Here is a 142,832-nt window from a genome sequence, read left to right as displayed (position 1 = left end):
GAAGGCAGCTGCGGTTCAGCTAGTCCACGAACTAGACTTCTATGGTGTGGCCGGACAGGGTCATCGTACGACAGGTAAGGCTACTCCTACAGCCTCTATAGCTGGTCGTGGTAAGATTGGTATGACTTTAAAGGTTTCTAACTTTGTTGGTTCTGATACATGGATTATTGATTATAGTGCCTCCGATCATATGACTTATGATAAATCATATTTTACTGAATTGTCTTCCTCACTAGTGTCCTATGTAACCAATGCTAATGGTGAGGCTTTACCTGTGTTTGGGTCAGGGTCAGTTCGTATCACTCCTACTTTAGAACTTCATAATGTGTTACATGTGCCTGACTTGTCTCATCATCTGATATCAGTTCCCCAGTTAAATACTGAGTCTAAATGCTCCGTAACCTTTTATCATATGTATGTGATTTTTCAGGATCTTCTCACCAGGGAGGTAATCGGTCAGGGGTATCTGAGGGGCAGGTTGTTCCATCTGGATCAGACATACGCAGGGGAGAAACCAGGAGCACAGTCCCGCGCCGCTCTGACATCGAGTTTTGATAAGTGAAATTTGGTTATGGCATCGCCGTTTAGGGCATCCCTCTTTTAGTCTCATAAGAAAAACCATGCCTACTTTATTTATTGGTGTGGATGAGTCTGTTTTACATTGTGAAACATGTGTTTTGGCCAAGAGTCATCGTGCTACTTATTCTCCTAGTATGTCTAATAAGAGTGTTATTCCTTTAGAGTTAATTCTTTCTGATGTTTGGGGACCTTCTAGAGAGCCTGTTGTATCGGGTATGAGATACTTTGTGTTGTTTATTGATGATTGTATGAGATTGTCATGGGTTGCTCTTCTTAAAACCAAAGATGAAGTATTTCCAGCTTTTCAAACCTTTCGCACTCTTGTTCAAACACAATACCGTAGCACCATTAAAGTTCTTCGTTCGGACAATGGGGGAGAATATGTTAATCATGTTTTCCAAGAGTTTTTTAAAACCCATGAGATTGTTCACCAAACTACATGTCCACAAACACCAGAACAAAATGGAGTGTCCAAAAGGAAAAACCGTCATTTACTTGATATGGCTCGTGCCCTTCTTTTGAGTGCTCATATGCCTCAGTATCTTTGGGGTGATGCTGTCTATGCTTCCTCCCATCTTATCAATCTTCTTCCATCTAGTGTCCTTCAGGGAAAAATTCCCTTTAAGGTTCTTGCATCTCATGTCTCCTTACCTTCATTTCATAATCTTCCAGCTCGTGTCTTTGGTTGTGTTGCTTTTGTCCATGTTCTTAAAAACCAGAGGTTTAAGTTGGATGCCCGGGCACTTAAGTGTGTGTTTGTTGGCTATGGTGGTTATCAGAAAGGGTACAAGTGCTATCATCCACCTACCAGAAAGTACTATGTCACTATGGATGTTACTTTCTTTGAAGACATGAGTTATTTTTCCTCTTCAGATACAGCTCTTCAGGGGGAGAATTCATTTTTTGAAGAGTTGTATCATGGAGAGGGGGAGGAATCAAAAGGAGGAGAAGAAGTCACACAGGCAGGAGGAGGTATTTTGATAGATCCAGTTGAGACCATTAGCTCGTCACCTCCAGAAGCAGAAGCGCTAGACATCCAGACACCAGTTTCAATCACTGAAACTACTGAAAATGAAGTTGAAGACGCAATTGCCCCTCCTGCCATCACTTTTACCCCTGACCCACAACTTCCTGATGCTGAAGATTATCCATTTGAGGTATGTCCACCCACTGGTACTAGCAATAGTGAGCTAATGTTGAGCAATATGTGTTACCAAATAGGACCACTCGAGGTCAATCATCTAAAAGATATGAACCTACTCTTACTGCCAAATCAAAATACCCAGTAGCTAATTATATGTCCACTAGGAGGTTGTCTAAGTCATATGAATCATTTGTGAATCAAATATCTGCTATATCAGTACCTAACAGAGTGCATGATGCATTGGGGGATCCAAAGTGGAGGAAGGCAATGGAGCAAGAGATGGAGGCATTGCAGAAGAACGATACTTGGCAACTTGTGCCTCCACTACAAGGCAAGAAGGATGTAGGTTGTTGTTGGGTGTTTATCGTGAAACATAATGCAGATGGATCAGTTAATCGGTACAAAGCACGCCTTGTAGCAAAGGGGTTTACTCAAACGTATGGTATAGACTACGATGAAACTTTTGCTCCTGTTGTCAAGATGAACACTATTCGGGTTCTGCTCTCGTTTGCTGCTAGTTTAAACTAGCCACTCCGGCAGTTTGATGTCAAGAATGTATTTCTTCATGGAGAGTTAGCCGAGGAAGTTTACATGAGCCTTCCATCTGGGTATGTAGTTGCTTCTCCTGGTGATTTTGTATGCAAATTGAGAAAGTCTCTGTATGGTCTCAAACAGTCGCCTCGTGCTTGGTTTGGGAGATTTTCACAGTTCATGTGGAAGGTTGGTTACAAATAGAACAACTCAGATCATACCTTGTTCCTCAAGCATCAACAAGGGAAGGTAACAGCTCTAATTATTTATGTGGATGATATGGTAATCACTGGCAATGATACTGTTGAGATGGATAAACTACAGAGACAGCTAGCTTCTAAATTTGAGATGAAGGACTTGGGTGACCTTAAGTACTTCTTAGGAATTGAGGTAGCCAGGGAGAGAGAAGGGATCTACTTGTGCCAGATGAAGTACGTTCTTGACTTGCTCACAGAGACAGGTTTGTTGGATTGCAGACCTATTGATACTCCTATTGAGCAGAATCATTGTTTAGCTGAGTATCCAGATCAGGTACCTACTGATCGAGCTCGCTATCAGAGGTTAGTTGGGCGCTTGATTTATTTGGCTCATACTAGACCAGATGTTGCATATGCAGTGAGTGTGGTGAGTCAGTTCATGCATAACCCGAGTGAGAGTCACATCGATGCTGTTATGAGAATTTTAAAGTATCTAAAGTCAGCTCCAAGAAGGGGAGTATTGCTTTCTAAACACAACAACGTCCTTGAGGTTTGTGGCTTTACAGATGCAGATTGGGCTGGAAATATTACAGACAGGAGGTCGACATCAGGTTACTTTACCTTTGTGGGAGGTAATTTAGTTACATGGAAGAGTAAGAAACAGAAAGTTGTGGCACGATCTAGTGCTGAGGCTGAGTATATAGGTATGGCTCACGGAGTGTGTGAATTGTTGTGGCTGAGGAATCTGTTACGTGATCTGAGTTTCAAACTAAAAAGTACTATGCAGTTGTATTGTGACAACAAGGCAGCCATTGACATATCACAGAATCCAGTACAACATGATCGTACTAAGCATGTGAAGGTTGATCGTCACTTTATAAAGGAGAAGCTAGATGCCAAAATTATTAGCTTTCCTTTTGTTCCAACTAAAGAGCAACTTGCAGATATACTTACCAAAGGAGTTTCCAGGAAAGTGTTTTTTGACTCACTAAGCAAGTTGGGCATGGTTGATGTATATGCGCCAACTTGAGGGGGAGTGTTAGCGTGAGTCATAGCTCAACATTAGGAATAGAATATATTATAATTATATCGTAGTTAGTACTTACCTTTTCTATGTATGGTAGATAATAGAAACGTAAGTCAATTGTATACCTGTAATCCTCTTTATATACCTCCACTATGAGACGAATCAAATATCAGAAAATTTATTCTCTCAATATTTCTCAAGTCCTTATTCAGTTTGACTTTTTTGTTTGTGACGGGCAAGTTTTTTTTTTTTTTGTCACCAGTATGAGGGTGATCTAAAAAAAAAATGGAGCTTCTATTCATACCTCCAAAATTGGTATTTGGAGCTCCCCACTTAATAGACCTCCAACTTATTTTTACAAAATACCAATATGCTATCTACACCTCCCTAATTTTCCCAAAATGCCCATCGTCCAATAAAATCAATAAAAACCCCCTTTTTTTTCTTCTAGATTCTATTCATACCTCCAAAATCGGTAATGGACCTCCTTCAAATTTTGAACAATTCACAATCCTATTTTACCTTTGAAAAAAAAAAAAAATCTCCAGGTGGTAGTCTCTTTCTTTCACATAATTTTGTCGCTTCTATTTTGTTTCTTTCATCCATACGTATTTTTTAGTCTTTCTTCCAAAATTCTAACTATCATAGTTTAACTTTTGTTTCAGTTTGGTTTATGTTACTGTTATGCTTTCTTACTTTATTTTTCTCTTTCTGACCTTCTGGCCTCTGTGCACTGCTATTGTATTACAAAAAATAAAAACAAAAAATGTCTACTATGCTATCAAGTCTATGAAACTATAGTATAAGAGAATTGAAGTGGAAACAAAGAAATCCAACAATCAGATAGTTAGATAGCATAATAGCACCAACCTTTTAGGTCATACCAAGTTAATCGAAAAGCCTACAATTATAGAAGAGTAATTAAATAAAAGGCCATTCAAAGTAAGATCAAACACAATTAGGTCCTGGACTCTCTAAGGACAAATACTAATCATTATATTCTTCCCAATGGCCTGCACAAAAAAACATGGTGCCAAATCGAACCATTTAATCAAACCAATAACCAAAATTCCAAGTTTATGAAGTGGATGCTTCTAGTTTTGAGTACAGTAGTACTAATCGAGAACATCATACCATGTAATCAAGATGCAGAACCAAAATTTCAATTTTCTCAAGTGGATACTTCTAGGTTTTGGTAGTACTAATCGAGAAACCAGAGTTAGACATTGGTGCGATACAATGGTCAGTGATTTTAGAGTTTATGTTGGAGGAGAAGGTTTTCTCCAAGTTGAAAACTCCTAGAGATAAGAAGAGGTCCAAATACTAACTATCAAGGTTTCCTTTTCTTCTTTTTTTCCCTCCCCTCTTTTATGTCCTTATTGGTAATTTGACATGAGTTGACAAAGTCAACTATTGCTTGGAAAAAGAGAGAGGTCCAAATACTAATTTTGGAGGTATGAATATAAGCTCCAAAAAAAAAATTTGTTAGGATGAGAAAAAGAACAAAACATACCTAATAAGTATTTTCGGTAAATCATGTCGAATAGATAGATAGAGTGAATCAATAATAATCAATTTCAAATCTACAAATCTACAATCATGTAAATCAAATTTTTATTTGATTGAAACTTGTAAGAGAATGAAGTGAGAATGTGATTGAAAGTTTGAAACTTGTAAGAGAAGGAAGTGAGAATGTCATGTTTTCTAATAAAAATGGAGATTTAGAAATAGAGTATTGGGACGAGAAGAAGAATAAATAGGGGAGATGATATTTATACTAAATTTTCCCCTCAAGTTACCACTCACTCTCCCTTTTGTGTTTTAATTTGAACAAAAAATAAATAAAAAATAAAAATGAACTAGTTAAAATAAGTCTAATGAGTAAATTGGCTGAGTAAATTGGCTAAATCGTAAGCGTTTTAGATAGATAAAAAGTCAGCTTAATAGAAATTAATGTCATGACTACAATGATAAGAAACTGAATGACATGTTTAAAGCAAAAGAAATCGGCCGATCTCAAAAATAATTTGGCGAGTCACTTTAATTAAAATAATGTGGTTTCCAAAAACTAGTGAATTAGGATTTGGTTTCATGCAAAATGAAAACAAAAATAAATAAATAAATCTCAAGTTGAGTAAGTGAGAATGTTGAGTTATCAAATAAGTTGATACAGAGATCTACAAAATGAAGATTTGGTTGACAAACAAAATGCAAGATGTCAACTAAAAAAGCTATTGTCAACTCTCGATTTAATACATAAAGTTGACAAGTTGCATAAATTAGATTAAACAGGTGAAACCTTTGAACAACAATTAATGTACGTATACTCAATGGTGTTCTTGTACGTATACTCAATTGGTGTTCTTGTACGTATACTCAATGCTCTGCCCTAGCAGTCGCTTGCTAGGCTTCCAATGGCGCTCCCTTGGCCAATTGTACATCTAAGCGACTCTGTCTTTTCGCCTAGAGAGGGGAAGAAGGTACGTTGCCCAAATGGCATCGAGAACTGGCCTATACAGGCAGAGCCTGTGTGCTGATCTCCAAAGAACGCAACTGCTTTGCGTCCGATAACAGGTATTGTGCACTACAAAGGGGGGACTGCAGATTTGTACTCTGACTTGGTGAAAGCTCGAGCGATTGCCTGCTGTGATGGGCTCTCCCGGTGTTGGGAGGGGTAGGTGGTGGGCTGCCATGCTTGTCCGGGTAGGGATCCGACCACGCAGAGGACGGTTGAAAGAGCCTAACAGCGGGCCTGCAGGGTTGAAGGAGATCGGCTTTTGTCGATTGGTGGATGAGACGAAGGATCGTTTCTGTTCTTGGAACAAGGTGGCGACGATCTGGCTTTCAAAGGCAATGGTGGGCCGGCTCCAACTTGCAAGAGCGATGCAGTTAGCGTTCCGTCAGGGGCGTCTCAAGGTGGACAAAAGACTTGCTGATTCTCGGTGTTGGATTAGAGTTTTGCTAGATCTGAATTCGGTCGTGGATCCGGGTCAGAGACTCGGTTGGGTGCCAAGATCAGTTTCGAGGCCCAACTTGATTAGGCGGCCCAAATCTGCTGTATGGCCCAGGTCAAGTTTGCGGCCCAATTCTGGGAAGATTTGGGTGCCTAGATCATTTTGGGTGCTCAAAACAGATTAGGTGTCACGATTGTGGATTGTGGCCCAAGTTTGGACCAAACAGGCGGGCACCGGCTTACTAGGGTTTCGGTTATGTGATCCTGGTGGAGGGTATGGGCTCATAAGGCTTTTCTTTAGCCTTCCTTTTAAGTTTTTTATGTACTATGCTTATTTACTATGCAATCGTTTCGATCATAGTAAGATAGGCCTGTTTAGAATAAGTGAGCATGGATGTTCGTTAATGAGTGGTACTAGATATATATACCACGTTTTCTTATTTGCCATCTGTTTTTCAAGGCAGTGGAACGGTATGTAATGTACTACTATAGCTTGAGACTATTATTGAGAAATGTTGAATTTCATTCAAAAAAAAAAAAAACAATTAATGTCACGATTTTTTTTTTTTTTTATCAGATAAACTGATAAACAACTCAAACACTACAACTAGTTTTTGGTGAGTTAAACTTACAACCTCCCACTTACGAAGGGAAGACTATGTCACGAACATACACGTGTAAATCGAATCTTGTTTTGAGGTAAAATTTAAAAAATAAAAAAATTGCGTGTATGGCATAAAAATGAATATTCGAACTAAAAAAGAATAAAATTTATTATAAATTTGTTGTGAACTTAGGTCTTAACAAAGCAACACAGCACACAAAATCTGAGAGAATGACTTATCATTGAAATCAATCAACTTTGGCTATTATATAGCCTTACAATTTCTAAACAAAAGCAGAAATACAGCCCACGTTTACTCTAACAGAAAAACGTGGTAAACAACAAGGAAAGAGTCAAAACTAACAACCTATTCCCTAGTCAATAAGGATTATTCAAAACTGAAGATAAATCCTAACAGAATCACTTACAAACCTGACATTCCCTCCCTTAAGCTAATTATCACTAATTAGTTTACCCCTGGCACCTGACAAACTCCTAGCAAACATCGACGCCTTTGAAATACATCTAGTTTTAAAGGCTTTGTCATTACATCAGCAACTTGCTCTTGACTTCCACAGTGAACTAATTCCACAGTTCCATCCTTTGCAAGATCTCGTAAGAAGTGGAAACGAACATCTATATGTTTGCAGCGACCATGTAGCATCGGATTCTTGGAGAGCTTGATCGTCGAACTGTTGTCACAAAACATGATAGTACTGCCACATTGTGGATGACCAAGTCTCTCTAAGATCCTTCTCATCCAAATGATTTGACAAGCATAATAGGCAGCTGATACAAACTCGGCTTCGATTGTTGAGAGAGTGACTATTGGCTGCTTCTTAGATGACCAAGCAACAGCTCCTGAGCTCATTAAGAAAACGTACTCTAAAGTACTCTTACTGTCTTCTAAATCACCTGCGTAATCACTATCAGCATAAGCCACCAAACTTTCATTCCCTCCCTTCTTGTAAAAGATCCCAAAATCAGTTGTTCCTCTTAAGTATCTCAACGCCCTCTTTGCTGCTTGTAAATGCAGCTCAGTTGGCTGCCCCATAAACCAACTAATGAGACTAACCACAAACATTAGATCAAGTCTAGTAGCTGTTAGGTACATTAAGCTACCTACCACTTGTCTGAAGAAGGTTGAGTCCACTTTAATTCCATCTGTATCACTGCTGATTTTGACTCCTGGAACAATTGGGTTTAGCACCGAGTTGCTTTTTTCCATACCAAATCTCCTTAACACCTCCATGGCATACTTCTTTTGACAAATAAAGATCTCATCTTCTCTTTGCAGTACCTCAATGCCAAGAAAGTATCTCATCCTTCCAAGATCGGACATGTCAAATTCATTCATCATCGAACACTTAAAGTCTTCAAACATAATCTCATCATCCCCAGTAAAAATTAGATCATTAACATAGACACTGACAATCAAAATTTTACCTTTCTGACTTACCTTGACAAACAAGGTGTGCTCGCTATGACATTTTTCAAATCCCTCTTTCACAAAGTAAGCCTCTAGCTAACTGAACCAGGCTCTTGGAGCTTGCTTTAATCCGTATAGGGCCTTTTTCAACTTATACACTTTGTTTGGACTGTCCTTCCTCTCATAACCCCTTGGTTGTTCCACAAACACGTCTTCATTCAGCTCACCGTGGAGAAATGCATACTTTACATCCAATTGGTATACTGTCCAGCCCCTTTGTGCAGTAAGAGCGATGATCATACGTACTGTATCTATCCTAGCAACAGGAGCATAGACTTCGGTGTAGTCGACTATGTATTGCTGTGCATAGCCTTTAGCTACAAGGCGTGCTTTGTGCTTGTCTAGTTCACCATTCTCGTTAAGTTTGGTCTTATAGACCCACTTAACTCCTATCTTCTTAGCACCAGTTGGCAATTCAGTCAACACCCAAGTTTCGTTTCTCTCAATGGCCTTCATCTCTAGGTCCATAGCTGATCTCCACTTCTCATGCTTCACTGGTTCTTCGAAATGCATAGGATCAGTCGATGCAAAGAATGCCAACTTAGTCACATCTTCCTCTTCAGGCAGACCTTCACCACTTTCATAGTCATTCATCCAAGCTGGTGTTCTTCTATTTCTTTTTTCACACACTTCTTCAATAGGACCAGAAGAGCTTTCTTCATTTAAATAATTTCCAAAATCAGTCCCCATTTCTTCAACATCACCTTCTTCTTCACTGTTTTCTTCGCTGCCACCATTTGAAACTCCATCTTCTTCATTTTCTCCCCACTCCAGATCAGCTGCAATTAACTCCTTAAAGCTCACGTCCCAATCCCAACTCTTATTCTCTTCAAATCTTACATCTCGGCTCACCACAATCTTCTTCGTCATTGGATTGTAAAGTCTGTAGGCCTTGGACTCCTCGCTGACCCCCAACAATACACAACAAAGGCTCTTGTCTTCTAGCTTGGTTCTTCTAGCATCTGGTATGTGCACGTGTGAGACACAACCGAACACTCGAAAGTGTTCAACTGAAGTCTTGATTCCACTCCAAGCCTCCTCTGGGGTCATATTCTTCACAATCAATGTAGGGCTTCGGTTTAGGACATACACTGCCCAGTATACAGCTTCTGGCCAGAAACTTTTGGGGATCCTTTTTTCTGATAACATACACCGAACCATGTTCATGATTGTTCGGTTCTTCTTTTCTGCCACCCCATTTTGCTGTGGGGTATATGCAGCTGTGAACTGCCTCTTAATGCCATTCTCCTTACAAAACTGGTTAAACTCTTGTGAAACAAATTCTCCACCCCAATCGGTCCGTAAACACTTAATGTAAGCCCCTACTTCCTTTTCAACAAGATTCTTAAAGTATTTGAACATACTAAAAGCTTCTGATTTCTCAACTAAATAATAGACCCATGTTTTTCAACTAAAATCGTTAATGAAACAAATTGTGTACCACTTGTTGCTATTCAAAGCTGGCGTGATTGGACCACATAAGTCTGCATGAACCAGTTGGAGTTTCTCTGTTGCTCTCTAGATGCTTTTCTTCTAGATAGGATCACGGTGTTGTTTTCCTATCATGTAGTCTCTACACATTACTGTGGATGCAGCAAACTGTGGCAGTCCATGTACCATCCTTTTGAATTGAAGTGTTCTCAAGCCCTTGTAACTCAGATGGCCATACCTACGATGCCATAACTGAGATTCATCTGCAGTAGTTGTATGAAAACAGGTTGTCTTGCTGCTATTGCTTTGTTGAGACACAGCCAATAGGAAGAACATACGATTAGCTGACATTTCAGTTTGAACAATCAGTCCCCTCTGTGGATGATAGATCCTACATTTTCCATGCTGAATGAGGATTGCCAATCCTCTCTCCTGCAATTGCCCAACACTAAGCAGGTTATTCCTCAATTTCGGCACATAGAACACCTCCGTAACCACATGCACAAAGCCATTCACTTGCATCCTCACACTTCCTTTCCCCATGACCGACATCCTTAAATTGTTTCCAAGCTTAACCTTCTGTCTGAAGCTTTCATCTAGATCAGTGAACCAAGCTCTATCTCCACTCATATGGTTGCTGCACCCCGAGTCTAAGAACCAAACTTCTTCTCTTTTGGCTCCAAGTCCCTCTACATACGCCATCAATAATATTTCTTCCTTCTCATCAAGCTCAAAAAAATTGGCTTCTTTGCCCCAGCTTGGACACTCATATGCAAAGTGTCTGAGCTTGTGACAGCTATAACACTCAACAAGAGATTTGTCGAATGCTTGACATCCTTTTCCCCTGCCTCTTCCTCTATATGATCCTCTGCCACGTCCTCTTCCTACTGGCTTGTCCTGATGAGTTATCTTGAAGGCCTGCTCTTCCCTGTCATTCTTGTGAATTTTCTGCTCGTGAACAATCAGAGAGCTTTGTAGTTCATCAATAGACAACTGATCAACATCTTTCGACTCCTCAATAGAACAAACAATATAATTAAATTTGTCTGTTAAGGAGCGTAGTATTTTTTCCATAATTGTGACGTCTGTCTTGCACTCACCATGCACCCTCATCTTATTTGCAATGGACATTACACGAGAAAAGTAATCACAGACTTTCTCACCAGATTTCATCTCTAGGATTTCAAACTCTTTACGAAGAGCTTGCAGGATCGACCTCTTCACCCTTGCATTCCCCTCATATTTCTTCTTCATCGAATCCCGTATTTGCTTTGAAGTATCTTTCTGCAGTATGGTCTCCAAGATGGTTCGGTCGATCGCCTGGAACAGGTAGCTCTTCACTTTTAAATCCTTCAACTTCAATTCGTCGAGCTTCTTTTGCTGTGCCTCTGTCATAGCCGCTCCAACCTCCGATTCTGTGTAGCCAACCTCCACTAGGTTCCAATATTCTTTGGACCTAAGGAAATTGTCCATCAAAGCAGGGAATTAATGGCTGCACGAAAGATCCTCCTTCACTCGACATGCTGCCCTTTCTCTCTCTCTCTCACTATTTGCAAGTCACTCAAAAGTCTGCAACTTTTTCTTAAGGCTCAGTGGGGGCTCTGATACCAGATTGTTGTGAAACTAGGTCTTAACAAAGCAACACAGCACACAAAATCTGAGAGAATGACTTATCATTGAAATCAATCAACTCTGGCTATTATATAGCCTTACAATTCCTAAACAAAAGTAGAAATACAGCCCACGTTTACTCTAACAAAAAAACGTGGTAAACAACAAGGAAAGAGTCAAAACTAACAACCTATTCCCTAGTCAACAAGGATTATTCAAAACAGAAGATAAATCCTAACATAATCACCTACAAACCTGACAAAATTCAGTATAATTATAGCAATTAAAATCCAAACCCTAAATCTGGTGAGCTGTGACTTGTTGGTAAATTATAATTCCAACATTGTAAAGGTCATGAATTTTATTCTCAATGACATATGTAAAGGTGGGGTGGGCTAATGATTTTGTTTGTTAAAAAAAAAACCCTGAATCTGGTTAGTCCCAACCTTAATCATTAAAATGTCATGCACTTACACGTGTAAATTGAATAACTTTTTCAAATAAAAATGAAGAATAAAATATCACGTGAATGTCATTCAATAAAAATTAGTATAAATTCGTTGAATGATAGCACCGGGAACTCTGAATTTGGTCAATGCCAGTATCCATCAATTTAACCTACCCCAACAACATTCATTGACGCGCCGAATCCCGCTTGCGTAACTATCAAGAAATCAGAAATCCAAACCGCAGGAACAAGAAGAATTATAGAAACTGGACTTTTATTATTTATCCAAAAAAAAAAAAAAAACAATTCCTTGCCTTTCTCTCTCTCTCTCGCGGGCCCCACTCTCTCAGTATAATCGAACTTTCTGGATTCCCACGCTAAACGACACGATTCCCCCACTTCGCGTACACGTCTCCTCCTCATGACGGTTTTCTCTTTGGCCCTACCGTCTCTCTCTCTCCCGTTGACTCCTTCGAGACCAAGACGTCAATCCCGAGGACTGGACCGTAATTTAACACCCGGCCCCTATAAATTACCCCGCACCCACCGCTTTCCCGATCCCTGGATTTTGGTTTTTTGAGAGCAGAGAGAGTGAGATCGGATTTGGATTTTCGGTGTGCGATTTGAGGGAGCAATGGAAAGAGGAAGAGGCGGCGGTTACGATGGCCGTAACGGCGGTTACGGTGGCAGAGGGAACAGCGGAGGAGAGAGAGGGAGAGGCAGTTATGGTAACAGAGGAGGGAGAGTTGGCGGTTATGCTGACGTGGTTTACGGCGGTCGAGGAGAGAGAGGAAGAGGCGGTTATGGCGGCGGCGGCGGCGGCGGTTACAACCGTCAACAACCGCCGCAGCAAGATCAGCAGTGGAATAATCAGAATCGCGGCCAGCCTGGGAGGTCTGATCAGCAAACTTGGAGGTCTTCTTCTTCTTCTCAGCCGCAAGATCAGCAGTCGGGGAGGTATTCGGCCTCTTCTCAACCACAGGATCAGCAGCCTTGGAGGTCTTCTGGTCAACCGCCACAGGAGCAGCAGTGGAGTCAGAATCGAGGCCAGCCTCGGAGGACTTCTCCGGCACCGGCACCGGCACCGTCTTCTTCTTCTTCTTCATCTCCTTCTCCAACCAAGAACAGTCTTGCTGGTATGGAGTGTTCAATTTCCCCCATTTGCATTCTTTTCATATGTGTCGCGATTAGGACTTGAGAGTTTCACCGTAAAGACTGAAGCATACTTAATTTTGAAAGTAAAGGTTGAGTCTTGGTGGTTATGTGAGATCTTGTTATGGAGTACTTTGCTTTTACCGTTTGATACAAAGTAGGGCAGTAGGCTATTGAATCTACTGTGAAATCAATGCCATGTTTTGTATGCTGAAAATGCTGTGCAAGGTGTCCTGATAATACCCAATACTTTGCTTTTACCATTTTGTTTTGTTTAAATTTATCGAGACATCGTGGTTGGGTTTTGTATGCACCTTTGGTTAACAATTGGACTTGGAATTATTTTTGTTTATGTTGAAAGTTCTGTGCATACATTCTGTTATTAGAAGATGTTACTGATCGTACATCCTGTTTTGTTCTATGTAGACGCCGTTAGTTTTGTTCTATGTAGACGCTGTTACTGATCGTACTTCCTGTTTTGTTCTATGTAGACGCTGTTGTTTCTGGAGTGCAATCACTGAAAATTTCAAAGCAGACATCTCCACCATCTCCGTTGAACAGTGCAGACAAACTTCTACCTGTGAGACGACCTGATCAGGGAGGCACAAAGGCTGTCCAAACTGTTAGGCTTCGTGCTAATCACTTCAATGTCTCCTACAATCCTCAGAGTACTATAATGCACTATGATGTTAATGTCAAACCAGTGAATGCTACAAGGAATGGCAGACCAGTTAGAATTATGAAGTCTGATCTTGCTGCAATCAGAAACAAGTTGTCCTCTGATAATCCTTCAAAATTTCCATTATTGATGACTGCATATGATGGTGAGAAGAATATCTTTAGTGCTGTGACATTACCCACTGGAGAGTTTAAGGTGGAGGTTCCTGAGGAAGAAGGCACACGCATAAGTTCGTATATAGTCACTATAAAACTTGTAAATGAGCTCAAGCTTTGCAAGTTGAAGGAGTACTTAAGTGGTCAGCTGTTGTCTATCCCTCGTGATATATTGCAGGGAATGGATTTAGTGATGAAGGAGAATCCGACTCGGCGGTTGATTCCTGTTGGCCGCAGCTTTTACCCTACCGAATTTAATCCAGACGATGACCTTGGACAGGGTACTGCTGCATTTAGAGGGTTTCAGCATAGTTTAAGGCTCACTTCCCAGGGTCCTGCTATGTGTCTGGACTACTCAGTCTTGGCATTTCATAAGCGCATGCCAGTTATAGATTTTCTCCATGAAAAGATAAGGAATTTTACTTTAAATAATTTCAGGAGGTTTAAGAGAGATGTTGAGAATGTTTTAAGGGGATTGAAAGTTACTGTGACTCATCGTCCAACCAAGCAGAAGTATGTTATCAAGGGGCTAACTGATAGGAATGCAGGGGACATTACATTTGAAGCTGTTGATGTTGATGGCCAGGTTCCACCTAGAAGGCTTAGACTTGTTGATTATTTCAGAGACAAATACAAGGATATCAAGTACAAAGACATTCCCTGCTTAGATTTGGGGAAAAATGGTAGGAGGAATGATACACCGTTGGAATTTTGTGTCTTAGTTGAAGGGCAAAGATACCCTAAGGAGCAGTTGGGCAGAGATGCAGCCATTATGTTGAAGAACTTATCATTGGTTGCACCAGGGGTTAGAGAGAACAACATACGCAACATGGTACGGTCGGGAGATGGACCTTGTGGGTAAGTAAATATTTAATTTATGTCCTTTCATTTGTTTCAGCGAGTTATATATATTTGTTTTCATTGAAATTCAACTGTTGTTTCTTGAACTCCTTGTTCTTGCTTCTGTTGTTATGTAGTTTGTGTATTGTTCTGCATTCTTATTGTTGGTCAGGGGTTGGTTTTTCTGAAAGCAGAGAGGCAGGATGCTGTTCTATTACTATTTATAAATATGCTACTGCTCGTGGATGAGCATAGTTGTTGAATTTAAGCATATTACATCATCAACATTTTTTAACAAAAATAAATAAATTTGTATATGTCATTACTCAGTACTATATTGTGCAACTTCCTTTTGCTACAAAAACTGTTGATTCATATTGATCTTGATTCTTTTGTGTTTCTGGCAGTGGCGGCATTATCCAGAACTTTGGAATTGAAGTCAACATGAATATGACACAAGTAACAGGGCGTGTCATTGGCCCACCTGAGTTGAAGCTGGGGGATTTTGGTGGCAAGGTGACTAAAGTAAAAGTTGACAATGAGAAATGTCACTGGAATCTAGTTGGCAGGTCATTAGTGGAAGGAAAATCAATAGCTCGCTGGGCTGTGCTTGACTTTAGCTGTTATGATCAAGACTGTTATGATCGGGACAAACTGGACCCTTATCAATTCATCCCAAAGCTCATCACTCGGTGCAACAAATTGGGAATGAGAATGGAAGAGCCTCGCTTGTATGAAACCTCTTCCATGAGACCATTTTCTAGCGTCAACTTGCTTCGGGAACTGCTTGAAACTGTTAATGGGAAGGTACTTCAAGAAGGCAAGGGCCACTTACAACTACTTGTTTGTGTAATGTCTAGAAAAGACCCTGGTTACAAGTATCTGAAGTGGATCTGTGAGACTCAAATTGGTATTGTGACGCAGTGCTGCCTGTCAAAGATGGCCACCAGGCCCAGTGACCAGTTTCTTGCAAATCTTGCACTGAAGATCAATGCGAAGCTTGGAGGCAGTAATGTAGAGCTGATTGACCGGCTCCCGCTCTTTGAGGGTGCTGGCCCTGTTATGTTTGTGGGGGCTGACGTTAATCATCCTGCGGCTCGGAACACAACAAGTCCATCAATAGCAGCTGTGGTTGCCACTATAAACTGGCCTGCTGTGAATCGTTATGCTGCACGAGTCCGACCCCAGTACCATCGTACTGAGAGCATATCGAATTTTGGAGACATGGTTTTGGAGCTTGTTGAATCGTATTTTAGAATAAATAAAGTGAAGCCGGAAAAAATTGTTGTTTTCCGAGATGGTGTAAGTGAGGGGCAATTTGATATGGTTCTCAATGAAGAGTTACTAGATCTGAAGAGGGCTTTGGGAACTATAAACTACTTTCCAACCATCACTCTGATTGTTGCTCAAAAGCGGCATCATACTCGGCTGTTTCAGGAGAATGGACGTTCCAATGTATCTCCAGGAACTGTTGTGGACACAAGGATTGTGCACCCATTTGAGTTTGACTTCTATCTCTGCAGTCACTATGGAAGCCTTGGGACAAGCAAGCCGACACACTACTATGTTCTTTGGGATGAGCACAGTTTTACTTCCGACCAGTTGCAGAAGCTCATATATGACTTGTGCTTTACCTTTGCAAGGTGCACGAAACCTGTCTCTTTGGTTCCGCCAGTGTACTATGCTGACCTTGTGGCCTACAGAGGGAGATTGTACCATGAGACTATGACCGCGGGACTGTCTCCAGGTTCCGTAACATCCTCCTCCTCCTCAGCATCATCATCATCGGCACCTTCAACACTGTCAGTGGGTTCTCTGGATGACAGGTTTTATAGATTGCATGTTGACCTGGAAAACATTATGTTTTTCATATAGAGTTCAACTCTCTCTGTTATGGGAAACCCGTACGCAATTCCAACCTCCTATGAAGGGGTTTGTGCGTGAATCTAATGGGTTCTTGTGTGTGTCAAAAGGTTATGTTGCCATGTGTTCTTACTGCTATTCACTTCAAGCTGTTTTCTGGGGTTGAAGATTGTGTTTTGACTTGATAAGGTTTGGTTTTAAGGGTCTAGCAAGTATTCTTTGCAAATGTTTTGTTTCTTTTGGTCAATGAATGACAATGTTGGTTGATGTGTTTTCAATTGGAATTTGAATGTCTCTGACATTACTTCAATTGGGTTTACACCAGTGTGGTGTACTTAATATCAGAGTCGCAACAAATCACTATAATGGTTTCTGGGATCAAGGGAAACGAATCTGTATAAAACATGTGTAGGAAAATGGGGCATAAATACTCGACTGTGCAAAAACTGACTATTAACTAGTTGATAATGCATCTGTATTATTAACTAGTTGCTGCATTTGAAATTTGTAATGATTTCTGGGATAAAAGGAAATTCCAGTATCTTGTAATGAACTAATGAAGAATACTCGACTGAGCAAAAACTGCATGTAGTTAATACTAGTTGCTACATTTGAAATTTGTAAAAGCAAAGAGTATTAATTTACTCGACTTATGCAAGTTTGGATCAAGATCGGATGCAACTATGAGATCATTGAATATGATAGGGTGGCAGGAGAACTATAAATTTTCAAAGAACAAACTATTTAGAATCGGATTCTGCAAATTCTATGTCTTCAAATTCTTTAATGTTCGTTGATATATATTTCCTCTTTCTAATTGATTACGTACGTAATGCCTTGTCAAGAATCTATTGATGTTCTTACTTCATTATGATTTGCTTTTGGGGTTTGAGCTTTATTCAAGAAGGAAATGACATTATATAACAAAAGAACAAGAAAAAAATCTGAGAAAATGCTAATGGAAAGCTTCAACTTCGTCTTTGAAGAATTGGAGAAGATCACCAATGCCCATTACTGTGACATCTTCATCTTCTGTATCTCTAGCCCGTAAGCTCACCTGAAACATTCATATAGATCAGAGATCTACTTATGACTGCATTAATACAGTTGTATTGTAAGCAACAAATTAAGATAAGAAAATAATAGATGTTGTAAATATTAATGTGGCTATTCATGTAATAGCAATTAGTGTTGCGTGATATACGCCAATTAAGATTGATTGGTGATTAACAGAATATAATTAGCAATGGATTGATTGTAATCAGACGAGTGATTGATGTAATCGTTAAATAGTTACCTTTTGTAAACCTGAAGTACTCCTATATAAACCTCATTGTGAGATGAATAGAATCACTCCATTTCTCTCTTCTCTCAAACTCTCGTACTTTTCATTTTACAACACGTTATCAGCACGATTAGCTCTAGGATTCAGATTGCGAGTTGTGGAGAAGAGGTGGTTCATCATTCAATCAAGAGAAGAGGCGAATAACTCCTAAATTATTGGATTGGCTGAGAAGACAACCTTCTCAGTTCTGCACATATAAACTGAAGATTCGTCTGTTCTTCATCAAGTATTTTTTTTCCAAAATCTAATTTCATATTCATGCTTATTGAGCCTAATGATTGAATATGAACAATCACCATGATGCATAAACCCCTAAATTTACTTTATTAATTTATTTGGTTGATACATATATATCTGTCGTATATATTTGTTCATGTTTTTGGATTTAATTGACATATATCATGACACATTGACATGTAGGATTCCTATTTAATATTACTATAATGCCATAAGCGTTTATTCAAATCATTGCCATAATAATGTGCATCATTTCCTGTTAATGCCGTATATTACGCTCATCACCATAATGATTTCATTATTGACTTTACGATATTTATTTACTTCATTACAATTTCTTAATGCTGTACATCAAGTTTATTGCCATAATGATTATGTAATATTTATGGGGTTAATGAAGTGTTAATGCCAGAAGGCAGAAGCATTTAAAGAAAAAAAAAAAAACAGGTTAATGGTGAATATTAAATGAGGCTGAGTCAGAAGCTCAAATCAAGCCCAAAGTCACAATAACAAATCCGAGCCAGAAGCTCAAGCCCAAGTTGCAAGACCAGAACAGAAGCTCACCACATGTTGTCATGACAAAAATTATGAATCTTCTCAAACTAGGATCATCCAGTTGGATGCGATGTCTAGGCAAGGTTCAGATGAGGCTCTGTACTTAAGTAAGCCTCGCTCCACCTAAACCTCATCCTTCCTTATCTGGTCATATTCAATTGGAGTTACCGAAAGGGTTGAGTAATAACTTTTCATTCCTTGGCAGACCAGTTTGAGCCCAGCAGGCCCACTCTCCCTCAGCAGGACCTAGCAGTCCAGTAGGTCTCACACACCATTTAACTTACGCATGAAAGCCCGGGTCACAAGCCCGCAGACTAAGCCCGATAGGCTTCACTATCAAGCCCACTCCTTCTTTGGTCCAGCAAAATCAAAAATAAAAGGAAAAATGATTTCATATTGTAAATAGATTCACCATATTTAATATGTGTAATTAATTGCCAGAAGCATTTATTCACATAATTGTGTGATAATTAATCTGTTATATTAGTAGCATGCAATTAATATCTCAATTGATTTGTGATTTTTATTTATCCAAATTTGTGAGATTATTTCATTTTGCTCAATTCAATATTATTGTGTTACTTGTCTAAATTTTCGCACTAGAATATATGTGTAGAAAATGCAGGTACCTAATGAACTAGAAGTTCTAAATGAACCAGTAGTTCATACATAAATCGAACTTGTAGTTTCGATAATGTCATTTAAGAAACTTGAAGTTTCCTTCATAAATTCACCACACATGATAAAACCAGTAGATTTTACATGTCTAATCCGATTTTTCATACCATGTTATAGAACCTGAAGTTCTCATTACTTGCTTATGGACGATATTACCCAAAGCACTAATATTATTTGTTTCTTTCCTATAAGAAATGTCAAATCTCAACATGTTTGACTTTGTTGCTTTGGAGGTTTCCGGCAGAAACTATCTAAAGTGGACTCAAGATGTGAAAATTCATCTGACTACAAAGAAAATAAGATCAACAATCGATACTCATGACAATGTCGTCATTGAGGCTTTTAAGGCGAGTGCCATAATGTTCATAAAGAAACATATGGAGAAAGTACTCCAAGTTCAGTATCCGATGAAGAGGATCCACAGACTCTTTGGGTCGCTCTGGAAGAGTACTTTAACCACCAAATGACCATTTTCTTGCCTGAAGCAAGACATGATTAGCAAGATATTGAACAAGCCCATTTGCCCAAAAGAATACAAGGAGAGGCACTTTACTAATTCTTAGAATTGATCACTATCTTGTTGCTCACTGAAATGAACAACAACCTCCTGTTGAAGAATGATCATGCCAAGCCCATCGGTACCTAAGCAACACTTTTGCTTGAAGCAAATGATGTTACTCATCGCAAACCTAATTGTGAAAGGAGAAATTGTGGCCGTGGAAGGAAAAAAAAAATCCTATCCTTCGAGACAAGGAAAGAGAGGTGGGCCCATAAATGGCCCATATAACCGCCTCAAAACATGGCCCATGTTATAGTGCCCCTGCCCAACAAGCCAAAGTGGAAAAGAACACTGGTTCGGCCCGCTGCCACCAAAATCAACGTGATCTTTGTTATCAATGTGAAGGCATTGACTGTTGGTCCCGCACCTGTTGTGCAATAGCCGAAGCAGTAAATGAGTATTACGCCAGTCGCGGAACTCGAAATACCAACTTTATTGAAGGGTCATTTTCTATCGATTCCACACTAGAGGGATTTTCAGCTAGTTACTGAACATACCGAGGATTAGAACTCGAACATATGGGTATAATTGGCCCCTTGTGCCATATCTATTTCATCTTAATGAATGAAACATCTTCGGATTTTGGTGATTTATGTTTTCAATTATTTTGGATTATAGAAATGTGGTTATGTTCGAATATATTTAATTCAATAAACTCATTTATACATGTGATCCATTGAATTAAATTTATGAATAGGCATGTCTTGTGGGGAAGTTTGTTGTCTGGTTAAAGTGCTATTACGCACACCATACTCCCAGATCAGAGATATTTTTCAAACTTATGTCTATTCATACCTCTGTGACAACCGTATCAGGCCAATCCAACCTGATAGAGGGTTATGGCAAAACCCACTGTATGTTGTCCAATGGTACTAAACCTACCATTAATGAGGTCTTATAATCTCCACGTTCCAGAAGAATGTTATTGAGTATTAAGGATATTCTAACCAACAGTTACCACGTTGAAACCACTGAGAAAAATGAGTGTAATATCTTTGCATAACCTCCAAGTGTGTGGCCAGAAGCGTACATTGGAGAAAATTGAAATATGTTAGCTAGAAGCTAACTAATTCAAGTAACTACTTGCTATGGCATGACCGTTTGGGACACCCAGGTCACAATATGATGCACCGTATCCTCAACTCATTGCAGGTGCATCCCCTTCTGAATAAATAAGGGTCTTGTATATAATGACACACTATGCCATACTCATTAAGAATATTTCATACTAGACCATCATATGCAAATACTAGTACATACACCACCATTTTTCTGCACAAAATGCAAGGGAAATTTGTGGACATATCCAACCACCATGTGGACCAGTTAAATATTAATGGTTTTGGTTGATGTATTGACAAAGTGATCACATGTTACACTATTGTCCACAAGAAAACGCTGTTTTTGCTAAACTCTCACCCAGATCATGAAATTAAGGGTTCACCACTCGGATTATCCCATAAAGTCTATAAGACTTGATAATACCGGAGAGTTTAAATCGAAGTCTTTTGATGATTATTGCATATCCTTTGGGGTTGATGCTGAACATATAGTTCCCTATGTTCACACCCAAGATGGTCTCGCAAATAGAATCTTGGTAATGCGCACCAAGCTTCTAATTTCTGCATGGGGCTATGCAATCTTGCATGCAACTATGTTGGTCCTGTTGAGGCCCACTGCTACCAACCTTACTCCGCGTTACAGCTGGTGACTGGGTACGAACCTGATGTTTCGCACTTACGCGCATTTGGGTATGCAGTCCTCGTGCCAATTGTGCCGTCACAATATACAAAATTGGGTTCTCAATAAAGGATGGGCATACATGTCGATTATGAGTCTCATCCATTATGTGCTCTTTAGAGCCCTTGACAGGCGATCTCTTTACTGCTAGATTTGCGGATTGTCACTTTGATGAGATAGTCTTCCCGTCGTTAGGGGGAGATAAGAACGTCACCGTTCCTGATGAACGGCGTGAACTAACATGAAATGTCCCCACTATGTTTCATCATGATCCCAGAACCGCACGAAAGTACTGAAGTGCAAACAATTCTAGATCTATAGAGTATAGAATACAATATGCCAGACAGTTTCTCTGATCTAGCTAAAGTGACGAGATCATATATACCTGATGCAAATGTGTCTGCAAGGATAGAAGTCCCTGTAGGATGTGTCGTCCCAGATGGATGAGGTACGACAATGGCGGCTAACCAGTCATATGTCCCTGCCCAGAAGCGAGGTAGACCATTAGGTTCGAAGGATTCTTATCCCCAGAAGAGGGTAAACTTGGCACAAACGAATCCTCTTGACATCGCTATCTCAAACCGATTCATCTCATGAGATAAATCCGGATTATGGGTACGTCCTAGAAGAGACCATGTTGGGGGACGCTCTAACATTTGAACCCATTCTCGAGAATAGAGAAATCTCAGTAAATTTAGTGAGATTTGGAATCGGATTGAGATTATCATCGATGATATATTAGTATTTGGGGTGGCCACCGAAATTATAATAAGCGATGACCTCGAACCTTGCTTTGTTGATCAATATCAACGAAGAGACGACTGGCCAAAAAGGAAATAAGAAATCCAGGTCAAATTAGATTCCTTGACAAAGAAAAAGGTGTTTTGGACCTGTTGTTCCTACACCTCCCCATGTTAAACCTGTAGGATTTAAATGGGTATTTGTAAGGAAGCGCGTAATGAGAAAAACGAGATTGTGATACACAAAGGCTCGTCTAGCGGCGCAAGAATTTTCTCAACGCCCTGTGATTGATTACGAAGAGGCTTATTTTCCCGTAATGGACGTCATAACGTTCCGCTATCTTATCAGTTTGGTAGTTTCTGAAAAACTGAATATGCAGCTTATGAATGTGGTCACAGCTTATCTCTATGGGGATCACGATACAGAGATATACATAAAAGTTCCTGAAGGACCTAATATACCTGATGCAAATAGTTCTAGACCACGGAACATGCTCTTCATTAGTTTTGAGGCCGGCGTTCACTTTATGGATTGAAACAATCCAGACAGAAGTGGTATAACCGTCTAAGTGAATATTTAATCGGGATGAGATATGTGAATAATAAAGTATGCCCATGCGTGTTTATTAAGGAAACAAGTTCCTAGTTTGGAATTGTGGCGGTCTATGTCAATGACATGAATTTGATTGATACTCCTGAAGAGATCAAGGAAACCGCAAAGCACCTGAAGTTGGAATTTGAGATGAAAGGCCTTGGGAGGACAAATTATTGTCTCGACCTGGAGCCCGAGCACAGTGCAGATGAAATTTTGGTCCATCAACCAAATTACATCCAGAAGATGTTAAGATGCTTTAATGAGGATAAAAGCAAGCACACCCTTGGTCGTCTGAAGTCTAAAGAGAACCGTATCGTCCTGCAGATGATAACGAAGAGATATTGGTGCCAGAAGTCCCATATCTAAGTGTAATAGGCGCATTATTGTACTTGGCTCAATGCCCTAGATAGGACATCTCATTCGATGTGAACTTGTTAGCTAGATATAGCTCTGCGCCAACACGCCGTCACTAGAATGGCATAAAAGATATTTTTCGCTACCTTAGAGGTACAACGGATATGGACTTATTCTATCCCTACGCATCAAGGAATGGATCAAACCCCCTTGATCCTCAGAATGATGCTCGCCTTGTTGGATATGCTGATATAGACTATCTATCAGACCCGCACAAGGCACGTTCCCAAACTGGTTATGTTTTTACCATTGGGAATACTGCAATTTCTTGGAGGTCTACCAAATAGACAATTGTTGCTACCTCTTCGAATCATGCTGAGATACTAGCTTTTCACGAAGTATTATGTGAATGTACATGGCTAAAAACCGTTACAAAGCACATGTGGACTGCATTCCACCACTGATGAACCAACCATTATCTATGAGGATAATGCTGCTTACATAGAGCAAATAAAGACGAGTTTCATCAAAGGAGACAACACCAAACATATTGTACTGAAGTTCTCCTTCAATTAGCAAAAATAGGAGCTTCAGAAGATTGAGGTTAAGCAGATTTGATTTGAAGACAATCGTGCAGACCTCTTCACCAAGTCACTACCAAAGTCTACATTCCAGAAGCATGTCCAAGGTATTGGTCTACGTAAACTATCTGAATTACCTAACATGTAATTTTCAGGGGGAGTATCCTGAAGCATACTCATTTGACCATCGTGTACTCTTTTTGTCCTTCGTTCAGGGTTATTTTGTCCCACTGGGTTTTGTTACCTGGCAAGGTTTTGACGAGGCACATCTTTAGCATGGTTAGCCCACTTACTGCATCCAGAAGATGCTTTGATTTGACATATATGCATTTGCTCATCTTTTCCTTTCGACCACAGGTTTCTCCCACTGGGTTTACCTGGCAAAGTTTTGGTGTAGCAACTCTAAAGCATCCCTCTCATAGACATACTACCTACTTATGGTGCTGATAAGAAGACTCCACCTATCTCTAAAGCTGTGATACTGCTAATCCACACTCAAGCGCGCTGTGCTCTTTTTCTCCTTCGACCAAGGTTGTTTTTTCCGACAGGTTTTTTTTTATTATTTGGCAAGGTTTTTGACGAGGCAACTTAGAAGCGCATAGCAGGGGCAACACTATTGACATGGAATATCCAAGGGGAAGTGTTGTAAATATTAATGTGGCTATTCATGTAATAGCAATTAGTGTTGCGTGATATACGCCAATTAAGATTGATTGGTGATTAATAGAATATAATTAGCAATTCATTGATTGTAATCAGACGAGTGATTGATGTAATCGTTGAATAATTACCTTTTGTAAACCTGAGGTACTCCTATATAAACCTCATTGTGAGATGAATAGAATCACTCCATTTCTCTCTTCTCTCAAACTCTCGTACTTTTCATTTTACAACAATAGAAAACCTGGTCAATTTTGGCTTCCTTCTCACCAACAACTAGAACGTAGTTGTATTGTGCCACCTGAGCTTCTCGCACCTGCAGGAACAAAAACAATCAGTGAACCCAAAACACAGCTAGGACTCATTACAGAATTGACACTGGTGAAGTTAGATTACATCTTAGTATCAGAATTTTCGATGTAAAAGTTTTGACGCAGAGAAAAAAACTATTGAAAGCATACCTTTTTACTCACGGATCTATCACTTGTGTCAACATCAACATGATAACCAGCGAGACGAATCCGTTCCTGAACCTACAAAAACACTACAGTTTATAATCTATGACTTCAGTAGTTAAAAATTGAGCAATATACTTCAATTTGGTGAGCTATCAAACAGAAAGTGCTTCTTAGACTACTCTTTGTGATATGTGAAGGCTTTTTATATTTGGCTTTATAATTTTACGATATCCAAAAACAGTGACAAAAGCTAAGGATGCTGCAAAAACATACCTGTAGAGCATAAGCCTCGGATTTCTCTGAGACGGGGCAAACAATTGCCTGACGTGGACTAAGCCAGAAGGGCCATTTTCCTTTGTAGTACTGCTCCAAAAGTATACCAAAGAAACGCTCAAAGGAGCCGAATACAGCTCTGTGTATCATAACAGGCCTCTCCCTTTGCCTTCTTTACCCTCTGAAGTGTAATGTAGGTCAAACTGCTCATAATCAGGGAGCTAAAAATCAAGCTGTATTGTAGCACACTGAAATTTTTTCTTCAAAGCATTACACACACCAAAATCTATCTTTGGTCCATAAAATGCCCCATCCCCTTCATTTATCTGCCAAGGCTTGCCAAACTCATTTAGTGCTTCTGTAAGAATTGCCTCGGCTTTATCCCATGTTGCTCGTTCTCCATGGTAACTTTCTGGCCTTGTTGATAGCTCCACATCAAAAGAGAGACCAAAAATGTCATAGGTATACTTGATGAAGTCGAGGACACCCTTGAGTTCATCTTTCAGTTGGGACTCCCTACAAAATATATGAGCATCATCCTGCACGAGTCAATCCATCTAGTGCACCACTGACCTCATTTCGATGCAGCACCCCAAATTCAGCCATCCGAAGAGGAAGTTCTCTATAAGAACGAGGCCTATGTCGAAACTCTTCACAGTGACCAGGACAGTTCATTGGCTTCAAACCATATTCTTCTTTCTCAATCTCTAAAAGAAACATATTCTGTTTGTAGTGTCCTGCATGCTTAGATTTTTCGAACAAATCCATTTTGAATATGTTTGGTGTTATAACCTCCTGATATCCTCTTTCCAAATATTCATTTTCCATGAACTGCATTAATTTCTTATAAATCCGAGCTCCGTTGGGGGTGAAGAACCAACTTCCCGGGCTATATGGGTGACAAAATATGAGCTCCTGTGATTTACCCAACAACCTATGGTCATATTTTTTTGCTTCTTCCTGCTGCTTGATATATGCCTACAAAAAAATGAAATGATCAAGATTAATTCCAGTTCAATGCTCAGCTATATGTAGGCATGTCGCAATGGCCTAGTTACTGTAGCTTTCTATAACAGTTCACATCCTGACCTCTACTAATATGAAAGATCAAAAACAGAATCTCACCTGCAAAAGTTTTTTATCCGGATATGATATTCCATAAACTCGCTGCAGACTTTCGCGATCTTTATTTCCCCTCCAGTAGGCTGAAGAAGCCTGGAATTGCAAATTCATCAGTTAAAAATATACACACAATGTATACAATCAATACAACCTAAAGCTTTAGCATACCTTCAAACATCTAAATGCTTTGACAAAGGATGTATTTGGTATATGAGGTCCACGGCACAAGTCCACCAAGTTGCCACATCTGTATACATAGCCTTATCTACAGGAAGCTCATTGATGATCTCAATCTGATTAGTAGTGCAAACCAAAAACATATTTGAATTTATTTGAAATGAGGATATAATATATATTAAAGTAGCCGAACATAAACTTTTGCCTTGGAGAAAACAACCATGTAGCTTCATTTACCTTGAATTTGTTATCAGAGAAAATCTCGAGGGCCTGTTCCATTGATACTTCAATGCGCTCAAAGCACTGTTTGGCCTGGATGAAAACATGCAATTACCTCTGATTTTCAACAAGAAATAGCAAAATGTGAAAACATCTAATCTGATTTACAATCAATCAGGAGCAACAATTCCTCCATACAACAAGTATACATTCACACTTAACATTCAACATTTGCTAAAGAGCATAAACAATACCTTAACAGCCTTCTCTGCCTCTGATTCAATTTTCTTTAAGTGCTCATCATTCAAGCCCAAACTGCCATAGTATGCATCATAGTAGAAACCCTGATATTGAATAATCATTAACGAATCAAATGAACGATCAGACCTTAATTTCCTTGGTATAGAGATAGTCTCAGCATTTAACTAATAAATTACACATTAGACATTAAACATATAACATATAAATCAAACCTCTTCTTTTGTTGTGCAGGGACCAATACAGAGCTTGCATCCATACTTGGCCTCAAGTGCCTGCAACCATATCAGACCATTGATAGATCTATAAACCAAAATTTTGATAACAATTTATCCCCAATTCCCAAAAGAAAAAATTTGACTTGTTACCTGTCCAAGAATATGAGCACTAGAGTACCAGAAGGTGTCACGGCCTTTGTTGTCTTCAAATGTAAATATCTTAAGCTCACAGTCACGCTCCAAAGGCCTTGCCATGTCCCATAGAGTCCCACTGACCTCAGCAATCAAAGCTTTCGAAGCCAAACTCTTCGAAATCTCCTCAGCAATTTCCAAAGGGGAAGTTATCCACTTCTTCCCCTCCATCACCTGCCCATCCCGCAATGAAATCCTTAAAAAAAAAAAAAAAAAACCCCAAGTGAGTGATTCAAAAAAAAAAAACAAATGCATACAAAAGAAAACCTCTACTATATTTCCGAGTATGAAATGGTATGAACTTTTCAACTTCACCTGATATTGTAAGTATATTGGGCTATTACCATTCAACACATGTTTTTCCCATGGTCACAAGGAGAACAGAAGGTGCAGTGGATTGGGAGAATAATTCTCCCGCCTTCCCGGTGGTTCAAGGAAATAAAAAGGAAGATTGCAGAACCGGATCATGGAGAGAAGATCAAGGAGAATCGCCTCACTGATCTTAAGTTAAAGATGGTATTCATTCCATATCATTTTGCATGATTCTAAATTGAGATGCATATCGGTTAGATTGATTTGATATTCTCATCTGCATTAAAAGGTTTTTCAACATGCATATCAATTTGAGATATTGACTGATTATGGTTAGAAAAGATTCGATTGCATATTCAAAACTGTTTTAAAACATTTCCATGTTTATCTTGTTTTGGTGACAAGAAGAGATTTGATTGAGGTGGAGTTTTGCTCCTCTATAAAAGGTCCCCTAAACTGCACTGTGTAGTCAGAGTTTTTGAGCGTTAAGCTTCTTTGATTGTTTCATGTGTTGCATAGTCTTCACAAACTGATTTCTGGAAAAACTCTCTTTCATATTTACTTTCCCTATTCACTGCATTCTTTCTCACATATCATACTTGAGATCAATGAGTCCTTGATACAAGGAGAAAGGGAAAGATTGATTTGTTGAAGCTTACCAAACATTGAGAGATTTGAGTTTGCAGTATAGGCTTTTCAAATTGTATACAAGTTAGCTGTGTTGCTAGTAACGTACTTGTGTTGAATACTACGACTTGTGATCTGTAACAATTTGATTTAATAGTGGATTTGTTCCTCGTGTTGGCTACGTTAAAAGCCACTCAGTGAAGTTTCCTCAGTGGTGAGGTTTACACTGCGTCAGCAATTGTTGTGGTCTTCTTAATTGTGTTGTTTAATTACAAAGCCTGGATTGTTATTCAAATACATAGAATTACTGTTCCATCAGGTGTTTTCAGATATACCAGTTAAAAATTCAAAATATAGAGTATCATATACTCTAAAACATACTAGAATTTACCCTTGATGGATTCCGGGGGAAGAGACTGAATGTGGGCCTTTTTTTGGGCCTGGATGGACTTGAAAAGTTTGATTCTTTTGGGGATAACGGACTCCATGGTGGCCTCATCTTTAGGTTGGGAAACCATGGCGGTGAGTGGTGGTGGTTGCACATCGTTTTTGGGCCGATCCACCACGGAAGTTACAGGTTGTGGCTGATCAGAGAGTACTGCGATTCGATCTTTTCAACCTCTGGCTCTTCCGAAGAAGTAGCCTCCTAAAGTACCAATTATGATGAAAAAAACTGATAAAGCTGGGATCAACACCTCCATATGCATAATCACTGGAGTTAATACTTGAGAGGAAGAAGAGACTTTTTTTCTCGGAGCGAGGAAACTCAAAACAGTTGAACCACCTGATTTCGTTGAGAGAAGCCTTTTATAATAGGCACTGCGATTCCTAACTAGGAGGGGAAATTACATGGGAGCCACCACATAAAAAATATATATATATATGCGCCAATTACTTGAGACCCAAGAAAACTTACTTGGAACCCAAGAAAACCAGATGAGGAAAGGTTTCTATAACCTTTTTTTATTATTTTTTATCAGTATTAACCAGGAAATCAATCTTGGAAGGTTAGGCCGGAGTTTAGTATTAGATATTATTAAATTTACTGAACGTAATTATGGATATATATATATATAGAATAAAATACCAAATGAATTATAACATGCTGGTTATTTGAATACCTTGATTCAAATGTGGGCTCCTGCCACTGTTATCATTGGTCTTCTTCAGGCTTTATATATGCAAAGTTTGGAAGGTAGATACAAACTAGCTGGAACCATCTAGTTACAAAAGATGACGATTTATATCATCAGAAAGGAATCATTAGGATCTTTTGGATTCGTACAATCATGGAGTGAGGTCCTTATACGTAGGCCAAATGTACTTGGTAGATCTAGTAGAATTCTATTTACCGGAGGTCCTTTCCGATCCTTAGATTGCAAGTTCAATTAATTGTGGGGCAAGTTAATAGTTCCTTTTTACTTGTTTCTTCGTACAATTGGCTTATCTGGGTGAGGCATGTGACCAGTTTGCCAAAAGGTAAGGGAAGTAGTCCAGTTTGCCAAAAGGTGAGGGAAGTAGTCCTGCAATGGTGGGGTGAAGGGGACCATGAAATTTTTGGTAGGTTCGATAATATATATAAGCTTGAATACAGTAGAGAAATTGTCGTGTGTTAGTTGGCATTTGCTGTTGGAAATAGAATAGACTGTTGTACATACACTTTTGCCGACCAACGTTTCGTTGGTACCGGTTAGTAGCTCAATTCCAACCCCTCTCTCGCTCGCCACTTAATCTAACCCTACGGCTAAATTATGTTGCACCAATACTATCCGGCACCTAGCCTATGGCCAGATTGAGAATGTCCATTAGATCAACAAACATATATAAGACCTGCTCAAGTAGTGCTGGAACCCCTTTGAGAGTGCTCGAATTATTTCGAGTAGTGGTCGAACCCCTTGAGTGGTAGAAATTTTATTTCTCTACAAAATGACAAAAGAAAATATAACTGATAAGTGAGTGACTCTTACCCGATTGTACCGAGGTCTTTTGTGTTAAAACTCAATACCTAATAGGTGGTTAAGTTGGGACAGTATCGGTACAATGGTGAGCCACGGGTCACGCTTGTCGCTGTTTAACACAACATGCCTAAGAGTGTGTTTGGATAAGGGAAAAAATGATGGAATTTAATTGAAAGTGAGGATTTCATAATTCCTAAAACCAATTCCCTCGTTTGGCATTATCACATTAGAAATTTTAAATTTCTCTGTGGAAAAAAACGAAGCAATTCGTTATTTAAATTCCTCACTTCAATTTCCACCAAAATAGGAGTCATTTACGAATTCTTTTGCAATATTCAATTTTTATTTCCAAAACAAAATTTTTTTCTATTTTATCTTTTTATTTGTTTTAAACTTTCTTAATTTATTACACATTTCAAATCCTAAATAGATGCAACCAAACAATAGAAATTGCAATTAATGGAATTTTAGATTGATAGAGTTAAAGATTCCATCATTTATAAATTCTTACAAATTTTATAATTTTCTCATCTAAACGCACCGTAAAAGTTTTTAGCAAATGATATGCTAGATTTTTGTTGTGTTAAAAAAAATGTATTCATAATTTCATATGATTACAGGCCAGGCCTTGATTCCGATGTGGACTCCTGCTACTACTGGCCTACTGCTGTCATTGGTGTTTTTCAGGCTTCGTTTATGCAAAGCTTAGAAGGTGGGGGTACAAATTACAATCATCTGTGTAAGTACAAAAGATGAAAAGATGACGATTATATATAATCAGAAAGGATGAATCATTAGGATATCTTTTGGATCGATCCTTTACAGTTATAGGGTTAGGTCCCTCACTGTACCTTGTAGATCTACTGGAATTGTATTTACTGGTGGTCCTCTCCTTAGATTCCTGTAAGTTGAATTAGTTGTGGTGCAAGTTTATAGTTTCTTCAACTTCTATCTTGCACTTGGCTTATCTGGGTGAGGCATGTGACCAGTTTGGCAAAAGTTGAAGGGAAGTAGTCCTGTAATGGTGGGGTGAAGGGGACCATGAAAATTGTTTGCAGGTTATCTTCAGAATTATATAAGCTTTGAATAGAGATTGCTGTTTCTGTTAGTTGTCATTTGCTGTTGGTTTCCAATTGGAGATGACCCCTTTTGTCATATATACAAGGCAAGTGACAGCAACATGTCAAGAACTCAATAAGCTAGATAGTTAGCTCTGCTGTTTGTTTGTAAATGGATTCAGAGTAAACTTACCAAGAAACTGCATTAGTCTGGAAGTACAGTGGCTGGTTGGATTTCAGATAAAAGTTTTTTTTTTTTTTGAGCTGAGGAATTGTATGGATGGGAATGACAGGTCACTGTAGCCAAGAAATCTACAATCATTGTAAGTTTTGACGAAGGTTGGATGTTGACCACTCTTAAGAGCAAGTTTACCCGTTGGGTCACTAGGTCACCCACTATTCACTACTTTTTAGTGTTAATTTCACCATCTGGGTCACGGGCACAGTGTATTTCGTGCCCTGCGTCACCCTGTACAGTGTTCTGGGTCACCATGGTGACCTACACAGTGTATTTCGTGCCCTGGGTCACGGGCACAGTGTATTTTGTGACCTAGAGAATGAAAATATACACTAAAAAGCAGTGAATAGTAAGTGATCTGGTGACCCAACGGGTGAACTTGCTCTAAAGGGGGAAGAGATGGGTAAATGGTTTGTGTGGGATTAACTCGCTATATTTGGAATTAATCCGAAAAATTGGAAAGGGTGGAGATATTCATACAGATTCTTGGTGAGGAATTCTACATTCACAGTAGTCCTCTCATGGGTTGTGAACTTGAACTAGACACCATTATTTGGGGGATATGGATCACATATGGACCAACATTGGACCTAAAATGTTAAACTTATCAACGCAAAGGCTTAAAATTCCCAATTTGAGATTATGTATCTCAAGAATGATTTAATGTGGATATCATAGATTAAGGTGGGTGTTTATTTTGGGATCTCCATCTGGTGATGGTTCAGATTAGATGAGTGAACTGAATGTCTTCTACTCTTCTCATGTAAGTACATCTGTAGTTTGTATCATAGATCAGGATCTACCCATCAAGAGACTAATCAGAAAACTATTGAACTTTATACACATCCTTCTTTGTTAGCATAATAGTCTTTTGTCCTCAAATATGCTGCTCTATACAAATCAGCTAACAAAGAAATTTGTGGAATACAAACACACTCCTCAAAAGGAATAAAGAAAATTTTCCAACACACTCTACGTACAATTCCAGTACTGCTAATTTAACTGCCTCTGGGGTATTTATTTGATGTGAATTCTAGTCTTCATAATTGCTTGTGATGATTGAAATAAGCTCATTAGCTGTCCATGTCACTAAGGAGAGGTTCTGGAGTTTGCTAAGAACCTCTTTGTCTACTGATGGGAGCATGGGGATGTATTCATCACCTGAAAATTTATCCGATAAGTAAATAAAAATCGATAAATGATTTTTGAAACTAATATATTAGCATTTACTCTTTTGTGGGAAAACATACCTGAACTTTTTACAAGATTCAGTAATGAGTAAGAAGCAAGTACTCTTTCCTCCACATCTTTGTGAAACTTCAGCGACTCGAGCAACTGAGGCACAAGAATTGAGCATGCCATGGACTTCAAATGTTCATCTCCAACTGTACTGAGAAAGCGACTCATCCAGGACAATGTCACAAGGCTCACTCGTGCTAAACTCGGAATGCCATTTGCTATGGAATCCAAAAGGGCCCCCAGTAATTTCTTACTACCGCTTCTAAACAATGCAGTGGCTGCTTTCCTCTGCCAATTTTTTGTTGCTTCTTCGTCTTCATTCTAGTTATTGACAAAATTACAAGAATCATCCTACTGTTAGAACCAAATTATTTTTCAGACCACAAAAAAGGTGTCATTATATGTCGGTTTAGAGTAACAGCAATCTTACTGAGTGTAAAAAACTTTCTTTGAAGTGAAATGAATCCCTTGACCAATAACTGAAACCTGCTTGTTGTAAAAGCCAATGTTCTGTCGATGCCTCTCCTGTGTATGAAAACCAGCCTCCCAACATCAAGAGAGATCTCGCTGATCGTTCTTGGACTTTTTCGTCACATGTTCGACAATCTAAAGCACCTATCATTGCTTCGATGGCTTCTTCTCTATATACACTGCATCTAAAAGGATCTCCCTGCAACAAAACTGCTTCTCCATAATGGAACTATCCAAGATATATGTTGAAGTCTAGAACAAATTTGGTTTCCTTATGTACAGTTTGCTAGCCTAAAATTTGACATAAATTTTGGACAGTTCCAAATTCTAAGTTGAAATAGTTTTTCTCCAGCAGTACTAAGAGCAAGGCATAAAGATTAACAATGGATTTACCATAAGATCAAGTTGTAGCAATATGGCTGCAACTAAGGGGCGCTCTTCTGGTGAAGCTCTCTGCAGATAGACCAATAAAATTTGCATTGTGTTCAAGCCACGGCATCCTTCTTTCAGTCCTTCTAGGATTTGAGTGATCTTCGTTCGTCTGAGAACAATCATTTAGATTATCAGAATATAACTATAACGTCTAAAGAAAACTAGAAGACTGAAAAAACATGCACAATAAATTCATACCTACTAAGGCAGAGTATTTCAATCAATAGAGCAAATGCAGAACAAGTTGAGTTGCTTCCATTTCCGAGTACAATGAGTTCGAGAAGAGAAGGCTTGTTCAGAAAATCAGCCAAGTAGTTTCGACAGCTTCCATCAGCTCGAACACAGCATGAAATGATGGAAGCAACATTATTCCTCTCATGAGTATCCCCTTTCTCAATTTGAGTCACCAGAAGGCTTAAGCCTCCTAGAGAAACCACCTGTCTAGCATTCTCCAAGTTCCGATCTTCATCAAAACCCGTAAGAAGCTGGTCCAAAAGGTACAACGCTGCTTCTTGAGGGCTGCATCGTACGGTGAATAGGGTCTGCAACTGGTCTCCAAACTCGAGTACTCGAAGGACTAGTGCCACCCATTCAAGTGATATCATCTGTTTTGCCTTTGGCATCAACAGGTAAAGCAAAACAGCTGCTTTCAAAAATAGACCACTACTTCTTAGAAGTCTCATGAAGATTTCAAGCTGTGGATCAAAATTCAGTATTATCTTTCTATTCTGCTCATTTCTTGCTACAAATTCAGCTAAAACCGATATTACTAGTTCCAAAATTTCATCATCAGTGGAAGCAAACAACACCTCCAGCATTCCCTGGATAAGAGGTGGCTCGGATAACATGGCTTCAATGACAGGATCACCATGTGAGTCCAACCAAGCTTTGGTAATTGCACGAACTGCAATTTCGCAATCACTTAGACTATCCGACGAGTAAAGAGTAGTGATTGCACTGCCTAAATTGCTTGAAGGAAGGTGGGAATTGTCTTCTTGTTGAACTGAATTACTCTTAAATATGAGATTCGTATTCAGTAGGCATTCAGCAGGTGCATTCTGGCAGCTAAAGAATCCAAAATAGTCTGATTTCTTTGTCTGATCAGACTCAGGCCATAACTCAGTTTTTGGATTTCTATGACTTCGGCTCGATGACTTTCGTCTATTACTGTCTTCCCTCTGCCAAAAACAGACAATGATAAGTTGATAACAATTTAATGTGAACCTCCACTTGCAGCATTCAACTATTCACTAAAAATAGGAATAGAAAAATAAAAAAATCAGAGTTACCCACATGAACAAAACTGAGACTGTTGTACTTGTCTGCATTAGCTTCATCTTCAAACAGCTTCTCCTCTTCATTTACATCCCAAGAAGCAATTGAAACTCCATTTCGATCATCAAGGTCCACTGACCGCCTTTCGAGTGTGGGGCCAAACACAGCCTGATATCTTTGGTGATTTAGGAAATGATCAATTACACAGTTAATTCACACACAAACTACTACTCACATGAAAAAAAAAAATGAATGTGTGAAATATGATTGAAATGAATCATTGTCATACTTACAAATTTTTGTTCAATGAGGAATGTGAAGCGAAAGAATCGGATGCTCTCCTTCGTCTTGATCTGCTACTTGGTACTGAAGGCAGAGGTATTTCAGGAGCAACAGGAGGAACCTCAGCCCCAAATTTAAGCCACTCTTTGTAGTATTGAGCAAACTTTGTAGTCCCCAAATCCATTTGGTCATTATAGAATTTGGTTAAGGATTTGATTCTCTTCTCCTTCTCAAATGAGTGTGAAACAACCTCAATCTCCTTGGTATACCATATCTTCAGATGAAGAAGATGTGGAAGTAAGAAATGTTCCCATAGATCAGGAAGCAAATGGGTTCTTGCTAAAAATGGTGAATCACAGAAAACTTGAAGCAAATGCTTAGCAGAAACCAAATCATTTCTCTCAAGCTTGTGAACAATTGCCAAGTAGAGCTGAGCACAAGCAGAGAGATTTGAATTGGGTATACCACAAGTCGAAGCATTCATCTTGGACTTATTGGCATCCAGAGAAGCAACAACACTGCTCAAATTCCCAATGCATTTTCTCATTGCTTTCGTCGAAAAAACTGGATTCTCCACCAACTTGTTAACATTTTCAACACCTGATTCCAAAGTCTCAAGTACTCCACTATCCGAATCTCTTTTCTTCCTCGCCAAACAAGCCCTACACTTCTCCTCAATCCCTTCTCTAAACTCCTCGTCCTTTATATAACGACCCGCATATCCGCTGAGAATAGAAACCACAGCTTTAGTGGCAACTTCATCAAGCGCCGCAGGCTCTGTTCTTCTCGAACTACTTTCCGAGACCACCGTCTTGGAATTCGACCTCTCTGAAGTAGAACTCACTCTTCTAGACGACCCTTTTCGCATAACAGAGTTTTGAGCCTTGTGCTTGGAGAAGTCGTAGCTTTTTCGATCGTGGCAGATGTGTATAGGCAACAAAGCCAGAGACTCATCTGGAGCAACTCTGTACTTCACTGGTTTTTTGGTTTTGGCGACGAACATGTTGTTGTTGTTGTTCCTGCGTTGATGTGCTTCTTCTGTAAGCAACTCTCGTAAGGAAGAAGCAGCCATGGCTTTTCTGGGTGGATATGAATGATAGGTTTGGGTTTGAAGCAGAGAATTGTTTGTGGAAAAGCTTCACTGACATTCTCTTCAAAACCCAAAAGCTACAAAAAAGACAGCTATTGACGATAGAGGAGGAACAAGAAGAAGACTCGAGAGTAGGACATGGAAATGAGGACAAGGAATTTGGGTTGGCTGATTCCTTTTAGCCTTTTGAGATTTTAACCACCTTGGTGGACGTTGAACCGGTGAGCCGGTTCGGTTGTGGACCGGGTTGTAGATGGTTTCCATGAGAGATGGGTTTGTTTGATTGAGGACCTTGTCCAGATGATTTACCACCAAAATATGAAACAAGAAGAGCAGCATATTTTGGAAGTTGGAACATGTGAAGGGTGCTTGTTTGAGTTGGGACACACAATTATTCACGTACTAATTCAAATCTTGAATAATCGCTTATAGGGAAAAAACAAAATCATGAAATTAATAGATGATTAGGGAATCATAATTGATCATTAAACAAATCAAGTGTTCATATGATATAGCTAATGGAAGATTCAAAAGTATATCATTTTTAGGGACGGGAAAAAGAATTTGTTGAAGATTGACAAACAACTTATTTTTTTAAAAAAAAAATTTGAAGAGAAATAAATCTTATTGTGTTTTTAGATATTTTATAATCAACTATATTACTCTAATATTCGAATGACGACACTCAATAGTTACTTCTCGATGTATATGACAATGAAATTAATCAAATTTGCTCAAAATGCCTATATGCATCTATTAAATTACTTAATTTTGTAAATGACACTTGATGCTACTTCTACAGTTCTACTACAATTAGCGGCTAATTAACACATTCATTTATGCATCCATTATATGAGCAAGTACGACCTAAAATTGTGGTATTCTAGCACTCTGGCTAGTAGATCTCTTCACAAAGAGAAAATTGTGTCTCTCGCTATCTAGTAGAAATCTGAGGATTTATGTTTGACCTTTGAACAACGATAAGATGATCTTGCACATTCATATATTCCACAGTACCTAGAGATAGAGCTCGTCAATGTCACATGCACAAGTCACGGAAGAAAGACTTAATTAATTATAAATTACCTTTCAGACCAAAAAAATATATTATAAATTACCTGGAATGAAAGAAACAAAATAAGAGCGACAAAGCTACATGAGAGAGAGGGAGAGAGAGAGAGAGAGCCCAAAGCTCACGACGGTTTTGCGGTTTTGTTTGTTGTCTCTGGTGTAGTCTTTTCTCTTCTCCTCCTCTCATTTCTCGATGTACTTCACCTCTATCTCAAGCTAGCTAGTTTCTCTCCATTCTGTCTTGTTCTTTGTTTAGGTTAACTCAATTACCCTGCTTTTTTGTTCTTATCTAATTGGCTACTGTAATCTTCCAAATTTTTACTTTGTCTGAGCCGGCTTGTCCCTGCGGTACTTTTCTGGGGTTCAGACTCGCCCATGCATAGAGCTCGCGGCCGGTTTAGGTCAATCATGCACAGCCGTTAGGAGGTATCCGGTTTTGTTAGGTTGTGAATGAAAGTTTCCGAGTAGGCCGGGGGAGACTATGGAGCTGTGTAAGCATAATTTGCCCAGAAGAAAATGTCAAACTGCATGTCCAAGCATAAAACCAACCCTTAATTGGCTAACTAGTTGTAGATTAAGAACTTTTTTGTAGGGAAAGATAAGCTCGATCACTCCTTTTATTTTGCGTAACTACTCTTGATTTAGCCTATTTGATTTAATTTGTCGAACACCTAAAAATATTTTTTTTGCAAGTTCATTACACCCTCAACGTTAATTTGTATATGCATAGCTTACAACTTCTACGGTTCATCAAGTCTTCACCTCAACCACCTTAATCCACCCTATTGTATATATGTGATGACATCAACCCCTATACAAGTACAACTGTTTAGATATGGAGTGTTATTTTAGAAAGTCTCAATGAATTTAGCAATGAATCACTTACTTATCTATATTTATTATTTATATTTTACACTGTGAGTGCGAGACAAATTTTTAATTTTAATATTCTCGGTTTGCATAGAATCACGTGCATTTGTTTGACTCATGTTATTATTTAAATGTATTCTTACAAATATTCTTTCCATATTTTAAAGAAAAATCGAAAAACGAATGAAACAATAGATGAATTTAAAACCGTATAAAAGAGGCGGCAAACGATTAACTTCATTAGAACCCTTAGTAACTAATCCCTAATCCTATACATATAAAGATGAACTGATGACAAAGATAAGATCTAATTAATGAGAAGAAGAACCATGTTATGGATACCTAATATGATGTTGATGACCCAAATCATGAGGTGTAAAATCACATGCAAACTTTCTTATAGTGAGCTACTCAATGTCCACAAAAAAGACATATTTTTTCATGTTGTGTTGGTCCATATGTGGTAGCTAAAACGTTACTATATAACTACTTTGTCCACATGTAGCATTTTCCCAGTCGTGCCATGTCGTCTCTTTCCGAGTCCCAATCAAACCCTAGAAAAATAGTGCTATTTTTGTAAGATTACTAGCTTGGACTCTACCCCTGCAACGCGTGAGCAGAATCCGAATCCGAATCCAAATTCAAAGTCAAATTGGGCCTACTGGTTCGACGTAAGCAATAGGGCCTTGAATCGACACGGGTTGCTTTATAGTCCATGAATTTTTTATCGGACAATAAAGTCAGGATTAAGATTTGCTTCATTTTCTTTATCAATTAGGTGCGTGTAATCTGAGAAATTCATTTATGTTTTGGTAAACAGTCACACATGAATGAGTTTTAAAGGATTAACTGGGGATGAGTTGATTTGAATTCTATATCTTTATATTGAATAACTGTTCTTAATTTTTACGTGTTCAATCTAATAATAGCGACATTGGTTGGTCCTAAGCACTCAGAGACCTAGTGCAAAAATTCAAGCGAAGTCTTATATTCATTGCATATTGACTTAAAAAAAAAAAAAAATCAGTATAATAAAGCAAATGTTATGACAAGCTCATTCAACAATATAAAAATGATCCTCAAACAACTAACTAAAAAAATTTCAAATGATGTTGAACATGAGACCATTACTAATCCTAATTATAGATTCATGTCGATAATGAACTTCACAACCTCTATTCAATAGAGAAATAATAATTTTTTAAGACGAAGAAAGGGCCTCTGAATAGGACCGAATAAGGCTCACAAGGGCCGAAAGGGCTTTACATTGTTCTACAAAATATATATATACACACATTATTTTTTTTGGCAAAATGTGGCTAAATGGTTTTATCGTTGGGTAATTTAAGACTTTATTTTTTATTTTTATGAGTAGTTTTATTGAGACCTCCAAATTTTCTCACTTAACCTCCTTGAAACCCACTTTTACCCTTCAACAAAGTGAAAAGGAAAAAAAAAATTAAAAAAATAGCTCACATGATCTCAACCAATTGATTCAATCTTCCCAGAGTTCTTGAGTGCAGCACCATGTCTTCTTCTTTTTTCATCTCCTCCATCTCAAACTTAAGAATGCATAATCCGATTGCAAACTTTGTTTTGTCATAAATTTGGGTAAACAATGATGATGAAAAGAAGATATATAACACTATATGTTTTCATTCCTACGAAGAACAGATGAATCTGGAGAAATTTTGTTTATCAAATCTGTCCCATAATTAAAAAGGACCAAGAATGATATGAGTAAATTTTTCTTTCACAAAAATGAAATCAATTAATTATCTTTTGATGATACATAGCAATTTTTTATAATCCAAGATGATAAATACCAATCTCTGAAGAACTTAACTATAGTCAATTCATTGATTAGCAACGTGTTGAGCAATAGGAAAAGTTTTTTAGCATACAATTGTATTGGAAAAGTTTTAAGTTGGATGCAACCGATGGTGGTAGGGTTAAGTTAACCTTTGTTCTTTTTTTAATTTATTATTCTTAAGAAAATAAAATTTGAAGGGTAATTTTGAGAGTTTGAGGAGAAAAAATTTGACCTCCCTTCAATGAGAAAACTTGGAAGTCCCAACAAAATTCTCTTTTTTATTGACCTTTTTTTTTTTTTTTTTTTTGATCAAAGAGAAATTTTATTAACTCCAAAGAATGCATCAATATGGGGACCTATTTAATGTATACATTTTTATGAAATTATCTTAATAACATTTATAAATATTAATTAGGGTAGTTATTTACAATTATATAGGGCTGGATTCGGTTGAATACCGAGCATGATTCTCAACAACCGGCTACCGACTGATCGAGGTCGGTTTCTCAAATTTGCAACCAAAACCGAACCTCCGGAAGTGGTTGGCGAAGAATCGGTATACCGGAATTTCGGTTGGAGATCGGTGTGCCGTAGGATAGTCGGATCTGGAATCGGAAGATGAAGACGCAAGCTTGATTGGTGTTCTATGGAAGAACAACTCAAGATTTTTTACTTCTTGGATTTTGAGAATTGGGGATTTTGGGGTTTTAAATCCAAAACAAGCAGTAGAAGTAGAGGAGAGGAGGAAGACGAAGAAAGAAATGAAGTCTACCAAGTCCCAGAAGAAAGAAGACGAAGAGAGAAGAGGAAGAAAGGGAAGAGAGAAGAAGAAGAAGAAGAAAGAGAAGGAGAAGAAAGAGAAGAAGAAGAAGAAAGAGAATTCGCAATCTGCATTTGATGAAAGATGATTTCCAGAGTTCCTGACTCGTTTTCCAGAGAGGGAGAAAGCGATGGTTTCTCAAAAGATAAGAAACAATGAATGGTTACGTTTTGTTTTAATTTGATAGTAGGAACTAAGAGCAATAAATAAAAAATTTGTGCTGATAATACTAAGATCAAGAGCTGCTCCAGTGGTTGGGATCAGAGGTTGTGTGTTAGAGGTTCAAGGTTCGAACCTTGCCTCTTACCGTTTTGTTTTAATTTGATAGTAGGAACTAAGAGACAATAAATATAAAATTTGTGCATATAATAGTAAGAGGATGAGCTGCTCCAGTGGTTGGGAGCAAACGTGGAGTGTTAGAGGTGCAAGGTTCGAGCCTTGCCTCTTACCGTAGTTTAACCATTTTGGTATATATATTCGATATGCATATGCATATACGATCGGTACGGTATACCGATGGTACACGTATATTCATACTGCAGCCGAGCCGAAGAGACAGCTTCGGTACAGCCTAGCCGAGCTGAATTTCGGTAGGCCGACATTTCGGCCCATAATGGTTCGGGCCGGTTCTATTGCTTCTGCCCAAATTGCCAGCCCTGCAATTATCTCTCTAAATCTCCCAAAATCAATTGTTGTTTAACAAATAAAATAAATATTAAAAAATAGGATTAATTTCAGTTTACCCCCTGAGTTTGGGGGTGTCATCATTTCACTTCCTCTACTTTCAATTTTGAATTTTTACCCCCTAAACTTTTCAATTTCAATCAGTCTTGTCCAATTTTTACTGTTCTGTCCAAATTGGACGTTAAGTTTGACTTTTGAGGGCTAAAATGGTCATTTCAACATAAAAAATTTAAAAAATTTATTTATTTATTTATTTATTTTTTTTGTCTTCAACCTATACACCACAAATTATAATAGGTTTATAAAAACAAAAAAATATTCTAGGTGGTTGAAAGCCGCTAACTGGTCTACGATATTTGTAATATATCTCCGATAAAGTGAAGAATTTTAGAATATATCCCCAATAAAGTGAAGAAATATCTGTAAAAAATAATTTTACACTTATCTGTAAATAAATATCTGTATATTCCCAATAAAGTGAAGAAATATCTGTGTAAAATCATTTTTGGTTTGCGATATTTGTAATATATATCCAATATTTATCTGTAAATAAATATCTGTAAAAAATGATTTTACACAGATATTTCTTCACTTTATTGGGGATATACAGATATTTACTGGATAAAGTGTAAAATCATTTTTTACAGATATTTCTTCACTTTATTGGGGATATATCCTAAAATTCTTCAATTTATTGGATATATATCACAAATATCGTAGACCAAAAATTATTTTACACAGATATTTCTTCACTTTATTAGGGATATACAGATATTTATTTACTATAAAGTGTAAAATTATTTTTTACAAATATTTCTTCACTTTATTTGGGATATATCCTAAATTCTTCACTTTATCGGAGATATGTCACAAATATCGTAGACCAGCGAGCGGCTTTCAACTACCTAGAGTATTTTTTTTGTTTTTATAAACCTATTATAACTTATGGTGTATAGGTGAAACAGAAAGAATGACCATTTTAGCCCTCAAAAGTCAAACTTAACGTCCAATTTGGACTGAACAGTAAAAATTGGACAAGACTGATTGAAATTGAAAAGTTTAGGGGGTAAAAATTTAAAATTGAAAGTAGAGGGGGTGAAATTTCACCCCCAAACCTCAAGGGGGTAAACTGAAATTAATCCTAAAAAATAAATAAAACTTCCTAAATCAATTACAAAATAATTAAGGGATGCTCAGAACATCTTCGCAGCGCTTGCATCTAACCAGGAGGATCTTAGTTCGGAGGGGGCTTTGGTAGATTGAAGCCAAGGTATTATTGAGTTTTTTTCAGTCTTGTAGTTGGGGTTATATCCCTAGGGAGTGTAATAAGGCTGCCCATTGCTCTTTTTTTACCATTTCCTACGTATTGGTGGAGGATGACGCCGGAGTGGCTGAATCCAATCCTAGCTGCTGAGTTAAGTCATTGAGTCTTTAAATGGAGTGCGGTACTCTTCCCTATGGTTGTTATAGGGTTTAATGAGGCCACTATATACTCCTTGATGTAGTCCTCTATTATTGATGAATGAATTCACTTTCAATCAAAAAAATAAAAATAATAATTAAGGGATAAGTTGTATGTGGATAAAAAAAGATGAACAAATTTAGAAAATAGTGCTTCTATTCATATCTCCATTATTTGTATTTGGACCTCCTACAATATTTTTACCACTACACTTCCAATTTTGCCCTTATTGGTTTCTCTCTACGCCTCCCTTCCTACCTCTACTACAAGCTGCTCCATCAACATCTCCATCTGAAGAGATTTTTCAAATGGATAGAGATCATTATCCATGCCTTCATCCCAAGGAGAAAGGGTTCAGAAAGTAACTTATCCCTTACAATGCCGTTGCATTCGGGTTTTTGTATGCTATCAGGGTTTTCGTGGGTTGAAGTAAAACTTGTGCAATCATCATCGTCCTTCAAACTTGTTCCATGCTCCCATGGTATGTGTGCGGCCAAGGGCTTGCCCACATGCATTTTTATAAAAACTGCCCAACCCCATCGTCACCTTGCAGATACAATTACAACATCTATTCTATTTTGTTTCAATCGTTTTGGACAATTTATATATCTATTGCCAATATTGTATTAAACATGTATGAGATCAGTAATGCTTCCTTTCTGTCCTCATGCTACAAGAAAATGACTCTTTTACCGCTCACATTTTACGGTGTGCATTAATGCGTGCCGAAATAGGCACACATTTACGGCGCATTTTCACACAGGCCGTTAATACCCTTTTTGATATGGTCTTTTACGGCGTGCATTAATGCGTGCTGTAATAGACACACATTTACGGCGCATTTTCACGCAGCCGTTAATACCCTTTCTGATATAGTCTTTTACGGCGTGCATTGATGCACGCCGTTAATGTCATTGTTCATTTAGTTTTTTATGGCATGCATTGATGTATGCCGTAAAAGTAAAAGGCCAAAAATTTTCACTAAAGTTTTTATTTCCCTCCATCTTTTCCCTCTACACTTTTCATTTTTATTTTTTTCCATTTCATAACACAGCCTCGAGCCCTCGTTTCTCACGACCCTATCTCATTTCAGTTTCTCTCTCTTCCTTTCGCTCTCTCTTTCTTCACTGGCCTCTCAGTTTTCTCTTCGTCATCGACAATTCGAGATAGCCAAGGAGACCGCCAAGGACTGGGTTAAGCTCACCGTCTAAAACCATCAGGCCAAGGTCTCGGTGGTCCCCTCTACCGCCTCTTTGGGATCTGTGTTTTGCTTGGAGCCGGATCGCAACCGCAAAATGTCAACTACTTCAGATTCGTTTTCTCTACCTTCTTCCTTCACACATCTCTCAGCCAGAGCTTCCTCCTTTCCCTCCAGGTCCATCTCTGCTGTTACTCTTTTCTTCAATCTTGTTTTCGTCGGTTTGTTTTGATTTAATCTTGCTCAGTTATCATCGTTCTGGTAAAATTCTTCTTAATTTCAGATCCAGTTATGATTAGATCTTTTGTAAAGATCCAATATTGGGGCCGCTAAGTTTGTGAAGGAGATGGGGCTCAATTATCGAGCTGCACTTAGCAATATCATCAATTTCAAAAGAGAGGCTTTTGGGTATGTGACTTTTTCTTAGAATCTGAATCTATTTCTGGGTTTTCGTTCTGCCATAGACCCATTACAAAGTTGGAACTGACTCATATTTGATCTCCATTTTTGGTTAATCCACTAGCTCCGTCAGATTTGTTGTCATTCTCGTCCTTATTATTTTTTTTTTGTAAGTTGAATCATGGATTTTTATTCTTGTTGTGCTGTTTTGATTGTCAAATTGAATTTTTTTTCTGTTTTACTGAATATGTTTTCAGAAAGCATGCTTCTCAGTTCTCACTTTCTCAGTCAATATTAGAAGACTCTCTGTAAGTCAAAATAATTGTAACTTGTGCACTTATAGATCAATTATTGACTCCTGCATATCTACTTTTAGCTTGGTGTAAAGCTAAGAAGTTTTGCTAATCATATGTGTTTTTCTACCAGCTTTCAGAGAAGACGCAAGTTGATTGAAGGTTGGGTGGCCAAACCAATATGGAAGCAGGTTGGTGGAAACTCGGAATTATGAGTTGACTGTGAATTGATTATTCCCTGAAAGACTATTGAAAGTAATCCATGTCAAGTATCATAATATGTGACTACTACGATTGGTCATAATTTTTGAACTTCCAGTTTCCTTTATGCATTTTCAGGCTGACCCTCGATTTGTATGGAACAAAAATCTTTTGGATGAACTTATCGAGTTCAAGGTAAGATTTTCCTACTGTAAGGTACGATTAGTTCAAGGTCCAAATTATGTCGTTTCAGTTCCTTTAGTGTACGAGACACTTTACAGGTATGCTCTTCTTCTTTTTTCTCCCTCTTCCTTTTGGTGCTACTGCAACTGTGCTTTTTATTGATGAAAAGGATTTCTATTGCATTTAGTTAAGTCCTTTGGAATATTAAGTAACAGTATCTAGCTTATCTAGATTCTGAACGACATACCTAACTTTTCATTTATTTTTTTTGTTTATTGATCTGTTTCTCACTTGTATGACTGGTTTTCAATTTTGAAACTTTATACTGTAATAGTAGCAATAAGTGATGAACCCTGCTTGGGTTTGTTTATCCAGATCTTTAAGTGTTGCACTATTATCCACCCCGAGCTCTTCTCTCTCTCTCTCCTTTTTTTTTTTTGTTTAAATTATTTATTTTCTCTTGCAGGGGGATCCAGAAACAGATTTCTACAAGTTCTAAAGCTCGTAAGCTTATTGCACTTTCATTCCTAAGGATCAGTTTGGCATACATGGAGTTTAAGAGAATTTATGAGGTTGAATTACTATGCATTTTTCGTAAGCTTATTGCACTTTCATTCCTACAATGAATACTGTTTTTGTCAAGCTAAAATCCTGTATGTCTTTTGCAAATGCTTTAAGCCATACTGTTTCTTTTGTGTAATTGCATTTACTTAATCCAAACAGATTGCCCAACTCAAATTTATATTCCAGTTTTCTGCACCACAGAGTTAAAGATCACAAGTTTTACTGAAGCCCATATCTCCAAATGAAGAACCCTGGTTCTGCATTTGATATTATTTATGAACACTGCAGAGTCATGTTCCGTGGCATTGGTGTTCTGAAGTTTGCTGCTTTGTTAGGTAAAATCCATCGTCAATACTTATAAGTCAGTGTTGCTTTTTATCTCAGAATTGAAGAAAATACCATTATTTGGGAAATAACAGCTAGCTGGTATGTAATATAATAAGAAGAGTTAAAGTACTAAACTTTTATTTACTAAATCAAGTTGGGTTGTGTGATTCGATGTGTTTGTGTGTGTCTGCAAAATCTGTATAGGGTAGTTGCATTTGTTAAAATGTATGTGCATTGTGACAGTAAATCATTTATTTAATTAAAGCAGAAATTTTCACTATATACCTTGAGAGGCTTAAGCAAGTCCCAAAATTTATAAGTTGTATTAGACATGAAGTTTTTTAGGATTTAGTTTGGCTTTCAGTAAGTTGGTGCTCTGTTTTGGCTTTGCTTATGTGTTTGGATTGCTGGTGCAGTACACATAATGGATTGAGAGGTATGTTTGATTTATACTTTTGATTTGCTTTCTGGTGATGATGAAGGTTATACATGTTGGTTTTGTGGTCGTAGTGGAGGACTAGACCTCACATTAATAGTTTTCTTACTTTATTCTCTAGGCAAGCCCAAACTAAACCATTTGATTTGTGCAGAACAAGAACTTTGAATTGATAAAAAAACAAAAATCTATATCAGTATGTGTATTGTGTAGATATGCATTTTAATTGGCTTTTAGTCTTTCTGGATTTGCTTCTGCAATGTCTATCATTTCTTCTGTTTTGCACTTGTGAAAGAATGAAACACTCACTTCTCAATGCATGTTGCAGTTACTATTCTATGTATGGACATTTCAAGAAGCTGGATGAAGAGATTAAAAGGGGAGCTGCATCTTTGGAAGTAGAAGCCCAACTATCTCAGGTTTGCAATTGTCGATCACTTCATATTATAGAATTGATATACGATAAATCAAGAAGCTGCATAAACTATCTGTTAGCCAGAACTTTGACCACTATATTTGAAATTTAGTTTCCAATGTTTTGAGATCAGTTTGAAAGAACTTTAATGAAGTTACCAATAGAGTTAGTTAATTTCAACTATCTAGAATTTGTGCTACAAGTATTTTTCACTTTTGACCTTGATTATGATGACTTCCTTATGTCAATTACTTGTAGTGTTGCTGGAAAGTCACTGGACTTTACTATGTTTTGGTATGCTAATGACTAATTCTGCAATGGTGGTCATTTTCACATGATCCATTGCACAAATGAAGGTTATATTTACAATTTTTTTTTTTGAAATATTGTTCCCTTTTATTTATCTGTTGTCATTAACAATGGAACACACTTCTTTCCAGACACTTTTACATTATGTTCCTGCAGGGAGGGTGGTAGTCTTTGATCTGTTTGCTGAAGTGAAACTGATATGTGAATTGAACTTGTACAGTTAGAGTTTGATTGATTGATGTAATGACTACTGCTACTTGTACATTTTTAATTGTCATTTTGTAAATGAAATTACTTATAACGATAATCTGATTGAAATGTTTCTCTTACATCTAATTTGTCATATGGATATGGTGATACAAATGTGAAATTGGTAAAAATATAATTTTTTTTTTTATTAAAAAAAACCTTATTTACGGCGTGCAAGCTGCGCCTTAAATAGGAACTCAATCACTCTTTTACGGCACACATTATACGCCTTAAATAGAAAGTCTTTTACGGCGTGCAACATGTGCCGTAAATAACATGAGTGACATTTCCGATATCACTTTGACAGCGTTCTTGGATGCACTTTAACGGCGCATTTTAGTGTACCGTAAATGTGGAACGTCTTTTATGGCTCCGGCATTTACAGTCTGCTTCTGTGCGCCGTAAATACCCTTTTACGGCACACATTGTGGGCAGTAAAAGACCATTTTTGGTGTAGTGTCAGCACCGATTTTTTGTTCTTCCTTCTTAGTAGGAAGAGGAAGATTAGCCGGCTTAGTTGAGTTATGTCTTCTATTTAGGAGAGTATGACTATATTCAAGTTGTTCTTATGTGCAGCTTTAAGTTGAGTAATAAATTTCAGTTTTCACCAAAAAAAAAAAACATTTATGAGATCAGTTATGAGTTTGCTCGTTCAGTTGTTCCTCAAATTGGGTGTTATTATCAATATTTATGAATTCAAAACATAGAATTCTAGTAATAGAAAATCCTTAAAAATTGTACTTTGTTTGCATGAGAGAGAGAGAGAAGAAGAAGCATGGAGAAAGACGCCTACTAACTGAAGGATTTTTTTTTTTTTTTTCCAGCTTTATTGTATCAAGGGTAAAATAGGATTGTTAAATGTTCAAAAATTGAAGGAGGTCCAACTACTAATTTTAGAGGTATGAATATAACTTCCCTTTAGAAAATAGAAAAAATAGAAAAGAGTAGGGCTTGTTTGGGGGGGCTTAAAGGTCGGGCCGGGCTTGGCCCTTACGGGCTCAAATGAGCAGGGCCGGGCTTCATTTCCAGGGCCCTTACCCTACCCTATTTGAAAAATGGCCGGACCGACCCGCCCTAATGCAAGGGCAGGTAGGGCTTCGGCCTTACGGGGCGGGCGGGGTTGATGAGTTTAGGGCCTAAGGGCCAAATGATGACCCCTATGTGCAAGCTACTGTACATACTCACATGTATTGGAAATTAAGAGATCTTCAATTTTTAGAGGTCTTGTGCTGCCACAACGCTGGACCTGAACAGCCCTTGTAGCGACATTACGTTTGTATCCCAAAATCTCTAGAATCATTATGCGACTAGCCTACTATCAATTAATTTGTTACGATCGAATCTAGTAATCAATGTTTTTTTTTTTTTTTTTTTTTTATGACAAAGGAGAAATGCATTAAAAACCAACCAACTTACAAAGCAAACTGAAAGCTAAATACAAAGAGCAAACACGCTGCCCAAACAAACAAAGCTGTAAACAAACTAAGTAGGAGCGTGAACTGCTTCAGAAAGGAGGATATGAGACAGACGAAGGAGGCTAAATCAACCAATCAGTCGTGCACTTATTCTTGCGAGCCAACAGGTAACATGGTCTGTAGCCTGATTTGCCAATCTGCTGGACCAAGTCTAGCTGTAGGAATGAATAGCAACTGTCAGCTCTCTTATATGATCAATCAAGGGCATAACAACCCAATCAGAAGATAGAGAAGAATGTCAAAGGAGATTGACAAGTTGAACTGAATCTGATTCGAAGAGGAACTTATCTGCTATAAGCTTTTGAGCAAGATGAACATTCAAGCATGTGGCTAATACTTTTGCATACAAAGGAGTTGGAGCTGAAGTAGAAAGATGACTTCCACCAATTGATAGCTAAATTAAAACCTATTGATTTTCCTTATTCTCCTGTAAATATGTCAATTGCAGTGTAGGAAAATAAGGGTCTCATGCAGAAGATTAAGTTAAACTAAATGCTTCAACAAAAGTCACAAAAACGTGACTGCAGCTCCTACTAAACAACATTCGAAAAACAAACTAAAACCTAACCAAAACAACTCAGAAAAATACAAAAATTTACAAGGATGTACTAGACACACATGGCGTCCAGCACACAAAATTTAGAAATTTTTGGAGTTGATTTACTATATTAAATACATGAAGGAAAATAGAGAACGGGAGGTAAAAAAAAAAACTGATTTGAGAATGGTTGATATCAAGATGATGAAACTAGCTAGGAAGGAAGTATCCACCCCCAACAATCACACACAACACATTGTGTCCAATTTATAACCAATTAATTCGGTTGAAGATGTTCAGGTTGGCTCGGTACTCTTGAACACAACCTATTACCCTTTCTTACTTTGTACGCTAGGCAGGAAGTGCTCTACACCTACACTATTCCCAAGCAATGCAACCTAAAGGTACGTTTATTAGATTATACATGCAGCGATCATTATGTTTGAAAAGAGTTTGAGCAATCACTAGGCATAGCAAATAACTTAGCGCCTCGCTAGGGTTTTGTTTACTTGCTAGTGAGAACTACCAATTACTTCTCTAGACAATTTGAGGAATCCAACTATTGATCCAGGCATCAAACAATCAAAGTATTAGAACCCTGGCATGCATACTAAGTAAGCCTCCAAAGCACACACACATAGAATTCATCAATGAGAAAACAGTAAACAAAACCTTAACTTCATTAATTGGAAAACAGATTGAATGTCAAAGCATGTTATGAATCATGTCTAAGGGCCTCAACTGCCCCTTAACTACTGAAAAATTAGTCACACATAGTTGGAATCAAAAACACAAAATAAAAATATGGGAGGAAGAGAGAGAGCCAGCTGTTGCATATGGATATCCTTATATATGCTTAGAGGTTGCCTTCATCTTTCTTGTTGTGTAGGAAATCCAAAACCTAAAAGAATTAAGGTTAGCGTGCTTAGGTGGAATTTTCCTATTGGCTCTTGATTTGATGACTCATTTCAACCATTCACGTCTTGTCATTTGTATCTATTAAGTGGGAATATAAAACGCAAACTCGTCCTCGGACTTCTCAGTGTGATTTGGGCTTCAAAACATAAATTTTCGTCCAACCTCAGATTCACGTGCAGCCTAACCTTCTCGCACTAAATTGGCCAAAACTTCTTCTAGAAAAATAATATTGATGAACCGTAAAAAGATATGGAAACTAGACATGTGAGGCTTTCCATCAATATAAAGATCAACATCTAATTCATTCTGAGCTGGTCTCAGTGATCTCTCGAAGTTGATTGATCTACACAGGCAGATTTGCCAATTTGCCTTTCAATCCCTCTTTTGCTTCTTTTCTTCTTCTTTGCTCCAAGATAACCCATAAAACAAATAAACAAAGTAAAGAACTAGAAAATACACTAAACTAACAAAGAAAGTATAAAGATCAATGTTATAAACATCGCATAATTATGCTCCTATCACCAACCACAACTCCATCACAGTTTCGAGCAGTAGCCGCCACACCAACTTAGTAGAAGACATATGATAGGAAGGTCAAATGCATGAACAAGTGGAGACAATCATTTTTCATTTCTATCCAATTCATAAATGACTCAAAAACTTGTTGTGACTTTCCTATTGAGGTGTCAATGGTTGGAGTCATATACATTTAGTAATGAAAAGTGTATTAGAACGTTAGATGAAATATCCTAGGTTGAATATCTTAAAAAAAAAAAAAAAAAGCGAATGAGTAAAGATCATTATTTATTAATTTTATTTTTTGACGATTTTAATGAGATTTAGTCATCACTATCTGATACGATTTGATGGTCAAATAATACAATGGCGGTTTTATATATGAGAGCAACTGCTATACATTTCTATTCAATATTTTAATTATCTGAAAATTATTTGCAACTTCTTATTAATTTTCACAAAGAATCTTTTCAATGAGAGTCATCGGATAGATAGACGCTTGTAGTCAAAAGTGTTATAGACAAAAGATTATGTCCCCTCAGTTATTGCTTTCAAAACGGAATCGGACAATTCCAATTTAACGGAATGAAGAAAATATGTGCTCATAGCTCACAAGTTAAAGCAAAAAGAAGAAAGATTTACATCCGGCGGTAATAGCATAATCCGAATATAAATCACAACTTTCCATATATATATAAATCAAATCGGTTCTTTTACAAAGAAAATTTAATGAAATCCCTGTTCATAATTCACCACTAAACATTAAACATTAAGTAATCCACTTGATCTCGCTCCATATAAGTTTCCTTCCTCAAACAGAAAAATCTCTGCTTGGTGTGCTTACTGAGAAACAACTCCACCTCATGAGTGACATATTTTGCTCCTTAATTATAACTCACTGGTTTTGGACGTGTGTGACCAAATAACAACTCCATCCTTGTACTTTTCCGCGCTCTCTCTTTCTCACGCAATTTCCAACGTAGTAGTCATGACGCCCTGTTGGCCCTGCAGCCGAACTGAAGATGGCTTCCGCCACAAAAGACTTCTATTATTTTTATTTTCACACCCATCTGCTGTGACGCCATTGTGTACGTCATCACACCCCAGCTGGGATCGCTGATGCCATCCTCATCGTCACCAAAGCGACTTCATCCCCTAACGAAATTACTCTCTTTCTTCTTCTTCTTCTACTTCCTCTCTCTCTCACAGCTTTCTCTCTCTTTGTCTGGCAACAAAATAAATAATAAAACTCTGATCTTTGTGTGTGTGTGTGTCTCTCTCTCTCTCTGTACCTTTGAAAGCGAAAAATGAAGCTTCTGGAGGCCATTGGGTCGGTCATCCTTTTGCCTCTCAATTATCTTACGATTGAAGCTTCCTTTGCTTCTGGGAAAGTTTGTGTTTTTGTCACTTAATGTTGTGAAGGTTTGTCCTTTTCCGTTTCTACACTGTGTTTCTGATTCTGGGCATTGAAATTCAACTGGGATTTGACAGGAAACTAACTGCTTTTTGTGCAAGTATAAGTTTTTTATTTTTTATTTATTTATATACAAGCTTTCTTAAGAGAAATTAGATCTTACCAAACATTTTACTTGGTGCTAATTCAGTGAGTGAAGTGTGTAGGCATTTGGTAGATAACATTTTATTGGAAGACTGTTCTTGGTTGATCCCAATTTGAGATAGTTGGTCTTGCTATCTTGCTCTAATTTGTATGTTAAAAGGTAACCCAAAACTTGAAAGATGGTTTTGTTTCTCTTGAGTGTTGAAAGTTTGTTAATTTCCAGTTTGCATCACATTAGATCATCCCCTTTGTTTAAGTTTTGAGTGCTCTGTTTTTCTCTGAGTATTGCACTGCTTTTTCTTTCTAATAAACACTTTTACTTGGAGAGTTTTTACTATATTGAATCAGCAAGATCATAGTGACTTGAGGGTTATATCTGAAGTTCTTAGAATCAATAGATTTTTGGGGTCTGGCCATTCAAGGGAACTAGTTGATGCACTCAGTTGATGCATCCTAGGCTCCAGCTTTAGGTCTAAAGTAGATTAATGGCCAATTCAGCTGAGCCATCATCTTCTTTGAGCTTCACTTCACCTTCCCATATATCAAATGGTTCAATCAGCCACAACTTATCATCCTTTGAAGCCCTGCCTAGTCTTGAAGTCATCAGTTTGACCAAGCTTAGCCTTAGTTTGGACCAGCTCTTGGGTGATTCTGGCTGTGATTATTGTGATGCTGAAATCATAGTTGAGGGAGAATCTGTTGGTGTTCACCGATGTATATTAGCTTCTAGGAGTAAGTTTTTTTGCAAACTATTCAAGCAAGAAAAGGGGTCTTCTGAGAAGGAGGGCAAACCGAGCAAACCAAAGTATAGTATGAAGGATTTGCTCCCTTATGGTGACATTGGATATGAAGCATTTTCGGTTTTCTTGAGCTACGTGTATACTGGAAAGCTGAAGCCTTCTCCCGTGGAGGTGTCAACTTGCGTGCACAATGTATGCGCCCATGACTCATGTAGACCTGCAATCAATTTTGCTGTGGAATTGATGTATGCCTCTTCCATTTTCCAAATGCCAGATCTGGTTTCAATATTCGAGGTTGGTATTCTGTTATTTTGTGATTCTGGTTGAGATTTTTATCACTATTAGCAATCAGTAAACTGTACAAGTTCATTGATCTCTGGAGAGATAGTAAAAGTTGCCTTTTAAATGAGTTTACCCAAAAAAATTAACTCATACAAAATCTATCTATCTCTTTGTAAAGTAATACTAATGAATAGAAATTGAGATTCACTTTGGAATGGCATCATTTAAAAATAAAAGCTCTATTCTTAAACTGTTAAACTTACAGTGGCAGAAGGTCGTTGTGAGGGGCGTGGAGGCATATGATTAACCACATAGACTTTCCAATAGGCTATCTATTCTTAGCATGTAAAAAGAGTGCCAATAGGCTATCTTCTCTTACTGTGAATTTATAACTTCAGTAGTACTTTTTCATCACTGCTATTTAATTCGTTCATAAAAGTTAAAGATAAATTATTTGTTCAGTTAAAAAGAAAAATGGAAACTGTTCTAATTGGGTTGTGTATGTATTTGCAGCGACGCCTTCTTAATTTTGTTGGGAAAGCTCTGGCAGAAGATGTTATCCCAATCCTTTTGGTTGCTTTCCACTGTCAGTTGAGCGAGCTTCTCACTCATTCTATAGAGAGAGTGGCACGATCAGATCTTGATAGCATCTGTATTGACAAGGAACTTCCGTATGAGGTTGTAGAGAAAATTAATTTGCTCCGTCATGATTCTCAACATGATGGTGGACTGAACACGCCGCCTGTGGACCCCTTGCGTGAAAAAAGAATCAGGCGAATACATAAGGCATTGGACTCAGATGATGTTGAACTTGTGAAACTTCTTTTATCTGAGTCGAATATAACCTTAGATGAGGCCCATGCTCTCCACTACGCTGCAGCTTACTGTGATCCTAAGATTGTTACTGAAGTTCTTGCCTTGGGTCTGGCTGATGTTAACCTTCGGAATTCTCGGGGTTATACCGTGCTTCACATTGCTGTGATGCGCAAAGAGCCATCAATTGTAGTATTGCTTCTTAGTAAAGGAGCTCGTGCATCAGAGCTGACATCAGATGGTCAGAGTGCGGTTAGTATTTGCCGGCGGTTGACAAGGGCAAAGGATTATCATTCAAAAACAGGGAAGGGGCAAGAAACGAACAAGGATCGAATTTGCATTGATGTTCTAGAGAGAGAAATGCGGAGGAATCCAATGGCGGGAAATGCATCTATGTCTTCCCAAACAATGGCTGATGATCTGCACATGAAATTGCTGTACCTGGAGAACAGAGGTAAGGCTTCTTAGACATTTTCTCAATTTGGTTAGTGAAGGGCATCATAATGGTAGGTCATAATCAGTAGCTTTTTCTCAGAAATTTCTTGGTCTTTTGGTTAATTCTTTCAAAAGAAAACAAATTTTTTGCTTCGAGGTCTTATATCACGTAGCTTTTTATTTGAACTTTAATATGTTGTTGGTAATCACTCTCTTGTTACAGTTTTATAGTGAAGAAACCAGTAAATTGGAGATTATATCTTTGTGTATGATTTTTGTGTGTGGTGTACATTATTTTTTGTTGCTTATTTATTATGGCTTATGTCAAGGAGCGGTTGACCCAAAACAAATAGCTCTTACCCAGGCTATTAGATTCTGTTTTCTTCTAGTTCTCATTACTCTCTTTGTAGGTGCAGATGTGCAGTCCTCTTATATCACATTGGTCATACGTCAACTATCATTTCATTGTTGCTTCTTTTGATTGATTTTGTGTGCGTCTGAATCTCTTATATGACACCTTTTGCTTTATTGGATAAGGCCTGACTTGCATTATTTATTGCAGTGGCTTTTGCCCGTTTGTTCTTCCCTAGTGAAGCCAAGCTAGCCATGGTCGTTGCTCAATCCGAGACAACGTCTGAGTTGCCATCAAAAGGCTCAAGTGGGAACTTGATGGAGGTTGATTTAAACGAGACCCCCACTGTGCAGAAGAAAAGACTCCATTCTAGGTTGGAATCCCTTATGAAAACAGGTAATTACATACTTTTAGTGTCTGAATACACAGTAAGTGCTTTTCTACAACCTGGTAATTTGTTTGTTCAAGCTTAGTCATGCCTTCGCAGAAGAAGAGTTTGATATAGCTTGTAAAACTAATACACAATCAAGTGTTCACATCCCTTAACCCAGCTTTTGAAGAAACGTTGAAATCCCTCCTCCCTCCCTCTCCCATTTTCTGTAGAAGATCATTATTTTTGTGTTGTTGTTCTATTATCCTTTCATTTTACTGTATTCATCATATGACCAATTGGGTACCCTTTTTGCCAATAGTACGTTGTCCTCGTACACTGAAAAGTAAGCCCTGACTTCTCAGGAGGAAGCATCAATGTAGGAAGGATATATATTGTTTTAGTTAGGTGTGACTTTTAGCATTTACAATCTGCCTGTTAAAAGCACTTGCGTTATCATAGTTATAATTATCTTCGAAGCCTCATGATTTCAAGCATTTAGTCTGCTAGGCAAAAACATTTTCTCTGTCATAGTTGTACTTCTTACTTGAGCCTTTTTGTTGGTGGCAGTCAACATGGGTAGATGCTATTTCCCCCATTGCTCAGAAGTCCTGGATAAGTTTATGGAGGATGACCTACCTGATTTGTTTTTCCTTGAGACGGGCACCCCTGACGAGCAGAAAATAAAGAGGATGCGTTTCATGGAGCTCAAGGACGAAGTCCATAAGGCATTTAGCAAGGACAAAGCCGAACTCAACCTCTCTGGGTTGACTTCCTCATCATCCACCTCGTCTCCAAAAAAAGTTGGTGTAAATCACAAGACTAGGAAATAGTGTAGGGCAAGTAAATTGTATCTAATAAGCCTTGCAATTACGAGTAAATCTTTTTAAAGTTACTTACGAGCAACTAGTGTTGCTCCCGTCTGTAAAATCTCAGCAGATGCAAATTGCCCTGTTAACTACTTCTACAAACTAGCAAGTGCCTAGTTGTCCTAATTCTGTCCTGTAGCAGATGATTCTGAGTAGTTGGCATATTGATCAGTGAAAATTAGTTTTGCCTATCTCGTCTGTCCATTTGATACTCATACATAATCAATTTGAGCTCTTGAAAGCAAATGCTATGGCTTTGTATTCATAATAATATTAAGAGAATCCTTTTCACATCACTGCCTTTGTTTTCACTTTGGCCCAATGCAGGCGGCCTTTTCAACTGGAATGAAGGGGAAGTGAACATGATTTCTCATACTTGTTGGAAATTATCACAAGCCTAAACAGCTTGTGCTGGCAAATATGGGATTTATCGCAAATGAAATCTTAGACCAGAAAAGATCCATGTAGACTACATGGTCGTAGACTACATGGTCCAAGACCAATTATGTCCAACTCCGAACTTGTAAATTAGATCCTGTTATTTTTTTTATTTCTTTTGACATGTGTACTTGAATAACCAGAAACAAGGGGAGAATGTGGGAGAGACTCTAACAGATAAGAGGTATGAGATCCAACTAAATGGAGCGAAGATAAGGCATATGCTGAAGGGTGAAAAAAAAGATCACCACCATATAAAGCAGAACATGAGCAGAATTTAACATGATTGAATTTGTATAGAAGTATGAACGAATCAGCAATGCCTGTTTCTCATATAAGCTGGTATAATGACCCAGAAAAGTAAAATAAAAGTTACAAGGATCCTACTGGGCGCTTAGCTTTTTTTGGTTCTTTAAACTTTCCCACATGGCTGGACCTTCAGGATGGATGTCTACATAGTATCTTGCAAATCGTGCATCTGAGCATGCCAGAAGAGTACTCAAAGACAACGTAGGCTTTGCTGCACGTTTCTCCCTAAGCCACATATACATTGAGAATCTAAGGTTAATCCTGTCCATGTCATAACATAAATATGCTGGGAATGCCTCTAATGATTCCAGTGGATAACCTAAACAGTTTGTTAGGCAACTTATCTTCTTCACAATCACGTCTTTACTCTGGTTAAGAACCATTGGTGCTTGTTTGATAATGTTCATCACAACATTGCAGTCTAAGCCAGCTTCTACCAGACAATCGAACCTCTCCTGTAACTGGTCGCCTCTACCTCTAAACTTCTTTAAAGCTTTCATCATCTCCTCTGAGTTTTCGGCATAACCCAATCTCAACAAGAATGATGTTTTCTCGAGGTGATTACAAGGAACTCGAGATACTACTTGCTTGCTAGCTGAAGCTTTAGATTTTGAAGCCAATCTCAACACCTTGCTTGGGTCTTCTCTAATAATTTGCAGCAGGCCATCTCTCCCAACCTTTAATTCTCTACATACAGTATTGGGTCTTTTCAGACGAGACGAACTCAGAAATTCCATGTCATTGGCTACAACATCTGCAATCTCATCTGTAGCCATTCCTACCTCAATCAAATAATCTATTGCCTGCAAAAGATATCTTGTGCACTTAACTGACAAGACCTGTGGATATTGCATAAACAACGAATAAACCTCATTCATCTCGAGACCCAATTTGAGTAAACGGCCAAACAACACATAGACATTCTTCCCAGAACCTTCTAACAGTAATGCAGGATTTCTTTCAAACAAACTACACATCTGCTCCTTCGTATAACCAACATGATCAAGAAAATCCATTGTATCAAGCATTCTGTTCCAGTTATACGTGCTGTTATCTGATGCATACCCACCAATCCAATCCATTCCAAGGCCTAAACACTTCAGTTTTTCAAGAAACTTCACGAATTCATTGTTGACACCACCTATCAAAAGCAACGGGCAACAACTAACAAGCTTAACAACTGTGCCTTTGCTTAACCCCAAATACTCGTAAGCTTGAAGCTTTGAAGCCAGCACTCCATAGTCATATCCAAATATCTCTCTTGCCTCCTTATACATCCTACCAATGTTACTCCTGGGTATTCCATAGTCACATAAAGCTTGAAAGTTCTCAAACATAACAGGATCATCACTCAGATACATCAAGTGTCTTGGTAGAAACAATGGGAGCTCCGATGGGCTCAAACCCAAGCTCTCAAAGAACGGCTCAAACTCATTAATCGGATTGTAGCGAAGGAACCTGCTCAGAGTCCTCGCAACCTCTTTCTCACTATCAATCTTGGAGAGCAAATTTTCAAGAAACTTTGGGGAGTTCTTGCTAATATGCTCTGCATCAGTGAAGCCGAAGCTTCGGGTACAATGCAGGTAATCGAAAAGGGCCTCCTGACCCTCATTTCTAGCAGTTCTAGAAACCCGGTTAGCAAAAGGAGAAGTGGTGACCACTTGAGTTGAATCAGAAAGAGAGGCCTTTGGATGATGGGTAAGCCTAGAACTCGAAAAGCGTCGAAAATCAATGCAAACGAAAGATGGGTTTTGCATACAAGTGGTTCTTTCATGAACAACAGGTTTTGCATAGAGGACCAGATTGTTGAGCTGCGCAATCATTTTGGATACCCTTTTGTGGATTCTATTCATAAACATGAAAAAGGGTTGGAAACAGAGAGAAGAAGATTCATAGGGGCTCGGAGGAGACCATGATCTATTGTAAGAAATGCACAGGAGCTATAAATTTCTAATAGAGAAAGAAATGGAGAGATTGGATTTCTGGGCACAGAAGGTTTTCAGAATCAAGTGCATTTTTGCATGAGTAGTTGAATTGAAAGAGGTTCGATTGAGAATTACCTTGGGGTTTATGTCTGCGTGTGAGATCTTCAGACTTAATCAGAGTGCAGAACTCCTGTTTTGCCAAAACCCTACAATGGATTTTAGGGGGTTTTAGCCGCTCCATTTTTTATTTAAGGCTTTCTTCCTCTTCCTTTTTTTTTTTTAAGACAAATTTATTGCATTATAATAATACTAAATACCAAAAAGGCCACACAAAAAGATTAAAAAATTAAATTAAATTAAAAATTGAAAATGAGCTTGGGCTACCCAAGTAGTGGGTACAGGGGGAGACAGGAGAGGGAGATTGAAAATTGAGTTAGAATTAAGATACGTTAGAAATTCGATTCCGTTCTAATTTTAATATAAAAAAAAATGTGAAAGCTTTAAGCATGTTTTTTTTTAACAAAGAAGATACTGTATTGATCAAATACGATTAGAATCGTACAAAAGGGCATTCAGAATGAAGTCTGGAGCATGAGTCTGCAAGTATTTAATAAATTTATTACAATTTCATCGAATAAATCTCCATACAAACTCAAAAACATTAAAAAATATATATTTCATTAACAATAGCGCACTCCTCTGCTCCTCTTTTAGACCACTTCAATCAATTGTAGAAAGTGCATTGATAATACTTTAAGCATCTCTTTCAATCTCAACTTGTCTAAACCCGGTATCGTTATAAAATCAAACTTTAATGTAAGACAATATAATTTATTGAGTTTCAAATTTCTCGAGACTTGTATATCCCAAAAAACCATGACAAACTATAAACATTCCATTCCTTCAAAGATTCTGTTAAGTATTGTCAAAAGGGTGGCGTTTGGTGTAAAATGCGTTGACAACTCGCATTCATTCATCAATGTATTCCAGTCTTATAATTAAGTTCCATAACCAACCTACATATTCATATTACTCCCTCTTACACGCAAAAAACCAAAACAAATACCACATGATGCAACGCGATTAGATTCCCGGTTGTTGCAATCGTCAACAACAAATGCCAATGGCCAATAACTTTGCGTGTTGCGTGAAGACAAATGCGTGAAGCCAATAAATATAAGAGGAAGAACAATATGTTTGAGCAGAGCATATGCCTCCTATAGATTCATGGCAAACTTGGACCAAAAGCCAGCTGCTTAATTTACTTGGAAATGCTGCCCATGATGAAAAGGACATTATATTCAAACAAATGGATATGTTGAGTATGCTATCATTTCTGGTTAATGCTAGGATTGTCTACTGATCGAGCTCGATCATGATATAATTAAGGTCATCCGTCTTGGTCCTATTCTATGATGAAGTGATCATCACAACATGTTGCCCACTCATTACTGATTTTGGCGCTATGTTAAGTTATTTGTTTTATTATTATTTTTTATTAATATGTAATAATTTTTCGTCTTTAAGTTGAACTTATGATCTACCACTTTAATTTAAACCTCTTATATTATTAGTTACTCTCTTATGTTATTAGTTACTACTACTTTAGATGGTTTAAAAAGCTAACATTTTTTATGAAAAAATGTATTGTTTATTAATAATATATAATATATTTAGGATTGCATTAGCATCATCTTTGTTTTTCTTTTTTCTTTTTATATAGCATGATATGATTAGTAATTTCATTAATTAGCTAATATAGTATATATGATTATATGAGTCCATATAGCTAGCTGTGAGTGCCTATTGATGAAGATGAGAATTATTCTGATGCCTTCCTTCGAGAATGCTCAGGTGAAGTCTAAAGTCTCCTATTAACTCTATTTCGTAGACAAAGATCAAGGACAATATCATTATGCTACTTGCTTAGTATGTAATCTGAGGCTAGGATCCATTTCAATTTTAAGTGCTTCAATAATTGCCATTAGTACTTTAGATTTCCATTTTGGCGATCATTGATTTTCCAAATTGGTCGTATGTATTTCTTACTAATTCTCTACTTCTAAATTCTAATCTACAAATGAGTTCTTATAGTAACTATTCATAATTTGTTTCAAATATTTTGATTCTCCTTCTCCTCAATGAAGAAAATGTTTAAATTCTGGATCAAATCAAGTGAAAAAAAAATGTTAAGACATAGAGATCCAAATCCTATCTTCTAACTAGGTAACCCTTTTTTTTTATTTTTGAACTTCCATTCTCTATTTGGTGATTATTAGTTTGGACTAATAATTATATTTATTGAAAATGAAATTGAAATTTATCGCTTATTATCTATCTTCTCATCTGTAAATCAAGAAGACTCTTATAGAAACCTTTCATAACATATCTGACACACAATTTTCAAAATTAAGAAAAATATATCTACAACTCCAAATTGAAAATCACAGTAGAATAAATGAAGATATGGAGATCCAAACCCTATCATCCAAATAGGTAACCTGTCTATCTTGACTGATATGCAACTGCCTACATGCACATACACCAAAGAAGACATACCTATCTCTGTTTAATCTTCTCCTCCAAATAAACTTCCTAAAAAACAAAACTGAGAAATCAAAATACCCTAGCCAATCACATTGTTCTTGTTTCTTACTTCCCTATCTTGATTGGATTTGGCAACCATGAAATGCAAACCACACTGAGCCAATGGCACCTTTTGTTCTCACCTAAAACCACACCACACGTATCCAATTCCACCCAACACTACTCGTTTTTTGGTCCCTTTCTCCAGTTTAACTAATAACTCTTCCCTTTACTTTAATACCTGTTCGGTTGTAGATTCGAAGCACTCACATTCACATTGATTGCACCCTTTGCTTCGTTTTTCATTTTTCACGGGTTTGTTGCATTTCCATTCAGAGAAATTTGGTGATGATCATAATTTGACAACAAACCCATTTATTTTCATCAATTGCCCATCTGCATCATCTTCTCAAGGTTTTCACTTTCATGGGGATTTGTTGCTTTTGGCATTGATCAGCTTTGGTTCCTCTGTTTTCTCAAATGCCCATCTGATTTTCGGAGGGTTTTGGTCGTGTTCTTGTGGACTTCATGCTAATGGTGAGACCTCCCTATCTGATTTCTGAGCTTCTTAGCTTGTATTCTCTGTTTAGCTTTCTGGGTTTTGTTAAAAATTTAATCTTGTTCATGTTTATTCTCTGATCTCATGCTGAAGGTGGTTTTTGAATACCCATTTCATGGATCCGGGTTTGCTTGTCCTCCACTTGATTCCATTTACTGGTTTCTGGGTACTGCTTGATTTTGATTTTGATTTTATTTGGGAGTCTATTCAAATCTCTAGCTTAAAACTTGTTTTGATGTTGTTCTGTGACCATGGTGATATTTAGGGAGTGGTGCATCTCACATTGACTCGAGTGATCCAAATGCATGTATGATCTTTGTGGTTGGATCATTTGTTTTTCTATTCAGTGTAGAAACTGTTCCTGTCAGTCCTAAAATGGAGATTTGTTGCTTGACCAATGTTTACCTACACTATCTTTTGTGTTTACTAGTGTCTGTTCACACATCTGTCTTTGGCAAATAGTTCAGTCGGAGTTTTGGGTCTTGCTTGATCCTTCTCTTCTCTATCCTTCTAGGTGTTGCTCGGATCTAATCTGTTATTGATTCTGGTTTCAGTCTGCTTGTTAATCTAAAGAATGTGTAAATACTTGAAAGGCGCAGTACATACACAGTTGCTTTGTTTTCAACAGATTAAGATGCACTGGTGCAGCCTTTTATTTTATTGATTTAGGTGGTAACTGTGGTACCTTGTTTATGGACTATGTAAGAAGACTCAATCAAGTGTCACATTTCTTTTGCTTATAGTTTACCCATCTGCTATTATAAGTTACCCTGGTTAGAATGTCACTTTCAGGTGCATGTTTTATGATTGTGGATTATTATACTAGATAGCTTATTTGTTCTTCTTGTTTGCTAGAGGACAGATGATAATGAAGAAGGGAAGAAAGTGAAGAGGTAAAAAAGAGCTGCAAATCAAGATATTGTCCTAGGAATCTGTCAAAAGATGGCAGTGTCCAGAAAGACAGCAATGACAATTAAATCTTACCAAAATCAGGCTGAAACGCTGGTTAAAAGCTACTTACTAGCGGATCCGTTTATGCCATATACTTCCGTTCTTGGAGGAATATTTTTGTGCAAAATGGTATACTCTTATTGTCCAATTCTTTCAAATATTAAATTGATTCTTAAAGTTGAAGCCATTGGGTGTATCATCAGTTAGGTTGTAGTTTTGTTTTACTAGTTCCTTGTTAACTCATTATCTATGGCAGGTGTATGATCTTACCCAGTTAATTAGTACCTTTTACATCAAGAGTTATGCTAGTCTTACAAAAATCCAACGAATTGAGTGGAACAGTCGGTGAGTTTGTTCCCACTTTCCAATTGTTCCACATTAATACATTTCTCATCTGTTATCATAAAATGTGCAGTTATTAACTTTAGAAAATAATTTTTGGCAGAGGAATCTCTAGCATCCATGCCATTTTTATCACAGTTCTATCCTTGTACCTTGTTTTCTGGTCCGATCTCTTTTCAGACCAACAGCTTGCTGGCCTTGTTACATTTCGAAGCTCACCATTGTCTGTTTTTGGATTAGGGGTATGCACCTGCTATTTAATTATGAATTATGAATTATTTTCACTCATTTAATGTGGAAATATTTACCTGCAATCCCTGTATAAGAATATGAACATTTATTTTTTTGTGTATTTAGCTGTTAGGAGATGCTTAAATGAGCCTTAACTTTTTACATTGTTAGATGCTTAAATTAATCTTCAAGATGATTTAATTTAGTTAGGGATACAATAATTTAAGAAAGATTTTCATGGAGATAACAGATGATCATATGGTGTTGAAATTTTGTATCCCTTGTATAATTTTTTTTTTTTGAATAATTATTTCCTGTATAACTACTTTTGTGACACTCAGGTTATTTTTATAGGCATAAGTGCCTTTACCTTTTTTAATTGTGTCTACAGAGTAGAGACTATAACTACATCTTACCTACCTCACTAAAACCACAAAATCACCATCATGAGATTCTAAAGCAGAACATATATAGGAAACAATTTCTTGGAAATTATTACAACTCTCTTAGTTTAAATACTACATAATACCTCTTCTCTCTCAAGAATATTTGGAAGACAACTATATTTTTGGGGGTCATTTGGGTAAGGCTATGGTATGTTAATATTTCTCATACATCAACTATTTTTATCACTTTGAGGACTCATTTTACCACTTTAAGGACTCATCTTATCACTTGAGGACTCATGTGATAACTAAGAAAATTTATCACTTTAAGGACTCATCTTATCACTTGAGGACTCATGTGATAACTAAGAAAATTTATCACTTTAAGGACTCATGTTACTATTTTGAGGATTAATATTACTATTTTGATGACTCATTTTACCACTTTAAGGCAATTGTATGCATGTCATACGTTAACACATTGTAGAATTTCTCCATTTTTAGAGGCATAAATCCCTTTTAAATGTGTATAAGCCCGCATGTCTCCCTTTGTTCTGTACAATTTGGTTTGTGTTCCATTCATTTGAGTTGCATGCCATCCTGGAAAGGAAGAATGATTATGTACATTTTATGTGATATGGGTGAGACAAGGGGCATGCCTTTTCTTCTTTGTACATGTGGAATTATCTTCTTTTGAAAATATTTTGGATGCATTTTAGTTATAGCCACTTTTATGTGGAGTTCAAGCTTTGTAGCAGCTTTTTAATATTGAGGACATTTTGGCTTTGTTCAGTTTAATCTCTTAGCAGACCTTCTGGTCAAACTGTGTGAAGTATTGACTTGGCATAATATCTACTCCCGCACTTTGATTTAAATGCTTCTAACCCCAGTGAATTGGTAATTGGTTGGACCAAGAAATTCTCAGTAGATTGGCAATTCTTGATCTGAACAGTGTAGAACTATTATGAAGTACACCTTTCTTAAAAAGAAAAAGTAATAATAAAAAAAGCTAAGAAAACCTTAGATAGGAGGCTTCTAAAGCTAATAGTTAGAAGTGGCATACCTCAAGGAGTTTGGGGACTTGAATTGAAGATGGAACTCATAACATCACTTCTCAGCTGGTCGTTGAGAAATTTAAGTAACATTATAAAGGTGGATTCCTCCATTGTGTTTGATTGATAAAGATTTGGCTACAAAAGAATCAAGGAGTAATCTGTTTTTCTAGAGAGTGGAGCATTCAATTTGTGATCAAGTCTACATGCTTTATGTTGTACTTCTGTTACACCTTATTTGTAATTTGCACACTGCTGGTGTACTATTAAGTTTGTGGAATTGTTATAATATTGAAAATTTGAAAGGGTTTGTAATGCATACTTTGTAATCTTAATTAATTCTCAAGTCACCCATGCATCTTCTGCATTTTCATGTAAACTTTATTTTCCAGATGTTTATGATACCATGATGGGTCATCATCTGACCATGCTTAGATGCGGATAGAAATAAACCGATGAGCCAATTTCTTTCAAGGATTGACGAGTGATTTGGATTTTATTGTATTGGGTTTGCTTTAACCTAGATATACATTTCAGTTTGATTGTCCTGACTTGTTTCTTTTTAAAAAAGCACCTAATTACAATTATTTATGACAGGTCTCTGTTGGGTACTTCTGTGCGGATCTAGGAATGCTACTGTGGCTATACCCTTCTTTAGGTGGAATGGAGTATGTAAGTAGTATTTTCTATGGAAAACGATTGTTCACATGTATATGTTTCTTGCCTATAGGTGCACGTCTCCTTTTTTGTTCTTACATTCTTAACATCTTGGTCAGAAGTATCATAAACCAATGTTAGAACAATTCTCAACTCTGATTTCCTTAGTTGCACAACAGCTAACCGGAAAGAAGAAAAGAGGAAAAGAGGAAAAGAGAAAAACATGTTTGCTTCAGCATCATATACACAAATCTTTGTTTCTAAATGAGTAACTTCTTCCGAGGCTGCATAACTCATAATATGGTGGCATTCAATTTCAGGTCCTCCATCACTCACTTTCTGGAATTGCAGTAGCATACTCAATGTTTTCTGGGGAAGGGCAACTTTATACATACATGATCCTCATCTCTGAGATCACTACTCCAGAGATCAATATGAGATGGTAAGTTTGATATGATTGTATTTTGGATTTTCGGTAAGTTTGTATGAGAATTTGTAAGATTGTATTTCAGTGTAGGTTTTCGTATCTAATATGATTTTTGGTTGCATGAAGGTATCTTGATACAGCTGGTATGAAGAGGTCCAGCGCATATCTCATTAACGGCATTGTGATATTTTTTTCATGGCTGGTCAGTTAAACTCCTATTGAATTGGACCCATCTTTTTTTGATAAATTTTTTATGATTAGATTTCAAGCTTTGATGCCCTACATGTAACTCATATAGACAGACTTCGCTTCTCTGAAAATGCCAATGCTGGGTTTTCCATTTAGTTATGTTGTATCAGTCTCTGTTAATCATGCCTTTATACAATGCAGGGGGCAAGAATTCTGCTGTTCGGTTACATGTTTTACCATGTTTACTTGCACTATGATCAGGTAAGTTGCAAGTCCAGAAAATATGTACCACTGAAATTCCTAAATAAGCTCGGAGTGTCAGTTTATCTCATTACTAATGTACTCATTGGATGGGCAGGTCATCCAGATGCACCCCTTTGGATATCTGTTGGTCTTTGCTGTACCAGCAGTGCTAGCAATAATGAACTTGATGTGGTTTGGAAAGATTATCAAGGGGTTGATGAAGCAATTAGCGAAGACGCAATGATGCATATATATGTTCCAACCAAGTCTAATGTCTTCCCCTTACGATGGGAATGATGTTGTGCATTCTGCTATTTTGTTTACTGTATAAATTATAGAGGCCTAGAGAGGTTAAAAAGAAATCGAATCCGGATGCATTTAGTCACCACAATGTTGTAAAGTTTGTATGCTTTTTGTTTGTGTTTTAGTCACCTGAAATCAAATTGGGATCTCTCCATCTCTATGTCAACTCCATCCCATCCTATGTCAGTAGAGTTGAGGTTCATTTCCCTCTTCGAAGTAGTCAAGATAAATACACCGTATCAATATCATAACTCTTAAAAACCTGAATTGAGAAAAAAATCAACAAATTGGTAGTAACCAATTAAAATGCGAGGAAATAAGAAGAGAAGGCGTAGATAATTGATTGACAAGTTTACTACAAACCGATTGATCATTTGCGTCAGAACATTCCCGGCCTCTTCTCTTGCTTAGTTGCTTTTGTCACCACCACATTTCTTGCAGTTTCCCTTAAATTTTGCACCATTTCGGAAACTCTTCCTTTTATCAATCTCAAAACCAATGATTTGTGGTGGATTCAGGATTCCAAGTTCGGTGGGGCTTGGACTTCTTAACAAAGTGAAGGAAAAAAAAAAGAGTAGAGAATTTCGATGGTGTGAAAGAATTTTATTAATTGAAAAAAAGAAGAAGATACATTTATTTTGGGGGGGGGGGAGAGAGGGGAATATAATGAGTATATTCCCCTTACCCCTCAAATGCATATACAAAATTAAAGGACAAACTCAACAATAAAATAAATCATGTAGTAATTTTTTTTTATCGCTTCGGTTTTGGCTCATGATATATTTGACATTTTAGTGTAACACCTATAAATTAATAAATTAACTTATATTAGATATATGAGAGCAATGCCATTATGCCAATACAAATGTAACATCTAAAATTATAATTATGAGAGCAATCCCATTATGCCAATACATTTATCAAAATAACAAGCTTTCAATATTTAATGACGGTATTAGTGTATTACCTTTGCTTCTGAGTTCTGAGGCCTTCTCTTCACTGACCGAGTGCAATATTGCAAGTTTTCAACAATTCAACTATACCATTTCAAGTTTTCATCTATACCATCGGAAGAGAAGAAGAGAAGGACTGGAGGAGCAGTCGCCGGTCGCCGAGGAGGAGAAGAAGACGGAGAGGGAGGGATAGAGAGAGAGAGAGAGAGAGAGAGAGAGAGAGAGAGAGTCATACATCCAATGTGTGTGTGTGTGTGTGTGTTTTTTTTTTTTTTTTTTTCCAATAGGTCTTGTCAATGTTGTAATTATTATACCATATTCATTGACACTATTTATATATAATTAAGAGAAATTCTTGAGTAGGGTTAGCACTACCACTAATTATTATATCATATTCATTTACGCTATTTACATATAATTAAGAGAAACTCTTGGATAGGGTCAGCCGTACCACGTGGCGGTGCGGCTGACCAATCAAAAATTAGAAATTTTTTCTCTTGTTTCGAAACTGTCCCTACTTTTTAAAAATGAAATACCCAAAATATCTCCTGCTAGAGCTCTGATTGGTCAGCCGCACCGCCACGTGGTACGGCTGACGTACGCAAGAACCTCTCTATAATTAAATCAAAATTATAACATCGACAATGAATGTTTTCAAAAACTTATAATAAGGTCTTAGGTGGTGCAATGACCATTAATAGAACTAAGATTACACAAAATATGACTCACTTTACCACTTTAACAACAAATTTGTTGTTACATTTGTAAATATGTGTATGACATATGAGTATGTTTTATAACATTTTTGATGGAAAAGAAGAGGAAACTAATTAGCAAACTCGGTGAGAAGGAAGATCCAGGTCCTTGTTCTCTTTTATTATTTTCCAAATGTTTTGTGCACTAAGCGAAAATGCCGAGGCAGCTACAACACACTGGGTATCATCAGCAGGCCCTCTTTGAGAAATGGAATGGAAAAGGCACTTTCTCAGTTCAGCGACCTGAATGATCAAAATAATTTTTTTTTTTTTACCAAAACATGATCAAAATATTTAGGTGATAACCCGTAACTACCACTAAACTAAAGCTTTTATAATGAAGGAGTTCACTATGAAATTCCTCTCCTGATATGTATGTGAATTGAAGGACATATGAATCAATTAATTCTTCGAACATAACTCAGTGGACAAATAGTGAAATACTATGATTTTTTATGGCGCCGAATTTATGTAGGGACTCTAAGGCCTTCTCCAACCCGTTTGGATAAAGGGGCAAACGGCTTTTTTTTAGCCTTCTTGGTCTCCAACCCATCATCATGAGGGCCAAAGGGGTAAAATTTAGGGCCAAAAGGCCAAACAAAGGGGCAAATATAGCCCTTAGGATAGCACTTTAGCCCTTAGGGCCAAATGGATCAGAAATGGGAGGCCCACCCGTGTAGTGCTGAGAGAGGGGAATATAATGAGTATATTCCCCTTACCCCTCAAATGCATATACAAAATTAAAGGACAAACTCAACAATAAAATAAATCATGTAGTAATTTTTTTTTATCGCTTCGGTTTTGGCTCATGATATATTTGACATTTTAGTGTAACACCTATAAATTAATAAATTAACTTATATTAGATATATGAGAGCAATGCCATTATGCCAATACAAATGTAACATCTAAAATTATAATTATGAGAGCAATCCCATTATGCCAATACATTTATCAAAATAACAAGCTTTCAATATTTAATGACGGTATTAGTGTATTACCTTTGCTTCTGAGTTCTGAGGCCTTCTCTTCACTGACCGAGTGCAATATTGCAAGTTTTCAACAATTCAACTATACCATTTCAAGTTTTCATCTATACCATCGGAAGAGAAGAAGAGAAGGACTGGAGGAGCAGTCGCCGGTCGCCGAGGAGGAGAAGAAGACGGAGAGGGAGGGATAGAGAGAGAGAGAGAGAGAGAGAGAGAGAGAGTCATACATCCAATGTGTGTGTGTTTTTTTTTTTTTTTTTTCCAATAGGTCTTGTCAATGTTGTAATTATTATACCATATTCATTGACACTATTTATATATAATTAAGAGAAATTCTTGAGTAGGGTTAGCACTACCACTAATTATTATATCATATTCATTTACGCTATTTACATATAATTAAGAGAAACTCTTGGATAGGGTCAGCCGTACCACGTGGCGGTGCGGCTGACCAATCAAAAATTAGAAATTTTTTCTCTTGTTTCGAAACTGTCCCTACTTTTTAAAAATGAAATACCCAAAATATCTCCTGCTAGAGCTCTGATTGGTCAGCCGCACCGCCACGTGGTACGGCTGACGTACGCAAGAACCTCTCTATAATTAAATCAAAATTATAACATCGACAATGAATGTTTTCAAAAACTTATAATAAGGTCTTAGGTGGTGCAATGACCATTAATAGAACTAAGATTACACAAAATATGACTCACTTTACCACTTTAACAACAAATTTGTTGTTACATTTGTAAATATGTGTATGACATATGAGTATGTTTTATAACATTTTTGATGGAAAAGAAGAGGAAACTAATTAGCAAACTCGGTGAGAAGGAAGATCCAGGTCCTTGTTCTCTTTTATTATTTTCCAAATGTTTTGTGCACTAAGCGAAAATGCCGAGGCAGCTACAACACACTGGGTATCATCAGCAGGCCCTCTTTGAGAAATGGAATGGAAAAGGCACTTTCTCAGTTCAGCGACCTGAATGATCAAAATAATTTTTTTTTTTTTTACCAAAACATGATCAAAATATTTAGGTGATAACCCGTAACTACCACTAAACTAAAGCTTTTATAATGAAGGAGTTCACTATGAAATTCCTCTCCTGATATGTATGTGAATTGAAGGACATATGAATCAATTAATTCTTCGAACATAACTCAGTGGACAAATAGTGAAATACTATGATTTTTTATGGCGCCGAATTTATGTAGGGACTCTAAGGCCTTCTCCAACCCGTTTGGATAAAGGGGCAAACGGCTTTTTTTTAGCCTTCTTGGTCTCCAACCCATCATCATGAGGGCCAAAGGGGTAAAATTTAGGGCCAAAAGGCCAAACAAAGGGGCAAATATAGCCCTTAGGATAGCACTTTAGCCCTTAGGGCCAAATGGATCAGAAATGGGAGGCCCACCCGTGTAGTGCTGTGTGACATATGCATGACGTCAGCAACAGCTAGTTTTTTTTTTTTTTTTTTTTTTGACCGTTGGCTATATAGCCAGCCGTTGGTTTGAAAAAAATATTTTTTTTTTTTGACCGTTGGCTATGTAGCCGTTGGTTGGAAACAAATTAAAAAAAAAAAAAAAAAAAAAACTTTTACACTATAAATACATATGACTTCAACATTCTTTTTCACATCTTCCTTCTACTTCCTCATATATATCTCTCTATTCTAAATCTTTTATCTTCTCCCTATTCTTAATCTCTCATTTATTTCCTCATATACATTTTTGCTTTTTTGTTTAAACCCTTTGACAATGAGTACTTTGTAGAAAATCCGGTGTACCCACCAGAAATATTCAGACGCCGCTACCGAATGAGGCGTGAAGTTTTCCTTCGCCTACTAGACGATGTCCAGTCAGCTAACCCCTACTTCAGGCAAAAACGTGACAACAAAGGGCAACTCAGCTTTTCGCCTCATGTGAAATTGACTTGCGCACTCCGAATGATGGCTTACGGACAAGTGGCCGACTCTCTTGATGAAAACTTCATGATGGCTGAATCTACTGCTATAGAAAACTTCGGTGAATTTTGTCGTACGATCGTCATCATCTACCAACAACGATATCTTCGAGCACCAAAGAGAGAGGATCTGGAATGGCTCTTACAGCGAGCCGAACGACGAGGCTTTCCTGGAATGATAGGTTCGCTTGACTGCATGCATTGGCGATGGAAGAACTGTCCAACTGGATGGCAAGGAAGCTTTAGTGGAAAATCAAGAAAACCAACCATCGTTCTCGAAGCCGTGGCGGATTTTGATACATGGATCTGGCATGCCTTTTTTGGAATTCCTGGTACCCAAAATGACATTACAGTCCTCGGGCGTTCACCACTGTTTGATGCGCTCACTGAAGGTCAGTCACCACTATTAGACTACCACATCAATAATCATCATTATAGCATGGGTTACTATCTCGCTGATGGCATCTACCCTAAGTGGGCAACGCTTGTCCAAGCAATCAGACGCCCTCAAAATGAAGCTGAAGCATATTTCACCACCAAACAAGAGGCCTTCCGCAAAGACGTTGAAAGAGAATTTGGTGTTCTCCAGGCAAGATGGGCAATCATTAGACAACCTGCAAGAGGGTGGAGTTTGGAAAATTTGTCCAATATCATGTTGGCATGCATTATCCTTCATAATATGATTGTTGAGGATGAACGTGCCGATTACTACAATGGCGAGTCTGATGATGACGAACCGGATCTAAATAGGTCCAGAAGAGCTCGAGCTCGCATCTTAGACGAAGCGAGAGAAAATTTGGAAAGGGATCCAAGATCTGGAAGAATCATCATGTCGGAATATATGTCTCGATACAGAATGATACGTTCTCCTGTTGGCAACCGACATTTACAAGATGATCTTGTCCAACACCTCTGGAGTCTGCGAGGTCAAGCACCATGAATTTGATATTTGCTATGTGATTGAGTTTTCAAAGCTTTCAATTTCTGATTTTAATAATTGTCAGGGTTGTCACTGACAAGTGTTTGCATTTTCTTACTTTATTGTGTAACTTTTAAATGCTTATGTCATGAATAAAATAAATATTAAAAATTCTATTCCAGTTTTATTTCATTTCAAAATTAGCTAAAGATATTTTTAATTATCTTTAAAAAAAAAAATACAACCGAAAAAATATTTTTTATCATATAATTTATTTCAATTACTATAAGTCAATTGACTTTAAAAAATAAGCACACACACATATATATATATATATATATATATATATATATATACAGACAGATCCGATCCAGAGCGGAGCTCCGCTTTGAAATTAACGTGTGAAGTTAGAGTTTTGGGTCACTTTTCGGTCGCATATCCACATCTCGACCGTTTATTTTTAAGGTACTAGTGTATAGATCATCTCTGCAAATTTTCAACCAAATTGATGATCGTTAAGGTATCTAACTCGCTTAAACCAATGGACGGACTGAATTTGTCAACCTGAACCGTACTAGCTTTAAGGCAGTTATCAATGCCTTAACGATCATCATTTTGGCTGAAAATTTGCAGAGACGATCTATACACTAGTACCTAAAAACTGAACGGTCGAGATGTGGATATGCGACCGAAAAGTGACCCAAAACTCGAACTTCACACGTTAATTTTCAAAGCGGAGCTCCGCTCTGGATAGGATCTGTATATATATATATATATATATATATATATATATATATATATAACCAATTCAAAATGTTAAAATATATTTTAGGGCTATAATTTAGCCTTGACGGGTTGGAGACGGTTGATGTCAGATCAATGAATAGTACAGAATTTAGGGCTAAAATTTAGCCCCAGGGCCATTTTTAGTCCTTTGGATTGGAGATGGCCTAATTCTTCATTTCATTCCACCCCCAAGCTGTCGCGGCTGTCCAACTCTTTTTTGTTTTGGGGTCGTTTTTCACCGTTAGAGATTCTAGTCGCCATTTAGCGCGTCGTAACGTATGTGGCTTTAAACTGAATTGACGGGGATACGGTCAGTGACCCACAGCTTCGTAATAATGGCTTCCGGACTTAAAACACGATCCATTTTGGGTTGGGACTGGACTCAAAATGAGTCTTGACTTTGGGAGGGTGGTTCAGAAACCCAAAAAAAAAAAGGCCAAGGATTTTGGGGGCCAAGACTCTTTTTGACTTTTGGGTCAGTCTCTCTCAATTCATTTTTACCCGTTTCCTCTTTCGGTCTTTCCCCCTAAATTCACCATCAAAAACCCTAAGCCCCAACACAGAAACCCAAGAATCGAAAACCTATTCCGGTCAATTCTGTAACCATGGTGAAGCGGAAGCGTCACGCCGGCGGCAAGCCGGTTAGATTTTTCAAGGATGTGCTGGGAAGGAAATCTTATTATAGATTGTACAATTCCTATGCCATGTAGCAAAGCCTTTGCTACAGAAGCTGTCCAGGTAAATTGGATTATATGATGCGGGCCTTTTGTTTTTCTTTGTTCTCGATTCTTGCACTATATGAACAAACTGTGGGTTTTTGTTTTCTTTACGAGGAGATTCTCGCACTATATTAACAAATTGTGGGTTTTTGTTTTCTTTACGATGAGATTCTCGTCTCACACTATGCGAACAAATTGTGGTTTTTGTTTTCTTTACTATGAGCTGATATTCTCTCCTCTCAGTAATGATAATGTATGAAATATAGACTAGAGGTAAAGAGTTGTGGTCTTCTCATCCACTCATCCTTTTCTGTGTCTCAGAGACGTGCTGAATGCCTTCGTATATATAGGTGGAAGCATAACGTCGGAGGTAAGAAGCTGACTAGGTATAATGTCAGGGTGCATGACAATCAAGCTTACCTACCTCAGGAAGGCTGTTGTGGTGACAGGAAGGATTACCTCAGATATTTCTGGAGTTTCTCCAAGGCGTATTCGACCCTGTTGAGGATGTGCATGACTCAGACGGCAATGAGTATGCATCAGTCATAAGGACCCGGGAAGATTTATACAAGAAGCTCTCTAACCCAAAGAGACACACACAGTCATGCATAAATCTTTTGGCGTTTGTTGAAGAAATCATCAGGAGGGGGCATGTCTTTCATTACATTTTCGTTAAAGTGCGTAATGCCATTTCTAACCAGCTCTGCTTCATCCTCATAATGCCTGAAGCAATAAGCTCTCCAGAAGTAATCATCCTCCCAGCAGGTCCAAAACAAGTCTATGTCACTCCTCGAACGCCAAGCATCCCATCGGGTATAAGCATCAGTCCAGTTTTCTTTGAAGCCTTCATGGTCGAATTTAATGTTCCGCAAATTCCACACTGCCATGGCAGGGAAATCGCATAGTTCCTCCTCCGTCTGGAAAAACAGGTGGAAATTGTGTGTGTGTGGATGCATAACCTTGGATGTAAGAAGCTGACTAGGTATATAATGTCAGGGTGCGTGACAGTCAAGCTTACCTACCTCAGGAAGGTTGTTATGGTGACAGGGAGGATTACCCTCAGATATTTCTGGAGTTTCTCCAAGACGTATTCGACCCTGTTGAGGATGTGCATGACTCAGACGGCAATGAGTATGCATCAGTCATAAGGACCCGGGAAGATTTATACAAGAAGCTCTCTAACCCAAAGAGACACACACAGTCATGCATAAATCTTCCCAGAGCTTCTTGTATAAATCTTCCCGGGGCCTTATGACTGATGCATACTCATTGCCGTCTGAGTCATGCACATACTCAACAGGGTCGAATACGCCTGGGAGAATCTCCAGAAATATCTGAGGGTAATCCTCCCTGTCACCAGAACAACCTTCCTGAGGTAGGTAAGCTTGACTGTCATGCACCCTGACATTATATACCTAGTCAGCTTCTTACATCCAAGGTTATGCATCCACACACACACAATTTCCACCTGTTTTTCCAGACGGAGGAGGAACTATGCGATTTCCCTGCCATGGCAGTGTGGAATTTGCTCAACATTAAATTCGACCATGAAGGCTTCAAAGAAAATTGGACTGATGCTTATACCCGATGGGATGCTTGGCGTTCGAGGAGTGACATAGACTTGTTTTGGACCTACTGGGAGGATGATTACTTCTGGAGAGCTTATTGCTTCAGGCATTATGAGGATGAAGCAGAGCTGGTTAGAAATGGTATTACGCACTTTAACGAAAATGTAATGAAAGACGTGCCCCCTCCTGATGATTTCTTCAACAAACGCCAAATAGGAGAGGTCGTTCTTGATCTCTTCCCAGATGTCTCCTTCAGACTGTTCGATTTTATGTGGGACAATGATGTGAATATGGACTTCACCATGTCCCGCACATGTTACAGGTACCACTTTGGGTTATTCATTAATTTGTTGTTTCTCTTATTGATACCTGCTTGATATAACACAAACGTTATTGTATTTTCTGGCAGCGAATGAAGTGCTTGACTAGTTAAGTTATTTTGACCTCCCGCAAGTGATGTCACTAATTATAGTCCAAGATTGTCAAAGAGGTTTCTTCCGGAATGGCTTGCTATTAGTTTTTAGGGACCTGAGGTCAGAGCTACTGAGACTCCAGAATCTGTATGGACACAATAAAGTGCAATGTCTGCAAATACTGAGTGCAAGGGAAAAAGCTGGTGTTGGTGACTGGGCATGTCCTGAGGAGGCATACGAGCATCAGGAAATGAGATGAGCACAGGTAGCACATATGTACATTTTAGGTCATATTGTTTGGTAAACTAACAGTTTGAATCTCATGCAGGTTGGCTGAATTATTGTTAATTGGTTCATTTTCATCGTCATTTTTGGCTTAAATTCTGAAACCTATATTTTCTTTGTGAGAATTCCATTTGAGATGTCATAACTCATAGGTTGTGCTTGTGGTTTATTTCCCCCTTCTTTTTTTTTTCCCTTCTCTTTATTGCAGTACCAATTGCCTGGAAAGGATTTCCAATTTTTTGTTATATGGCTTTTTCTCAGGTTTGGATTAGATATGCTGTTAAGAGTCTGCGAATGTAATGACCAAGCGTGTGGAAGAACTATTAGAAAAGATCAACAACAATACCATTAAGACTGAAAGTCCAATCCGGATAGAAGAATACTTCACAGGTTTTTTTTATTAACTGAATTGAGGAATACCTCTTTTCATTTCTGATCTGGTTCCAATTGCTGATTGTCCCTTTCTTCTCTGTTCATTTAGCTCTAAGGTGCGTTGAGCTATTATATGGTGACCACGGGCTTGATGTTATGGGTGTGTTGAGGAAAAAGGCTCCACTAGCTTTGCCTGTTATATTAACGCGCTTGAAGCAAAAGCAAGAAGAGTGGGCAAGGTGTCGCTCTGACTTTAACAAAATCTGGGGTGATATATATATGCGAAAAACTATCACAAGTCACTTGATCATCATAGCTTCTACTTCAAGCAATAGGACTCAAAGAGCTTAAGCACCAAAGGTAACTACCGCAAACGTGATACTCTGCCATGTGTACAGATCGTGATACTTGAGTCTCTTGTTTTATAGTACGGCTCCCTATTAATTAAGCAGGCTTTGGTTTTCCATTGCTGCTTAGAATATTGAAAAGTTACCGTCTTCCATTGGTTTGCAATTGCTCTTTCCACTTGTAAAAATTAATTCTTACTTCCTCTTCCTCCGTGGATGGGGACAAATTTTTTCAGCCTTGTTGGCGGAGATTAAAGAGATGAGTGAGAAGAAGTGGAAGGAAGATGGTGTTCTTCTTGCTATTGCTGCTGGAAATAGACGACCTATTATTCCAAATTTGGAATTCGAGTACCCTGATCCGGACATCCATGAAGATCTGTATCAAGTATCAACTCATCAAATAGTTTTGTGGAGAAGTTTGCAGACCGAGCAATTGGACAAAGTTATGAAGATATGGACAACCTTCCTTGAGCCAGTGTTTGGTTTCCCTCCTCGGCCTCAGGTTGCAGAGGATACTGAAGATGTTGTGAAGGCAAAAACTCATGCTGCCAAAAATGGTGCTGTGAGCAGGGGAGAGTGATGATAGTCCTGATGGTAGGGCTACTGTGACAGAGTCTAAACAGTTAAATTCATTGAGAAATGGAGACGAAAGCATAAAACCTGAACAGTCGGGCTCTGCAAGAGCTTGTACAGTAAATGGAGCTAATGGGCTCAAAGAAGAAAGTCATTTCATATCAAGAACTGGATGGAGGTGCTCCTTTGCTTCTTTCTGCGTACAATGAGGAATCAGTCCAAGGGTGGGCACAAATCTAACATGGATGGGGCAGGGTTTGTTGAATTTCACCTCTGGCAAATCCAAAAGAGGACCAACAGTCATTTCATATGAAAAACTGAGATTTTATGTTGCTCCATTAAGCTGTTAATCAATGGACTCCCAGTGGACCAACACACCAATGGCCATGGAATTCGCTTCCTGCTCAATTCTGAGGCCTCAGTCTTTTTCAACCATCTTTCACCGTACCAACTTCACCTCTTTGCTTTACCCAAGAACCATCTCAACTTGCCCTCTCCATTTTCGCCAACTTTCCCAAAAAACTTAACCTTTCCTGGAAAATGTCGCCACTTTCATCGCTTCAATGCTTTCAGCTCACTTTCCGGCGCCAACTACCAGAACCCATCTGCGCAACTCGCTGTTCTTCTTGAAGTTGATGGGTAACATTCTCTTTTTCTCACACCCAAGTTGTTTGATTGATTTATTCAGCCTTGAATTGAATGGTGTTCTTAAAGGTGATGACTTCATCGTAATCTGCATCAAGTTTACAGTTTTACACGAGTTTTTTTTTTTTTTTTTTCACTTGGTGCATGTGTGGTTGACGTTGTTTCATTTGATCATAACGTAGCTTCTAGTTGAATTATAGACCTTAAGTCATGGGCTAGTTACATTTCCTTAAATAATGTCTATCTTGATCAACTTAATCTAATATTTAAGTTATGTACTACTGTCTCACATCTGGTGTCAACTTGGACACAGGCATAAGGGTTCTGTTATCTATATTCTTTTTTATTAATAACATAAAAAGAAAATAAAACCTAAAGAGGGGGGGGGGGGGGGGGGGGACAAAAACCTTACCCCAAAAGCTAGAAAGAAAGACAAAAGGAAGTGAAAAAAATGAAGCAGATCCTCAAATTTTTCCAACTTCCAGATAATTAAACAGATTGCAAAGCAAAACAATGGAAGAAAAAACAAAAGTTGCCCTATCTGCCAAGAGAAGCCATCAGCACCCAGCTTCGTAATTAAACCAAATAACCCCTGTAACATCATGTCCAAGTAATAGCGACCAGCGTTTGCATTATAAGGAATGTAGAAAAAATAGCATCCTATGTTAAAACAAGCTCAACACCAACCCATGCAAGAAAGGGAGTTAAACATGACAAAGGTAGGGGAATCCCAGATCATCCATACGAAGATAAGGAGATATTTTAGGCGGAGGAGAAGCATGCCATACCGGGATGGAGAAAGTAAGCCCATATTTGCCATTCTATCAGCCATCGTATTTCCTTCCCGAAGAATATGGCAACAATGAAAGGTCATTGCTCTAATACGTGCTAAGCAAGTAAGCCATGCAATTCGAAGCGGCCAAAGGTGGAACAAAAGATGAGGATTTGAGGCTTGTTTTCTTGATGCACTATGTTTTGTTTCAGGGTTCTTATGGATGTATATCACTTGGGTAACCACCAGACATTCAATGTAGGTGCGATGCAGTAATTTTATGGAACTTTCATGGAACGATGAAGTACATTATGTGTTTATCTCACTATGTTCTCTTCTGTTACTATCAGTTTTTAAAAAGCTTGGGCTTGACCGTGCAATTGGAGTGAACCTGTTTATACAGACCTCCTAGGGTGTGACATAAAAGTTAAGAGCAATGATTCTCCCCAAGCATTTTACTATTATGTTTTGGAAGTTATCTTTTGATCTGAATGAGACCCTCCTAAAGTTGAAATTGCTACTTGAGTCTAGTATGGGCCACTTGAATTTCTTTGTCTGTCTTGTGATTTGCTCGTAATCTCAACAATCTGAGTTATTTGAATTACAATAGCATTTCTGTGTGTGCATCTGGGTCATAAAAGTTTCTTCATATGGAGAGTCATATGCTTGTGTCTCAAATACCTACTTTTTCTCTCCAACCTGCCACACCTTCCCACTTACTTGGTTTAAAATGTTGAAATGTCTGCATAAAGGTTATCTACTTTGACAATCTGAAGTTGTTCATTGCAGTTTTATGTTAATTTTTCAGTAAGTGTGCTGGTACAAGGAAAAGATGCTGATTATGTATTTTAATCAGGTGAGTTCCTGTTTTGTTGTCTTTGGAAGCTTGAATATCTTAGTTTAGCTCTTTGAAACTTTACTTCAATCTCTATTCGCTTTTTTAATTTTTTATCTGCTTTGCAGATTGGTTGGCCTTCGTCATTGCCCACTACTGAGAAGGAATCATTTGTAAACAATGTTCTGCAAAAAAAGGTATGCATATATAAAATGACATTGAATCATTTGTACACAATGTTCCTTCATGGAAAGTAATTTATGTTCAGGTTCAGGGATGCATCTCAGTGGTATTTTCTTATAAATTTCAATGACATTGAATTGGTTTTCCAAATCTTCATCAGACAGTAACATTCCTATTTTTCATTTCCATTTGCAATGAAGGAACACCTGTGGTCATACTGAGATCCTATAGTAAAAGTGGAGATAAAATTGCCAGGTAAAAACCATCTTTTTATTTTGTTGATATATTTCTAGACAACCAACGTGCCATGGCTTTTGCATATATTAGAATGCACTGTATGCCATTTGTGGACTATTTTAAGGCTCTCACTGACAGCCTTAATCAAGATAGTCTTTGCAAATAGTGTAATGTGTTTCTTCTTTTTTATGGATTTCCTTTACACATTTTTTTTCTCTCTTACCACAATACTAGTTCTACTTCAGCATGCTCTACTTTGGATGGTATGCAATCAAGCTAATACTCCAATTATCTGCTATTAAATGTTAGGTCCATTATTGATAAGCTTGGCCATCGAAGAGTTGCGAAGCTAAAGATTGTTGGGTTAAAGGAGGTGGACATGAACTTCATATGGTCAATTTTTGTGTCCAAACCTCAGGTTCGATGGAGGCAGGTTGTTCCTAGTTGAAACCTCAGTTTCTTGCCTCAGCCTGTTACGCTCAGAACCACTTGCAATGGTCTGTTCTGCTGTGAACAAGGAATGGAAAGATGAATGAGCTTTAGAGACTTTTCAACTTTTGAAATTTGCAGCACATTTTGAACTTTGAAATTTTTGCAGAAGCTTAACTTTACTAGTCATTTTTTCATTGGCATTACTTTCGAGTGATGAATTAATCTTTGCATAATCAACATGGATTTCGTCACATTTAACTTTTCCTTCGCATTGTGTCTTGGTCTGTTTCAATTTTTGCACCCTGCAGATCGTCTCCTTTCTGCGTTAGCACAAAAGTAAAAAATCATTCTCTAATCGTAATTAGTATCCTCTTCAATTTGAGTTGAACATGTCGGTAAACTTGTTGGGGGCAGTGGGGACTGGAGATGGTTTGTGGCCTGTTTTAAGTGGATTTAGGTCACAATTGGACATGGATTTGGGTTTTAGATCAACATTCGTGTGCTGGGATTGTGCAGGTCATCTGTGCCACCACCCTTCTAGGGCATATCTTCTTGCTTAGAGTTAAATTGCACATTAGCTTATTGAAATTTGGCATCCTTTTATTCTTATTGTTCTTACTTATGGTCAACAGAAAGGCCAAGATATATCTCAGTTGACGTACTTCAACTTTACTTTCAATAGCGTCTGATGCTTAAAAGTACCTTGGGGAGTACGCTTGCAAGTTTAGAAAGGTGCTCTCGCTTTCTTTTTTGCGCACAAGTCGTCATCAGGGTCAGTTCCCTGACTCTGGTCTCATTAATCGTCGAGTTGATTTCGGTCCGCCCCTGTAGAAACTCGGGCTAAATACCATAAACTACATTTTTCTTTAATGGATTGACATCCAAGTTATTGATTGATAAATAAATAAATAAATAAATAAATAAATAAACAAATGAAGGTGGGACGGTACTTAAATTCGCACTTTATAGATATTCTTGTCACGTAAGTTCCTAGCTCAACGGGTTAATCATGTCTCAATGTAAAGATCATAAATAGTGGACCAAATCAAAAATATTTATTTTAGTTATTTTGATCCTAATTATTGTTGAAAGCGTTTACTTGTTTTGTACAATCAGATTGTTAAAACGATTTTTGATTTGATCTGAAATCTGCAAGGTGATATTATGCAAGGTACTTATGTGATAGATGAAAAAACAGGTACACCGGCCAAGAGGAAACCTAGCTTGAGTTGAAACCTTTGAATACTTTATTTGATGTTATAGGTCCACTCGTACAATAATTTGAAAAACTTTGACTTGGTTCCTTAATCAAGCAGCAGCTTTCCTGGTTCAAACTGAGGAATTCATCACACTGTGCTTGGTACAACTGACCAGAAAATATACCAATCAGCTTGATTGACAATACCGGCAGTCTCTTCTTTCAACTGCCTCCACAAGGGCTTGCACTGAATTGGTTTAATCAAGGTGTCTCTTACAAAAACCTATTTCAGATTCAATCCTCAATTAGAAATCAATCTGATACATTATATTTATGGATCAAATCACAGAGAAGATAGTACCTCATCCCAAGTGGTTGAAGTGGAGTCCATCCAACGACATTAGATAAGAGAAGAGAACTTTCTCTATATTATTTGGCTTCTTATCCAAGCAGACGGCAGCCATGACTGACAAAAGCTTAAGCGACTGTCAAAGAAATGGTAAACTCAGTAAAATATATGAACTTCAACACAATATACACACGATCTTACGGTGCGTTTGGATGAGAAAATTATGAAATCCGTAGGAATTTATAAATGATGAAATCTTTAACTCCATCAATCTAAAATTCCATTAATTGCAATTTCTATTGTTTGGTTGTATTTATTTAGGATTTGAAATGTGTAATAAATTAAGAAAGTTTAAAACAAATAAAAAAATAAAATAGAAAAAAACTTTGTTTTATAAATGAAACTTGAATATTGTAAAGGAATTCAAAAATAACACCTATTTTGGTGGAAATTGAAGTGGAGAATTTAAATAATGAATTCCTTCGTTTTTTTTTTTCCACAGAGAAATTTAAAATTTCCAATCTGATAATGCCAAACGAGGGAATTAGCTTGTAGGAATTATAAAATCCTCACTTTCAATTAAATTCCATCATTTTTTCCCTCATCCAAACACACTCTTATAGAGTTATATACACTCACAATCATAAAAGTTCAGTCATTACACCATTGCAGCAGCCTCGGTTTGATTTCTAAGTTGTTTCGATCTCTTCCAAACTACAGGCATATCTGTTTCAGCAATCTCTTCAGCTAATTATGAATCCATGATTTGACCACGTAGGGCTCAAACAACTAAATTGGTTGAATAAAAGTAACACACAGGTTTTGCGGATTCTTTAAAGAAGTGTAATCTAAGTTGTTACTAGCCCCCACTCGCTCCTCCTGAAAGTGCCAGTGCACACTCCGATCTAACCAAAGATAGGGGGTGTAGATGCAAAAATTTTATTTCTTAAATTAAATATAAAACTATGATTTGAGGAGCTTTCGGGTTCGTGCGCCTGCGGTGGAGAATTAGTCTGGCTTTGCTGGGATACCCTCATAGACTTTGGTCCGAATACTGACTAGATAGGTGTGTTACTAACTATCAGAGTGGCTTGCTACCTCACTTCCGATAAAAAAGAAATTTAAAATAATAAATTAAATGCAATTAATGCTCCCATTTTTCCAAAATTGGACCCCATAACTAAAAAAAAAGAGTTTGACCATTTTCTTACTCAAAATCATGGATTACGATTTTTGACCAAAATAGTATGTTATTATTTTTTCACCGAGATTTTTCAAATTTAAATTCAAATAATGTTTTTTGAGCAATTCACCAAAATTACGATGCAATTATTATTTTTGTTTTTACAATTTTTTAAAGTCTGAAAACAATAAAATTTATAAAAAAAATTCATTCTAGATTTTGGTGTTCCGTCAATTGGAATTGGTCCTAAAAAATCATGCTCACGAGTGGTGAGGTTGTAGTACAAGAAAATTTCAAGAAAAAATAGTGTTAACAAAGTTTAGCATGTTTTGGCAATGTCATCACATTCCACGGGTGTGCCCATAACACCTACCAACATGCAAACCACAAGCCCATCTTCTATTCAACTTGTCATGTAATGACCATTTACACAATTTTCAGTTTTTCTATTAGAACCTCTAAATTTACTCACAGAACCTCTAAATTTACTCACTTGACCTCTATGCTTTTTACACCTCTTATCAAATTTTCAAATTCTAAATTTACTCACTAAACCTCACTAAACTTCCTCAAATAACCTCACTCATATAATTTGCAAACAAATTATTACCTTTAAAATAAAAAATTTAGTCATTTCAATGATTTAATCACTCTATAAATCTTAACTAAATATACATTTCTTAATCAAACTTGAGTTTCCAAAATTAATGTCTAATCAATAAGAAAATGCCATGAACTATTTTTTTTCTATAATTTTTTTTTCTATTTTAACTGTGCAAAAAAAAATGAAGAAATCATTTTTTTTTATTCTAAAAAAAAAATCATTTGTTTTTAATGTTTTTTTTTCTCTATTTTTTGCACCACATGATTAATTATTTAAATATTTTTAGTTTTTCTTTTTCTAAACTACTTTTTTTTTTTTTTTGCAAATATAATTGGTTGACTTAGATTTAGGTCATAAATCATAAACTCACCAATATACGTTCAACATATATATCATTCATTTTTATGTCATATGATTTTAATCATATTTTTAATTCTTATTAAATATATATGAATGCTTTAATGAGTATGTAGTGAAATTGGAAAATGAAAATAGATAAGGAAAATAATAAGAAATATAATCTAATATTATTGAATTGGAAAGTCTACATAAAATAATTATAATATATTTTTTAGTATAATTATTGTCCTTAATAGTCATTTTATAGTAGGTTATATATGTCATTTAATAATTCATAATAAAGTGAGGTCAAGCGAGCAGATTTGGAGGTCCCAATAAAAACTCTCTACATTTTTATGTCACATGATATTAATCATATTTTTAATTCTTATTAAATATATATATGAATGCTTTAATGAGTATGTAGTGAAATTGGAAAATGAAAATAGATAAGGAAAATAATAAGGAACACAATCTAATATTATTGAATTGGAAAGTCTACATAAAATAAATATAATATTTTTGGGTATAATTATTGTCCTTAATAGTCATTTTATAGTAGGTTATATATGTCATTTAATAACTCATAATAGAGTGAGGTCAAGTGAGCAGATTTGGAGGTCCCAATAGAAACTCTCCATAATTTTAGACTAAAAAATGCCCACTTACCCAAACACTCTAAGAGATCATTTCCCTAATACCCAATTAAGTTTTTTTTTGTTCATTTTTATTTATTTTTGGGACAATTTTACCCTCTCCTTCTTTATCACTTAGAGAGAGAAGTCATAGGAGACCTTGCCGGACTCTGGTGACCAGTGGCCGGCTGCAGACTCCGGAGACCGGCGACCGGAATCCGGCAACCGGTCACCGGAATTCCGAATCCGACTACCTGACCGGTGACCGGATTCCGGCGTCTGATTTTATTACCCCTTAATAATACCCAGTAATCATATTATTGCTCCCCAATAAATATATTACTGCCTCCCAATAAACATATTATTGCCCCCCAATAACAAATTTATTAGGGATCAATATTTAGTGAAAAATGAAGATCTTTTTAATTTTGAAAGTTTTAGTAGGTTTATCCAAATAAATAGTCTTATTACTGCCCCCCAATAATCTTATTTTTGCCCCATAATAATCTTATTATTGCCCAAGAAATAGTTTATTGCCCCTTAATAATCTTTTTACTGCCCCCCAATAATCTCATTATTATCTTCCAATAATCATTTCCACACATTTAAACAAACACCTTCTGTGCATTACCCGACCAACTAGCCAATTTCGCAATAACCATTCATCAATTGGCCCAGAAAATGTTGTGGGTAGCAAAAAAAAAAAAAAAAAAAAAACCAGAAATTGATTTGGGCACCCAATCACCATCTTCGCCTCACCATCTTCACCACTCTCTTGCATCAGAAACACCTCCTTCATTCCTTCCCAACCTCACAGCTCCCTCGAATTTCGGAAACCCCCGGGATCCCTGAGATCAGAACATTCAAATTGAAGAGTCTCCTCATCGTCTTCCAGCCATAGATAGCTAGCCACCGGCTGTGCAGATCCTCATCAATGTCTCCGGCATTGCAGATCCTCATGGACCAACATCGATTACCCGGCTGTCGACGTCGGATTCGAAGTATGTGCTGCACGTCGACGGATTGAGCCTTGATGCCGGACCGATTTGTGGCACGACGATTGCAACGGAGTTTCTGTCTGAGTCGAAACCGTGCTGCACGATGACGGATTGAGAGCCTCGATGCCGGACCGATTTGTGGCACGACGATTGCAACGGAGTTTCTGTCTGAGTCGAAACCATGCTGCACGATGACGGATTGAGAGCCTCGATGCCGGACCGATTTAAGTGTAGACGACGACGCGTTTCGGGTGGCCTCGGATTGGTCATCGACGACGTCGCTGGGGGAGGGAGGGAGAGAGAGACAGAGAGAGACTCAGGGAGGAGAGAGAGATCGATGAGTTTTAGGTGAATTGATAGGGCAAAATTGTCATTAAACATTAAATTGGGTGAATGGGAGTAAAAAATTGATGCGGCTGAAATAGCCTCACAATTTAACCCTGCAAAATGTAGTTGTCAGTATAGGATAAGCAGGGATCGTTCAGTCCGGGGATTGTAGGGTACACCTACACAAAAAGGTCAATTAACAAATAAACGAATAAAATGGGGGGTTTTTGAATTTGGTTTCTAATCTACTTAAAATAAAAACAAAACAAATAAAATTATCTACAATGATCGACTTCCCTAACCTTGACCAATACCACTAAGAAATTACTAAGTGTAAAAACAGAAAATCCATTTCAACATGCTACAAAAATGTGCCCATCTTAAATGCCTAGATAAGAGCCTAAATGAAAAGCCTCAGCGGATCAATCCACTTATCTGATTCATTCTAATGTAGGCTTGGATCGGAAAAGTCCTTACCAAGCCTAATACTACTAATTTTCGAAAACACTCAGCGTAATTCTCTTAACTAGTAGTATTATCTAACCCTCGAATCAACTCACACGTGCAAATTAACCATTAGACATAGAATTTAACACGTAATTTCCAGAATCGTTTAACCATTGAACATAGTTTTTACCACTTTTTAGAACTAATTGCTACTTGTTTAACTCAGCGTCTTAACAAATAACAATTACTCTTGGCAAATTAAGAAAACACACAAGAACTCTCACCGTTATTCTAGCATGTAAACTTATGAACCTAACTCTGAAAATTACCTAAACACGTAAAAGGGCACAAGATTGTAACATGCATCATAAAAGAATTTTCGAAATTAACTCAATAATAAACTGAAAATCTCAAAAATATTAATAAAAATATTCTGAAAATTCCATGTCTCCAATTACACAACTCGCAAATTGAAACAAACAAAACCGAAACAAAAATTATAAGTAGAGTCATAGTTACACTTTGAAGCTTTCCTCAGCGGCTTAGCAACAAGGTGATGAACTTGTCTCTGCTATGGTGGTGGAGCGTCCTTGACTCAGCGCCTTAGAGCTTTGTAGATTGATGGATGGATGGTGTCACGGTCTTGTAGGTGATGGAAGTTTAAGGAGTGAATTGGGCAGTCTTGGAATGGTTTTTTGGCCAGGAAGTGATCTTGGTTGGGAAGTGATTTTTGGCTGGGAAGTGATCTTGGCTGGGAAGTGATGCCAATTATGTTCTGGACGTTGTCTATTTATAGGGGAGCATTGGTTGGCTTTCCCAACTGAAACGTCTCCTTTATGGCCTTAACTCCTCTCATAATGGGGCAATTCTTTTAATTTCCAAGCTGAAACGTCTTTCTCTTTTATTTTCCAGCTGAAACATCTTTCTCTTTTATTCCTCAACTGAAAACATCTTTCTCTTATTTATCTTCCAGCTGAAACGTCTTTTCTCCTTTATTTATTTTTCAGTTGAAACATCATTTTCTTTTATTCCTCAACTGAAAACGTCTTTCTCCTTTATTCCCCAACTAAAAACGTCTTTCTCCTTTATTTCCCTTCTTCATTGCTTGGTCAACCTGATTTAATAAAGGGCACAAAATTAAATTCTTTTAGAGAAAATAAAAGAAACTAAAACAATTTAATTTCAGAAAAATACACCCATAAATTCTCTCTTAAAGCCCACAGATTAGCATGATGGTGAGGAATCCTGATCCCGCTAGGATTCTTCATAAATTTTGCGTTTTCTGCCTATTTCACGCCAAACACTCCACAAGACTCTTAAAATGACTCGATGACTCAAAACACGAAACTTAAGGGAGAAACAAGGCTAAAATGGAGCACATACTCATTAATATCGTCGCACATTGTGCTCCTATCAACTACCCCACACTTAGCTTTTGCTAGTCCCTTAGCAAAACAAAAATACAAAACAAAACAAAGACTCAACGAAAAGCAAGTAAATGACTCTATTGCTCCTAACTGTTGTCTCAGAGACTCCAAACTCATGGCTTTCACGTTAAACACTTAATCAAAATTGCATAGATAATTCCATTGTTAATAAACCTGTGACATTCATATGACTAAGCAAGATATGGAGAACTTAAGTTATACAGTGAATGATAGCATGTTTCGAACAAGTCCAATCCAAACTCACAGGGCATACTCTCGATTTTTCTCTCAGAAATGGCTATGCTTAAAAGCTTCACTCTCCAGTATATGCAAGAGAATAAATTGTAAGGCAACAAACAGCTTGCATATTTCATCAATAAACGCATTTTGTGAAGAATTTTTAAAGACCTCATGAAATGACTAAGTGCACAAATGGACCTAAACCATAAGCTCGACTGCGTACCTGACTCCACTAACCAAAGACTGCCCATCTCAAGGATCAAGTCAGCATTTCAAACAGGTTGTAATGGGGCTAAGCTAGGGTTTTCGAAATGAAGATTAAGGATACAAAAATCCTAAGGACCTAGCAGAGCATATAAGGACCACCTTATGTCATCATTTTTGTAGGCCAAATATCATTGTTTTGGGCCAAACCTTCACTCTAACCAACATGGGAATGGACAAAGGCATAATTTTCAACTTTGAGCCTTCTACAAATTTGAAAGTCCAAAACCACACTTCAACAATTTCCCAAGAGTTTTCTTTTCAATTTTTCTTCTCTTTTGCCGTTTTTCTTTCTTTCTTTTTCATTTTCATTTTCTTTCATTTTTGTTTTACGGCAATTTTTTTTTTCTTCTGTTCTTTTTTTTTCTTGGATTTTCCTCACCACACTTGTCTTTCATCGTCACCCCTATATACTATGTCATGCTCTACTAAGTCCCTAAGACAAGGGTAGAGATATCCTGTACTAAGCTCATGGTAGGGTAGTGAGGGTGATGAAACAAAGGTTTTAAACGTAGGCTCAAAGGGGTTCATTCTAAGGAGTCCCACGACGGGCACAATTGGGGACACATGCTTGTTTGGCTATGGTGGTTACCCTAATGCCTTCTATCCTATCCAGGATCAGTGCATATTATGGCATATAAGTTTTGACAGTCACAACAGCCGAGTTCTAGTACTCTCTAGTCCATTAAAATCTATGGCACATGATCATTGGATTTTCAAAGAATGATGAGGTTTTGCAAATACAGCCATGAAATTTTGAATTTATCAATAAGCACTCGAAAAGAAAGTATTTTAGCTCAACAGCTCACTTAGGGTAAAATGAATCAGACTTAATCCTAGCATGCTTAATGAACCAAGTTACAATCCTATCTCAAATCTTCATACAAGCATTACAATGTCGATTAACCACAGAATTCAATTAAGTCCTATTTCGATTGTGAAAACCTTCAGCCATGAATTCAGAGACATGTTCATCCTAGACGTTAGGGGCATCCTAAGACTCAAGCAAAAAAAAAAAAAAAAAAAAGACACTAAAAAAAAACCATAGAATTTTTTTTTTTTTTTTTTTTTTTTAAGGGAAGGGTAAAATAAACAAACAATAAACAAAGACACAAGTACAATTCAACCTAAGCAAGTGAAGGGATAGAAATTTCAAACTCTCGTTGATGGCTCCTTCACAGCTTCGGTTGAAATGGGTTGCCTCCCATGCAGCGCTTAATATTTATAGTCCTTCAGCCTGGACTTTTCTCCTTGTTCACACGTGCTCATTCCTTGGGTGCCTCCTGGAGGGGTATCTCTTCCAATGTGTGCTCCACAAAGGACTCACCAGATCAAGTGTTAGTAACATATACAAGGTTAGGAATACAAACATTATGTCTTTCCTACTTTCTAAGTTACTTTTACATTTACATACTTAGGTACTGGAACAGAGGACCTCGTTTGTGCAATGGGACTATAGAACAGCTACCCTCGACAAAGTCATGTTTAATCCAATATACTTTAAGCAGGTCACACATCATTTTGTTTTTTTTTTTTTTTTTTTTTTATTATAAACATAGTTAATATCTCAATTAATTCCAAGTTGTAAGTCGAGCCCAATAGAAACCACTACTATTGGTGAGATACGATATAGGGATAGTCGCCCAGACATAAGTCTCTTTCCTTTGTTTTAGAAGGCCGGATGGCCAGATTAAGAGGTAAGTGAGAGGGAGGACTCATTTTAGTGATACTACGGAGGCTACTCCCTCATTGAGGTTTAGGCCCCTATCGGCTACTCCCACATAGTGGTTTAGGCTCATTCTATAGTATCTCTGAGATCCAATTGAACCCATCACCCAGGGTCTCAACCTAAGACACCATCCGTATGCGCCCCTTACTCAGCTGGGAAATTAACTAATGTGTTAGACCGTTCTCCAAGTGCTAATAAAGGCCGCCCTCAACCTCAAGAGACCTGAGCAAGGTACTAATGAAGGGTTTAGGCCAATATTAACAAAAGGGCCCTTGTCTACTCATACGATTTTACACACTTACAACAATTAAGTATTTAGCTAAATTCATAACCTAAGTATATTAATGTAAGTGAAACACATACAATTTACAACATGCTAAAAAAATATAAAAAAAACTCATTCTACAATTTACAATATACAATTTACAACATGCTGGAAAAAAATCTAAGTGAAGCACATTCAATTTACAATATGGTAAAAAAAAACAACTTCTACAAATTGTACAACAATGATAAAAGACATGCTTAATTTCGTAACACTCATAAAACTTAAACTAAATCACAATTACAGCTTGGCCTAACCGAAATCGCAATTTGTCACCATTCCATAAGTGTAGTACAAAAATTAGCATGCATTCTATATACAACAAAATCGATGACACTTTAAGTGTAAGGGATTTTAACAATCCCCGGCAACGGCACCAAAAATTGATGCGGCTGAAATAGCCTCACAATTTAACCCTGCAAAATGTAGTTGTCAGTATAGGATAAGCAGGGATCGTTCAGTCCGGGGATTGTAGGGTACACCTACACAAAAAGGTCAATTAACAAATAAACGAATAAAATGGGGGGTTTTTGAATTTGGTTTCTAATCTACTTAAAATAAAAACAAAACAAATAAAATTATCTACAATGATCGACTTCCCTAACCTTGACCAATACCACTAAGAAATTACTAAGTGTAAAAACAGAAAATCCATTTCAACATGCTACAAAAATGTGCCCATCTTAAATGCCTAGATAAGAGCCTAAATGAAAAGCCTCAGCGGATCAATCCACTTATCTGATTCATTCTAATGTAGGCTTGGATCGGAAAAGTCCTTACCAAGCCTAATACTACTAATTTTCGAAAACACTCAGCGTAATTCTCTTAACTAGTAGTATTATCTAACCCTCGAATCAACTCACACGTGCAAATTAACCATTAGACATAGAATTTAACACGTAATTTCCAGAATCGTTTAACCATTGAACATAGTTTTTACCACTTTTTAGAACTAATTGCTACTTGTTTAACTCAGCGTCTTAACAAATAACAATTACTCTTGGCAAATTAAGAAAACACACAAGAACTCTCACCGTTATTCTAGCATGTAAACTTATGAACCTAACTCTGAAAATTACCTAAACACGTAAAAGGGCACAAGATTGTAACATGCATCATAAAAGAATTTTCGAAATTAACTCAATAATAAACTGAAAATCTCAAAAATATTAATAAAAATATTCTGAAAATTCCATGTCTCCAATTACACAACTCGCAAATTGAAACAAACAAAACCGAAACAAAAATTATAAGTAGAGTCATAGTTACACTTTGAAGCTTTCCTCAGCGGCTTAGCAACAAGGTGATGAACTTGTCTCTGCTATGGTGGTGGAGCGTCCTTGACTCAGCGCCTTAGAGCTTTGTAGATTGATGGATGGATGGTGTCACGGTCTTGTAGGTGATGGAAGTTTAAGGAGTGAATTGGGCAGTCTTGGAATGGTTTTTTGGCCAGGAAGTGATCTTGGTTGGGAAGTGATTTTTGGCTGGGAAGTGATCTTGGCTGGGAAGTGATGCCAATTATGTTCTGGACGTTGTCTATTTATAGGGGAGCATTGGTTGGCTTTCCCAACTGAAACGTCTCCTTTATGGCCTTAACTCCTCTCATAATGGGGCAATTCTTTAATTTCCAAGCTGAAACGTCTTTCTCTTTTATTTTCCAGCTGAAACATCTTTCTCTTTTATTCCTCAACTGAAAACATCTTTCTCTTATTTATCTTCCAGCTGAAACGTCTTTTCTCCTTTATTTATTTTTCAGTTGAAACATCATTTTCTTTTATTCCTCAACTGAAAACGTCTTTCTCCTTTATTCCCCAACTAAAAACGTCTTTCTCCTTTATTTCCCTTCTTCATTGCTTGGTCAACCTGATTTAATAAAGGGCACAAAATTAAATTCTTTTAGAGAAAATAAAAGAAACTAAAACAATTTAATTTCAGAAAAATACACCCATAAATTCTCTCTTAAAGCCCACAGATTAGCATGATGGTGAGGAATCCTGATCCCGCTAGGATTCTTCATAAATTTTGCGTTTTCTGCCTATTTCACGCCAAACACTCCACAAGACTCTTAAAATGACTCGATGACTCAAAACACGAAACTTAAGGGAGAAACAAGGCTAAAATGGAGCACATACTCATTAATATCGTCGCACATTGTGCTCCTATCAAAAACTCTTAGTGAAGTAAGTGGGAGTATATTGGCCTACCACAAACAAGGTAAAGAAAAATGACAAAAGCGGGGAAAATCTTGAGGATCAAATTGAGCACAAAAGTTGAGGATCCGATCAACCTGGTTATCACAGCAGCTGAGATCGAAGGGACCACGATAGTTTTTTTAGTACTATACAACAAAGCAGAAAAGCCACGATCAGAATCGTTCGAGGTAGCCCATATAGGCCCAGTTTGGGATTGATTTTGGAGGTACTTTTGAACCTGATTCTGCTTTTGGGCTAATGCTATGGTGTTTGGTAAAGTGTGTAGAAGCGGCTTTTGGTCCGAATTGATTCTCCTCAAAGCTGAAATTGAGAAGCAGCCTACTACCAGCTTTGGAAAACTGCTTCATGGAAACACGGAGTGAACATGATTCATTTAATGAAATTTTACTCTTTTTTCCAATTATGTCCTCATCTTTTAACCTTGACCCAGATAGGGTTTTATTATTCTCAGCTTCTCTCTTCCAGTCTTCCCAGCCTCCTCTACCGTCAAAACTCAAAACACCTTCTTCCCATCGATCGATCTCTCCTGTGTCTTCAAAACCCGATTCCTTCGCTCCTCCGCCACACGCCCCAAACCCAAAGCATTCCCGGACCTTCTTCAACCTCCTTTCGTACTTGGTAAGCTCCTCATCAGAACCACTCTCCACATCTTCCTTCTTTTTCCTCCTCCCAGCATATATTATCCCATTCGAAGTTCATTCTTTTTCCTGGATCTGTTCTAGTCATACAATCCGGCGAAAACCCCACTGACATGAGCGGCGGAGGGAACAGAGTAACCATCAATTTCGCCTAATCACATCTTCGCAAGCCTACGAAGAACCACTATATCACCGCCTCTCTCTCTCTCTCTCTCTCAAACCCAGCAGCAAATTGAGTTGAAGGTTTGTGTCTTCCGCGAATCAAACTCACTGTAAGTCCTCTCCTTCTCCATCTTTCCCCAAATTTACAGTATATTGCTGCTGCAAGCTTCTATTCACTGCGCTTGTTATTGTTTGTCTCCTCTAAAGTTCTTAATTTTCCCCATATACGTCACCTGCAGATCAAGTAGCAACAGATCGAAACAACTAGCTTGTTATTGTTTGGTCAATTTGTGGTATTTTGGGTACCAAATTTCCACACACAGAGACGGGGTAAGTAAGATTCTGACACTTTTCAATTCAATTCCAGTCCCTCCAATTATTTCACCTTCTGATTTCATTTCTTTGATTATGAAGCTACCTGGGTTTTTTTTTTTGGCTACTGGTTCTTTTATATGTATATATTTCAACCTTTGCATACTAGTGTGAAATTGATATATTCTGGTCCCTAGCTCTTTATTGAATCCTATGGTTTTAAACAAATTTGTTTATCCTTGGTTTGGTCCGTCCTGTTTAACATTTCCTATAGTTATAATCTAATAAATGATGGCCAAAAATTATCTAAGACAGTTTCCACCTGGTTTGATGGATGTGTTCTTCTTAACTAAGGGCACTTTTAGTAAACATGAAAGACTTATACCAATAGCTGAAAGATTTGGCTTGGACCCAGGAGCTGTCCTCGACAAAAGTTAGTACTTTTCCATATTATATCAATTGAACTAGTGATACAATTACTGCTACTAGCCATCTTATTTTCTTTTTCTGTGACTGCAAGATTGTTTATGCTCATACATATACATATGAGTATCAGTATAATATGCTTTTTGGTCTAGCTGCAAAAATGGCTAAAGAGCCATTAAGACTTCTGGTAAAGACTTTTGCCATCCAAACCTCTCTTATAATATAAAATGACCTGGATGATAAGTATGCTCATGTTTCAGGTTATGGATTCGGTGATTTCTCTCTTTCGAGTAGATGTTACTGGAAGAGGAGAACTTGGAGATCGCCAGGTCAGTTTCACAGGTTCCGTGCAATGCCTATACTCACTTAGATCTTATGCTCTATGTCTTTATCCATAATTTATATGACATAAAGCAAATTATTATCTGCAGCAAAAACTTGCACATATGCTTTCCCTTTTAATAAAGATTGCTGAGGAATTCAATGTTGCTGTCTACATGACAAACTACGGTAATCATTGATTTACCTAGTATGAAGTAGTTATATGTCTTTGGGACTCTGTTATGAAATTACAACATGTTTAAAGTAATCAATGCATGTCCTTTTGGAGGCTTATTTGTGCATCTTACTGTTGTGCAGTATAGCTGATCCCGGTGTATGTTGTAATACTGCTATTGTTCTGATATCATTATGGTGGTTGTTGTCACTGGAAAACATTATTTACTGAATTTTGGTATTGATATGGTTTTTCAAATGAGAGTTTTATTTTGGTATTGACTGAAATCATGGTTTGTGTTATGTTTTGTTTGGTTAGTATGTGTATATATGTAGACGCCAATCCCTTGTCAAATTATTTCAAATTTGAAACACAAAGATCTCTTAATTATTAAATTACTCTATCTGAGTTCATTGTAGTCCAAGTAGATAGATAGTATCAAAGATGAAAATGTTGGCTCACTATGCAAAAGAGGAAGATGATGATGAAGTCCAGTAAGTTCATTCTTTGTTTATGTGATATATATTAGCTGTGTTCATATAATTTTTTTTTCTTTCTCATCCCCAAATCAGTTCTACTTCTTTGGCTTTGCAGCAACTTCTTATTAACAGCTGACAAATTTTTTGGGCTGCAATCTATTTCTACAAGGTCGAGACCCAAAGACACCATCCTCGTCGTGATGAGGATGGTAATATTGATGAAAATGAGCAAGAGAAGGATACAAATTTGTGTATTAGGAATTTCACATTTCACATTTCACATTTTGGATGTAAATTAATGTCTAATACTTGGAAACATATTTTGCTTATCTATGAATATTCTTAGTTTGTACTTTGAAATGCAATATAGGATATTTCAATTGAAATATATGCCAGAACATGCAATAAGCTATAAAAATGATGAATGTGAAATAAATTTTCAAACCAGTGAAATTAAAAAATAATAAAAAATAAAAAATAGAGACGAAATGAATTTCGTCACCCATTGAGTGAGATTTGGAGGTTACCAAAAAATTTGGCTCTAATTTCTGAAATCTATCAAATTTCTGGATGCCGGATATCCACAAATGAAGGGTTATTTAGGACCATATAAAGGTGAGCGGTATCACCTTCCACATTTCCGTAGAGGTGATGAGCCAACCGGTCATAAAGAAATATTCAATCATGCACATTCTTCACTTAGAGGTGTTATTGAGCGCACTTCTGGGGTATAGAAGAAGAAATGGAGTATTTTACGTGATATGCCTCAATTTCCTTATGAAAAACTAGTTAAGATAGTTATTGCTACTATGGCTCTTCATAACTACATACGCAGATATGCTCAACGAGATATTGATTTTGATGAAAGTGGAAATTACTCAAGTGAAGAGACTAGTGAAGAGATGGAGGATAATGAACATGATGGAGATGGTTCGGGAAGACAAGAAATGGAGGTGTTAAGAAATGCAATTGCACAAAGTCTAATGAATGCATCTACTTAGCATTTAGTTGGAAATTTCAAGTGACTTTAATTTATTTTGTGTAATGGTTCCCATTTTCACTATGGTCGGGAAATTAATCCAAATATTCTTGACTTATTTTGTGTAATAATAAAACATAATATGCATATTGAAGAGTTTAAAGTAAATCTTTTATTCGGTCCAACCAAGGGTACAAGAATAATACATGAGAAATTTTTTTATTTGGTATAGTTACATAATCAAAAAACAAAATTAAGTATTTTAGTAGCATATCTTAGCATGTATGCCCATTTTGGTAATTATACCCAGCCAAAGCACTTTTGCCTTGCAACTTACCAAACACCTACAAATTGCTTTTTGTTCTCACAACACTTTTAAAAACAGTTTACTAAACACCTCAGCTGCTTCCTCTCACAGCAACTTCGGAAGTGATTCCTCTCACAGCACATCAATCCCAAACTAAGCCATAATCTACCGTCTAGTGGGCTAGGGAGATCTCTGAACTCATTTTAATACCAAACGTAGCTTATAAAGAGTACTTTGGGAAAGCATCTTCTATATATAATCTTTTCTTCCACTATACCTTTTGTCTGTATTGCAAGAAGAACTATGACCAGATATCACACCAAAGATAAATTTAGACTCCCTGGTGATCTTTTACATGCAAATGTAAATGATCGGTCTGCAAAATGGATCGACTCTTTTACCACTTAGGCCAAAGATTGATCTTTTGCCGAAATATCATAATTATTTTTCACTTCAATCTGGTGATTCGATCTGGTCTAGTGCGGTATTCTAACTTTTGAATTTTTTTCTCCAGCATCATGATGAGTCATCAACTGGAGCAAAACATGGGGTACGTAATGTGAGAAATACTTTCTGAAGCTGATTATTTAAATGCAGTACTTTCTAGTAAGCACTACTTGAGCCAAAAGTTAGATAAAGACCATAAATCATGCATCAATACGATTAAAAGTGCTAATAGTTAAGATCAATCAACTAGCAGCCAAATTCAGCAAAGATTATAATTGCAGATTGTTGGTGCCACTTTCCAGTATCGTGTTCTTTATTAGCATTTGAAAGGGCATATTAATGTTCTAAGTACAATTTCAACTAGAAGAAGGCATATAAGTAATCCCGGCCCTTGTTCCTAAAATAGTATCCTAATCCCATGTGAGAGCCTGGAAATAGCAATAAGTAGCAGTTGATCAGTTGTTGGCAACTTGGCTGTATCCGGTATTTTGCGGATGTTGCATCATCTCCAGGTGAGAAGGTTGCACCTCTGACGTGGTCCTCATATTCTTGTGTTTTTTATGTTCAAAGTAACCATAAAATCCGCAGTGGCATGAGTTCCACTATCTCTTACAGTTATGATCTGTTAGGAATCAGTCTTCGACTTTATTACTTTAACCTATACATCATATAACCATATATCTTCCTTTTAAATTTTTGTCATCATTCTGCTATAGCTCCACGTTTTAGAAATATTTGCACTGCGCTGATAGCACTTTATGTGTTATCCTACTGAGCTATACAAAATCCTAACCAATGTTTGATATAAGCTGCTGATCTCACCTTAATTAGGCTGATATATATAATGTTACTAGATACATTCTATCTTTACATATATAGGTTTTGCACTCTGCGAACAAACGAAAAGTGAGAAATGAGAATATATTGCAAGTTTTGAACTCTGGATCTCCAGCAACAGCAACTATGATACTATCACCATGGATGCAGCATTATTTCTTTTCTTTGAAGGAATTCTAAATTTAAGAAGATGAATGATTCGCCAGAGACTCGTAGAGGTTACCACTTTGTTGGTCAGATGTCTAAAAACTGTCTATAATATAAAGCACGCGCAGTACTACGTACTCCATGTCCTTATAATTTATCATGATCACTTATAGGTAGTACAGTAGCACTGTTGTTTATCAATTATGATTACTTATATGTAGTTATGTATGCACATCTAATCTATTATGATTACTTATAGGTAGTAGTACTGTTGTCTATTAATTATGATAACTTAATAATAGGTATGCACATCTCTCTCGCATGTGCGTTTGTGTGCTCAACTGCTCACACACTCATACTCGCAATATTCTTCAGAGCCTAGGTCTTTGATCGTAAACATCTGTTAGCTTAGTCCATCTCAGAAAACCCTATATATGTAAGCTTGATTGATCAAGGTTGAAAACCCATCTATAAATAGATTCCATACCAACTACTTGTGAGCTCACTCAAAAGTCTAAATGGCGACACCCTTCACCAATAACCCCATCCTTATCCTTCTACTCATTGCATTCCTGAGTTTCAACCAAACCCTAGCCAGCCAGAGGTCCTGTACTACATCCCTAGTACTTGGTCTGAGGCATGCTTGGAGTTCCATTCGGAGTCCAACATCCTCCGCTAACTCAAAAAAGATACCATCACAAGTCTTAGACTTGATGGAGCCACTGAGGGAAGTCAGAGATGGGTATCTGATATCTCTCAATTTGGGGACACCCCCACAAGTCATTCAAGTTTATATGGATACTGGTAGTGACCTTACTTGGGTTCCTTGTGGAAATCTCTCTTTTAGTTGCATGGATTGTGATGACTATAGAAACACTAAACTAAACCCTACTTTCTCTCCTTCAGCTTCTTCTTCATCACTTAGAGACCTATGTGGTAGCCCCTTTTGCAAAGATATCCATAGCTCCGATAACGCTCTCGATCCATGCACCATGGCCGGTTGTTCACTCACTACCCTTATTAGGGGAACATGTCCTAGACCATGCCCTTCATTTGCTTATACCTATGGTGCGGGTGGGGTTGTCGTAGGGACCCTTGGTAGAGATACACTAAGGGTTCATGGATTTAGTAGTGGTAACCCTAGCAATGTCACTAGTGAAATTCCCAGTTTCTGTTTTGGGTGCATTGGGTCTACTTTTAGAGAGCCAATTGGTATTGTAGGGTTTGGTAGGGGAACGCTTTCCCTCCCATCGCAACTAGGGTTCCTACAAAAGGGCTTCTCTCACTGTTTCTTGGCCTTCAAGTATGTAAACAATCCCAACATTTCAAGCCCTCTAGTTATAGGAGATGTTGCTATTTCTTCTAAAGAAAATATGCAATTCACTCCAATGTTGAAGAGTCCCGTTTACCCTAATTACTACTATATTGGGATGGAAGCTATCACGATAGGTAATAATAGTATTACACAAGTGCCCTTAAGCTTGAGAGAGTTTGATTCACAAGGTAATGGGGGCATGTTGATTGACTCAGGAACCACTTATACTCATCTTCCTGAGCCATTTTACTCGGACGTTCTTTCAGTGCTCCAATCAGTGATAACATATCCTAGAGCCAAGGAAATGGAGATGAAGACTTCTTTTGATCTTTGTTATAAAGTTCCATACACAACCAATGCTTCCTCAGATGAGCTCTTTCCTTCAATCACTTTCCATTTCTTGAACAATGTAAGCCTTGGATTGCCTCAAGGCAATCACTTCTATGCTATGGGACCTCCAATCAACTCCACCGTGGTGAAATGCTTGTTGTTCCAAACCATGGATGATGGCGATTATGGGCCGGCCGGAGTGTTTGGGAGCTTCCAGCAACAAAATGTGGAGGTCGTGTATGACTTGGAGAAGGAGAGAATTGGATTTCAAACAATGGACTGTGCTTCAGCTGCAGCCTCTCAAGGCCTTCACAAAAGATAGTGGGATGTTAGTTCTTGCTGTGTTGTGCAACTGCTTATTAGCAGACAGAATACTGTGAGGATTGGCGGTTGTGATATTTGAATTCCTTTTGCTTTGTGCCTTTATCTTTGATTTCCATGCTTTGTTGCCCTAAAGAGACAAGAAATGAGCTGGTTATATTCCCATAGCTTGGTGATAGGACAGAACAAACTGAAGTGGAGCAATATAATTAACAATGTTCTATCTATTTTAAAGAAAGTATTCAAGTTTTCTTTGGCAATTGTTCCACAATATGGTGATATATATATATATATATATATATATATATATATATATTGTGTGTGTGTGCATGTGTAGATCTAATTAGTTGATAACATAAGAATGTGAATGGTATACCAAGTTTCCCAGAACATGGGTTAATTTCAAAGTTACTGTTGTATTATCATCAAGAAATGAGTGAAACTAGAATCAAGTGATAATTAACAAGTATTAAGCTGACAAATTTTCTTAAAGTAATTTGGAAGATCATATGTATCTTCAAGTACTCTTGAACATTTTGGTGATTACATATGCTGATGTTAATTATTGGACATCAGTAATTAAAAAAATTCTTTCAATTTAATTTGGGAAGTTCAAGTACTTTCTAAGAGGCCATTTATTCCAGTACAGATGGATGTGATGTGCCCATGGCATGGTAAAAGTTTCTTTTGACGATCCCAAATTCCCAACAGAGAAGTATTTCATGAAGAAAACCATATGAAAATTTTTTGCTGGAGGAATGAATAATTTGAAGAGGAATTTAAATCAAGGTCCAATTTCGTGCACTACAAAAAAGAATTCAAATGGCCACGGCGCAACGCCGTCACGGAAAGTCAAATTGCCGTCGCAAAAGACCAATGGCGACGGTTAGGCGACGGCAATTTTGCCGTTGTCGTTGAGGGCGTCGCCATTGCTATTTGCTACGGCAATTACGCCGTAGCTTGTAGTTTGACTACGGCAACTACGCCATCGCAAAGGTCAATAGCGACGCCACCTACCGCAACGGAATTTTTGCGACGGAAACAATGCCGTCGCAAAATATGAATTGTTAATTAAAAAAAAAATCTTTTCTTTTTTAACAAAAAGCATACAATTGACATTTTGTTCAATTACTTAATTATGCAAACAAGATAATCTATAAGTACAGAGCCAACAAAATTGAAATACAAAGCTTGGAATCCTTGGATAGATAATATTTGAGGTATGATTATACAGATACAAAAATGCACTAATATTTAAACCTTAGCTAAAACTAGGCGGCTCACCCATGCCAGTTTCTGTTTGATTTTCTTAAATTTTATACAGAATCTAAATTTACTAAAATTTCATATCACTCTGGTCTTTGTGCCGAAAGGACTTTCGGGATAGTGGATTTCCAGGATATCCTTTCCCTGAGAAAGTTGAAAAATGTAAATCAAATAACGAATTCAACCATATTATAGAAAACTCTTTAGCCTCTGAACCAGCATCAGAAAGGAAATATTAATTGTAAATTAGAACTCAGCTGAGCTACAATAACAACTTTCCAGATAAAGCAAGATCACACATTCACTCGCAAACAGATAGAAAAAGTAGAGAGTTCATACCAGATGTGAAGCAAATGATCACAGCAGCCTTAGCTGCCTAATAGTAATCAAATGATGTTTCCTAATTGTTTCAGTTGCTAACACTAGCCAAACAAACAATGCAGACTAAGTATCACATCAAACCCAATTAGCAAAATAAAAAAACAGGCTTTGTGAGAATGTGGTCGTTTATTTTGATTGGAACTGCATACAATAGTAACAAAAAAAGGAATCATGGTTTCGGGTCTTTTCATTCCAAACCATAAACTTGAAACATTCACTACACAATAAAAAAGGTAAGTAGCAGATCAGAAGAGCAACGGTCGCAAGGTGGCACAGTCCTAAAGCAAGAAGGTTTGATGTGAAATTGAACAGAAAAACCATGCATGGATATGAAATTGAGACAATCCATGAAACTATGAAACACAGCATACCCCTTGAATCCTCTTCCCAGTAACATCCTTGTCCTTAAACTTTAAAATAGACACTGCTGGTCTTCTATGTCCATGTTTAAATTTTAGAACACTTGTAACTCATACAATTTTAGAACACTTGTAACTCATACAATGATTCTTCATACAAAGGACAAAGAACTAATGTGAAGTGTGGAAATTAACACATTGTTGGTCCTATAGACCAAGATAACGTACATAAGAATATGTACCTTGACATTTTCCTTTCCAAATAGCATTCTGGACCAAGATTCTTTTGCAAGATATACTTCATCCATAAGGATGTCATGATATCAAGGATTCCTTGAAAATTCTGGTTTCTTAATCCCATTGTCTACCTCACTGGTTTTCAAAAAGAAAATAATTAGTAATTTACAAACCAAAAACTACAAAGAAATTAATAACTCATGTTTGAGTACACTAGCTACTTTGTTTTACCGGCAATACTATTACATGATCCAATCTAAAGAAGATGTGAACCATCGTGTAAGCAGTTTACATTTTGAAGGCCAAAAGATCCGAAGCTCATTTGATAATGAGAAACGAAAAACCAAAACAACCACTGAATCTCATTTTCAATACCTGACAAAGAACTAAATAAAGCAATCTGATTTCAGTTGTATCAGTCTTTGCATATGATCATATTTACAACCGTATAAAAACTTTTGAAAACGTGTAGCAAAACAGAAACTGAACAGATATTAGCAACTTCGTTCTAGTTTGAAGACTGGAGAAAGATTACAAACCTGAAATATGTGGCTATCACTTATTTCAATATAATACAGAACCATGCAAATGATTAACAAATATATACGATTCAAGTCTAAATGCAGTACTAGTCCTATTAGCAGTACTTAAAATCACTCAAATAACCCTGACAACAAAAATATCAATTCTGAAGGATCCAATCCTAGAAATACAGTCAAATTCATGCATATACCAAAACACAGGACCAACAAATCATTCTGCAATCAAATTAAAAAAAAATTGTAAACTGAGCTGACCACAAAACTCAATTAGGCAGTGCCTGTTTTTTTCAGAGGACACAGAATTAGAAACTCTGCCCATCTTACCATCCAAATGGGGCACAAGATAGAGCCAAGACAGACTTATATGAACCATCTTCTTGTGTCCGAGCTTCTTATTTGAGTTGCTTTACAACCTTTTGTGATTACCTGCAACACAGAATCAACATTCAATGCGGTATTCACATTAACATGCAAGTCATCCTAACAAGAGAACATCCTTGATACATAAAAAGCTACTAGTTTAGATAACCTTCCTTGATATAAAAATCATCCAAACTACTGAACTATACAAATCCTAGTCAACTACTAAGATATACAAATCACAAATGTATCATCAAGCTTCAAGTATCAATGAACGGAAATTCGCAACATAACTTCACAAGTACTAATATGAAATTGATCACCAATTCCTATAACAAGAAGGAATCCCCCATAGACATTGAAGATAAGTTTACTAACATTGCTAAAAAAAGAATCAACTGTAAGTGAAAAACTTAAAAGAGGGGAAAATAGAGACCTTTGAGATCGATAAAAACAGTCGTGTTGCTGTCACCATAGAGGTCTGGGCTAACCTATTATTATGCACCAACAAGTATCAAGATTTATAATTCAACCTTCAAAAAGAAAAAATAAGGATTCAATCATTTCTGGGCTTAAGGATTAAAGTGAATAAAAAATAATACCTGCCAACCAGCTTCAATGTTGTTCAGATCTTCACCAAAAGACCCTCCTAATATCCAAAGCTAAGAGAAGTTGAACTCATTAGGTTATTGACTCCTTCCAGCTACTTTGTTTTCTTAAAGGGGCCCTGGCCCAATGCACAAGATTGAGTCAAAGTATTCCCACTTGCACCACCAACATATTTTCATTCTCACTTACCCATTTTAAAGCAAAAAGATAATTTTGTCCTCCAAATAATTAATAAATCCCAAGACGTACCTCTCATACTCTCTCTCTCTCTCTCTCTCTCTCTCTCTCTCTCTCTCTCTCTCTCTCTCTCTCTCTCTCTCTCTCTCTCTCTCTCTCTCTCTCTCTCTCTCTCATGCTCTCAGCCAGATCCCTGCCAATCGTCCTTGTCGGCATGGTCGCCGATCATCGGGAACGAAGATGATGGTGAGATCGAGCAAGCCGTCGTGATTTCTGTTCCTGGTGAGGCCTTCATCTCTGGTTTCTGGTCTAGATGTCGGCGGTGATGTTCATGGTAGGTGACCGCTGTAACATCGTGCCGGATGTGCACGACGACAGCGAAGAATAGAAGCTGGAGATCTACTCTTCAATCAATGGAGGAGGAGGAGCGGTAGGCCAAGGTTCGTCTATTTCTTATTGGAGAAACCATTCTCACTCTCGCTGATATCAAATGGCCTCGGCTTCGTTGTAAATCCAAAGATTTGGTATTATTTTTAGTAAGTTCTCTTCAATTGTGAGAATTGTGTTGGTGATGTTTATATGTTTTGGATTCTATTGGTGAAATCTTTGTCCTAAACTCCTAATTGATTGAATTATGAAAATCGGTGATGTTTATGTATTTTGGGGCTTTGTTAGATTAGTGTGGAGCAGAGTTGATTGAATAATGAAAACTTTGTTGGTTAGTGTTTATGAAAGTCGGTGAAAATTTTGTGAGTAATTGGATATGCACTGGGCCTTGCTTTAATGGCTTTTGAACAATTATAGATTACTTTGGTGGTATTGCAGTAGCTGATGGACATTCTCAAATCAAATCAATTCTGGATGCCCAAATCATTTATCCGGGGGGCTCAGAAAGAGAGGGAAAAAAAAAAAAAGTTTTACCTGGGGGGTAATACAAGGCTATTGGGGGCAATAGACGTTTTTAAATTGATATAATCTCTTCATTTTTTTCTTTAATCAAAGTTTTAACTGTCTAATTTTAGGAATATTAGTTCTCATTTCAGCTACCAAAAGTTCTATTGAGGGGCAATAGACGTCTATTGGGGGGCAATAGACGTTTTGAATTGATGTAATCTCCTCTTTTTTTCTTTAATCAAATTTTTATTTGTCTAAATTTAGGGAGATTAGTTCCCATTCTGGCTACTGAAAGTCCTATTGGAGGGCAATAGACGTTTATTATTGCGGGGCAATAAACATTTCCGGTGAGATTTTCAGAAAATTTAGGTGGGCGGCAGCCGGTAACCGGATTCCAGAGGCCAGTGACCGGATTCCTGTGACTGGTGACGGGGTTCCGGTGAAGGCTCTATGGTTTTTCTCTCTCTCTCTCTCTCTCTCTCTCTCTCTCTCTCTCTCTCTCTCTAAGTAATAAAGGGGTGAGGGCAAAATGGTATTAAAAAAATTAAAAAAAAAAAATCTTAATGGGGTATTAGGGAAGACCCCCCTTAGAGTGTTTTGGGTAAGAGGGAATTAAAAAAACTTAATAGGGTAAGTGGGAAAAAAATCTCTAAAAATGGGGTAAATGGACAAAAACCCTTCTTAAAATGAGCCTTCTGTGTGGTAGTTAGGCCTTATCTAGTAAACTAAACATATCCAAAACACTTTAGAAAGAAATGTGATAATCTTTCAAAGTCAAATTTATAATAATCTTTCAAAGTCATGTGATAATCTTTCAAAGTCCGTCTATGTTTCATACAATATATGCTTAAACCAGAGTGTCATAAAAGGATGACATTGACAACACTGCAAATCCTATTAAGCTTCTGCATAGAAGAAATAGGTAACTGTACTATGAATATGACACACACCCACCCACCTATGACCAGGCAAATAAGTCTCTATTATATTATAATGGCCACCAACCTTGGTCCCGGGACATAAGAGATCACAATTCATTCACTCCTTGGCTTTTACATATTCATCTTAAGCTTTTTGTATACTCTAAAGCAAACTCTAATCTTGTTAATGCAACACATTTGTAATTTGATTATCAAATTGAAAATCATTGTTCAATTTATTTTGAAACCTATAGATTCATCAAAAGACCATCATGCATTGATAAATTCAAACAAGCAGCCGAACAAAGTTTCATGTGGTCATGAATGTGCAACCACTCAGGTTTGTGTTATTGCTTAACGTCCCTCCCATGAAAAACAAAAGGTGGTTTAGCTCTAATATCTAAAAGAGACAAGCCACAAAAGGACAAGGTATCTATAACATACCTCATATGTCATGTTATCAGGATCGATGTTCTCTTCCCATTCCACCTGCAAACATACAGAAAGCAATAGTTTGAATTTTCTTAGTTACTAATGGAATACAGAGAAAGGTGTTTTCCACTGAAAGGTCCCATTCCACCTTCAATATCAAAAACGTACCCACTTCCTTAGTTACTACTACTAAAAAACTTAGAAAGGCCATTTAGGAAATAAAAGAGGTAGTGGAAAAGAGAATAGGCACCTCCACTGAAAGAGAAGCCATCACCCACTTGATAATCAGCATCTATGTGATAATCCTGCCACAAAAATATGGTAACAAATCAATCAGATGTACAATCACATATCTTAAGGACCCCAAACGCTTGACTACCTCCAAAGAACTAAACAGATGGACCATTCAGAAACCGTAACCTATGAAATCCTAATCTCTAAAACACTTAAACAAAAAACAGTAGAAAATTCTCACAAGTTATACACAATACAACTCCACCATGTAAAAATCAAACCAAACCGAAAGCGAAAGGGAAGGAACTCACCGGCTTGGAGTCGAGTTTGATAGACAGCCCGAGAGCACCTTCGGCGAACTGAAGTTGCTGAATCTTAGACGGCAAGCTTGATTTTACAGTAGTCATATCTCTACCGCAGCTTTCTCTATTGCAAAAACTACTTCAACCCCTAAAACCCAAAAAAATACAACAAATTAAACCAAAAACTGAACCACACAGATAGAGATAGGGAAGCGGCGATGAGATAAACCTCGAAATCCCTAAAAACCACCCAAGTTTGAAGCTTTTGATTGAAAAATTAGATCAGGTAAATACAAACAGTGATAGATACAGAGAAAGAGAGACAAAGAGAGAGCGGCCGAAGTACCTAAGAGAGGATGGAGAGAGAGGCAATGGATGCATACACATCTGGCGGTGGAAGCCTCGAAGGGCCTCCCAGAGCAGGAGAGAGGGATTTGGAGAAGAGAGAGAAACCCCAATTGAATTTGGGAGAGACATATTCACTCACCTAATGACCGGATTATTGGCTTTGCCCTTTACATCAATGGGATGGCGTCGAGCGAGGATGAAGAGAAGAAGAGGAAACGAGATGAGATGGAGAGTCTGGAGAGATCTGGGTTTGGCCCGAGTTTTTATCTTATCGAAAACAAAATTTAATTATGGCGACGGAAAGATATTGTCGTAGCAATTGAAGGCATATTTATGTGACGGCATGGCGTTGCCGTCGCAAATAATTTTTCTCTTTGCGACGCCGTATTTGCCGTAGTGAATTTTTGATCAATATCTTTTTGATTATACATAATTGGTGAAGCCAAATGAATTCTTTTTTGTAGTGGTAGTTCAATAGTGGATGCAATCTGGCCGGTCACTTTTTCTTTGTTAATTGTGGTCCATTGACTATTTATTCTATCCACTTTTCCCCTTCAGGTCAAGAAAGGAAACAAAATTAAATTACCTAATTTTACGAAATTTTCATTATTATTATTTTTAATTTTTCAAGTGTTGAAATTTAAATTATTAATTATGTATAATCATTCAAAAAATTATGAATAAATATAAAACGAACATAACTAAACAATATAAAACTTCAAACTTAAAACATCAAGTCAACCTAACCACGAGATATAATTAAAGAACTTGAAATCAATTTACCAAAAAGTAAGCAAGCATGACTCTCTATTTTGGCTCCTTAGCTATTTTGGAGAGCATGTTTAGCTTTTTATCTATTTTAACAGCTGCACCGGACTCCTAAGTGACTCTCTATTATAACTTTTAGCTATCTCGCTCCTAAATATAGAGAGCGGGATGAGGCTCTCTATAATTTAAAATATTCCTTTTAAGTTATTTTTTGTAATTTATAAATACACTTAAACTATTTAATCTTCATTTAAAAAATAATATAAATTCAAAACTAGTTAAAATAGAGAGCATTGATGCAGATGTAATTCTAAAGTGGCTGGCTAAAATAACTTTTTAGCTACTTTAGCTAAAATTTGACTCAAAAATGGCTAACATTGCTAAAGATGGTCTGAGTGTTTTACCTCATACAGAGGCATATGTTTTCACATCTCAAAGAGAAAATATGATATTTTAGTATAAACCTAACCAAAAGGTAGAAAGTGAAGAACATTAAATCAACCTAACTACAAGATATATATATATATATATATATAATTATAGAACACAAAATCAACATAAAAATAATATGCAAACTAGAATGGATTGGGTGGGAATTGGGCTTGGTCTACGGCCCACTATCTTTGTTGGGCTATTTGTCTTTTGCTAGAATGGATTGGGGCTCCCGTGCTTTATTGGTATTGGATCTAGGACCCATTCTATGGTATCTGTTCGTGAAAGATTGTATGTCAACATGGCCATGTTATGACACCCTTGGCCGGCTTTGATCTTTAAGTGGAAGAGTGCCCTCAATTCTGCGCCAAATTGACTTTATCAATTTGTGCATTAAATTTGCATGGGTAGTCAAACCACCGACTACTCAATTCACTACACGACTGTAATCAGTAGTGTAAAATCAGCCATGTGTTTCGATGCTGTTACTCTTGCCTTATTTATTCTTCCTTATAATCTGATGCAATTTTTGCATCTTTTCCTTTCGTATTGTTTATTTTGGTTATTGATATATTTTTGCATCATCTCATTGTAATCTTTCAATTTCAATAAAGGGCTGACCTCAGTTTACTAAAAAAAAAAAACCTCATATAGAGGTATAATTATTTTCACCTCATACAGAGGTAAGTTTTTCACCATATATGTCTAAAACAAAGGTAAAACCACGCACTATACCTCATATGCAGATACATAAACAAAAATTATATTTATAACAAATCATCAATCTATTGATAAGAGAGAAATGGTTCATGTAAGAGAGTAATGAAGACAAATTAAGTCAACAATTTCAGTACACACACACATATGGAATAATAATAGGACTAAATTCTGCTTACTACCCTATACCTTCAAGGGTTCACCAGTTCAGTCCCTGCACTTCTAATTTAATCAGAAAAGTTCTTGCACTCTCCAATTTCATCAAATCGATCCAATCTATCACCACTTCGTCAATTTTAAGGAAAAATTTCCAAACTACCCATCTGCATTCACAACACTGACGCGTCGGCGGGCTGCCTAGCGATGGGTAGTTTGGGAATTTTCCCTGTGAGAAGGTCCCACGTCAGCATTTAACAGCGAAAATTGACGAAATAGTGATGGATTGGATCGATTTGATGAAATTGGAGAGTGCAAGGTCTTTTCTGATTAAATTAGTGCAGGGACTGAACTGATAAACCCTTGAAAGTACAAGGTAGTAAGCAAAATTTAATCCTAATACCACAATGGTGGTGATAAGAAAGACGAGACAATACTGATAGGAGATGAGAGAAAGAAGAAGAAGAAGAAGAAGAAGAAGAATGAGAAGAGAATGAGGCAATATGTAATAGGCAAGATCAAGGAAGAATAATGTCTTATTATTAGACTTGTAAATGGACCGGATTTGGATCGGATCGACCTAAATCCAAATCTGTTTACTTAAAAAAAAATTTTGATCCAAACCCGCTCCGTTAACCCCGCGGATCATTAGTAGCTCGATCCAAATCCGTATCCGCCGGATTAACGGATACCAGATCCGCTAATCCGACCCATTTATAATTTCAAATATTTTAAAATTTTAATAGTAATATTAAATTTATATCATTATACCTTATAAGATATTAATAAAATATTAAAACAACATGAAAACTATCACCAAAAGTAGAATTATGTTATCAAAATTCTTAATAGTTCTTAGAATCTTGGGTGGTGGACTGTCCCTTAGATTTCTGCAAAAAATTTGTATTAGAAATTCTTCATATTTTATATTTTATATTTTTGAAAAATAATAATATATTAATAAAAAATAATATTTTATTATTATAAAAACGGGCCGGATCATTAACGGATCGGATCGACCTAAATCTGTATTTGATCCGTTAAATAAATAGGTTAACGGATTCAGATCATTAACGGATCAAAATTTTCTATCCAAACCCGTCCAATAGTCACGGATCTGGAGCGGGTCCGGATCAAAATCCGGTCCATTTACAGGTCTACTTATTATATATAGATTTGGGGAGTCCTAGGCTCACACTCAGGTGAGTGTGTGTGAGCCACACTCGGACAAGTGGCGAGTTCTCACAATTTTTTAATATTAAATTACACAATAATTAAGAAAGCTACTTTTAATTTATATTGTTCCATTTCTACCCTCAGTCAATTTCCACAACATCATGAACTACTCTCATAACCTCTTCAGCGCTCAGTCCTGGCACCATCTCAGCGAATAGCTCCGATCGATCCAACAAGTCCTCGGAGAAGCTCACCCACGTGGCCATGCCTACTCAAATAGCTTGTTCTCTGATCGAGTCCACCCAGTCGACGACTGAGTCCAAATAGTTGAATCCAATCAATGGCTGCACCCTCCGATTCTGGATCGCCGTCACCTCTGCCGAGGCCAATGGGCTCGGGCAACTAGACTGAAACCCAAAGCAAAGCTATGATCTTTGATCTTCATAAGTGGGTATGTTTGAAATTTGATAACATGGGTTTTGTGGGAAAAGAGAGGAGGATCTATATGGTTTGATTCAGAGAGAAATGGGTGCCCAGAATTGGTGAGATGTTAATTTTTTTTTTATTATGAAAAACAAATTATAACTTTGTGGTTAGATGTTAGTGTTGGTGAGTAGAATATGGTGGATTTGGTTTATGAAATGGTGGAGGAGGTGAGTCTCAGGTGAAAACATAATTAAGGGATTGCTTTTGTTTCGAGGGATTTTACTGTTTTTAGGTATCTGATTGAGACCTAGACCCACAATTCCCACTCATCAAAGCTCGAACCTTTCACCTCAATTCAGTTTAAAATTTCCACAATTTTACATGATCTGTGCGGAGTTTGAACAGTATAAGAGAAACCCGTTTCAGGTTTTGCATCCTTTCTTAGAAATTCCCAGTCTTTGTTATCGTAAATGTGGTAAAATCGAAGAAAGTTTGAATCTTTAAGTCGTTTCCTGCTAGATTATGGGTTTAATTTGGTAGGATATGCTTGAATTCAGAACATTGCCGTTGTTGGTTTTTGTTTGGGTGTAGAAGATCATAAGGAGCGAATCTTGGTGGTTTCTAATGACAATGCCATCGGAAATGTGGTTTTAATTGCACAAAACCGGCGAGATCCACCAGCAGTCCCGGCAATGGTTCCAGGATGACCGTGATGGGTTCATTTCGTAGCTGCGGGATGAGAAAGACGTGGGTTTGGGAAGAAACAGATATGAGGAGGGAAGAGAATGCGAAAGAAAATTGAGGGCAAAAAGGGAATAATCTATATAAAAAAAGAAACTGACATGTTTTGCTTTCCCTATGCTATTTTGATATCAGGAAACTATTAGAGTTCGTCACTTGTCCTAATGTGGCTCACACACACTCAGCTGAATGTGATCCTAGCACTCCCCTATAGATTTTTCTTTTGAATTCAATCAAGAAACTGATAATATAAATTAATGTCAAAATATTAAATTTGCTGAGATTATATTAAAACATATTGCAATAATTTAGGATTACAGTTAATATATTGATTTTTATTATTTTTTGTGCAAAAGATATTAAATAAGGGTATATTAGGAATAAAAAATTTAGGTGTTTGAATCCGCAAAATAGAAAAGGAAATAAATCTAATATGACAGCCGAGTCATAGGACCGCGATTAACAGAAAAATTCATCCGGACTACAGTCAATAGAGGGTCTAGATTTTGGACTTTAATCAAATTAACTCGAGGAGGAATTTAAGAATAGAGCGAACAGCAGCATGATTAGATAAAGACGAAGATTGACTGGGTATTAGGCTTGTAAGGATGTGAAGAGCTAGCAACAATTAGCCGGGGAAAATTCATCGTCAGATATAATCACCAACGAGAAATATGTCAAATATGTGCCGACTGCCAACGAGAAATTCGTTGGTAAAGAGTTTTCTTAAATACGGTTGATATTAGAAGCCAAGGATAACCAAGGCCAACTAACAACCAAGCCACCAAGGAGACTAGGAGAGGATTCAGATTTGTTAATGCTTGGAGAATTCGGATCCTCTTCTTCACTCTAGTTAACCTTGGTTATCCTTTACAGTCTTCCCGGCAGTCGACTCAAGGGTTTACTAAAACTTTTTTTAGAACTTAAATGACACACATTTCGGATATCTCTCAGCAGGAACTAATTTGTGGACCAACAAGAACCAATTTAAGGATCTTAAATCCTTACTTCTTCTGTCCCAAAAAACATAAAATCCTTATTTCTTGATTCAGTTATATTATATTCTACAGATGACCTCCTTCTTTCTTTCCTTTCTTTCTTTTTTTGGTCTGATACAGAGGACCTCGTTCAAGGAACTTGATTCATTTCACTGCATAGGTTTGCTGAAAAAAACCACCCCGCCCTACCAATTCAAAAATATCCATCATGTCGTTTTATGTTAGAGAAATTCATAGTTTCCACTTTCCACTTTCCACTTAATATTACCTTTGCTTCTCATTAATGAATAAGCAATAACAATACCAGACCTTGCAGCTCAGAGTCAACATGCCAGACCATTTCATTACATGAAATTAAAGAACAATCTCCATAAGATTTTCACACCTTGTGAAGGAAGGTATCTAAGCAAACTGCATATACAAATCTGAATAAATGTACACATACATGGGAAACTCAGTAGCTGATACGTCATTTTCCACTGTGAGTTACACAAGCTATTATGGAAATACTGAGCAGGCGGTCACCAAAAGCACCACGCGATCTCTATGAGCAACAAGATGAGCTTGCTACCCTTTCAGAAGGTCTATCCATCAGAACCATTCCTGCAGGGTTCTGCACAGGCTGCACTCGAGGCAATCTCTTTGCTGTACCGAAAACAAAAAGAAACCATTAATCAGATAACTGAATATTTCAAAACAAATCTGCAGAAAGACTTGAGTAAAGCCACTTTTGCGGGTATATGCATTGCCTTCTAAAAATTAAAAAAATTAAACCCTAAACTGAATTCGAGTACTTCTGAATACTAAAAATAAAAAATAACGTTCTTTTCAGGATCAGGGCCTATAGACATGATTTCAAAATAAATCCCTGACTAAATGACCAAGTATCTTATTTTGTACTAAAATTCATTTCAAACTTTTCCTTCAACATGCAACAAAAAGCTTAGGGTTCCTCCTGAAGGAAAAGTTACCTATCTCATAGAAAATGTCATTGACATTGTCTGCAGTTTTGGCAGAGGTTTCGAGGAAGAAAAGGCCATTCTCCTGGGCATATGCTTGTGCCTCCTGCAAGAGCAACAGCATTCATATAAAAAATATGCAAGTTGGAAAAGCATATAACAAACAGACTCTAAATTTCAATCAGATTAGTTCAAAAAGATCACCAAAGTCTTTTACCATCTTGTGCCTGGAAGTTTATCCAGCTTTTTCTATATGTCCATTATATTTTCAATCAACTCTTTTTAAAAGCAGACAACATAATCAATTGGCATTCAATAAATAGTAATTGAAGTCTCATTTTTTTTCTTTTGCTTCCTTTTTATTTACTGGACACATAAATTCCACAGAATTAAACAGTTGCTGATGAGCATAACCATTGTTCAAGCAATTTTTTTCTGTAGATTTTAATCACAATCTCATCCTAGGAGCCAAGACATCCTAGAATCAAAAACTGACCTAGATAGGGAAATAAAAGAAAACACACACTAGACACAATTTTCCTTCAAGCCACAATTACAAGGAGAAGATCATGGCAAAATCAGAGTTCATGCAGGGACAGAAGCATGATAACCTCTGGTTCCGAGTATGACATGAGTTTGGAATTGATCATTTTATTTATCTATTTTAAGCAATAGTTAGTCATTTCACTTTTTCTTTTCCTTTTTTGTTGCGAGTAAAGGGTGGATACAGGAACAGGAGCAGTGACATAATTACCATGAGAATGAGACCGTAAACTAGAGTCCAAACATTACTATGCAAAGAATGAAACTAAGCATCTGAACAGAATTATTTTTTATATTAAATTGCTCTATTCTTGAAGAATCAAGATCACAAAAATTTAACACAAACAACCAAGAGCTGTATAAAATTCAACCAGTAAGCAGGATAAAGAAACAGAAAATGATAATTACCTCTGCTGCCACTTTCCTTGACTCTACCAGATCTGCTTTATTCCCAGCTAGAGCCATGACCATATTTGGATTGCCTTGTCATAAGAGAATGACCCAAATAGATAGAATTAGCTATATTGAAAGACGCAAACTCGCATAAAAAGTTAGTATACAGAGTGCACCACCTAAACAAAACTGAAATTAAAGTTATAGCCTAAGATTGTTTAAAGCAGCCAAGGACTGAGTGAGTTTAGCCAGCAAGAAAGTGTGAGCAATACCTTGTGATTTCAGTTCTAGCACCCATTTTTTTGCTCGCTCAAATGAGGCCTACAAGAGAAGAAATAAAGTTGAATTTCTGTTTAAGGTGTAATCAACTAGCAGAACATAGACCTTTCCACTTTCCCTATATTCAACATATGAAACAGAAAAAGAAAATTTCAAATGATACTTAGTTACACAGAAACAATTTTCAGCTCGGGAGGACTACAATATTTTCGTTGTTTTAACTTTTATTTTTCAGAACTAGGGGAAAACTAAAATCCTTTTTACTATATTAAACGAAAGCCAAGACAGAAAACATAAGGCCAGCTATTCAAAATGTCAAAGATTTAGAATTAACTAATGTAATTGCAGATTGTAGTGCAAATTCATTAACTTGATCTTTAAAATAGGTTTTGGTGCTGTAATCTACACTAACGAGTATGACAGATAGAAGAGGTCTATTTGAATGCAAATACCCTAGTGAGGAAGGTAGCAGCTTTAGCCTCAGACCTCAAGGATCACTCTGCTTTCTCAAAAAGGTCAAATGCCTCACCCTCAACTTCACCATCACCAAACGATAAAGTTTAGATACATCTAGAACTTAAAGAATGTGGATAAATGGACTCACTTGGTTAGTTAAATCATACACAATTATTGCAGCAGCAGCTCCTCTATAATACATTGGCGCCAAACTATGGTACCTCTCTTGACCTGCTGTATCCCAAATCTCAAATTTTACAGTTGCGTCATTTACAGCCAATGTTTGCGAGAAGAAGGCAGCACCAATTGTGGATTCCTACAGTATCATACAATAAAAATCAATATCCAGGAACAAAAAGAAGTTATAAAAATCTCAAAAGTTTATCGTAGACCAACCAACCTGAAATTCAATGAACTGTCCTTTAACAAAGCGCAACACTAGACTAGACTTTCCAGCTCCAACATCCCCAAGAAGCACCTGCAGCACAATATCAAACATCCCTCCAACGATCACAAAATGCAACTTTCAGAAACGAAGAAAACATTAAACTAAACAAGTAGAGGGTTTACACACCTAACATAGAACTAGATTTGACTACATATTAGAGAGACGATATAACAACGAAACAACTTCCAAGCAAACATTAGCCCACATTTCCGGAACATACAAACAAAGCCATTATAATACTTGTTTATTATTCTCAGATACCTTGGGGGTACACAACATCACAGACAGTCCACGATAACAACAACACAGAACAAGACTTTGGTTAAACAGCTACGAAACACAATCAACTTTCCGATAAGCATCAACTATCAACCTCACATCAAATCCCAGAAACCCAAACCCACAGTTGATCAACAATCCCAAACAAGGTCCTTATCCAAAGACCCACAATTACAATCAGACTCATATTTTCAGGGTTTTAAACCCTTACGATGCTAAGCTAGATCATCAACCAAAACCATAAAAGAACAAAACTCAGAACCAAATCAGACCCGTATCAGATAACGACACTAATCGATGATCTAAACCAAACCCAGATCAGAATTCTCATCGAATTACAGACCAGACCGATCAAAATCAAAACTTGACCACAAACCCACAATCGGACCAATCAGAATCGCAAAATTGAAAACAAAGCAAGCTAAAAAAAAAAGGGGTTTTGGGGGCGGACCAATTTGGCATTGATGTTCTTGTTCCCGGTGGTGGCCATGAGAGTAATCGATGCAACGATCAGAAGAATTGATCGGAATTGAAAACGTTGACGAAAAGAAGGTTAGATGAGAGCTGAAGCAAAAAGGCGAACAAGGAAGGATCCTAAAGACCGAGTAGTACCAACAAACTCTTTTTCTTTCTCTCTCTCTTGTTTCTCTCTGTTAAATGTGAAAACTGAGAAGCGATGATTGTTTTGTATTCTTTTCTGTTTGGTGTCTCTAAATTATATTCCTAAGTTTTCCGCGTTTATAAAAGCCGAAGTATTATTCTTGGACGGGCCTGGTCTGGTGGCCGCCCATCATTGTGGACTTGTGGGATGGGCTTTGACGGTAGTCTTGGGCGCAATGTAAGAGTCCAATTTACTATTCTTGTAGATGTTCGGTTGAGGGATGAAACTTTAATGGTGGTCAAAACTGCAGTCGAGTTTAGAACGCCACTACGGTTTATACCGCACTAGCAGATTCAATGGTGCCCCCGTGCCAGCTTCGAAGTCGATCGAACGGTTTCAATTTTTTTTTTTTTTTTTTGTAATTGTGTTCGACAAATTGCTTTAAAAAGACTACAGTAACGACAACAAAACAAAACGAAAAGGTTTGGGTGCAAGTTTCGACTAACTTGTATGATGGACTTTTTCGGATCTACTACAGGTAAGTTAATGGTTGGTGTGTGTGTGTGTGTGTGTGTATTTTTCTCCTTTGTTTGTGAATGGCCGAATGCAGACATGTTTGCACCTGATCAAGCTTATTTCCAGAAACAATGATATTTAGATATTCCCTAGTTTGACATGCAATAAAGATATTGTTTGAAAGAAACTACTACTAAGGGGGGTGTATTTAATTAGGAGTCTATAGGATTGTTTTGTATTTTAAAAATCCTTTAAAATCTTATGGTATTCAATTAAGATTTTCAAAAATCCTTTAGAATCTTGTGGTATTCAATTAAGATTTTAACAATTCCTTTAAAATCTGGTGGTATTCAAAAACCCAATGATTTTCAAGGAGTTTATTAGATGCTTGATTCTGTAGGATTCTAGGGTGCTTGGTATAAATACCAAACCCTATCGGAAATCCAGCCTCCAGAGGTGAGATTTTGATGTTTTCCTTTTTTTCTTTCTCTCATTCATTCTGAAGACCTCAAACAGCAGAAGACGAACTGACCTAGACCTCTAATCCGACCTCAACCTTTCTATTCTCTACTAACCAAGGTAATTTTCATTTTGTATAACCAAAATTGTCTATTCATTTTTTATCCTCTGAATTTCTCTCTGTATTTTCTGTTTTTGGGGTTTATCATCTACAATCCAGGTTTTGATTACATGAATCTTGTTCTTCACTGAAATTACAATTCATTCAGTTATGCCTTGGATTGAGTAAACCTTTCTTCCCGACCAAGTCGTTAGCTCTCTGTTTTTAGTTGTTCATAAGAACCAAGAACCAAGAACTAGTTATATAGGAAAGTGAATATAAAACCAAGCAGTGTTTAGAATGAAATTTCATTTTTCAACTGATCCCGCATTCATCTAATAAAGGGGGTTCGCCTTTGATTGTGCTAGCTCAGGTTGATTTGTAGTGGTTGGTATGCTGATTTTGGTGGGCTCGTTTTTGGTGTGTATTATATATTTTGAGGCACGTCAATGTAATGTATGTGTATCATATAGTCATGAAAGATTGAGAATGCCACATGCACAATTTAGAAACGAGGTTGGTGCATGTGATGTTGTCAAACTGACTCTAAATTATTGATCGCATTTTCTTATTTGAAAATGCAATATGTAGATTAGATTGTTAGTCTGACATTATATCATACCATGTTTTTCTTTTCTCTTTTTCTTCTACAACATCATAACAAATTCATAACATACCATAGATCTGGCAAGGCATTTACATAGAGGCCAGAGTTTAGTTCTCATAAGGACTTTATGAAAGATTGCATATGATAAAAGTCCTAGCATGTTTATTATATAAATCTGTAAGAGGATTAGGCACTCTAATTTGAAACTAAATAAATTGACATGCCCATGTTTATAGCCGGTTTCAATGTTGTGAGTTGCTTTCCAAAACACTGATCCTTGTTTACTGTTTCTTTACTTGCCTTCAAACTTGGACTCATACTGTAGCTTTGCAATTGCAGGAGTATTTCAAGTGCACTTTCAAATTTAACTGCCATCACAGAGGCATTAGCAACTACATCACAAATTCTTGAAATGATTGACCATGTAGTATTGAAACCGAAGACAGAAAAGGGATGGCTTTGCCACATGTGAGAGGAGAAATAGAGTTCCAAGACATATACTTCAGTTATCCATCAAGACCTGACAGCCAACTCTTACAAGGCTTGAATCTTAACATTTCGGCTGGTAAGAGTGTAGGTCTAGTTGGGGGAAGTGGCTTTGGCAAGTTGACAATGATTTCAGTGATTGAAAAATTTTATGAACCAGGTTGAAGGTGAAATACTCTTGGATGGACATGCAATCAAAAGACTTCAGCTGAAATGGTTGAGATCCCAAATGGATTTAGTTAATCAGGAACCTATTCTGCTTGCAATTTTCATAAGAGAGAGCATACTTTTTGTGGGGGAAGTGGCTTTGGCAAGTTGACAATGATTTCAGTGATTGAAAAATTTTATGAACCAGGTTGAAGGAGAAATACTCTTGGATGGACATGCAATCAAAAGACTTCAGCTGAAATGGTTGAGATCCCAAATGGATTTAGTTAATCAGGAACCTATTCTGTTTGCAATTTTCATAAGAGAGAGCATACTTTTTGTGCTTTTGGTAATGTATTTTGACATGCACAATTTGTTTTTATAAAACTCGTTTTTCTTTGAAGTTATAATAAGTATTCTATTATTTTTTGTCCAAAATTATTTTCATTGTATTATTTTATTTTGGTCTTTATTCTATTATTGTTATTAGGACAATCCATGGAGTTATTAAAATCCAAACAAATCTTGCTATTACAATACTTTAGAATCTGTCCAAATCCATATGGAATTAAAACAATCCGTAGATTCTATAGAATCCACGGATTATAAAAAATCAGACAGAATCATTTAAAATCTAGATTGAATACACCCCCCTAAGTTTCAGAATTTTCTAAACTCCACCATTAAGCACATAAAACTCTATATATAGAACTTGGTAATGGAAAAGTTCAGTAAGCGACTTTAAAACTTATATTCTTTGGGGGCCGTGACCACTTACCAAATTTCAGCTTAAAAATTGTCAACTTACTTCACTAAGAGTTTTTTAACCTCATTTACCCAATCTAACACTTAGAGAAAATGCCCTCATGTACTGAGGGCAATTGCTTATTTGCCTACTAAATTGGGATTTGCTAATTCACTATTCACCCAAAATTAGCAATTGCCTTCACTTTGTAAATGCACCAATAAAAGGCAATTTTAATGTCAATATACTATTTGGACTTTAAAATAAATAAATTGACTTTGTCAATCCAATAGAGGCCTTTGAATTAATATCAAAGAGATCTGGCCCTAGGTAGAAACCCACATGAGTGTGGGAGCCACAACTTAGGTCAGGCAATTGAGTTGCTAATTCTCGGTCAGCTGATTGCCCGACTTGCTGGGACCCACGAATTGGTCGACTGATTAATTGCCGCTACATTCTTTCTTTTCCTCATTTCCACTGATTGGTCACCCAATCAAACAGCCGGTGCATTTGCTCTTATTGACAGTATTGCCCTCATTTTAATTTTTAAATTACACTCATATCTCTCTCTCTCACTCTCTCAGACTCTCTCTTTCTCTCTTATCCCTCCAATCTGCATGGTCCTCTCTCTCTATCTCTGCCATGGCAGCTCCGGCGCCCCACCACAGGCTTCGGGCCCTCTCCTCCATCAAATCTCCACCGCCATCAGAGACGATCTCAACCGTCATGGGTCCCACCCCAAGCCAGCCCCAAGATCGAAGCACTGTATCTGGATCTTTATTGAACCTCCGAGCGCCGCCGTCACCAAACCACTGATCCAACGACCATTGCCACAACTCAAGCCCAACTAGGATCCGACTCCGATCCCAGCCCGATTCGATTCCGCTCCCCTTACACAACCACCCCTCGACCACTCCTTCCAACCGAGAAAGACGAACACGACCCTACCCCAGTCTCCCGGCATGAGATAAGCCAATCACCGGCTAGTTCTCCAACCCAACCGGTCTCATCTTCCGCCGCCCAATCCTGTCACAACCTCCAAACCGCCGCTGGGGAAGCACCGGCGAAAAAACCAGCTGGCCTCACACTCCGGTGGGTGCCCAGAGCACTTTTTTTTTTTGGGTGTACTGTGAGCTCCGAGAATGAGGAAGGAAAAGAAAAAAAATTACTCGTACAATTGAACATATAAATTGATCAATTGTGTCTGTAGTGTATTCATTTTGGTTTTGGGAGTTTATGCAATTCACTTGAGGGTAATAATATGATTATTGGGGGCAATAATATGATTATTGGGAGGCAATAAAAAGGGTATTGGGAGGCAATAATATGATTATTGGGAAGCAATAATATGATTATTAAGTATTATTAGGGGGCAATAAATTCAGACGCCGGAATCCAGTCATCAGTCCGGTAGCCGGATTCCAATCACCCGTCGCTGGAGTCCCATCACCGGTCACCATCAGAGACGATCTCAACCGTCATGGGTCCCACCCCAAGCCAGCCCCAAGATCGAAGCACTGTATCTGGATCTTTATTGAACCTCCGAGCGCCGCCGTCACCAAACCACTGATCCAACGACCATTGCCACAACTCAGGCCCAACAAGGATCCGACTCCGATCCCAGCCCGATTCGATTCCGCTCCCCGCCCGATTCGATTCCGCTCCCCTTACACAACCACCCCTCGACCACTCCTTCCAACCGAGAAAGACGAACACGACCCTACCCCAGTTTCCCGGCCTGAGATAAGCCAATCACCGACTAGTTCTCCAACCCAACCGGTCTCATCTTCCGCCGCCCAATCCTGTCACAACCTCCAAACCGCCGCTGGGGAAGCACCGGCGAAAAAACCAGCTGGCCTCACACTCCGGTGGGTGCCCAGAGCACTTTTTTTTTTTTTTGGTGTACTGTGAGCTCCGAGAATGAGGAAGGAAAAGAAAAAAAAATTACTCGTACAATTGAACATATAAATTGATCAATTGTGTCTGTAGTGTATTCATTTTGGTTTTGGGAGTTTATGCAATTCACTTGAGGGTAATAATATGATTATTGGGGGCAATAATATGATTATTAAGAGGCAATAATATGATTATTGGGAGGCAATAAAAAGGGTATTGGGAGGCAATAATATGATTATTGGGAAGTAATAAAATGATTATTGGGGGGCAATAATTATTTTATTAGGTATTATTAGGGGGCAATAAATTCAGACGCCGGAATCCAGTCATCAGTCCGGTAGCCGGATTCCAATCACCCGTCGCTGGAGTCCCATCACCGGTCACCAGAGTCCGTCACCGGAGTCCACGGCAGGCCACTGGTCACCGGAGTCTAGCAAGGTTTCCAATGACTTGTCTCTCTAAGTGACAAAGAAGAAGAGGGCAAAATTGTCCCAACAATAAATAAAAAGGAATAAAAAAAATACTTAATTGGGTATTAGGGAAATGATCTCTTAGAGTGTTTAGGTAAATGGGCAATCTCTTAGAGTGTGTTTGGATGAGGGAAAAAATGATGGAATTTAATTGAAAGTGAGGATTTCATAATTCCTAAAAACCAATTCCCTCGTTTGGCATTATATTTGAAATTTTAAATTTCTCTGTGAAAAAAAAGAAGGAATTCGCTATTTAAATTCCTCACTTTAATTTCCACCAAAATAGGTGTCATTTACGAATTCCTTTGCAGTATTCAATTTTTATTTCTAAAACAAGACTTTTTTCTATTTTATCTTTTTATTTGTTTTAAACTTTCTTAATTTATTACACATTTCAAATCCTAAATAGATGCAACCAAACAATAGAAATTGCAATTAATGGAATTTTAGATTGATGGAATTAAAGATTCCATCATTTATAAATTTCTACGGATTTTATAATTTTCTCATCCAAACGCACCATTAGAGTGTTTGGGTAAGTGGAGTTAATTAATCTCAAAATTAGGTAAATGATCATTTTCCCTATACTTTGTTGGGAATGAGCAATGAGGAGGACTGGCAAAAGTAGACAGGACTATTCCACCTGAAAAAGAAACAAAAGAAAAGTCAGATGAGAGATTTATGAACAGTGATGAAGGAAAAAGGTAACCGTGTGATGTTGCTGTTATCATATGCCGTGATATGCGGGTAGCTGAGGTTTCTTAATCCAAAGATTGCATTTTGATTTTTGAGTTATAGGGTCTGATATTGCATCACAAGATTATAAATGGCCTTTTTGCCTACAAGCATGAACTTCTGCATTGCAGGTGGACTCTGCATAAATTCATCGATGATTTGAACGCTCTAAGCATGGATGTTCAGATGCATTGGTGGGGGTGGCAATGGAGGTAATTTCCCAACTTCAAGTTTCATATGCTTTGCTCTTTTCTATATCTCCGTTGCATTCTCTTATCAAAGTCCCGGCCCTGATGATAGTTCAAAGCTTTGGATACTTTTCAATTTCTCTGCAAGCTAGTGCTAGATGGTAGCTGATCAAAGTGTAGATTACTGCTGTTGATGTGTGTAATTACACCAAAAGAGAATAAAGTTCTTTTGTAACACCCTATGGCTCTATGCTTCTTCTTTATTCAGCTACTCCATCTTTCCTACAAATCACAACTCTTAACTTTTGGATTTGCCGCTAACTAAACAAATAAAAAAGTAATTGATCTTCAACCCCATGTTCTATGTTGGGAAGGAACAATGAGCACTGAGCTGAAAAAAAAAAAAAAGTGGAAGAGTAGTTTAATCATAAAAGAAGCAAAAGGTAATGCCACTGTTTTCATATGAAAGGAGGCAAAAGGCTGAAAACACCATTAGGCCATTATACATCTCCAGGCTCTCCCTGTGATGCTCTTCTCCAAAGGGAAAAAAGGCAAAAGCGTTAGTCCACCCCGCCCTTTGTCAGAGGGGCTACCCCCAATTAGCCAATAATGACCACTCTCTCCCTCTCTCCCTGTCCTCCTTCCTCCTCCCTCCTCAGTCCTCTCACAGTCGGACCAGAAACACCAACTTTTGTCACAGAGCAAGAGAGTCCAAAATCAATGACACAATAATACCAAACAAAGATGATGATGGCATTCTGGTAATTAATTGTACACAATGGCATCCATCCAATCCAGCCTCTCTTGATCATTGACTGGTCTCCCTTTGACCAGTCTTTTGGGGAAGCACTTGTGTCCCTGCAGTTTTTGCAGGTACTGCTCAGTACTCAGCAATATTTCTGTACCCTCATAAATGATACATCAACAACTCTATCCCCCACTTTGGAGATTCATATTATACAAGTGCCTCTGTCTTGTCATTTTTTAACTTGCTTTTTTCATCTACACTATATTTTACAGAATCTAATTAGCTTTTTGAAAAAATTTGTATGTGTAGTCAAGAGCTGAGGCCTGAACAGCTGAACTGAACAGATCTTTTTTCTGCCTCAAGATCTTTTATGAAATATTTCAGATCTTCAACCCAGAGAAATCAAAGACAAGGTCAATTCTTTGACGTGAATGGAATCTTTAAACTTGAACAACAACAGAAATAAATAGAACAAATTAATGGGTTTGTAATTAAATTATGTACAATCAACCAAATGGGGGGGGGGGGGGGGGGGGGGGGGGGGATTGATAAAATGCCCTGATGATGATGATCTGATCTCTATTTTATCTCAAATATAAATAGAAAATTATTGTAATTAATAATTAAGATGATGATAATGATAATGATAATGCATGATGATCACTTCACTTTGGAGCTGAAGATTGGTTGCTGTTGGAAGCCAAGGCATGGATGGAATTAGCAAGTTTGTTAATGGCATCAACAAGGCCATTGATTCCTTGCCTGTTGATCTCAGTTTTAGACTCTTCAATCTGAATCCTTCTCTCATGCAAACTCAAAATCTCTCTGTGCCTCCTCTCTTCACTCTCCTCACAGCCCTGAAGAGCTTCTGCAATCATGGAAGCTCCTCTGGAAATAGCAGTGCCCAATTCACTTGAGGTGCTTGCACTCACAGTCCCACTGGTACTGATCCCCTGCTGCTGATCTCCACCTCCACCACTTGCTCCTCCTCCTCTCCTCCTCCTCTTGGCTGTTGAGTCTGAATGCTCACTTGTATCAGAATCTGAGCCTTCACATGTCTCCACAAAAAAGTAGGAAACACCAAATTAACCAATCAATACTAACTGATCATCAACATCATTTTGTTCATTATTAATTTATTACCATGCAACCAAGCCAAAACATAAAATAAAAAAAATTTAAAAAAAAAAATTTACTACTCAAAGAGATCCAAGTACTACCGCATTCACCTTCTTTTTTCAGCAATATGATCAGAAATAATATGGATTCATACATTTACTTTTTCACTGGAAGTACATTGCTAGTGCAGAAATTGGGATTAAAATTAATACAGAAAACCTTTATATTAGTGCCAATATAAATTGTTTGTTAATGTGTTTGTGAAAAAAAATGAAAAATGCACTTGATAATAAATGAAAATGAAAAAAGCAAGGATTGTCTGCAAGAGGTACAGAGAGAGAGTACCTACTGGGGGAATAGGTTGAGAATATGGAAGAGGAGGTGGTGGTTGAGCTGCCAATGGTGCTGGTAAAAGATGCATTGCTGAAATTGGTTGTGGTTGGATCAGGTGCTGTTGCAGCACAGGAGGAGGAGAGAGCACTGTAGACTGATGGATGCCACTAATTATGGGTCTCTCCACCGCATATCCAATGTTGGGGTTGGGACTAATGGACCCAGAAACAGAAGCACCACCACCACCGACCACAATTCTACCCATCTCTCTCTTCTCCACCACCTCAACCAAAGCCTCATAAATCTGAGGCACCATATTTGTGGGCAAGTTCCTCTCCTTCCTCTCACTCTTCTCAAGCTTCCAGTAAGATGCCAACTCCTTATTCTCTCCCACCCCTACACTTCTCTTCTCATACTCCCTCACTTTCTTGTAGTCCCTCATGAGATTGTCCCACTTGTCATTGCACTGGTTTTGGCTTCTCAAGCACCCTTTCTTCCAGCAATAGTCTTCCACCCATTTCCATCTCAGCTCAGCTGGTTTGCTTATTGATCTGGGGGTCTGATCAGCCCCATGATCCCCACTACCACTACCACTTCTCTTCATTATTCTTCTCTCCTCATCCATCTTCTTTGCCTCAATCAGAACCATTGTCTCCCCCACTGTCCAGTTCCCTTTCCTGTAGTCCCTCATTACAAAACTGCCACTGTTCCCTCCTTGAATTTCAGCCATTCCCAAGATGCATGCAGCACATAAATATAAGAGAGAGAGAGAGAGAGAGAGAGAGAGAGAGAGTCTTTAAAGAAGAGGAGGGAAAGAACTGGTGTAATAAAAACAGGTTTTGATTTGATGTAGGCTTTGTTTTCAAACCTCCAGTCAAATCTCACACTAATGAGATGGATAATTTGGGTGCAAGGACAGTATAAACATGGGTTTACCTTAAAAGGATCTAGAGCCTCCAGTCAAATCTCACGCTAATGAGATGGATAATTTGGGTGCAAGGACAATATTAATGGGTTTACCTTAAAAGGATCTGGGGCTCTTAAACATGAATGTTGATGTTGACAAGGTGAGCTATATAGCTCCGTAGTCCATTTTCTTATTGTTTCTTTTTTGTCTTAAAATTTTCAAACCTTTTTGAGGGGTTAAGGATGGATTTGCATTTGCACACCCTTTGAAAATCTTGTGAGATTAAAGTTCAAATCTAAACCTACTTATTCAAACCACTACTGCTCCCCACAGTGAGGAGAGAGAGAGAGAGTAGCTAGCATTATAAGAAAAGGCCAAGCAAATCCATTCAAACTGACATCAACAAACCCCAAAAATTTTCAGAGAGATTGAAAGGGGAAAAAGATGAAGTTCTTGCTGGCATTAGATTACAGTGAATGCATGACTACCACTGCCCTCCTACACGTGTTGTAGCCTTCCATCATCACACCCGTTCGAATTGCACAATTTCTTTTCTCTTTTTCCTTATACCATGCTTTGAATATTGCAGCTAAAAGTAAAGAAGATTAATAGGATAGAAATACTTGCTACTCTAGTGTAATCACTGGCGGACTTAGGATTTTAATTTTGTAAGGGCGAGATTTTAGTTAATATGTGTTGCGCCTAACGAGTACAATGAAATTTAGAAAGAATGTATAAAAATTATAACTATGTGCTTAATGTCATTTTAAATGGGGCTACTCTTAGATTTTTATTAAACTTTTTCATATCATATATGGTAAGTATGTTAAATACACTTAAGTTTGCAAAATTTTGAGTGACGGCAACAACCCCCATTTGGCATGTGCTATGTCCGCCGGTGAGTGTAATCATCAATGAAAGATATGCAAATATCAAAATGCTACCATATTTTGGAGTTTCAATTGTAAGTCACTCAATAAAACCGTTGTTCATAGACGCGGCTTAATTGTTAGCAATATTCCATTAAACATTTGTTACTGACTATACCTGGAAAAACATGTATAATTTTATGATAAGATGACATCCAAAATCAATAGTATTGTGATGCAGTACTACTACGTACATCCCACATTTTCTATGACTAAATATAGCAGACTACTCATTGGCTCAATATATATAAGAACCAAGTTCTGGCAATGATGATTTGAGCATTGCTCTGCATGGTGGTGCTGAAAAAGACTTAATTTTTTTTCCTCATGAGATGGAGAAGATCTAGCTAGCAGAATAAATCTACATCAAAAGCCTACAAAATACTAAGAATCCTAATCATTTAGATTTAGTTAGGTCTGTTATTTTAATCCCATGCTATACCATGCAATGCAAAAGAACAATAAATTAATATAGAAAACCCTAATCCGACTTAATTTTACCAAACAGCCCCAGCACTCGTACCCTCCATAGAAGAGGACAGTTTTGTTCTTTATGGGCAAGACAGGTGTCAATTTCGTCTTTTGAGGACACGAGAGGGTTGGGTACACACGGTGACAGGGGTTACTTTGACCCAAGTTTGACCATGGAGGACAATGTCCCCAATGGGGCCGCGAAACCCCCGACTAGTCCCTTTCGTTCTATGGTTTTGGACTGTAGCCTGCACTTTCTAGAGTACAGAAGGCCCGAGGGCAGTACTGTCATTTCAAGCGGGGTTGGCTACATTGGCATTTATGTTTTGAATGTGATCTCTATTGGCTATGATTCAAAATTGGGGTCCCTGGCGATGAAGATGGTGACTAGGTGTGAGATGTCCACTCCAGAAATATATTTATCAGAACCCAGATTTCCCTCAAAAACAGTTCCATAACTTCCATTAATAAAGCTCGAATTTACTGTGCATTAATTCGGAGGCCATGGTGTAGACTGTAGAGGCATGGCCATTGATTGGTGATGGTGCTGGTGAGTTCTTTCTTTTGTTTCGGTGCATCAGTGGTAAAGTTTCGGCGCGCACATGCCAAATTAGCAGAACGAGCCGAATATCAGGGTGTTCAAATTTAGAGTCCCGTTCCCGTAGCTCACCAGGAATCATTTGGTCAGTCACCGTCCGATTGAAATCGGACGGCTGACAGAACTCATCCTAAATTTCATCGGACAGCTGACAGAACTCATCATAAATTTCATCACTTATCTGTCAGCCGTCCGATTTCAATCGGATCGGACGGTGATTGACCAAATGATCCATGGTCAGTGTAGCTGACCAAGGGATCATGATTGTCAAATTTAACTTGATTTGCATCAAGCTTAATTGGTTGTGTTTGAGTTTGGCTTATGAATCTTATTATTTGAAGCTTTAACTTGGCTTTTGCTTGTGCGTGTGACAAACTATAAGTGACAAGCTTGTACATAGGTTTGGCACAACTCATTGACAAATAACAAAGGAATAATGCGTGCAACCCTACGTTTTTCTCTTGGTAAATTATTGTATCATCTCTAGCCTAAGTTTTTCATACTTGGCCTCTATGTTTTTTGTATTTGCTCTCGTCTTTGTTTCCATCAGGCCTTTATTGAAATTTCATCTTAGATAATAAAAAAAATACTTGCAAAATAGAAGGAGAATTCTTAAGCAGCGAAAATGTTCTCCTACTGACCAGGGATTGTGTGGTCACTCACCGTCCGATTTCAATTAGACGGTCGAAACTAAGTGATGAGATCTGTGGTGAGAGCAGTCAACCGTCCGATTTCAATCGGACGGTGAGTGACCACACAATCCCTGGTCAGCTACTGACCAGGGGAACGAGACTGTCTTAAGCAGATGGTATGATCCAAGTTGTCTAGAACCCTTCTGGCTACACACACGCAAAAGGAAACATTTTTCATGTATCAAATTCGATTTATAATTGAGAGGAGAAGATGGTCTTGAGGGTTCACTTGCTGGGCTTTCTTCAAAGGATGGTGAGTGAGGATATGAAAATGTGAAGACCCAGTTGGAGTTTGTAAGGGAAGAATACTTTGGACATCGACCTTGTAGGCTTTTGATTGATGAAAGTACTAATGGTTGCATATTATATAAAACTTGATAGGATGTTGGGCATATCAATTTAGACGAGATATAAGGAAGAAGTAGAAATTCAATTGATAGAAAGATGATGAAGAGAGGTAGAGAGAGATGAGGAAGATAAAGATAGAAGCTAGAGTTTTGCGTGTTAGAGAGATTAGGTAAAATTTAAGGATAAATATATGAAATCAAAATCAATACTAAAAGGGTGCAGATTGTAGGGGTGGGAGTGCAAATTTCACTCTCCAATAATAATCATATGAAGAGATGGGAATAGAGCTGAAAATTTGTAACCAAACTGAAAATTTGAAATTTGGTAGGAAAGATTTGGAGGGTGAAAAGAGATCAAGTATGGGCCTAGGTGAAATTAGATTCCTTAAAAGCACAAACGGTTTTGTCAGCCTAATCCAGAACAAAAGTTTGCTGGGTAGGGCCTTGTAGGTTTTGTTTACAACAAGGCCGAACACCGCATCTGGGCCTCAACATGTTAAATTGATTTGAAAATTGAAAGTATTTTCTGTCCTCAAAAGGACAATGAAGAAAACTTCAGAAGTTTTTGTTCTTTCTTTCTATTTTTTTTTTTTTTGTTGAAGTGGAAAGCAACTTTATCCTCACTGATTGGAAGACTTTTGTTGTCTCATAAGCCACCGCACTCTGGAGTATATTTTGCACAGCACAAAAACATGATGAAATTGACGTTGATGAAAGTGAATGATTTTGTCTTTAGGACAGAATTCAACATTTTCATGATGTTCTCTTATTGCATTGATTAAAACCCAAGTAACATACTAAGTTACCAACCATACATAACTTTTTTCTATGGCTTTACCCTTGATGCATGCAATCACCGAGCAATACCAAAACGTTCATATTGTCGCGATCCAAAATCGAAGAAAGGCAAGTTGGAATTTCTAGGTCAAGAGGTGTCATGAGTTATGACTGTTATCACGAACCTCAATCTTATAATATTAGATAAAGTTTCAAATTTCTACTCTTTCATATAAAATAAAAAGAAGAAGAAGAAGCAGCTAATAAGTTTCAGTTCTATTTAGCTCATTTGGTAGGTGGCCTTGGGTCACCAAATTATGAAAGATCTTAAATTATGTTCATCACAATCTTACTAAGTACAACCTCATAAATTTTGAATCAGATTCTATCTTTTAATTTGATGCCTTAACTTTAGAAAAATCACAATGTTGGTCTCTTGAGTAAATACTTCAATGTTTACTAAAGCTTTTAAATGAACATGCACCCATCTCAACTAAACTTCAAGGCTTGAACAATTAATTTCGAAATGAATTCTCACCAACATAAAATGTCCTTTAATAAATGCGAGCATGATTATTCTGCATTATTTTGGGAAAGTTGAGTGGGAAGAGATGCCAATTTTATATAGAGGAATGCTAACAATCTTCTCCTCCAACCTTTCTATTTCTAGCTTTTTCATTCATTGCATGTCATGTGTATTCTACTATCTAAAAAATTTAAATAATTAATACAATTAAAATACAAGTTTTCACTTCCCCTCTTTACCCTTATTTAATTTCACATGCATTTAATTAAGTAATTAATTTTAGCTTTTCAACTATTTTTTTTCTTTTGTGAATCCTTTTTATTCGCAATTTATACTCTTGTGGGCTTACATAAGTAAATACGTACATATTGCAAATATGTACATATAAATTTAAGAGCATACTTCAAATTTTTTCCCAAAAAGAAAAAAGACAGAATTGAAACAAAAAAAATAGCCAAACGTTTGCTTTACTTATATACATAAATCAAAGAGAATGTTAAAAAAAAAAAAAAACATTTGCAGCTGCCATGTCTGGGTGCTTTATCATTTTATTTTATTTTTTTTGGCTTTTGTGGGTTTTATATAAAAAAAGATGTTAAAAAAATCTCAGTATTATGGAACATGACCAAATAAATAAAAGAAATTTTTTTATTGAAGAACTTAGGAAATATAAGAAAAAAATGTTAGAAAAACAAAAGAGTCAAGAGCTTTTTATTTTTATTTTTTTATTATCCATATTAATAGGGAGCATTTAATAAGATCAAACATAAATAAGGGTAAAACATGGAATGAAATTAGTTGTTTTTTCAAAGTAGTAAATACATAGATTGTAATAATAAATGAATTCACATGCATGCAATGAATGAGAAAGGTAGAAAGAGAAAGATTGGAGGGGAATGTTGCTACTTGCTAGCATTCATCTTTTGTATAAGTCGATTGCATTTTTTTGGTCATAAGAAAATTTGTTAAACATGTAACTTCTCTATAATTTTTTCAACTAAAATAGCTTCTACGTCAAGACAAGACAACCCTCGAATTATCTGTTACAGTTTTCTAATAATTTGACTAACCTATTAAAGGAAATAAGTGAAAAGTAAAATCCAAGTCCACATTAAAGCACATACTTATCTAGTTAAGATATTAGATGTCACAAACTTATACAACTCAGCATCACAAGACACCCAAGAATAATTTGCTATACTTTCCTTGCTAAGGTTTTATCGAGGAGTTCTACAACAACTCCCTCTCACATAACTTTTATAATTGTCGGATCACGTGTGTTTGTATATCATTAAATTTAATAAAAGTAAATTACAATTAAGTAACGAGATACACGTACTTTGTGCGCTCTGTACATTATTTCCATACGTGTGCCCAAATTTATGGAGAAGCAAATATCGTGAAATCCGAAATTTTCCACAAATTCAAATTGGGTTGTATACAATCACTCCCCGCTTCAAATATTCAAGGTAATTTTTTTTGGCTCTTGGGTGAAACCGTATCTGCCACGGTAAGTTTGACGGCAACCGATAAACACGAAGAGTGACTGTGTGAGTGAATCTAGGAGGTAAAATAAACTTTATAGGTAAATGAGTGCGGCTTTACCGAATCCAATTCTGCCACCCAATCATAATACAATGAATCCAACAAACCGATCGCCCCAAAGTTCTCGAAAGCCAGAAAATTAGAATCTCGAAAATACAAAATCGACGCCACTCCCTCTCTTTCGAATTCTTCCTTCAGCTCAAAGCAAGCATCCTCCTTTTCTGCTTAGTCTCTCTATAAAAGTCGGTGCTGGAATCTCGAAAGCTACTACTAGCTTTAGGACTTCGGGATTGAGAACCATGGCGGCGGAGGATAGCTACGCCACGCAGCTGATCGACGGCGACGGCGTATTCAATGCCGCCGGGCTGGACCGATTCGTGAAGGAGGCGAAGGTTATCGATTGCGGGCTCTCGTACGCTGTAGTCGCCATTATGGGGCCTCAGAGTAGCGGTAAGGATTTGGAGTTTGTTGGATTTGATTGGTTTGGTTTAGGTTGAGGTTGATTTTGATAGGGATTTGGATTGGAAAATTGCAGGGAAGAGTACTTTGATGAATCATCTGTTTTATACTAAGTTCAGGGAGATGGATGCGTTTAGGGGAAGGTAAGAATCTGAGGTTTGGTATTGATGTATAGTGGTTTTTGATTTGGGAGAAGTGTTTTTTATGTATGGATGTGTTGATTTCAGGAGCCAAACGACGAAGGGGATTTGGATTGCTAAGTGTGTTGGCATTGAGCCTTGCACTATAGGCATGGATTTGGAGGGTACTGATGGCAGGGAGAGAGGCGAGGTAGTCCCATTTTCGCTGAATCTTTACTTGCTTTTGTTACATGAAAGATAAGATCAGAATGCCTAGTACTGTTGGCATTTTAAACTTCTGTTGTATGCAGGATATAGTTAAAAATTCTCAGATTTACTTAATCTTGAATTATAATGTTTTGCAGGATGATACTACATTCGAGAAACAAAGTGCTCTTTTTGCGTTGGCAGTTTCAGACATTGTACTGATTAACATGTAAGTTTCTTGGCTCGTCTAAGAATTGCAGAAGCCTTTTTATCGGTATTGGGTCGTATATTCAACTTGTTCTGATAAGTGTTTGAGGTGATTTAACTTAAGAATTGTCACATGTATTTGTATTAGTTGTGAACTCGCAATTTGTTTTAGCAAGACAAAAGGATATTCTAGATCAGAATCTTTAAGTTTTAATTAATTTTTTTTGAAGGGAAAAGTATATACTTCTGCTCATAATAGTAGTAGTAACCATGTAAACATAGATATCATTACGTATCAGGAAAACTTTGCCAATAGATGAATTTGAATCTACATATACATGTAATTTAAAATCATTTTTATATATCAATTGGATATTGGATTTTATATACAGGTGGTGCCATGATATTGGTCGGGAGCAGGCTGCAAACAAACCCTTACTGAAAACAGTTTTTCAGGTATATATAAGAATGTTTGCTTCTCAATGTCTATCCAACATTCATTCTCAGTTACTGACATTCTCGGTTCTAAATGTACATAGGTCATGATGCGCTTATTTAGCCCACGTAAAACGACGTTGTTGTTTGTTATACGCGATAAAACAAAGGTCTGGAGATAATTTGTGAGGATGTGTCCACTTATGTAGCTCCTAAATTATTTTTCTTGTTCCATGTTAATTCTGCCTCTTTTTTTGGCTGTTCTTTTAGACCCCATTTGAGTATCTGGAGCCTGTTTTAAGGGAAGATATACAAAAGGTTAGTTTGTCCTGAGCTCTAGGTGGTTGTTGATGTTACTTCTTTTTCCTGTAAAAAATTCCTTTTCTCCAGACTCAACTTGTACATTCTGCAGATATGGGATTCAGTTCCAAAGCCCCAAGCCCATAAAAGCACCCCGCTCAGTGAATTTTTCACTGTGAGATATTTTCTTCTCTCTTTGCTCTCTGATGCCATGTGTTCTTTATAATGTTCTCATTCGTCCAAGCACATTTTCTCTGATTATTATGTTCTTTTGTATGAAGGTAGAAGTAGTTGCTTTGTCCAGTTATGAAGAGAAGGAGGAGAAGTTTAAGGAGGAGGTAGCCCTTCTTCTTTTAGAAGCAATTCATTACGTCTCATATTCATTTTGGCCATTACACTTTCTTTTATTAGTTTCGATTTGTCGAGTGTATCTGTATATTTATATACAAGGATCTTATTAAGGCTCATCACAACAGGGAAAGCTTAAGGGAATTTATTCATGATAAAGGTTTGCAGTGGTTCTTACTTACTATGGCCTTATCGCACAGGTTGCTGAACTGCGGCAGCGTTTTTTCCATTCTATATCTCCAGGAGGGCTTGCTGGTGATAGACGGGGTGTTGTCCCTGCCTCCGGATTTTCATTTAGTGCACAACAGATTTGGAAAGTAATCAAAGAGAACAGGGACCTGGATCTTCCTGCTCACAAGGTTTGTTAGTTTCGTTTCCTATCAGAATATAGTTCATGGTTTTGACTTCTCGGACGCATGTAATATGTAGATGCACTGTATATAATTTAATCAGGTTATGGTTGCTACTGTTCGGTGTGAAGAGATTGCTAATGAGAAATACAATCACTTGACGTCTAATGAGGTATGTATCCGTTCTCTCCATTGAGAGATGCTTCTATTTATGGTATGATTGTGAAAATTTAACTGGTGAAAACTTATGTGAGCATGATGTAGGATTGGTTGGCATTGGAAGAAGCTGTGCAAAGTGGTCCAGTACCAGGTTTTGGTAAACGGCTCAGCTCCATCCTAGACACCTATCTTTCTGAGTAAGTTCTACTCTGGCTTATATGTGGTTAATTGTGTTTTTATTTTCTGTGCATTAGGAACTGTTATTGTCAGTGGTTTACAGGCTTTTATTGTCTCTGTTTTTGACTTTACTGCCTTAATCTTTTATGTACATCACAGATATGACTTGGAGGCCGTCTACTTTGATGAAGGTGTAAGGAACTCAAGACGACACCAATTGGAAAAAAGAGCATTGGATGTATGACTACTCTCTCTACGTCTCTATTACAGATTCTGGTTACGCTTTTCCAGTTCGAGACAGCTCCTGGAGATCAGTTACATTTTTAGTTTCATTACCATGCTTATTGTAGTTTAAATGTTGCGTTCATCTGAACTTTCCAGTTTGTGTTCCCTGCGTACACTGCCATGCTTGGGCACCTACGTTCTCATGCATTGGAAAATTTTAAAGTGAGATTGGAGCAGTCATTAAACAACGGAGAAAGATTTGCCTCATCTGTTCGAACCTGTACAGAAGGATGCATGCTTGAATTTGACCGTGGATGTGCAGGTAGTGTTTGGGTTATTGAAATCATGAGGTTTTGTTGCTTATAATTGAAAGAATAAATGCATGGGATTTTATCACTGGTGATCATCACGTTTTTGGATAACTCATTGGTTTTGTTGTTTCTTAACATGCATTTGAATCACCTTTTTCATTCATCCCTCTGAGAAGATTCTATTAATATATGCTTTAACTGTCCAAGGGAACTATGAGTTCTGGGGATCTGTAGAACCTAGTGTTGCGTACAGTTTTTTTTTTCCTTTATATTTTCAATTTCATAGGGATGCTATCCTTTTTTTTATTTTATTTTTAAATATGAATAATAACTTTAAGATCAGTATCTTTTTTTCCGTCTTTTTCTACCATTTTCCTTGAAGTGACTTTAAAGGTCTTTACCTTTTCTCGACATTTTAATATGGTGTTTTTATCTTGTTATTTTTCTACCAACTTTTATGTTAGAGTAACATCCCTCTGGTTTACTGTACAGCATAATATAATTGGCTTCAATAAATTTCCTTATTTGTCCTTTCAGATGCTGCTGTACAGCAGGCTAATTGGGATACTTCAAGAGTTCGAGAAAAGCTCCGACGTGATTTAGATGCACATGCATCATCTATTCGTAGTACAAAGTTGTCAGAATTGAATAACAGTTATGAGGTAAAGCTCTCCATGAAATGCAGGGATGGAGCCAAGCAGAGGTCTGCAGTGGCCCTGGACCCCCAGCTTCCTCTCACCCTTTTAAAACTGCATATGTATTGTTGACATATGTGGACGAAATTAGGCTTTGTGACTCGATAGATTTTTGGTAGAGTATTATTCCTCAAATAGCTTAATGCAGACACCTCTTTTTATTTGCAGAAAAAACTCTCAGCTTCTTTAACTGAACCTGTGGGGGCTCTACTTGAAGCTGGAGGAGAAGACACCTGGGCTTCAATAAGGAAACTTCTTAATTGTGAGACTGAATCTGTAGTATCAGAGTTCTCAAAAGCAGTTGTTGGTTTTGAGTTGGACAAAGAAACAATTGCGAAAATGTTGCAAAATTTAAGGGATTATGCAAGAAATGTGGTAGAGATAAAAGCAAGAGAAGAGGCTGGGAAAGTTCTGCTCCACATGAAGGATCGGTAACAAACCTGTCATTAAATTTTCTGGTCTTTTTTTCTGGTCATTTATGTTGCTTATGTCTTTGTTAACATTTTTCAGGTTTTCAACAGTCTTCAATTATGACAGTGATTCAATGCCTAGGGTATGGACTGGGAAGGAAGACATTAAAACCATAACCAGGGATGCCCGTGCTGCGGTAATCATTCAAAACTTTATGAAAGGAAGTATATTATGATCTTTCATTTGTGTAATTCTGATATTTTATTATGTTTTTCTTCTCTTGTTCTTGTAGTCCCTCAAGATTTTATCAGTTAGAGCTGCTATTCGCTTGGATGAGAAGCCTGATAATATTGAAAAAGTTATCTTTTCTTCTCTAATGGATGGAACTGGTACCGCTTTGTCCTCGCAAGATACGAGAACGAGAGCTTTAGCAGATCCTCTTGCGACAAGCACTTGGGAGGAGGTACTAATTTTGGTTTATCTCAGTACTCTTTCTATTATCAAACTGGTTTCTCATTATGAATTGACTCTGAATTAGGTTTCTCCAAAGGATACGCTGATTACACCAGTGCAATGCAAATCACTGTGGAGACAGTTCAAATCAGAAACTGAGTATACTGTCACTCAAGCTATTTCAGCACAGGTAGACTTTATAATGTCTCTCATCTCATGTTTAACTCAAGTATCATCAATAATAAATGGGTTTTATTTTCCTTGAACTGTTTGTCATGATTTAAACAGTAAAGTATGTGCTTACAAAAGTTATGTGTGAATTGTAAAGACTTAAACTGAAATTTGGAATATATGGGGACAATTATTGTTAACCAGCTTTGCTGATCCATTACTTGGCAAACTGCTTGGTATTATTCGGTCAACTCATTTTTAAGTTCAATGTACACTTGTTTTTTCTACCAAGATGAACCTAGCATCCTATTTTCAACAAACTCTTTATCTTTCTGCTTAGCAGCTCAATCACAATGCTATTTACTTTTGTATTTTCAGGAGGCTCACAAGCGTAGTAACAACTGGTTGCCTCCTCCGTGGGCCATTATGGCAATGATTCTTCTTGGTTTCAATGAATTTATGCTCCTTTTAAGGTAGTTTTGTTCTTCCTGAGTTTTAAATTTCTAAGCATATGAAAATTGTTGGGACTCCTTGTTGTCTTGCCCATCTGTTAATGACTGTTCCTTTTTTCTTCATATGAAACAGGAACCCTCTCTACCTCTTGGTTCTTTTTGTTGCATATTTACTTACGAAGGCCTTATGGGTACAGATGGACATTGCGGGAGAGTTCCGACATGGTGCTGTGAGTATAGAGATCAGATATTTTTCTGGTTTTGTATGAAATTGTTGTTATCCTTTATTTAATAAAGAGATTCAAATGCTCTAACCAAAAAAAAAAAAGGGAGATACACCTATGTGGGGAAAGACATGATGTATGTTTGTTCCTCAAATGTGATCACTTTTTTCTTCCAGTCAGTCATTATAGATAGATATCGTGGCTTTATTATGCAAATATTCTTCATTTAAAATCTCTTTTGTTAAGTTCACTGATCTGGGAACTCGCTTTTCACATTTGTTTTGATTGTGTGTAAGCACCGCTTTTTTCTCTGCATGATAATATAAAGCTTTCAAATTCATATTTGTTTCTGGTATGACTATCATTATCTTAAACAAAGGTTGCCCTTGTCATGAGCTCTCAATAGACAACATGCCAGCATATATGTGGCACAGGCTGAAGCTTTGTTCTTTTCTTGTTCTTTATTTCTCTCGTTCTTTTATTTTAAATTTAATAATCTTTTGTGTTTATACGTTGGAATTGGGCTTCAAGATATGATATACAAAAACACACACACACACACACAATATATGTATATATGTATCATGTGATAATATGGCCTTGTGTGTTGTGTATCATGATAAAAATGGAATTTCCTTGCGGACCTTGTTTCTGACGAGATGCTAACTTGACTTTCCTTTGTTTGATCTTAACAGCTTTCAGGAATATTATCCATTTCATCGAAGTTTCTTCCCACTGTCATGGATATCCTGAGACGGCTTGCAGAGGAAGCTCAAGGGCGTCCAACACCTGAAGCGCCAAGACAGCCAGTTTCTCTTGCTTCTCAAAGTAATAGAAGTGAAACACCTCAGCCAAATCCAGTAACGAGCTCAGTTCCTGAGTCATCCGTATCATCTAATATTTCATCTTCTGATAGTGGCATGGAATACTCGAGCCCTAACTTGACGCACAGGCGAACCACAAACATTCAGGAGATGGAATGATGTGTGCTCTTTGTTGTTTGTACCGTACCATGTGTATCAGATTCAACATAGGATGATCGACTCCTGTGCTATAGTTTTCCTGTTTCTTCATAGTTAATGGAATAAAAGGTGTTACCCGAAATGCCTGGTTTACAAATTAGTTAGGTTGTTTTGTCTCTAGGTGAGTAGAAATTAGATTGTAAATCTGTGTACTACACAGTTTATATACTTTATATAAAGATGTATTGTCATTTTTAGTCTTCGCTTGAACATTGTTTCTTTGTTTTGAAAGCAAAAGCTTCTGAATAAATGTTGCTATGGTACGTAGGGGTCGACTGCAGCGGGTTTGGATGTTTGTGGTAACGCAAATGCGCAGGACTGTTTAGATAGAACTGAAATGGTGTCTATCAACAAGTTCTCTCAGCTCTAATCAGGAGGCTTAAAGATTGGAATCAACATATGGTTACATGAGTTGCAATTTTTCTTAGATGGTAATTAGCTAATTAAGCAAGTTTTAGAAAGGTAGTTTGGACTGGCTAGATAGAGATTTAAGAAGGATTGAGTGGCCGGCCAACTTCGGCAAAGGGTAGAGGCTGTACAGCAGCATGTATTTTTCATGTATTCTTTTTTTAGAACTGAAAATTCAAATTTTCTGAGATTTTTTTAATTTTTTTATTTTATTTTAATGAAACAGAAGGCAGCATACTCGATTGTCTAGAGAAGATAAAGAAACTGGTAATTCCACTACAGGATACAGAGAAGGAATCAAATGCACCCTATATCCCGGCTTCAATCTTCTATTTTCAAATGGGTGCAACTTGGAGGATTAGAAGGTTCACCTTAAAACCTCGATAGTTAGTTAATCTACGTAAGAAAAAGGCTCGTCGGATTGTACATGTACATACTAAATACGACAAAACTGCAGTGGTATCGGACTCATCGGACTATCGGAGCGAGGACTTTGCTTTTAAGGCTTTGTTTGCAATCGTTGTATATTAGGTCAAGTTGTAGTCGAGGGTGACTCGATGTAGCTCTCATCATCTCTAGATGAAAAGGTCGTCGGTTGGACAACTTGACTAACAGGCTTGTCACCCAGTTAATAACCTTAAATAAAGAGAAATAAGAGGGTTATGGTATTTTTTTTTTTCTTCAAATGACCCACTACAATTGTTCTGTGCTTTCAGATTATCATGTGATAGTGTAATGTGATAGCTCGAGGTTATGAGATCATAAACTCGAGTTTTGCACGGTTGAATACAAGAGGATGACGAAAAAAATATAATATATTTTTTATGTAAACTAATTACATTAGTCTATATCACAGTACACATGATAGTCAGAAACTATACAATAATTTTATTTTCAAGTTCAAGTTGATAAACAACTTAATGATCGAAGCCAATTTCAATTTGTTTTGATTCATGAATTTCTTCAATTCTAAATTGGCCATTTGCCATGCATCACTATTGATTTCCTCTTCTCCCTCCCAGGTACGTAGTTCCACCACCATCGACGCTAAAGAGGAATTGGTCCAAGTCAAGTTCTTCATTTTCTGGAAACCCAACATAAGCGAATTAACTAATTATGGATTCGCAAAGAATATTAAAGTCAGATTATATATATATATATATATATATATATATATATATATATGATTTTTCTCAGGTGCGGACATCCATATAGAAATTTTGGTTCGGATTTCCGGTTTTCACCCACTTTCCGATCACATATTTTGATCTTAACCGTTAAGTTTTTAGGTCCTAATGTGTAGATCATCTCTACAAAATTTCAACCAATTTGGTGATCGTTAAGGCATCCAAAACTGAAATTTACACGAACGAACCGAATCTGTCGAACTGGAACCATTCGTGTACATTGTTGTAATTTGCAGTTTTGGATGCCTTAACGATCACCAAATTGGCTGAAATTTTCCAGAGGTGATCTATACATTAGGACCTAAAAACTGAACGGTTAAGATGTATAAATGTCATCGGAAAGTGGGGGAAAACGGGAAATCCGTACCGTGCGGACGGTACGGATGTTCGCACAGTAGCCGGACTATATATATATATATATATATATATATATATATATATATATATGGAGCGGTTCCACAGAGGACGTCCGCACTGTTGTTAAAGTGCGGACGTTGACGCAGCAGCTCGGTTCGAGGCCAGACGGAGCGGCGGGCTTGCTAGACGGACGCTAGGGGTCGGAAGGACCGGTCTGTAGTCGGTGGAGTCGCCGGCGACGTGGTTGCAGCGCTGCCCAGAAACCTGCAGTTGTAGGTGAGGTCTCTACCCAGAAACCTGCAACTCCGACCTCGAATGCTGCCCAGAACCGTCCGGGATGCCTCCGGCCTCTATCTGCCAAGCCCCGAGCAGCCGTCCCCGCCTGGAACGCCGCTGTTGCGTCGCCGTCTGCACTTTAGCAAAGTGCGGACATCTGCTTTGGAACGGGCCTGTACATACATACATACATACACATACAGTCTTTCTCAGGTAAAGATATCCTTACTTTAGCTTTAGGAACGGATTTTTAGTTTTTGACAACTTTTCGATCATATATTCACATCTTAACCATTCAGTTTTTAGGTCCTCATGTATAGATTACTTATACAAATTTTCAGTCAAATTGATGATCGTGAAGATATCGAACTCAAATAAACCAATGAACAAACCGAATTTGTCGACCGAAACCGTTCGTGTTCATTATTGTACATTGCAGTTTTTAATGCCTTAACGATTATCAATTTGGCTGAAATTTTGCAGAGATGATCTATACATAAATACCTAAAAACTGAACGGTTAAGATGTGAATATGTGATCGAAAGTTGGTCAAAAACTTGAAATCCGTTCCTAAGCTAAGGTAATGACATCCTTAGCCAAGAAGGACTATATATATATATATATATATATATATATATATATATATATATATATTTGCTCTACCACCAGAAAAATGGACATTAATGAAACACCCCATTAATGTCTCGGGTATAAAAGGAAAAGATATAAAAATTGAGCATAAAGCTAAAAAAGTAGCAATATGGTTAAATGGTGTTAAATATATAATACCAAAAATTATAGCTTTTCTAGAAATGAATGGAGATGTGATATTAGGTAATAACTTTATGTTTGCCTACTATCCTATTCTTCTCGACATAGGATACATCGCCCTTAATGTAAACAACATTAAAGGTGAAATACACAAAATTCCATTCCTACCACAACATAAATATAAATGTCACAAAGGTTTCGCGCCAAGCCAGCGTGGTGACCAACAAGAAGAAGAAATCATCGAACTTGAAAAAGCAAATCATGCAAACTCTACTATTGAAAAAATAGACCACACACAATTAACTATTGAACAAATTAACAATACAAAACCTACCAAACCTAACTACTCTACAAAATTTAGAGAAACAAAACTTCACGTACTTAGTGAAACACACTGGGTATATAAAATTTTAGAAGAAAACTTTAGTGAAGATCCATTAAAGCTTTGGATAAAAAGTCCAAGACATTGTGCACTTAAACTTCGAAATCCTTAAGTATAATACGGGTCAAACCAATGATCTATACCAGACAGGATATTGATGAATTTGATATTCAAATAAAAGAGTTAAAGGAAAAGAATCTCATAGAAGAAACTATGAGTCCACACTCTAGTCCTGCATTCATGGTAAGAAACCATGCAGAAATTAAAAGAGGAAAAGCACGTATGGTAATCAACTATAAGCAGTTAAATGAGCAATTAGAGTTCGATGGATACT

General features: G+C 37.4%; 11 protein-coding genes, 2 long non-coding RNA genes and 1 pseudogene across 19 annotated transcripts; 9 read left to right on the top strand and 5 right to left on the bottom strand.

The window, feature by feature from the left end:
- The first annotated feature begins 12,561 nt into the window (after nt 1–12,561).
- On the top strand, nt 12,562–17,013 carry LOC112201589 (protein argonaute 2). Its single transcript, XM_024342496.2, has 3 exons — nt 12,562–13,150; nt 13,658–14,858; nt 15,248–17,013. The coding sequence occupies exons 1-3, from the start codon at nt 12,649–12,651 to the stop codon at nt 16,713–16,715; spliced, it is 3,171 nt and encodes a 1,056-aa protein (XP_024198264.1). The 5' UTR covers nt 12,562–12,648; the 3' UTR covers nt 16,716–17,013.
- A 7,845-nt stretch (nt 17,014–24,858) lies between these two features.
- Nucleotides 24,859–29,430, bottom strand: LOC112203203 (annotated as a pseudogene).
- A 3,245-nt stretch (nt 29,431–32,675) lies between these two features.
- Nucleotides 32,676–36,926, bottom strand: LOC112165463 (putative E3 ubiquitin-protein ligase LIN-1). Its single transcript, XM_024301972.2, has 7 exons — nt 35,568–36,926; nt 35,293–35,449; nt 34,198–35,177; nt 33,961–34,108; nt 33,527–33,766; nt 33,108–33,417; nt 32,676–33,018 (listed from the first exon to the last, which is right to left on the bottom strand). The coding sequence occupies exons 1-7, from the start codon at nt 36,626–36,628 to the stop codon at nt 32,891–32,893; spliced, it is 3,024 nt and encodes a 1,007-aa protein (XP_024157740.1). The 5' UTR covers nt 36,629–36,926; the 3' UTR covers nt 32,676–32,890.
- A 7,711-nt stretch (nt 36,927–44,637) lies between these two features.
- On the top strand, nt 44,638–46,266 carry LOC121049152. Its single transcript, XM_040505731.1, has 5 exons — nt 44,638–44,741; nt 44,848–44,972; nt 45,390–45,447; nt 45,596–45,738; nt 46,107–46,266. Exons 2-5 carry the CDS (start codon nt 44,911–44,913, stop codon nt 46,264–46,266), a joined length of 423 nt encoding a protein of 140 aa, XP_040361665.1. The 5' UTR covers nt 44,638–44,741; nt 44,848–44,910.
- A 7,164-nt stretch (nt 46,267–53,430) lies between these two features.
- LOC112202107 (BTB/POZ domain and ankyrin repeat-containing protein NPR1) lies at nt 53,431–57,052 on the top strand. Its single transcript, XM_024343022.1, has 4 exons — nt 53,431–53,979; nt 54,481–55,234; nt 55,778–55,963; nt 56,508–57,052. Exons 1-4 carry the CDS (start codon nt 53,431–53,433, stop codon nt 56,768–56,770), a joined length of 1,752 nt encoding a protein of 583 aa, XP_024198790.1. The 3' UTR covers nt 56,771–57,052.
- Nucleotides 57,053–57,520: 468 nt separating this feature from the next.
- On the bottom strand, nt 57,521–59,734 carry LOC112202106 (transcription termination factor MTEF18, mitochondrial). Of its 2 annotated transcripts, XM_024343021.2 has the most exons (2): nt 59,614–59,731; nt 57,521–59,398 (listed from the first exon to the last, which is right to left on the bottom strand). In XM_024343021.2, exon 2 carries the CDS (start codon nt 59,374–59,376, stop codon nt 57,628–57,630), a length of 1,749 nt encoding a protein of 582 aa, XP_024198789.1. In that variant the 5' UTR covers nt 59,377–59,398; nt 59,614–59,731; the 3' UTR covers nt 57,521–57,627. The 2 variants fall into 2 exon arrangements, with proteins under 2 accessions (XP_024198789.1, XP_024198788.1); XM_024343020.2 differs by having other exon boundaries at nt 57,521–59,734.
- Nucleotides 59,735–62,014: 2,280 nt separating this feature from the next.
- Nucleotides 62,015–67,570, top strand: LOC112167813 (TLC domain-containing protein 4-B). Of its 2 annotated transcripts, none has more exons than XM_024304895.2 (9): nt 62,015–62,601; nt 63,486–63,703; nt 63,831–63,919; nt 64,020–64,158; nt 66,183–66,257; nt 66,563–66,684; nt 66,796–66,871; nt 67,060–67,119; nt 67,217–67,570. In XM_024304895.2, the coding sequence occupies exons 2-9, from the start codon at nt 63,566–63,568 to the stop codon at nt 67,343–67,345; spliced, it is 828 nt and encodes a 275-aa protein (XP_024160663.1). In that variant the 5' UTR covers nt 62,015–62,601; nt 63,486–63,565; the 3' UTR covers nt 67,346–67,570. The 2 variants fall into 2 exon arrangements, with proteins under 2 accessions (XP_024160663.1, XP_024160662.1); XM_024304894.2 differs by having other exon boundaries at nt 62,016–62,601; nt 63,479–63,703.
- A 4,342-nt stretch (nt 67,571–71,912) lies between these two features.
- Nucleotides 71,913–72,998, top strand: LOC112203202 (protein ALP1-like). Its single transcript, XM_024344199.1, has one exon. The coding sequence runs from the start codon at nt 71,913–71,915 to the stop codon at nt 72,996–72,998; it is 1,086 nt and encodes a 361-aa protein (XP_024199967.1).
- Nucleotides 72,999–75,867: 2,869 nt separating this feature from the next.
- Nucleotides 75,868–81,978, top strand: LOC112167003. Of its 3 annotated transcripts, none has more exons than XR_002923547.2 (9): nt 75,868–76,372; nt 76,460–76,728; nt 77,010–77,138; nt 77,230–77,480; nt 77,704–78,679; nt 80,247–80,313; nt 80,421–80,489; nt 80,676–80,730; nt 81,022–81,408. It is a non-coding gene; the product is annotated as an uncharacterized LOC112167003 (long non-coding RNA). The 3 variants fall into 3 exon arrangements; XR_002923549.2 differs by lacking the exon at nt 81,022–81,408 and adding an exon at nt 81,777–81,978 and having other exon boundaries at nt 75,870–76,372; nt 80,266–80,313; XR_002923546.2 differs by having other exon boundaries at nt 75,873–76,372; nt 80,266–80,313.
- A 12,796-nt stretch (nt 81,979–94,774) lies between these two features.
- LOC112166128 lies at nt 94,775–96,207 on the top strand. Its single transcript, XR_002923129.2, has 3 exons — nt 94,775–95,289; nt 95,392–95,950; nt 96,051–96,207. It is a non-coding gene; the product is annotated as an uncharacterized LOC112166128 (long non-coding RNA).
- A 2,925-nt stretch (nt 96,208–99,132) lies between these two features.
- Nucleotides 99,133–100,816, top strand: LOC112201346 (probable aspartyl protease At4g16563). Its single transcript, XM_024342234.2, has one exon. The coding sequence runs from the start codon at nt 99,171–99,173 to the stop codon at nt 100,617–100,619; it is 1,449 nt and encodes a 482-aa protein (XP_024198002.1). The 5' UTR covers nt 99,133–99,170; the 3' UTR covers nt 100,620–100,816.
- A 12,528-nt stretch (nt 100,817–113,344) lies between these two features.
- LOC112167707 (ras-related protein RABF2a) lies at nt 113,345–117,159 on the bottom strand. The gene is made up of 7 exons (XM_024304757.2): nt 116,902–117,159; nt 116,124–116,201; nt 115,872–116,039; nt 115,261–115,309; nt 115,004–115,077; nt 114,065–114,158; nt 113,345–113,738 (listed from the first exon to the last, which is right to left on the bottom strand). Exons 1-7 carry the CDS (start codon nt 116,938–116,940, stop codon nt 113,638–113,640), a joined length of 603 nt encoding a protein of 200 aa, XP_024160525.1. The 5' UTR covers nt 116,941–117,159; the 3' UTR covers nt 113,345–113,637.
- Nucleotides 117,160–124,693: 7,534 nt separating this feature from the next.
- On the bottom strand, nt 124,694–126,387 carry LOC112167706. 3 transcript variants are annotated; one of them, XM_024304756.1, is made up of 2 exons: nt 125,613–126,387; nt 124,694–125,196 (listed from the first exon to the last, which is right to left on the bottom strand). In XM_024304756.1, exons 1-2 carry the CDS (start codon nt 126,328–126,330, stop codon nt 124,814–124,816), a joined length of 1,101 nt encoding a protein of 366 aa, XP_024160524.1. In that variant the 5' UTR covers nt 126,331–126,387; the 3' UTR covers nt 124,694–124,813. The 3 variants fall into 3 exon arrangements, with proteins under 3 accessions (XP_024160524.1, XP_040375410.1, XP_024160523.1); XM_040519476.1 differs by having other exon boundaries at nt 124,694–125,166; XM_024304755.1 differs by having other exon boundaries at nt 124,694–125,206; nt 125,617–126,387.
- Nucleotides 126,388–132,461: 6,074 nt separating this feature from the next.
- Nucleotides 132,462–139,329, top strand: LOC112167705 (protein ROOT HAIR DEFECTIVE 3 homolog 2). Its single transcript, XM_024304754.2, has 22 exons — nt 132,462–132,842; nt 132,928–132,994; nt 133,079–133,181; nt 133,336–133,406; nt 133,777–133,840; nt 133,924–133,989; nt 134,090–134,137; nt 134,232–134,294; nt 134,401–134,457; nt 134,668–134,826; nt 134,921–134,989; nt 135,082–135,173; nt 135,313–135,391; nt 135,535–135,700; nt 136,227–136,351; nt 136,553–136,815; nt 136,895–136,991; nt 137,088–137,258; nt 137,334–137,438; nt 137,798–137,892; nt 138,005–138,101; nt 138,791–139,329. The coding sequence occupies exons 1-22, from the start codon at nt 132,692–132,694 to the stop codon at nt 139,076–139,078; spliced, it is 2,496 nt and encodes an 831-aa protein (XP_024160522.1). The 5' UTR covers nt 132,462–132,691; the 3' UTR covers nt 139,079–139,329.
- The last annotated feature ends 3,503 nt before the right edge of the window (nt 139,330–142,832 follow it).

This window comes from Rosa chinensis, chromosome 5, assembly GCF_002994745.2.
Source record: "Rosa chinensis cultivar Old Blush chromosome 5, RchiOBHm-V2, whole genome shotgun sequence".
Taxonomy (NCBI): Eukaryota; Viridiplantae; Streptophyta; class Magnoliopsida; order Rosales; family Rosaceae; genus Rosa; species Rosa chinensis.
The sequence above is the reverse complement of the archived record's forward strand: the minus strand, read 5'-3'. Positions and strand labels throughout refer to the sequence as shown.

What these genes read in the sequence shown, in the direction of transcription:
- LOC112167706 (XM_024304755.1), bottom strand. Translation starts at nt 126,330, where the DNA reads ATGGCTGAAATTCAAGGAGGGAACAGTGGCAGTTTTGTAATGAGGGAC. An exon ending in ATTCTCAACCTATTCCCCCA is followed by an intron (nt 125,207 to 125,616) that starts GTAGGTACTCTC and finishes TTTTTTGTGGAG; the next exon opens with ACATGTGAAGGCTCAGATTC.
- LOC121049152 (XM_040505731.1), top strand. Translation starts at nt 44,911, where the DNA reads ATGGGGCTCAATTATCGAGCTGCACTTAGCAATATCATCAATTTCAAA. An exon ending in TTCAAAAGAGAGGCTTTTGG is followed by an intron (nt 44,973 to 45,389) that starts GTATGTGACTTT and finishes TTTTTCTACCAG; the next exon opens with CTTTCAGAGAAGACGCAAGT. An exon ending in GTGTACGAGACACTTTACAG is followed by an intron (nt 45,739 to 46,106) that starts GTATGCTCTTCT and finishes TTTCTCTTGCAG; the next exon opens with GGGGATCCAGAAACAGATTT.
- LOC112165463 (XM_024301972.2), bottom strand. Translation starts at nt 36,628, where the DNA reads ATGGCTGCTTCTTCCTTACGAGAGTTGCTTACAGAAGAAGCACATCAA. An exon ending in ACAGTCTCAGTTTTGTTCAT is followed by an intron (nt 35,178 to 35,292) that starts GTGGGTAACTCT and finishes TGTTTTTGGCAG; the next exon opens with AGGGAAGACAGTAATAGACG. An exon ending in GAAATACTCTGCCTTAGTAG is followed by an intron (nt 34,109 to 34,197) that starts GTATGAATTTAT and finishes GATTGTTCTCAG; the next exon opens with ACGAACGAAGATCACTCAAA.
- LOC112203202 (XM_024344199.1), top strand. Translation starts at nt 71,913, where the DNA reads ATGAGGCGTGAAGTTTTCCTTCGCCTACTAGACGATGTCCAGTCAGCT.
- LOC112167707 (XM_024304757.2), bottom strand. Translation starts at nt 116,940, where the DNA reads ATGGCCACCACCGGGAACAAGAACATCAATGCCAAATTG. An exon ending in AGAACATCAATGCCAAATTG is followed by an intron (nt 116,202 to 116,901) that starts GTCCGCCCCCAA and finishes ATTGTGCTGCAG; the next exon opens with GTGCTTCTTGGGGATGTTGG. An exon ending in GCTAGAACTGAAATCACAAG is followed by an intron (nt 115,078 to 115,260) that starts GTATTGCTCACA and finishes TCTTATGACAAG; the next exon opens with GCAATCCAAATATGGTCATG.
- LOC112201589 (XM_024342496.2), top strand. Translation starts at nt 12,649, where the DNA reads ATGGAAAGAGGAAGAGGCGGCGGTTACGATGGCCGTAACGGCGGTTAC. An exon ending in AACCAAGAACAGTCTTGCTG is followed by an intron (nt 13,151 to 13,657) that starts GTATGGAGTGTT and finishes TGTTCTATGTAG; the next exon opens with ACGCTGTTGTTTCTGGAGTG. An exon ending in TCGGGAGATGGACCTTGTGG is followed by an intron (nt 14,859 to 15,247) that starts GTAAGTAAATAT and finishes TGTTTCTGGCAG; the next exon opens with TGGCGGCATTATCCAGAACT.
- LOC112201346 (XM_024342234.2), top strand. Translation starts at nt 99,171, where the DNA reads ATGGCGACACCCTTCACCAATAACCCCATCCTTATCCTTCTACTCATT.
- LOC112167705 (XM_024304754.2), top strand. Translation starts at nt 132,692, where the DNA reads ATGGCGGCGGAGGATAGCTACGCCACGCAGCTGATCGACGGCGACGGC. An exon ending in CCAGGGATGCCCGTGCTGCG is followed by an intron (nt 136,992 to 137,087) that starts GTAATCATTCAA and finishes TTGTTCTTGTAG; the next exon opens with TCCCTCAAGATTTTATCAGT. An exon ending in GAATTTATGCTCCTTTTAAG is followed by an intron (nt 137,893 to 138,004) that starts GTAGTTTTGTTC and finishes CATATGAAACAG; the next exon opens with GAACCCTCTCTACCTCTTGG.
- LOC112202107 (XM_024343022.1), top strand. Translation starts at nt 53,431, where the DNA reads ATGGCCAATTCAGCTGAGCCATCATCTTCTTTGAGCTTCACTTCACCT. An exon ending in ATCTGGTTTCAATATTCGAG is followed by an intron (nt 53,980 to 54,480) that starts GTTGGTATTCTG and finishes ATGTATTTGCAG; the next exon opens with CGACGCCTTCTTAATTTTGT. An exon ending in GGAATCCCTTATGAAAACAG is followed by an intron (nt 55,964 to 56,507) that starts GTAATTACATAC and finishes TGTTGGTGGCAG; the next exon opens with TCAACATGGGTAGATGCTAT.
- LOC112167813 (XM_024304895.2), top strand. Translation starts at nt 63,566, where the DNA reads ATGGCAGTGTCCAGAAAGACAGCAATGACAATTAAATCTTACCAAAAT. An exon ending in CGAATTGAGTGGAACAGTCG is followed by an intron (nt 63,920 to 64,019) that starts GTGAGTTTGTTC and finishes AATTTTTGGCAG; the next exon opens with AGGAATCTCTAGCATCCATG. An exon ending in TGTCTGTTTTTGGATTAGGG is followed by an intron (nt 64,159 to 66,182) that starts GTATGCACCTGC and finishes TATTTATGACAG; the next exon opens with GTCTCTGTTGGGTACTTCTG.
- LOC112202106 (XM_024343020.2), bottom strand. Translation starts at nt 59,412, where the DNA reads ATGTTTATGAATAGAATCCACAAAAGGGTATCCAAAATGATTGCGCAG.